General features: G+C 37.3%; 9 protein-coding genes across 11 annotated transcripts; 3 read left to right on the forward strand and 6 right to left on the reverse strand.

Moving 5' to 3' along the window:
* Window positions 1-13,871: 13,871 nt before the first annotated feature.
* LOC136254309 (uncharacterized) lies at window positions 13,872-39,763 on the forward strand. Its single transcript, XM_066046985.1, has 9 exons — window positions 13,872-13,959; window positions 22,808-22,909; window positions 26,182-26,283; window positions 27,782-27,815; window positions 31,036-32,969; window positions 34,328-34,352; window positions 35,872-36,195; window positions 37,791-37,919; window positions 39,367-39,763. Exons 1-9 carry the CDS (start codon window positions 13,897-13,899, stop codon window positions 39,654-39,656), a joined length of 3,003 nt encoding a protein of 1,000 aa, XP_065903057.1. The 5' UTR covers window positions 13,872-13,896; the 3' UTR covers window positions 39,657-39,763.
* A 13,725-nt stretch (window positions 39,764-53,488) lies between these two features.
* LOC136253664 (uncharacterized) lies at window positions 53,489-53,908 on the reverse strand. Its single transcript, XM_066046324.1, has one exon. The coding sequence runs from the start codon at window positions 53,906-53,908 to the stop codon at window positions 53,489-53,491; it is 420 nt and encodes a 139-aa protein (XP_065902396.1).
* A 2,624-nt stretch (window positions 53,909-56,532) lies between these two features.
* On the forward strand, window positions 56,533-68,443 carry LOC136254315 (protein Njmu-R1-like). The gene is made up of 14 exons (XM_066046990.1): window positions 56,533-56,666; window positions 58,156-58,218; window positions 58,483-58,608; window positions 59,521-59,607; window positions 60,746-60,806; window positions 60,971-61,027; window positions 61,440-61,508; window positions 62,540-62,602; window positions 62,873-62,934; window positions 63,633-63,678; window positions 64,653-64,719; window positions 66,602-66,708; window positions 66,761-66,831; window positions 68,123-68,443. The coding sequence occupies exons 1-14, from the start codon at window positions 56,569-56,571 to the stop codon at window positions 68,289-68,291; spliced, it is 1,146 nt and encodes a 381-aa protein (XP_065903062.1). The 5' UTR covers window positions 56,533-56,568; the 3' UTR covers window positions 68,292-68,443.
* Window positions 68,444-69,984: 1,541 nt separating this feature from the next.
* Window positions 69,985-72,309, reverse strand: LOC136254316 (influenza virus NS1A-binding protein homolog). 2 transcript variants are annotated; one of them, XM_066046992.1, is made up of 2 exons: window positions 71,113-72,309; window positions 69,985-71,054 (listed from the first exon to the last, which is right to left on the reverse strand). In XM_066046992.1, exons 1-2 carry the CDS (start codon window positions 71,314-71,316, stop codon window positions 70,161-70,163), a joined length of 1,098 nt encoding a protein of 365 aa, XP_065903064.1. In that variant the 5' UTR covers window positions 71,317-72,309; the 3' UTR covers window positions 69,985-70,160. The 2 variants fall into 2 exon arrangements, with proteins under 2 accessions (XP_065903064.1, XP_065903063.1); XM_066046991.1 differs by having other exon boundaries at window positions 69,985-71,057.
* LOC136253665 (dual specificity protein kinase shkC-like) lies at window positions 71,335-72,005 on the reverse strand. The gene is made up of 2 exons (XM_066046325.1): window positions 71,999-72,005; window positions 71,335-71,924 (listed from the first exon to the last, which is right to left on the reverse strand). The coding sequence occupies exons 1-2, from the start codon at window positions 72,003-72,005 to the stop codon at window positions 71,335-71,337; spliced, it is 597 nt and encodes a 198-aa protein (XP_065902397.1).
* Window positions 72,310-80,187: 7,878 nt separating the features above from the next.
* LOC136254317 (beta-1,3-N-acetylglucosaminyltransferase radical fringe-like) lies at window positions 80,188-92,401 on the reverse strand. The gene is made up of 13 exons (XM_066046993.1): window positions 92,325-92,401; window positions 92,069-92,274; window positions 87,438-87,848; window positions 87,322-87,385; window positions 87,224-87,266; window positions 83,287-83,367; window positions 83,083-83,236; window positions 82,983-83,024; window positions 82,846-82,934; window positions 80,979-81,052; window positions 80,829-80,923; window positions 80,690-80,778; window positions 80,188-80,641 (listed from the first exon to the last, which is right to left on the reverse strand). Exons 2-13 carry the CDS (start codon window positions 92,186-92,188, stop codon window positions 80,587-80,589), a joined length of 1,317 nt encoding a protein of 438 aa, XP_065903065.1. The 5' UTR covers window positions 92,189-92,274; window positions 92,325-92,401; the 3' UTR covers window positions 80,188-80,586.
* A 361-nt stretch (window positions 92,402-92,762) lies between these two features.
* On the forward strand, window positions 92,763-101,431 carry LOC136254321 (protein Njmu-R1-like). Its single transcript, XM_066046997.1, has 11 exons — window positions 92,763-92,979; window positions 93,853-93,901; window positions 94,064-94,142; window positions 94,555-94,623; window positions 95,658-95,720; window positions 95,991-96,052; window positions 96,732-96,777; window positions 97,726-97,792; window positions 99,655-99,761; window positions 99,814-99,884; window positions 101,155-101,431. The coding sequence occupies exons 6-11, from the start codon at window positions 96,036-96,038 to the stop codon at window positions 101,321-101,323; spliced, it is 477 nt and encodes a 158-aa protein (XP_065903069.1). The 5' UTR covers window positions 92,763-92,979; window positions 93,853-93,901; window positions 94,064-94,142; window positions 94,555-94,623; window positions 95,658-95,720; window positions 95,991-96,035; the 3' UTR covers window positions 101,324-101,431.
* A 1,285-nt stretch (window positions 101,432-102,716) lies between these two features.
* Window positions 102,717-104,764, reverse strand: LOC136254320 (kelch-like protein 40). 2 transcript variants are annotated; one of them, XM_066046996.1, is made up of 2 exons: window positions 103,760-104,764; window positions 102,717-103,701 (listed from the first exon to the last, which is right to left on the reverse strand). In XM_066046996.1, exons 1-2 carry the CDS (start codon window positions 103,859-103,861, stop codon window positions 102,802-102,804), a joined length of 1,002 nt encoding a protein of 333 aa, XP_065903068.1. In that variant the 5' UTR covers window positions 103,862-104,764; the 3' UTR covers window positions 102,717-102,801. The 2 variants fall into 2 exon arrangements, with proteins under 2 accessions (XP_065903068.1, XP_065903067.1); XM_066046995.1 differs by having other exon boundaries at window positions 102,717-103,704.
* On the reverse strand, window positions 103,916-104,722 carry LOC136253667 (probable serine/threonine-protein kinase DDB_G0281745). The gene has a single exon (XM_066046326.1). It carries the CDS (start codon window positions 104,720-104,722, stop codon window positions 103,916-103,918), a length of 807 nt encoding a protein of 268 aa, XP_065902398.1.
* Window positions 104,765-124,396: the final 19,632 nt, after the last annotated feature.

Here is a 124,396-nt window from a genome sequence, read left to right on the forward strand (position 1 = left end):
GAAACAATCGGCATGGATTTGCTTCACTGCTTGTGTGGTAGTTACTAGTGACACGATGAGTTCAACCCTAGAGTTTCAGAGGGATAGCGTAAGTGGCGGGTTAGTTACAGGAAGGCCGAATTTGACAATGTTCGTTCCTGTAAAATCCTCACATAGTGGTCGCGTCATTTATTGTCTGCGGCGCGCGTTTCTGCTTTACTGGCCGCGCGACTCACTACCGTGAGTCTTGATATTAGGAAATTATGGGTTATTCAGGTCTCAATACTGGCTAAAAAGTACAGGAAATTTACAGCACAGGTCTATGTTCAACACTACAGAACTATACAGCCATATACAGCCATCCATAGGTTGTCCAGAACTTGATCAAAGACCTAATTCACTTGTATGACTTGCCACTGGGCTTGGGAAAAGCAGTCAACAAAAGCAAGCCACTTAAGCATGGCTGATTTTGACAGCAAAATTTGATAATATATGTACATATAATCATGCAGCTATCTCTCTGTGGTGAGCAATCAGACATGTTATCATTGCAACTAAGGCTAGTTTTCCCAATATACATTCAATACATGCATTTGTGGCAGGCTTGGTTTAGTTTATAGCCACTGAACTACAAACTATGTCATGGTAAATGCTTTCACAAAACTTTTTTATTGTAGAATGTTCAGAACTAAAAATATTTGTATCAGAATTGCTAATTCTATAGCCAATATATCAGTCATCAGAATATTGTTAAATTTCCATATCTGTGCACCTCTAGTTGACTACTGTAAAATGTCCATAGACATGTTTAGCAGGAATGCATGGTCACCTTACGTAAACTAAAAATCACATGGTTTATACATCAGTCATTTTTGTAGGACAAAAACATGTTTATTCCAGACTGACTAAGCATCAAGTTCTGCATACTGTTACAGTATGGATATTGTCTATGCTGTAGAATATGCCATCAAATTCCAGATTACCATTTTAATCATGGAGAATCACAGTTAGTATTTTACTGTTTTATCAGAGAACACTGTTTAAGAGTTAAAAATTAATGTTCTCTTCACTATTACAAGAATTCTGATAGAATAGACAAAGGAAGATTAACTCCATTAGACTCATAAAGTGTACACAATGTGAAACAGACAAATTTAGCAACTCTCTTAACCAGACAGCAGTCATGTACAATGGAAAACTGATCGTGACAATGTATAGTTACACAAGACAAGCTATATCCATCTATCAAGAAATTATTATTGCAATCACACATTAATCTTAATTTCAAGGCTGATGAGCCTTGGTTCCAACCCAATGGCTTGTCCAGTGTGATCTGTATCATAAAAACCTACTATAAAATAAATGTCTGTGTATTTGCAGCCAAAGTAGAATAATGTGAGACACAAACCTTCATCATGGTTAGAAGCTGAAGTGTATATAGTTATTTTGCATGCACATATATTAATACTAGAGTTGCACCGATATGCATTTTTTCACATTTGCCGATACCGATTATTTGCCTATTCCTTTAACCGATATGCCGATATTTACCGATATTCTTCTTTTCTTCAGAACAGAGGAGGAGGAGCAGAAAATCACCTAAAGTTTATGCGTATAAACTGCATTTGTAATGATAATGTAATCAATGTAATTAATTACGTGGGCGGCCGACTTTTACAATGTTTTACAGTTTTGCTACTATCTCCTTTCATGGAAAAGGAAGCTAAGTAGTTATAAAACAGCTAATCAAACAGTGTTTTAGTGGGACTACAGACCCATTGTGAAGAGTGATCAACTAATTGCGTGGGCGGCCGATAAATATACACAGCCTACTATAGCCTTGCAACCACACTTGTGCAAACAAACAAACTCAAATAGTTACAAAACAGTTACAACAAACCACTTACTGCTACATTCACCACCTTCTTTACTTTCACCTGTTCATTGTCATCAACTTAACGATTGATTGTGGGTTTCGGTTAACCGGCAAGTTATTTCCGCTTCGTTGCCGATACCGATACTTGTAAAATTAGCTAATATCGGTTGTTACCGATAATTCAACCGATTATCGGTGCAACTCTAATTAATACAACATCAATATCGTGTCCCGTAGAAAAACTCCAATAGCAGCTTGTGGTATATTTTTGATATACTACAGCAAACTAACCAATAGAATTAGTATATCACTTGTACATTTGATATACGCGTCTGATTGGCTAAAAATTTTTGATAGTATTTACCAGTTAGGCATGTCCAACTTGACAACTACTGCTACCATAGTAACCAATACTGTTACCTAGCAACAACATTGTTTGCCTAGCAACCGTTGCTAGGCAACCACTACTGATTGTAGAAATGATTTTGACACCATAGCGACAGTTGCTAAGCAACCACCAAAAAGCACGTAACTAGGTCAGGTTTACATTTTGTTGCCTAGCAACAGTTGCTATGGATTGTTGGACAGATTTTCAAGAAGATTGCAGGCTGCAACGCATGTGCATACTCCTTGAGCATGCTAATCACAAAGGAATTACTTACCAGTACTAATAACATTAGAAATTGCTGTTACTGCTTCCAAGTGGGAAACGAGATGTTGTATTAACATATTATACTAATACAAACATCAATATCGTGTCCTGTACAAAAACTCCAATAGCAGCTTGTGGTATATTTTTGATATACTACAGCAAACTAGCCAATAAAATTAGTATATCACTTGTACATTTGATATACGCATCTGATTGGCTAAAAAATTTTGATAGTGTTTAGTTGTTTTACCAGTTAGGCATGTCCGACTTGACAACTACTGCTACCATAGTAACCAATACATGTCACCTAGCAACAATACTGTTGTCTAACAACACTGTTGCTTAGCAACCGCTGCTAGACAACCACTAATAATTCTAAAAATTATTAGCAATGGTTGCTAAGCAACCACCTAAAAGCATGTAACTAGGTCAGGTTTAAATTTTGTTGCCTAGCAACAGCTTCTATGGATTGTTGGACCAATTTTCAAGAAGATTACAGGCTGCAACATATGTGCATACTCCTTGAGCATACTAATTACAAGAAATTACTTACCAGTACTAATAATGGTGTAAACACATTTAAAATTGCTGTTGCTGCTTCCAAGCGGGAGATGAGATGTTGTATTAACATATTATACTACAGATATCATGGTATTCGAAACATATGCCAAAAGATATACAAACTTAGAAAAGATGCTATAGTGCAAGGCGAAGCCTCGCACTATAGCACCCTTTCCTAAATATGTATATCTTTTGGTATATATATTTCGAATACCATGATATCTGTAGTATAACATATACGTATATCACACAAATACAAGGTCTGTATGCATTGTAGATAAGCAATGCTGTAACTTGGTAGTCTGGTTGCATACTGTCAGTGCAATAATTAATAGATTATCATAGAATGTCAGTTTATTCTGCTCAAGCAGCCAATGTCAGAGAAAACTCTGATAATAGAAACAATCAGTACTGAATCACCAGCATTTTCTTATAATTGGGACTGGAGGGTCTGGCAAATAATTTTGTAGAAACACATTGCACATTTGACTGTGTTGTGATCAACTAAGTGTCTTTCAAGGAATTATTTAGTTTGGTTATATTTATGAAATGAAATTCACAAAGATCTATGCAATTGTTTGTAGCATGCAAGTGCAACTTGCAGCCCTTCTAAGACAATGCCTTAGGGCATGCAACACAGAAGGATGAGGATGTACTAATTGCTATATGTAACATTTTCTGTTTAGTTGACTTCCTTCTACTACACACAGCCTGCAATTTACATTTTAAACCTATAATGGAAAATTTCATTTTAAGCGTGTATGTGAAAGTAATTGTATTGGACCACATGAGAATCAAGAAAATTGTACAGTACTTGCCAAAGTGTGTCTTATAATGGAGTATGAAATATCCAAAGTGAATTCTAGTAGTGCACTTTGTGTAGACAGGTTTTACTTTCATGATAAAAACACTACACCAGAACACATTCTAGCCAAGGTTTTATAATTACAACAACTATTCACTGATATCAGTGAGATTTGAGATAAATTTCACTGTACTGCTGGTAGGTAAGGTATTATGTGTTGTTAAACTGATAGCAGTTAATATAATTCGCATTTGACCCATCCAAATACACAATTGATCTGGGAGTGTACAATCTTAGACATTAAATTGCATCATCCATGCAGGATAGTGGTCGATATTTTATACATGGAAAATATACATGTGGTTGATAACAAGTACCGATGGTTGATACTTCCTACTTTGCATCTCTCAACCTAGCATTTTAATGAGTGGGCCTACATAATCACTGTATAATGAAAAACTTGTTTGTAGCTGACAGACAACCAAAGCAGATGGTGATAACTGGAGGTTCATAGTACCTTCCTTAGTAGTTAAAAAGCAAATTTAGTCAATAATTGGTCACTTACACTACTCTTGAGTGCTGTACCCCATGCAAAGACACCTGATGTGACGTTGCATGGGGTGGAATATGCACCTTCGACTACAACGTGCTGTGAACTGTTAGACAAAAACATTTTGGTCCATTGCAGTGGCTTTACTCTAATTCTAGTTTTCATACAAGTCTTGAATGTGCAACCTAGCTTATTGGAGGTCTTGGAAAACCTAAAATGCCTAGTTCTACTGTTCCATAGAGGGAGAAGTCGTGTGTGTTGAGGAGTAACTGTGATTTACATGAATGTTTTGTTCTGAAACTAAACTGGTTGGGACATAATATTTGATGAGTTTCCAAGTGCTTCATTATTTGACTAACTAGAAAGACTTAAATATAAAAGTCAAGCCAGTAGTTTGATGGATCAGATCTCTTATCTTTCTTGAATGCTGGTATAGCATAAGCAGATTTCCATGGTGGTAGTTCACTAGTATACAAAGACTGTTTGAAAAGATGAGTGATTATTGGAGTCAACTCTTGTGCCAACTTTTGCAAAACCTGAGCTGGAATATTGTCAGGCTCACAGGCCTTGTGAGGATCTATTTGAGAAAGTAACATAAAAGCTCCATGCTCAGTGATTATCAGTGTGTAAAGGCGGATAAGTTGACACTGCATGGTACTGTAGTGCTGGTCATGAACTTAGGTGAGGTCTTCAATTGAGAACACAGATTTAAACATGTTATTTAAAGCTTCAGCCCATCAGGTAATTTGTATTGAGCTAATTCCAATTAGCTTGTAAAATTTACAGTTATAAACACAATAATGTCCATTTTTTGCAACAAACTTCTCCATATGAAACAAGAAGGATGTGAAACAGTGATGATAAACTTACGCTTTCCGCAATGTAAACAAACACACGTAATTCACATTGTGTCATTGTAGAAACGAAACAAAGATATTTGAAAAAGAAAATCTAGTTATGTATTAGATATTTCAATTTGTGTTCCCTTTCAATGATTACTGAAGCAATTAAAACGTGCATATAATTATTTTTGTAGCACAGGTTTTTACTGAATGCATTACAATGGCATTTATGTCAAAAAACAGAATTATGCAACAAGTCAGGCTTTCATTCAGTGGGTCACATATTAGACAATAGCATACAGAGTTTTCTTTGCTATGGAGGTCTCAGACATATCAGCAAAAAAAAGCTAGCCCATGTGTTTCTTTGTGGGCTAGGTTTTTTGTGTAGTTTGGCATCTTTAACAATGTAAACCAATTGGTGACATCAATAATTAGCTACCTTGATAATTACTAACATCACTTCAGCAGGGGGAATTCCGGGGGATTCAGAAACTTGTCATACAAGAGAACTATTAAAACAGTGCCCTACAGTCAAGCATAGTAATTAATTAACTGCTGGAACCACTCTCAAATTTCCACCTCAGAGAGTCTAGCTATACTCCTCACTGGACAGTACACCTAAACTAACATGTAGCTATATATGCATCTAGGCCTGGTATTACTAAAGTCTAGATTCAATGAAATTCGGAACTGAAGCCTCCCATATTCAGTTTTTAAATCCTTGAAAGACACCTGTAAAGCATTACAGGAAATTCGAGACTGCCCTACCAGAGAGTTTTAATGATATTTTAAAATATTTATCCTGTTGTCTTAAGATTAATTCAGCAGGAAACCTTAATGTACTTGTAATTCCCTGACAGGTGGTCAGCTAGCAGTTCATCTACGTAGCTAATGAAAGCCATATCAGTGCCAAATATATCCATAAGAGACCTAGCAAATGCACATTGAATTTCTTTGCAAGGCATTTTGTTAATGTAATTCATTATTGTAACAAATAATTTATCTATATGTCACCTTACATTATATAGCAGAGATCAAAGACACTTGGCTTTGCTCTGATGCAGTTAGAAATAGATTTTTTATAACTCTCTAATAAAGCATTAAATAATGACGTCCATTTCTTGTAATGAGCGTATCCAGCTAGTGCATATTAAGACATTACAGATACTGCTGTTGCTCTTAGCTAACAGTTCCAAACCTAGTACATTCATTCTCACTTACATGTACCTTGAATGTAACAACCAAGTGAGTTATAGAGACAGATTTAAAGGGGTTTGTTCACAAAAAACCTTTGAAAATTGCTTTTGCACCAGCCAAGATTTTAATTACATTTGTGGTTATTTCCTACAAATAGTGGTGTGCACGCTCAGTGCTCCATCACACATACGAAGCCATTGCAGTATGTTTACACATTAGCCATGGCAGTACAAAACATTATCATGCAGTACCATGTCACGCAGTAATAGCTATGAAGGAAATGTTGTTATAAATGCTTACCACATTGAACAGGTAACTAGCTAGCCTTTTATAGACAGCAAACAAAATTGTTACTAAATGCAGGAGCAAACATGCACCCAGACCCCCTAGCACATAATGTTGAGTGTCTCACTTGCATGTCAACCCTACACACTTGAAACCTCCCTTACAAATCTCTAGACCCACCCATATCAAAACTACCAATTGGAATTTGTAAAATAAAAGGTCAACAACAAAAATTTTACACAACACTGAATTTTACCATCAATTCTACCTTTCCCAATACAAAATACATATACTTTATACCAATTATACAAAATGCAAGCACTAGCACTCAAAATCTCTACAGCATACTGTACAACAAAAGAAAGCTCTTGCACTGCTCTACACAATTCCACCCATACCTATGTTGTGATGTTACCACAGCGACAGTTATTCACTGTTGATTGCAACACAAAATGCATTCCATCCAAAACTATAGGAAAAAAAGGTACTTGGATGGGCAAACCTCAAAATTTCAACTTGTTAACCTGAACCAAATTAGTTAGACTTGGTATCATTCGACTTATTAAAGCCTACCCGATTAAGAACCCACCTGTACCTAGTGGTTAACTGGTTGGGTTACAAAGATACTTTATATAAAACATGTGAAAAACAGGGTTTTTATAACAAATCACAACACGTAATTTTGCTGTACAAGACTCCCCGGCCTCTGCCCTGTTCCTTTGTCTCAGCACCAACTCTTAATTACCAAATTCATCGCTGCTCAATAAGGATTAGAATGAGCCATATTTTACCTCCATAAACCATAGTATGCAGAAGTTATGGTGCCATGTTTCAAAGATGGTGTTATTATTGTTACAACTGCAACCATGCCAGAATGCGTAAAAACGTAAAGTATGGCAGCATTTTGATATGCACTATTATGATTATCAGTAGAGACCACAAACCAAGCAGGTAAGCTATACCATATAGATAATATATACCAGGTATATATTATCTATGGCTATACTATTCCAATTTTTTTATAATATTCCAATTGACTCCATGCTTGATCAAGACATACTTTATATAGTCTCGCATGGCCAGACCACTTTTTTCGGCACAGTGCTTATCGATTATATTATAAACACCCTTTTTCAAGCAGACGCTTATAATGTAATCGATAAGCGCCATGCTGAGAAAAAGTGGTCTGGCCACGTGAGACTAATACTTTATATAGAGTCATCAAGGGCGTAGGCAGGGGGGGTTCGGATGGTTCTGACAAACCCCCTTTTCAGAGGCAGATTTTTTTTAAATTAAAAATCACACCAAATCTTACAGCCCTGGAGCTCTCCAGTATCTACTTGTGGCACTCCTCTGTACTACTCTTGAGGATCACATCACATTAATGTTGAACCATTACAAATTATATCTATTGCATCACGTGATCAATTGCGCACGTGATGCATGGTTGAAATGGCACAAGTGAAATGGCAAAGGACTGTTCAATGGTTGGTTGAGACATGTTACAAGGGAGGAGCTGCTAAACTTGAGTGGTTGTGTTATATATGTATCAGGTTAGCACAAACACTGTGAATTGTTGATGTATATTTACCTGTTACATGTTGTGGACACGTGATGTCTCGAACATTTTGGAGTACAAGCCAAGTCTGACCATCAACAGGAAGATTGGCCGAGAATAATGTATACCTGGAAAGAAGTATTGCCAACTAAGGGACTCGAGTGTGGAGCGCTTCTGTGTACTAGGAAATTGAAGTTGGCTGTCAGTATGCTGTCAAAGTGAAGATTAGATAGTTTTACAATAGGTTTATAGTTTGTATAAGCTGCATAAACAGCAGTGTGTAGGTTTTAGCTAGTTAGATGCACAAACAGCACCTTTTCATATTATTGTCTAAGGGCACATTTTGTGAATGCATCATTTTCGTTCAAACATGCATGGTCAAGGGAAAGCACCCAGGCCTTCCCCTTAAGACATTCCACTTTAAATCCGAACCCCCTTCAAAAATATTCTGGTTACGCCCCTGGTCATGTAAGGATATTATGCCTGAACGATTTAACGTCATCATTCATGGCCAGGGCCAGACATGCAGCTAGCTTATTTCTTGGCCGCTCCACTCAAATCTATAGTCAGTATTGAGTTTCGTATTGTGTGGTATCAAATTGTTTTGGAATTTCTATGCAGACGGGTACGTAGCTACCCGCACCAGTCATGACGACAACCTGCTGATTATGATTATGATTATATACTGGGTCGAGACGGCACAGCTAGCTAATGAATACTCTTCTGGTCAAACACACATGCGCTACAACCCGATATGCAATCTATAGTACATAAAGACGATACACTGACTTACGGGCTACTGAAGAAGAAAAAGACCAGGTGAAGCAGACCTAGCACGCCGTGATTCCAGGAAACCGGGAACGAAACAAGCCAGAGTTTGCGGAGTGGAAAACGGAACTTGAACTTTTGAAGACCAACCGCATAGCTATAATTAGCCTTCGTGTGTGTGTGTGTGTGTGTGTGTGTGTGTGTGTGTGTGTGTGTGTGTGTGTGTGTGTGTGTGTGTGTGTGTGTGTGTGTGTGTGTGTGTGTGTGTGTGTGTGTGTGTGTGTGTGTGTGTGTGTGTGTGTGTGTGTGTGTGTGTGTGTGTGTGTGTGTGTGTGTGTGTGTGTGTGTGTGTGTGTGTGTGTGTGTGTGTGTGTGTGTGTGTGTGTGTGTGTGTGTGTGTGTGTGTGTGTGTGTGTGTGTGTGTGTGTGTGTGTGTGTGTGTGTGTGTGTGTGTGTGTGTGTGTGTGTGTGTGTGTGTGTGTGTGTGTGTGTGTGTGTGTGTGTGTGTGTGTGTGTGTGTGTGTGTGTGTGTGTGTGTGTGTGTGTGTGTGTGTGTGTGTGTGTGTGTGTGTGTGTGTGTGTGTGTGTGTGTGTGTGTGTGTGTGTGTGTGTGTGTGTGTGTGTGTGTGTGTGTGTGTGTGTGTGTGTGTGTGTGTGTGTGTGTGTGTGTGTGTGTGTGTGTGTGTGTGTGTGTGTGTGTGTGTGTGTGTGTGTGTGTGTGTGTGTGTGTGTGTGTGTGTGTGTGTGTGTGTGTGTGTGTGTGTGTGTGTGTGTGTGTGTGTGTGTGTGTGTGTGTGTGTGTGTGTGTGTGTGTGTGTGTGTGTGTGTGTGTGTGTGTGTGTGTGTGTGTGTGTGTGTGTGTGTGTGTGTGTGTGTGTGTGTGTGTGTGTGTGTGTGTGTGTGTGTGTGTGTGTGTGTGTGTGTGTGTGTGTGTGTGTGTGTGTGTGTGTGTGTGTGTGTGTGTGTGTGTGTGTGTGTGTGTGTGTGTGTGTGTGTGTGTGTGTGTGTGTGTGTGTGTGTGTGTGTGTGTGTGTGTGTGTGTGTGTGTGTGTGTGTGTGTGTGTGTGTGTGTGTGTGTGTGTGTGTGTGTGTGTGTGTGTGTGTGTGTGTGTGTGTGTGTGTGTGTGTGTGTGTGTGTGTGTGTGTGTGTGTGTGTGTGTGTGTGTGTGTGTGTGTGTGTGTGTGTGTGTGTGTGTGTGTGTGTGTGTGTGTGTGTGTGTGTGTGTGTGTGTGTGTGTGTGTGTGTGTGTGTGTGTGTGTGTGTGTGTGTGTGTGTGTGTGTGTGTGTGTGTGTGTGTGTGTGTGTGTGTGTGTGTGTGTGTGTGTGTGTGTGTGTGTGTGTGTGTGTGTGTGTGTGTGTGTGTGTGAGGGGGGGGGGGAGTCCCACGTGGCCAGACCGCTTTTTCTCCGTCACGGCACTTATCGATTAGAGATTATAAGCGCCTACTCCGAAAAAGCTAATCGATAAGCGCCGTGACGGAGAAAAAGTGGTCTGGCCACGCGAGACTAGGGGGGGCGAACCCCAGACAAAGGAGGTAAAGTGGTCTGCCGCGGACACATAGACCCGGAGCTGTGTGGTGCAGGACATATAGAGTAGGTTATTAGCTAGCCTACGAGATAAGGGATAGCTAGCTATGTAATATGCCGATTATATGGTCGCAAAATTAAAACAAGTTTAGTGAGAAGGGACAAGGTCAGTGATTGAATTAAGTCAACCACAAACCTAATTAGGGGGTTAATTTTTTTTATTACCGTGCAAGTCTCTAATAGTAGAGTATAAAGCACAGACAACTATAGTAAAGTTAGCTAATTTACAATAAATTAGTCATGAAAACTGTTCCATGCAGTGTTGTAGCTACATGATATATCATCACTTAGAGAATTCCAATTTTTTATTGACTAAAGACTGAGGGAAAAATGAATGTAAATAGAAATTTATTGTTGTTGACTGGTGAAATATCATTTGGTGTCTTCTGGTGTAGTGGTCAGATGGAACCAGTATGAGATGGATATTAACGGGTATGTTGATGAGGTTGTGTATAATCTTATCATCATATGATACGTAGCTAGCTCCTTAAATTTGCTGTATCATAGTCTATAGGAATGCTGTCAATGTCTTTGTACCACTCACTATGCAGTAAAGAGTACAGCATATAGCTATGCAGGAAGTCAATGACTGTCTACAGTTAGTCCGGCGCAGCCTCCCCTTTATCTGTTGAAGGGGCGCTGTGCCAGACTATAGTGTCCCTGCTACCCTTTACATATAAAATTTATATCGTAGAACACAGTGTGTCATAATATCCTCATATCAGTGTATGTCTCATAATACTCAGGGGTCAGTATTCCAAAAAATAATTATGCAGACCACCAAAATAGGATGGCTAGCTAGCGAAGTTTATGAGTAGCTACACCTTTCCCTGAGTAAATCTTTTTGCTGTGTAAAATTAATGCTTTGAAGTTATTAACCATCAAGACTAGCCACTTTACAGATTATCATGCAAGGTCCGGCTGACCCGGACTGTGAAATGAATTGTGTATAGCTAATTATTGTAATTTGTTTGTTGTGATCTGTGCAACATAATAAAGCTACTCTTTTAGAGGTCTGCACAGTAATAATGATATTAAATATGAATTAATTAGAGTATGACAATGTGGAATTGTGTTATTACGCCATATTTTGCAGTCCAGCTTTTTTTGTTTACCACTGTTTACCACGCCCACTTACCAGGATTATTGTCTGTAGGCATACGGCAGCCATGCCCATTTATCAGCATATATAGTAGCTATATTATGTTCCATTGCTGTCTGTATAGACTTACGTGGAACAACTAATCAATTGTTGTTGTAACTTATGAGACATGGTCTTGCAGTAGTGACAGTGCATGTGACAGGCCTTTGCTTTATGCACAATTTATATTGATATGTCACATAAGTATGTATGGGCATTTTTTTATTATTTAAACAGGGAGAAAGCATCAGTTAAAGCTGTTTTTCAGCTGTGTGCCAAACACATATTAACACATGTATACAATTACAACAGTAACAATATTAAATATAGCTTAAATAAGCTAGTTTGAATATAGCTAGTTTAAATAAGCTAGTTTAAAGCTATTTAACCACTTCATTTCAGTTGATGAGGTGGCCAGGCTGTTCCAGATAGTTGTGCCATGATAACAGAGCCATAGTTTAAGTGCACGGCAGGCACATACAAACAATGTGAATTGCGCCTTATACGGTTTGTGACAAACATTGCAGATTTGAATGTGGTATGCAGGTAGGAGGGCAACAACTTTATATACTTGCATGGCAGTATGAAATCTATGACGCGACGTTCAGCCAAAGAGAGATTAAACGTAGAGGAGCCAGTAGAATCAATCAATCAATCAATGAAAAACATGAATGAAGTCTCTCTAGTCTTTTGAAATGACCAGTATTAATAGGCACCCACACAGTGTCACAATAATCAATTATTGGTAAAAACTGCACCTGATACAATAGCTTCATCACATTAAGTGTGAGTGGTTTAAGGCAATTGATCGAATATAGCTTGCTACGATTTCTCCATAAAACATACTCCACATGCATGGTGGTACCAAGTTAAATGTTGGTCAATTTAAATTCCTATAAACATCGTATGGTAGATACCTGTTTCAGTGGAACACTGTCGAGTGGCAGGTGTACTGTACTCCCAAAGATATGCTGTCAGGTACCAATGAGCATGCATGAGGATTTTGCAACATTTAGTTTCAACTTGTTAGCAACTAGCCAGGAAAAAAGCTGTGTGACAGCACACTGAAGAGTGTGCTCCAGTTCATTATGACAACAATGTAATTTTGTATCATCAGCATGAAGATTGACGCCAATAACATACGTAGAATGAAAATAGCAATGGGCCTGAATAGAGCCTTGAGGTACCCCAACTGTGACTTCTCCCTTAGATGAAAGGGCACCTTGTAGCTAGCTGTGCAGATCTGCCATGCAGAAAACTCTGCATCCACTTAAGAGCATCTCCCCTGATACCACAGCATGTAGCTAACTTCTGGAGCAATATTTTATGATTGACACAGTCAAGGGCTTTAGCCGAATGTCGTTCTGTGTGTAAGTACATAATTTTTTGTGCTATATTTTGTTAAAGTAAAGAGGGGGCTTTGTAGCAAAGTGCCAATAGAGGAGAGGGTTGAAGGGAATTTTTGCAACTAGAAGGTCTAGGAACATACCCTCAGAAATTTTTTGACAACATGTAGATTGGATCTTAAATCCCTGTAGCTAGCTATGTAGCTAGTTGAGTGTGAAAGAGATAAAAAGATGTACACAAAGCTACATAGCCACATATACTCGGCTTTATAACTACTACTCTTCAGTCTGTGGTGAAGCTTGCTGTTTTAGTCTGACTCCCATGCATCACCATTATACAAGTACTGTTTAGTTACAACTACAGTAGTATTTTGGCCACAAACAACTACTGAGCTCCTTCCTGCTTCAGTATAGTATACGTATAACTAGGAACTTCTACCGGGACCACGTTGATATAATTACCCCTATTTAGTCTATTACTAACACTTTACAGTGACTAGCACTGAAGGTCTGACAGCAACATGTGCTGCAGCCTTAGGATTACCTAACCTAATTTCAAGGACTTAGACTTAATGACTTGACTTAGTGACTGATAAGGTGTAACAGAAAAGGGGCCAAAGTAAGGAAAAAATCCCTCCAGCACAGTATGCAACCTCAGTGTCTTTGTTTTATTAATCGCGAGATTAACCGCATAATGTCACGTGAGCATGTGTTTACACCACTTACTTGTCTAATCAGCAAAAAAAAAAATGGCTGGGCCTTGGGTGGAGTCTAAGATACCTCTCAAGGGAACAGGAAGAAGTCCTACTAAGGTTAACATTGCATACCGAATTTATTGTTTATTTGTTGTGCCACGCCCTTACTGTACACATCACAGACCCTATTCGCTATGGCTATCGATAAGCCCCAGCGGATAGGGTCTACGATGTAAGGCAAGGCAAGGGAGGGCGTTTCCCGACAAAGTTTGCACATTAATGATGCATTAGAAATTAGAATAACGGGTTTTAACATGTTTGGTGCCAAATTGTAGGCACTGAAATAAGCTATTGGTGGTATACAGCGTTGAAACCGGGTCGGCCGGGTCTGACCCGGATTGGATCGCGTGCGAAGCAAATTACTTAGTTGGACGGTACAGAAGTGTATAAACGCGTCATAGTTAAGTCATGATGCAACCCAGCTTCTTTCGTGAGCCACGTCCACTTATCGAACGACTACCTGCAGCCATACGTGCAGTCACGCCCATTTTCGGTGATATTAAAGTCTACAGGTATGCACGAAACCATGCTCATAGCTGCCTTCTGGCTTATGAGGAGCCACGACCACTAATCGATTGTTGTTGTTGTACGAGATACGGTCAAGGCCAGCTTTTTTCATGAGCCACGCCCACTTTATATCATGAATGTGTCATACCTTTTTAATTATGGTGTGTTAGGTCATAGATTTATAACCCCAGGTACCTGGAGTTTATAAATCTATGGGTAGGTATGTGCAAAGCCACACCCGAAACATATCTTGCTTTCTGCAAACTTACGTGGAATAATGCCCACTGAAGTAAAGACACCCTTGTGCTTAATGTGCTAGTCGGCACTCAAAACTTAGCTCTTGGCGCATACCTCACTTTTAAATAATCCGGGTCAGCAGTAGTGACCTCATTTCAATGCTGGTGGCAGTGTTAGGAGTAACGCATTACTTATGTAACGCGTTACGTAATATTATTACTTTTGTGGCAACTAAGTAGTATAACGAAATACGCTATAAAAACAGGTAATATAACCTAAGTTACTTTACTTACAAATGTAACGCGTTACCTAAGTAATATAGTACCTGCAACGAATGTAATATTATGTAATATTATTACTACAAGTAACGAAGTTACTGATCTTAGTAATCCACTGAGTAATGCCTAGCCACTACGAAGTAATGAAGCCTACTGAATGAAGCTTATTCACCAGCTTTTTACTTCTAAGATTTGCACATTGTCCAACAATGCAATCATGTCACATGATAAGGTGGTAGTTTCACACATGACAGCTTAAGGCTGTGGACACAAAGTAATATAATCTAAACCAAAACAGCCAAGCTGTAAAAAAAGAGTGCGACCCCCAAAAAGGCCAGGATGAAAAAAGATGTGAAATCCAAGGTGGCGGCCAAGAAATGGCTGTGATGGTAGGTAAATGGCAAAAATTTTAATTACAACAATTCAGGTGAATTTGCGTTGCCTCCTCCACTAGGATTTGGCACCAAATTCACCTGAATTGTCGTAATTAAAATTTTTGCCATTTACCTACCATCACAGCCATTTCTTGGCCGCCACCTTGGATTTCACATCTTTTTTCATCCTGGCCTTATTGGGGGCCGCACTCTTTTCTTACAGCTTGGCTGTTTTGGTTTAGATATCACTTCTTTTTGTATTGCAAGCCACAAAGCCAGCCATTAACTGGCTTTGGTGCTTCCTTCTAACCTGTTTTTTTCTTTTCTGCAGGAATATTGCAACAAAGGAAGAAATGTTGTTAACAGTTTTTGTCTGATTAAAAATATTTGTGTATTTAACAATGAAAGATAATTTTGTTTCCAACACATACTTCTACAGGGTGATTTGTTAGTAACTGATCCCTATAAGGTAACTTGTATCCAACTGATATCTCTACAGGGTGACTTGTTTGTAGCTGATCTCTCTACAGGGTGATTTGTTTGTAGCTGAATTCTCTACATGATGGTTTCTTTGTAGCTGAACTCTCTACAAGGCAACTTTTTCTAGCTGATCTCTCTACAGGGTGACTTGTTTGTAGCTGAACTTCAACTTTATGGTTTCTTTGTAGCTGAACTCTCTACAAGGTAACTTCCTCTAGCTGGTCTTTCTACAGGGCGATTTGTTTGTAACTGAATACTCTACAGGGTGGTTTGTTTGCAGCTGAACTCTCTACATGGTGGTTCTTTGTAGCTGGACCCTCTGCAAGGTGACTTCTTATAGCTGAATATCTACACAGTGATCTTTTCATAGCTGAACTCTCTACATGGTGATTTGTTTGTAGCTGAACTCTCTACAAAATGATTTGTTTCTAGCTGATCTCTCTGTAGGGTAACTTGTTTGTAGCTGAACTATCTACAGTATGGTCTCTTTGTAGCTGATCTCTCTACAGGGTGACTTGTTTATAGCGGAACTCTCTACAAGGTGATTTGTTTGCAACTGAACTCTTTACAGGGTGGTTTTCATAGCTGAACTCTACAAGGTGACTTCTTCTAGCTGATCTCTCTACAGGGCAATCTGTTTGTAGCTGAATTCTCTACAGGATGGTTTGTTTACAGCTGAACTCTCTGCAAGGTGATTTCTTCTAGCTGATCTCTCTATAGGGTGATCTGTTCATAGCTGATCTCTCTACAGGGCAATCTGTTTGTAGCTGAATTCTCTACAGGATGGTTTGTTTGTAGTTAAACTCTCTACAAGGTGATCCCTCTAGCTGATCTCTCTACAGGATGACTGGAACTCTCTACAGGGTGATTTGTTTGCAGCTGAAATCTCTACATGGTAGTTTCTTTGTAACTGACTTGTCTATAGGGTGATGTGTTGTAGCTGATCTCTCTACCGGATGACTTGTTTCTAACTGATCTCTCTATAGAGTTATAACTTTCTCTATAGAGTTATAACATGTTTGTTTAGCTGAACTCTTTACAGAGTGGTTTTTTGATTGATTGCTGAACTTTCCAGCTACATGGTGACTTGTTTGTACTACAGAGTGACTTATTTGCAGCTGAACTCTCTACAGAGTGACTTACTTATAGCTGAACATTGTATAAAGTAACTTGTTTGTAGCTGAATCCTCTACAGAGTGACTTGTTGTAGCTGAACTCTCTACAGGGTGACTTGCTTGTAGTTGAATTGTCTGTAAGATTAACTTTTTGTAGCTGAACTCCATACAGAATAACTTGCAATGTAATATAATTCTATAATCGAGTAATTTATAAAAGTAGCTGAATGCTCTATTAGGGTGACTGTTCTATTAGAGTATCTCGATCTCCCATATGCTACACGTAGTTGGCTTTGGAATCAGAACTCAGTGGTTTGTACTCCGATTCTTCTGTACTACTGCAAGGACTTTCTTTGAAAATTATTCCAGCTACACACCAATTTTCAACTCATTGCTCTAAGCGGTTTGCCTGGTAGGCGTGAAAACTAATAGTTTTTTATTCATAAAAATCGATCGCGTAATTGTGACACAGATTGGGGTTTGTGTCATATCTCGATAGTTTTTAACTGGATTCCTTTCAAACCACACAAAGGCACTCCTACGATAGTTACTCCATCTACATAGCAATTTTCAGCTCATTCCTTCAAGCGGTTTACCCTGTGGGCGTGACAGACCTTCGACCTTATTTTACGCAAATAATCGGTCATAACTTCATGAATATTCATCGGATTCCTACCAAACTTGGTACTGTGATTTGCCTTAATGAGCCCTTTAAGTGGCCCAAATTTCAGCCCAATTGGAGCACGAATTCGTGTTTTATGGCGGATTTTGCAAAGTGCACGAAAAGAAGTATTCTGTCAACTACACGCCGCACTACTTTTAGGCGAATGTTATACAATTTTCTTTTTGTTTCTGATTAAGTCATGTATGCTTTTAATGTAGGCTTTTATTTCAATGTACTGTAATTGTCTTTGTAATGTATCCTTAGTTGTTTGGTTTAGTATTGTATTGTTTTGTAGGTGGTACTCATATAGGCATATTTGCCTTTTGTATTCACCTTACCTTTTGGTTAAACTAATAAAAATAAAATAAAATAAATAAAGTAGAAGAAGAAAAAACGAAGAAAAAAACCCTAAGTTTGGCCGCTCGTATCTCGGAAATGACTGAAGCGGTTTTCTTCAAATTTGGAATGTGAAGTCTCCTAGCTAGCCGGCACTTCTGTAACAACTTTGGTTTCAATTGAATAAGGTATCACAGAGCTACAAAGGTGTGAAAATCGCGTTTACTTTCTTCCTGTTAATATACTCACGATGTGGCACGCCCACTTCTTGGGCCGCACAACACACTACCGTGTATCTTGATATATAATATTATTATAGTTACTTTATTTTATGGATAGTATGTAACTGTAACTAAATAGTTCAGTTGCAAGTAATATGTAATATGTAACTAGTTACTTTTAAAGTTACTTTTACAAGTAACTTGCCCAACACTGGCTGGTGGTATAAATTGTGAGTGGTAAAATGCAGGGCGCTAGGAGAAAGAGCAGTCTATATTTGCAATTTCAGAAGGTGCTAAAAATGGGGGTTTCCAGACACCAGTAAAAGTAGGCATACTTGGCATTGTTATGGGAAATGCTGCACTCCATAGAGTGTTGTGGCCCAACAGAGACTGAAAGCGTTCTGTTTAGCTGGTTACTTTATTTCTGACAGCAAATTTTTAGCAGCAGAATTTTGCTCAGACCTTGCAAGTGTCTTAAAACGCTTTCAAAGATGTGACATTTGATTTACTGCCTGGAAATCTGTATTAGCCCTTGCTTTAATACAGAAATAGCATTCTTGAGTAATATGGCCCAGTGGATTCTTGCTGCAGGTTTCTCCGAGCTGGTAGTTGTGTTGATCGTGTTTCCAGCTAATACAATGTAGGTAATGGGCTTGGATTCCAGTTATACTATCTCTAAATCATATAATATCTGTTCACTGTACAGTGTGGTGGACAATTTTTGCTGTTTATACTCACTTAGAATTATGAAAAATTCCCAAGGGACAATGCCCTCAATCTCATGTTAACATGCATAGAGAAAGTTTTAAGACAAAAATATCCTACACATGTAAGCAAAATTAAACAGGATGGATCTCAGCAATCCTTAAAGCTATCGAGGCAAAATTGTAGTATTTTATTGCACCATTGATCCTTTATACCCTGAGATTGGAATCTGCTGTTTTCAACACCTCCTTCCACACCTCCATCGATACCTTTCTACACAGACATCTGTGAATAAACACATTAGTAACTCAACTTTAAGGTATTATTTCTCTGTTCAGTGGACAATAGGGATGATGAGCTTACTTCAGTTTGATTAATGAAGGATTGCTAAGTACACAAAACAAATTGTAAGCTAAGATATTTCAGGTGGGTAGAGCTAGCCAAAGTTTGCCGCATCGTCCAAACAGTAGGATTTGAACACGCACTGTCAAAGAAGAAATGGATTAGTGACTTCACTGGTTCATTTGCTTGACCTAAGTTATACTTACGGACTGAATTTGATGTTCAATTCAAGACTTACAGCTAACCAAAGTTTCAGTCGCTTGGGCCCGGCAGCAAGTTATGTTGCTGTTATTTGCCTCCACAATCGCCTTTTCGCAATAAAGAACAAGTTTATCGTAGAAAACAACTCCAGATTCACAGTAGAACAATAGTTCAATTTTTCTCCTAGTCAACACCAATTAATTTACGGTGCAGATGGTCTGAGCACAAAGTACAGCAAGTATGACTAGAATACAGCTGCAGCGGCAGTATTCCATCAGTCTGGGTAGTTGCACATGTTGTTAATATTTTTGTACATGTTGTTAATATTTTTGTACATAGCTATTTTACTTCTGTAATCTTGCATCTGCCAGCAATAATAAGAAATAAATAAAAGAAGGAAAAAAAGAAAGAGATTACGAATTGCCTAACAATCTGTTTGCAACTCTTGGTAGCGTTGATCTTTTGGCACTAGCTACTGGAGTTTAACCTTCTTCTGTGAACAAACCTTTACCTAAACATCACAGTAGTAGCTATCACCTATGGACAAAAAATATCACATACAAAGTATGGGTGCACAAGCCTGAAATGGGACGAAGTTTTAATTGGCTGTCAAATATCTGTTATTGACTAGCTACATGACGATGATGATAACGTTGTAATTTGACAATTACATGTACAATATGGTCAAGAGTCTAATCTCGGGGTTGCCAAGTTACTAAAAACTACTAATTATAATTGGAGGTTTTGGAGCCTTGGCAAGACAAAAAATTAATTTGTAACTACTTATGAAACTATAATTACTACATCCTGATGCTGAAGCCTGCGAGTTAAATATCCTGTATGAACAGATAATGGCAACACAAGCTGCCTGCTAGCTAATTAACTTGCTTGAAGTTATGGTGTGTAGACATTGTTAATAGTGTTGCATAACATATCAAGTGTTAAAATTGCAATACTGCATGGTAAAAATCACGTAATATACCAGCGTCAAATATGCCCATAATAGGCTAGAGTGTTATGCCAGCATTAGTACTAGAATATTAGGTAGGTATTTCAAACTTTGGAGCTTACTTCCTTGAAAATACATCAATATTCCCTAATAGAGCAGTCAGCAATAGAACATGTATTAGCTCCTTAGATCGATACTGCTATAGAACAGTCACTTTATAAAGCATTCACATATTAAAATGTTCCAAGAATATTGTAAGAAATGTTGCTAACCTATAGGAGCATAATGCAAGTACAACGGGAATACTGAAAGAGCATCATAGGTGAAAATATTGGGAAATTCCTGCATGCATTTTTGAGAAAAATTTTGAGCATATGTGACTGACACCTACTGCCAAGCTCCTTTAAGTTTTTACTTTATAGCTCCTTATGGCAATAATCCTGCTGTTAGGTATATTTTATGGATCTTGCAATTATTTTACACCAAGATTTCTATTTTAAGTAGTTGGGTGAGCATGTAGTCAAGGTGTGATTTTCGGTAAATTTGTCCACTTTGGGCTCACCTCAGCAGTGCTCAAATTTAACCATAGTTTGTACAGTATGTGACTTCCTGTCAATGGATGATTATTGAGTACTATAAATTTAATGATGCAACAGGAAATTATACCTCAGGCCAATAAAACTCTACCAATGCTTTTAAGTGCACAGAGAGGAAGCTTGAACTATAAGGTTGTAATAAGTATACCAAGAGTTACAGCACATAATTTGAATTTTGCAGTTATTTCAATTGATTTCTATCCCAAGGTGGCAACGTAATTTACTACCAGTGCAGCTGTGTTCAATTAGTCCAACATGTAACAACAGTTAGACTTAGTATAATTGAAAATGTGTATTTTTACACTGGTAGCCCTATATTAGAGCCAAGGCTATATATGTGTACAAGTACGTATAAGGAAAAATAGGAATATGGTACTTTTGGTAGAAGTTATGAAACAATTGGAAGCTCAGCGGTGACCGAGTGAACCTGGAACTACTGGTGCATTCTTATCAAATGGATTTGGAGGATATCTGCAATGTAAATATAAGCACTTGAGAATTAGTTTACTAAGATAAAAACATGGTTCATGATAGTAAAAAAGTTGGGATACAAATGAGGTTGCAAATATACTAGTGAAAATTTTATCCCTACTTCAGTCTATACTCATGAGGGATTAAATGTTCACTTGTGTATCTGCAGGTGTAGGCAACCTCCCTACTTTTTTCAAACTTAAAATTCCTTATACTTGTTTGTTTACTTTTTTGTAACGTTATTATGACTGGTGAACCCACACATACTGCATCAAAAGAAAGGATGGCACCAGAGTTAATGTTTTCATATGAACGCACACCCTGATTATTGACTCGAAAGTGAAATGGCCATTATGCTTCACTTTCAGCTTTGTTCACTTCATTACACATCACTACCAACGAAGAACAGCAGGAGAAGCACCTCTGCAATCAATCCAACCGCCATGAAAACTATACTATGGATGAATTGTGCACTCATACTATCAATTACTGACTCAAAAGTGAAGTGGCTATTACTAATCTGGTTCCTTATGAATTTAATTGTGACACAGCGGATTAAGGCACCAAATTTGGCACCGTGATCCCTTAGGATGTACAAAGAAGGAGTGCCACCATGAACTCACCCTGCACCCTTTGTACAGACAGCTAATTTTGACTGACCACGAAATTAAAACTCGTTACATTTGGTATTTTGAATAACTTGTTTTCCTAACCACATTCCCAAAGTTGAATAGTTCCTGCTTGTGAATGAGTATTAAAGAGTGAGATTGAAAATGTGAAAAAGATTGATATGCCCATTCAAATACCATAATAGAACACTCAATATCCTATATTCCTAGAGGCAGTTGTACTGTGAAAAACAGCATTGCCCTCGTGTTGAAATCACTAATTTCTCAAATTGTAAGTTGTATATCTTCCCATTGTACCAAGCTTCTCCAAGTACGTATCTATACACAATTTTGTTTGTACTGTTTTGTCCTTTCTTATTAGATTGCACGCCTTTATCTAGCGGCCAAAATTTGCTACAGTTAGCTATACTTTTGTACAGTTCTATTTGCTAATGAAATGTGCATACATTGTTGTTCTGTTGTTGAAATTCTTTAAAAATTAGATAGATCATGTACCATCTGATTTTATCATCTGTTTAAAGAATTTCAATAGCAGAACGCAATGTATGAGCATTTCGTTAGCAAATAGAACTGTGCAGATGTATAGCTAGCTATAGCAAAGTTCTTAGTTATGACATAATTTTGGTCAGATACAATTCTGAGGTGGCCTATAGCCAGTCAAGGGAACATTAGTCCTTTCTGACTCTAGATCTACGTGGGGCTCATACATGGTGGGGATAATAAATGAGCAGTCAAGTTTGTGTCACTGTATAATGCATGAGTTGTATGATTTAAATACTCTTTGCTATGCACATTTGTAGGACGAAAGTGATCAAATAATTGCAGCAGCACAGCATGGGGATGTTCAAGTTCTTCTGGATTTATCATCACAAGGAATTGACATCACTGCTGCTCGTGGAAAGGTAAGTATTACATAATTTGTGCAAGCATTTGTACAATACTCTATCATGCCAACAGTGATTTGTATTCATACTAACAGTGGGGTAACGTAGCACAATACTGGAAATTGTAACTACTAAGCACGTATGGTCAGATTGCTTTCTGCAACTGTGGTATTGTAGTCAACACTACCAGAGATTCTTGAAATTTAGTGATATAGTTTTTGTTTTATTAAATTATCAGAATTTAATTAGAATGTTTGTTTTGTATCTTTACAGTTTTTATAGAGTCTGCAAAAAGTTTAGCTAGGTAGTTTGTCCAGTATGTGCAGGTGTATGTGACTAAAACACTTGTTCATCATATAACTTCCCATAATCTGTAAATTATAGAATTTAATATGCTGCTATTACACTCTAATTTGAAGTTAACTGGATAAGCAAGCATACACAATTTAACAATATGTTGCAAAAAGAAAAATATGCAAAGAAGTATAGAAGAAATTTCAAGGCAATTACAGCAGCTCAGATTTGGTATCTGTCTCACTTTCATTAATAGTACAAAAATGATAGTGATATTCTAACAGAGCAGTCCACTACTTTATACATAACTTTTAAGTAGTTACTCTATTTGCAACAGCAGTGAATTAGTCTAAAATATACTATCTGCTTCTAAAATCTTGGATACCATGCTCCAGAATGGCAGGTGCGTCTGTTAATTGTATGCTTCAAACTCCACTATGTAATTGCCAAGCTTATCTCCTCCCCTGCTCTCATGAATATTCAAAAATCATGCTTTCAAGTTTCTGTATAATGCATACTTATATCTGTCATACACCAGTACCAGTTTTTGCTTGGCCACATACAACATACTAGCATGTGCGTATAATCTACTGTTGATATCAAAAACAGTGTAAGTTGCTACTGCAGTGTACAGTAGTGCTGGGCGATATAGCCGACATACAACATATCACGACATATATTTTTTATATCGTGATACGATAGCTGGAAATTATATCGCGATATAGTGCACGTGATCTAAGCAGTACAACGTGAGCTCATAAAATGGCATCTCCAGTTTCGCCATTACTCCTGCTGCACCCACGTCTCGCCCACATCAACGGTGTGGCATAATGTTGGGTATTTTGAAGGGGCTATCTACTTAGATGTGTGTGCAGTGCTTGGGACATGTAGGAAGCAGTAGACCAGTGAGAAAAGCCACTGTTATTAACCAGCGCCAATTTTCAGCTTGGAATTTGTTAAAGATCGAAATACTCTAATAGAGCAGTCAGTACGATACTCTAATAAAACAGTCAGTAGAATATACTAATTATAATACTTGCTCTGAGTTATCTTGATATTAACCCTTTGAGGACCAAAGTCCAATATATTGGACGCAAGTACATGGACTAGTATAAGCCGATATAACTACTTATCAGTACACAGTAGAAAGAATTCGCTAATACCACGATACTCACCATGAAATTTCTGACAAAATCACACCAAGTATCGCTTGGTTTGAAAAGAATCTCCGCTGCTAGGCCGCCAAGAAAAAGTAGCTCTTCCATTATCGTCCGCCATTACTCTACACCTGCTACTTTGATCGGCCATATCTCGATAGTACTTCACCGTAGCGCATCAAACTAAATGCCATTAGACTCAGCACGTGATGGCGATTCGATTTGTATACAAAAAAATCACGTGACTACCTCATGAATACGCGATAAAGAAATAACGAAGCGGACATTCAGTGGAGATGACATCGCCTGTTCTTCGCTTCATATCACAAGTACTGTTTTCTGTAGAACAAAACTGTTATGATATTATTGTTGTGTATGAAACTACCATTAAGTTAATGCCAAACAATAATCCATCTTCGTTTTACAGAAGGCTACTGCTTTCCTTATAACACAAAGTTACGCATTCCTCCATACTTGAAAATTAATTTGGTCCTCGAAGGGTTAAAAAAGAAAGAGATTGAGTATGTAAAAAAGCCATTCCAAAAGCATCTGTACATGTTGTTTTTTAAAATTCCCTGGGGGAGCATGCCCCTCCTAGTTAATCTCTAATTTAAATATCATAATAGATCAAGATGATGAAGGTATCGCAGATTAAGTTGTAGGTGAACCGGAAGACTAAGTGTTGTAACTTGCCAGTATACGTATATGCAAATCAACATTTCTTTTAATTATCGTGTAACTAGCTGTATAAGTGTATATGTGACCTAATTTTAGGAAACCGTCGATATCCGCACAATTTTCAAAATGCATTTTGTTTGTTCTTTGTTTTCTACAGTGACAGAGGAATGGACTAGCCAAGTTTCAGCTTCCTAAGTTAAGCAGTGTTGGAAATACAGCACTAGACAGCCGGACGAGCAAATAATTTGATATGTACAGAAGCTATCGAGAAAAGAATCTACAGGCGCTTACATAAACCATCATAACTTACTGATACAACGACGTACAGAGCTGAATCCTGGCTCATTGTGTTCGCCATGAACTTGTGCATCCACCAAGGTATAGTTTTTTCCCCAGACATGTTCTTTGTTCGAGAAGGAAGGAAAATTCACTGGATAACGATCGTCGGTAAATTCTTTCGTCACCGCAACGTAAACAAACGTTTGTAACTTTGGAATTGTCTTGTGTATGGGGATGCAACAAAGATTTTTGTGCTCCTTATGGACAGGCGAACACAATGATGCCCAGGATTTATTCATTGGCGGCTTAATTCGCCCACCAGCGAGGTGATAAAAACTTGCATAATTTTTTTCTGGAGCTTGCGTTTTTTACCCATAGTTTTTAAATGCGTTTTATTACAAAAGTACTCTTGTGCATATATCGACGGTTTTCCAAAATTCGGTCACATATGATGTATTAGCTAATAAATGATCTTATTCCTGTGTTTTGTGTACAGTGTAGTAGAAAACGATCTGAAAAAAGAAAATAAGTAAAATATTGGTATATATCGTGACATATATTCATATCATGAATAAATTTTGCCATGACATATGACATAAAAAAAATCTATATCGCCCAGCACTAGTGTACAGTATATAATTATGTACAAGATGCATGTGTTTGTACAGTATACCACACGTGTCACTTTGTAGCTATGTAAAGCACAAGGCACTGTAGTGTATCATTTCTGGAGAAATATGCTATGCATTTATCTGCGCATACTTTTAACTAGGCAGAGATAGAGCTATAATATATATGTATGTTTCACATAGGGAAAACCTTGTAAATAATACTTTAGCTAATTGAGTGTTACATACATACTGTGTTCTCATTTCATTTTAGCATGGACAGACTCCTCTAACTGTTGCTGTAATAAGGGGTAACGTTGATTTGGTAAACTACCTGGTAAAGGAGGTCAAAGCTGATTGCAATGAAGTTCCTCAGGTATATTATTCATTATTGATTAAAGAATAAACAAACTTGTTGAAATGCAAAAATTTGTTCATGAATAATGAGTATCAAAATAATGTAAACAACAGCATTCAAATCCTGCGCTGATGATAACTGTTATTTGCTGCATGTGCAGCTGGAAATACTAACAACACGAGTAGAATAATTTTAAGTTTGATTAGGGATCATAGGCATATAAAAGTAAGGAAACAAGGGAGGTTGCTTACACATGCAGACATATACTAGTGGACATTTAATCCCTTCTTCAGTCATGGTTACAGACTGAAGTAGATATTAATGTCCACTAATATCCCTAATCAAACTTAAAATTCTTTCTATTTGTTTGTTTACTTTTTGTAATATAAGTACTGGTGAACCAGCACATACCACATCAAAATAAAGAATGGTACCACAACTATATATCAACTACAGAAAAAGAAACTAGCCATTACACTTTGTTGTTCCCGTTACAACACAGCACTACAAGTGAAAACCTTTATGAGAAGTGCCTCTGCAATCAATCCAGTTGTTACAGAAAATGTGGACATTTTTCACTGCAAACATAGGGAAACCATCATGCACTGGCCACTGTGAATCAACGCCTTGCACTGTCAGCGAAAAGAATTGGGGTACAAAGATAAGTCCATGATGTGTACATTGTACAAACTGCGGTATGCCAAAAGGCAGCTGTCAGGCTGAAGCAACATCTAACAGTAAAAAAAATCAAGCCCATAGCCTTAGCCATTACTGAATTACTCTTACTTCAGGCAGGCAGGTAGGCAGTTAGCCAGTAAAAAATTCTGATCAATAATATTTTCATTCAAAATTCTGTAGCATCTTATCGGAAACATTTTTGGTCACTCTAAAGACATTTTCAGGCTTGATTCTACCTCACTGTAACAACCAAGGTGCCATGAATGCTGGTTTTTCTGGTTAACAATTTTCTGGTTTCTGCTAATCTTAAGTGCAAGCCTCAGGTACTACCATACTGTATGATGACATGTGTGAACTGCGTTACAATCAAAACATTTTCTGCCTGACAACCATAATCAACAAAGTACTTCAGAAGCTAGGATCAGTAACCTAGAATACTCATTCTGCTGTGGTGTTTGACAAACAGTATAATATCCTGGACTTGAATCATTACATTTAAATGGATCAACAAACTCTTTTAAATCCTTGATTTTAATTAACTTTCAATTTTAATAATTTGCTTATTTAATGTGTATAAGGTCAAGACACATCTTTGGGTGTTGTATGACCAAGAAAATATTGTACCACACCAGTGTGATATTTCAAATGGTGAGGTGTTAATAAGATACTGTTTGATGTGGTATATAGGGGTAAAATGAAGTCCAGTGTCAAGTTTACAATAATTATTATTATGTATTTTTCACATTTTGCAATATTTTACTGTTGTCGATTCTTTTTTGTGAAGTCAAAAGTCACTATGGGCCAACACGTGTAATCTGTTGTTATATATTTTATTTAGAAATGGCAAGAGAAGCTGAATGAACTATTGCAAGGTAATTAACATTCCAGATAATAATTATTATGAAACTAGATGTCATTTTGCAACCAGTCCATTGTGCATTTATTAAGTATTCCTTCTTTACAGCGGCGGAGGAAGTAGTTGATATGAGGGGGGGCTAAGCTGACCCAGACTTATTTCTATAGTTTGGTAAGGTGAGACCAAAAAAAAAAAAAAAAAAAAGGTCACAACCAACTGACAAGAGCTTTCCACCTCACCAGCTACCATTTCTAGCTGATAAACTACATAAAAATCCTTACATAGCTCGCTACACACTGACTACTTTATTAGAGTGACTGCTCTATTAGAGTATCTCGATCTTTATCACGGTTTTCAGCCCCACTCCAAGAAAGATAATTTCGGTGTGATATCATTCTGAGGGGGGGCTATAGCCCCCTAGCCCCCCCCCTTTCCGCCGCCTATGCTTCTTTACCTTTTTGAAGGTTACAGAACACCCACTGTAGGAATTTCTGCATAGAATATGAACAACTCAGTATGCACAACCACAATTGTGCATGAAGAGTTTTTCATGTTTTGACAATTACAAATGAAAATTAATCTGCCTTATGTAGTTTTAAAGTGCTTATTACATGCATGCATGTGAATGAAGCTTGAAGTAGAACAATTATGTCATTATTATTATACGTATACAGTGGCTTGCAAATATGGTGCATATACCAAGGAGAGCAAACACAAACTGCTTCAAAATCACATGTTAGAGTGTCTGTGTACAAATGTGTATGCGTGTATCACATCCTAACAAGAAAAGGTTTCCAATGCCATTGTAGGGATTTTCCCACTTTCCCTCATAGTCATGTAGTGTACTGTACTGTGCCTTGTATCACTAAGTTTTATTGCTGGAACCATAAACTGCATTTTTCAATTATTAATTGCACTAGTTTTTTTAGTTTTTTGCATACGGTACATGTGTAGCCATGACTGCTTTATATATAATTTCATTTTATTAACCACACGTCTCTGAAAAACTGAAAGCAGGATATTTTAATAAAAAATACAAGCCTAAAGAGAAGTTAAACCTATACACCTATGAAGACCTACAGACCAACTATGGGGGAATCACAAATATTGGATGCCATGGGCTCAGCAATTACAAGATCGCCTGGAGCAGGGAATGCAGGGTGTCCAATGCTCCATTTAAGGGCAACAAATATACAATATACAAGGTGTTCAGTGCCATGTCTTGTTGACTAAATCAAAGCTGCAGTTGATTTCAGTTAGATTGTTTAAGGGCATGGTGATGTGCTTTTTGATTGTTTAAGGGTATAGTTGTTATTGGATTGTTTTATCCCAGCAAAACAACTAAAAAGTACAACTACAGGTATCTACTCCCTCTTACAGTATCAAACGGTACAGTCGTACCGTTTAAGTAGGAATCCAGGTGAAATTGTCGCACGCCACCAAAAATTCCGCCTTTAAAAATCATCCTAGAGATATCTTATGAGACGAAAATCACCTTTACAGAATAGTACTAGTCCATATAGTACATAAAACAGCATTAAATACAACAAAATGCTTACAGGTGGCCAGATATTAATTTTTTTTAAATCACCAAAACTCAAATTTTCTCCTTACTGCCTCACTCACTGACCACAGTCGCAAGCCTAGAGCCCAAACGAAGCAGCGCATGGCCACCATTTTACGCCACAATAACAAACTCACCAGTGGGATGTGCCTTTTGGGTTCCAACGAGTGTGTGCCCTCTGCGCCTTATCTTTTCTTTTATCTTCAATCAGGCTGCTTGTCTTCTTCTTCATCCAACAAAACCATATCGAGGCATTAATTTTCCGTATCAACACTTTTTTAAACAGCATAATAGATGCTACAAGATTATTTAAGACGCTTAGACTACGCTACAGTACAGAGGAATAGATTATATTCCTTACTGATATAATCTATGATGGAGGGTACTGTATGGAGGTACTGGTACTAGATATAGCTCAATATAGCTTCACGATAGGTCACAAGATCACGTCCATTCTTCATTCTATGCATTATCGATCTATCGATTGAAACCACGATGACACACCCCTTTTGCACTAGCTGTATTTCAGTGACCACACACCTTCAATTTGGAAGGCTGACTCGATGTACTCTATAATCGATCAAAACCACGCCTCCTTTTTGGCAAGCGGGCATCTTGCAGGCTGCCTCGAGATACCCTAACACAGCAGTCACCCTAATAGAACAGTCACATGTTTATAGCTAGCTGTATGCCTTAACAAAAAAACTAAACAAACTAGTATATTAAAAATTATAAATTTAAAACTAAAGTAGGAATCCAAACGATAAAAAGTAGTGAAACAAGAGAAGAACAATGGTAGCTAGCTATTACAGCATAGTTCAGTGGGAAATACCTACTTTGGCATTGAACACAAAATTATGGTTATATCATGCCAAAGTAGGGATTTCCCACCGAGCTATGCTGTAATAGACTAGTAGCTACCGTTGTTCTTCTCTTGTTTCACTACTTTTTATCGTTTGGATTCCTATTTTATTTTCAAATTTATAATAGCATAAGCACTTCATATAGTTTCAGTGACATTTAAATGCATTCCTCTAAGGAAAGCATTGATATCAGAAAACTGATGCCTTCACATGGTTTCATTGCACAAAAAAGAAAAATGGGAAGGCAAAGTGTAGAAGGCAGATACTCATCCGAACCAGAAAAGGCACATGCCTCATTATTGTGGTGTGAGATGGTGACTATGTGCTGCTTTGTTTGGCCTCTAGCCTAGTGACTAGGGCCAGGTAGGCAGGCAAACTAAAACCAGATTTTGGCATTTTTTAAAATTCAATATTCACCTTCTGTAAGTGTTCAATGCTAGATGTGACACCTGCTTTTCATCACATTATAATATTTCTATTATGGTTTGTAATGTCAGCATTTTGGTGGCACCCTTCATTTCAGAGGAGAACCCTACTAAACAGTACATATAGTATTGAATAGCTGTGTCCATCTAACAGTCTGTCTGTGAATATAACATTGGAAAATTTTTGTATAGTATAGCCAATGTAATTCACTGCTACCATTCATATTCTTTATACAGCAACATTAACACTCACGACAAGTTCCTTAATATAGACACCGTATGTATGTATGTATGTATGTATGTACTGTATGATGCTTTAGAATTCTTAATTATTAAGTGTGATATTTGGAGGTGTAAGCATAATTAGGGGTTTTGTGCTGACAGATCACTTCAAAAAATTGTATTATCAAGCCAAACATGATCTTGGATCAGAAAAGTTGCATCTTCTTAAAATATTTATATTTGGTCCTCCTGGAGCTGGGAAGTCGTCACTTCTAAGAGTCCTGCTTGGTGGTGATCCTGATCCAGTACAAAATAGCACTGGTGTGTGTGATAGGAAACTTGTACAATGTACAATTAGTGTATCATGTACTGGGAACAAATCAACATGGAAGGAAATTCAGTTAGAAAATGAAGTACAACGATTGCATTCAAAAATTAAAGAAACGCTTGGTAATAAGCCTACAATTCCACAGCAAGTTGATGATGTTCCTAACAGTCATTTACAAATTGAGGATGATTTCTTTAGTCTCGAATCGGAGCCAACCCATCAGAACGCTTCAGCCATCAGTGATGTACAATTTGATAGTAAACACATTAGCACCCTTATAGCTTGTTATGATAGTGGTGGTCAGCCTGAGTATTTTGATGTTATGCCTACACTGACTACTACTCCTACCGGTTACGTAATGGTGCTTGATATGTCCAAAAGTTTACTTACCAAATGTGCGGAGTTTTACAGAGGTGGCAAAAAATATCCAGAAAACAATAATACCTATTATACCGATGCAGAATTGATGAAAACTGCTATAGCAAATATTCACACTTCTTTGATTACTGAAAAGATATCCTCAAAATTTGGCCGACTGTTGGTTGTGGGGACACATTTGGATAAGTGTGGTTTGACTAACTTTGATCAAGATAATGCAGTTGTAGAATTCGAAAATACTATAAAAAGTGAAATATTAAATATCATACATGTCTCAACTATTAAAACAGTAGAACGTCAAAATAAAAGACTGCTCCATCCTGTTTCCAACATTGTGAAGAAAGGTAGAGCTGAGATAGCTCAAGAAATACGGACTGCAATAGAAAACATGTCAAAATATGAGAAAGCAAGTGAAGACATTCCAGTGAATTGGTTGTTGTTCCAGCTTGAAATTCGGCATAATGATAAATATTACATTACACGTAGCTGTTGCGCTGACATTGCCACAAAATGTTATATTAAAGAAGAAGATGTAGATAGCATTCTGATGTATTTCCATGAACTTGGGGTTTTGCTGTATTACAGAAATATTCCTGCACTAAAGCATGTTGTATTTTGTAGTCCTCAGTGGCTGTTTGACAAACTAACTAAACTGATAGAAGTGAAGTATGATCCGCCATGTGACAGAGCAAAACGTGATAGAATAAGAAATGGTACGTTTGATAAACAGCTTTTAAAGGACACATACAGTGAAGATTTTATAACCAATGATGTGTTAAACTATCATCATCTTTGTGAACTATTTGTTTCCCTTAACATTATGGCCATTTTACCTGGTGAAACTGATCATTACTTCATGCCTGCTCTGTTAAACCCTTCACCAGAAAATATAGACATGTCAACCTATGGTAGAAAGATTTATGACACTTTGATTGTAAAATTTGAAAGTGAATATGTTCCACGAGGAGTGTTTTGCTGTTTAGTTGTTGAGTGTATGAAAAATGCTATCGGATGGAGTATTCTACATGGCGAGACAGCTTATAAGGATTTGATAATATTTCAGATTTCAACTGACCTTGACTTATATGTATTTCTCAAAGATAAAATTGAGTCTATCACATTTGAAATTTATCACAACAACAAGAGTTCTTTACAGATGGGCCCTAATAAACTGTGCTGCACACTGAGTGAATCATTAAAAGCAGTCTGCTCACAGCTTAAATTGAGTAGTGAAGTCTGTTTAGGATTTTCCTGCAAGCGTCCAACTTGTGGTGGATTTGCTTGGGTTCAAAATGAACTTCATTTTAATCAAAAAATATCTGTTTGTGAAAAGTGTAATCACAGGTGGCGGCTACAAAATGACCAAATGATCTGGTTCTCACCACAAAAGGTACATAAGCATTTTAACATTGTCATTCTTCATCTACAAAATACTTGTTGTCCTAACTATTAGGCTGGAAATAGCATTGAGTATAATTTTAAGTATAATTTTATAATAAAAAGTTGTGCTGAAACAAATAGCATTTTTTGGTTGTGAACAAAACAACCGATTGTTTGATTATTCTTTAAGCATGAATTAGTCAGCACCAAGTTCTTTGTTGGGCAATAATTAAGGTAAAGCATGAAAAGTAATTAATTTTATCTTCTTTTTTTTTCAGTGTGACTATGCCACTTCGTCCAATCTCAAGCTTCTAGGTTGGCTTCATCCATCTGATCACAGCTAATGAATATTTGAATAGTGTGTTAATTAATTGAACAATGTCATGCCAACTGAATAGTCAATATCCGAATAATCATTTCAGCACTAATAAAAAGGAATTTTGTAATCTGGAATTTGGAATCAGTAATTTTGTATAATGTGCATGCATTCAAAATTGAAAATACTCTAATAGATCTTAAAGTCACCTATGTATATGATGTAGTTACTGGCTATAAATTCCCTAATAGTGCAGTCAGATAGATAAAATTTAATACTAATTATTAAGGAATAAAACTCAAGTATATTGTATACAGCAACTGCCACATAAATGGCAAATCAAAACTCTTAAGCCTTCACTGCTGTAATGGCATGCACAAATTATAACAATGGTTTGAAATCTCGAGGTTTATCTTATTGTTTTGTATACTATTCTATTCATGTGTATCATATAGTGTCTACATACAAGCTACCACAATATAAATCACAATAATGAAACAATGGCCATGTTTGCATGATTGGATTTAGGTGTTTCTGTTCTGTCTTATTACAAAGTGTGGCCTGTAGGTAATGCATACTTTAATATGCTTTATTTTAATACAAGTAATGACATCATGGATATATTAAGTTAGGTAATCCTAAGGCTGCAGCACATGTTGCTGTCAGGCCTTCAGTGCTGGCCACTGTAAAGTGCTAATAATAAATAATAATAATATGTATAGCAAAACTAATATACCTTATAGAGAGAAACTTTGGCAGGGGTAAACTTTGGCGAATAGCAACATTTGGCGAAATAAACTTTGGCGAATTCAAGTTCAATCTGTAGCTATGAAGATGCTAATCTCAGGCGTTACGAGTAATTGGCGGGTTAAACTTTGGTGAATTTGTAGCGAATCGCCAAATTCGCCAAAGTTTTCCCCCGCCAAAGTTTCTCTCTATACGATATAGCATACAAGTGCTAACTTAATGCCACTGGTGTATCTACTCTGAGGTATAGGAATGTGTATGTACACATGTGTTTTCTTTAATGTATTTTTCTCTATTTGGAACAGTTGCCATCACAACAAGGACAAAGTGGTATGTATGTATGTATGTATGTATGTATGTATGTATGTATGTATGTATGTATGTATGTATGTATGTATGTATGTATGTATGTATGTATGTATGTATGTATGTATGTATGTATGTATGTATGTATGTATGGATGTATGTATGTGTAATGTGGTTGTACGAGTTTATGAATTGAATTTCAATGTTATTCTATAATTCACAGAAGTGATAGTGTATGTGAAATTACACACTGTAAATTCAGAAACACGAAGTTCATACTAATGGTATGCTCCCTGCAGTCACTTAGTATGATGATCATACGTACTTGTACTGGTATCGTAGATAGGCCTGTGTCAAATATGCCAGCATAATAAAAAGCATAATAGGCTGGAGTGCTATGCCAGCATAATGCTGGAATATTAAGTGGATATTTCAAACTATGGAGCTTTATTCCATGAAACTAGATTGATACTCCCTAATAGAGCAGTATGTGGAAACTGCAAACTGCAATAGAGCACTTAAAATGCATTGTACATTGCTCCTTAGATCGATACTCTCTAATAGAACAGTCATTTTATAGTTAAATATTCTAATAGAGCATTCACTGATTAAAATATTCCAAGATGATTGTAACAAATGTTGTTAACTTAGGAGCATAATGCAAGCATAATAGGAACACTGAAAGAGCATAATGGGTGAAAAATTTGGGAAATTCCTGAAAGCATTTTGGGAAAAATTTTGAGCATATTTGACTCAGGCCTAATTGTAGATTTTAGTTTTTGTAGCACCTTGTACAGGCAACTATAGCCTTTTGCGTACCGTATGAAGTGTGATCATCAACTAAGTGACTGTAGGGAGCATATCATTAGTATGAATTTCATGCTTCTGAATTTACAAGTGCAATGTTTAAAGTAGCTGTGTTGTTATACAGAACACAAAATAAATACGTGTAGGATAATTAGTTATCATTTGTGTCTAATAATAAGGTACACAAAAGGCTATAAGTGCCTGTACAAGGTGCTACAAAAACTAAAATCTACGATAACAGTACAAGGCAAATTATTTACAATAACAAATAACAGGACACTCAGACATATAAAAGCAACAACTAACTAACAAACTAAAATACACAAAGTTTTAACTTAAAATTAAGTCATGGGTAAGGATATGGATGAAATTCTATGTGGTTAATCCTTATGGTGATTATAGACGTTTTGTGGTGAGAAGAACTGCATTAACCACAATATATAGCTTGTATACAAAGTATACACTTTGGGTGGTGGGTTTGCATGAGTTGTACACATAGCTAGAGTAGAATTAGAGGTATTCTACACTAATGCGTACCACTTGCTACACAGTACTCTATGTCATTGCAACAAAGCAAATCCCACTGAAGAAATGTACATGAGTCCTCCGCACAGACTGGATTCTTTCAATTCAAATGCACATTTGCATTGCTTGCATATTTAAACTGGTTTCCTGTAACCAGTTAGTTGGCTTGTGTGTAGTACAATTCCATTGGTATTGTTTTCTCATTGTGTAGCACTGAGAGTGGCTGCTGATAAAGATAAAGGAGTGTTTACATCAAATTACACTAAATTTTGCAATATTATAATGGATTTAGAAAATCTTTTGAAATATTTTGTGACTGCAAGCATTATAAATATTGATGATCAAAGTGAAATCCTAGCTCCTCCCAGACAGACAGACAAAGTTACACTACTGTTGAGACACATTTCAGGTCCACTGGAGGCAGGTGATACTAAACCATTCCGAATGATGCTGGATATTATGGAAAAGCATGGCAACCTAGCTACAAAAACATTAGCTATTGAAATAAAGAAGTCTCTTATTACAAACATAAAAGGTAAATTAATAGATGCACACCTAAAGGTTCTGAAGAGATACCGTATGTATAATATCATAATATAATAAAAATGCACAGGCTTGTTATTTAAGCCACAAACTGGCCAATGTTTTAACAAGGAAATATGTTAGAGTTTACAAATTTCAGCCACGAATATGATAATCATGTGACCAGGCCTGCAAAAACAGGAATGTACATATTAGCACATAACTTTTTCAATTTTTGTAACTATTATGCCATTTCCACACAATTACCATGATTCACTTTCTTTTTGTGTAAGAAATTTATTGCATACGAAAATTATTTTACAACTAGAAAAGCAAATTGCAGTATTGAACACTGTTATCTGGTTTTGTAATACATGTACAAGGTAAAGATGCAGCTATTCTCTATTCTGATACTGGAATATTTGTGACTGTCTCTGGGAAAACCGGTCTTATCGCCCATTTAAAAGTATCGAGAAACGTTGGTTCTAAATATTCTGTGTGTTGTAGCTGGCCAATGGTGGTAGCTACGCATACCAAATTTTCACACGTTTCACAACAATTTCTTACCTTCCTGATCATCCACTGAAGAAGTAGTCAACAGCTAAGTTTCCCGCCATTTTAGATAGTTTTTAAACTGAGGTTGTCTGTATCAGGCGAGCTCCAGAAGGGTGGGAGGCGGGGGCCCTGGAAGGCGGGCGGGCAAGATGGTGTTCAAAAATTGAAAAGAGACGTGCTGGGATGAATTAGGCCAAGTTATAGGCCATTCAGGGCTCAGAACTGGCTAAAATGAAAGGAAATTTACAGCACAGGTCATTGTCCAACACCACAGAGCTGTACAGCCACACACAGCCATCTCCTGGTTGGCCAGGGCTCCTCCATCAAGACCCCAGACCACTCGTACGGCTCGCCACTGTGCTCTAGAAAAGCAGCCAGCAAAAGCAGACCACTTTACTCTGGTCGACTGTGGCAGTGAAACTTGATAGTGCATTCATTAAGCTTTGTGTTTGTGTGAAAAATCAAACTTCCTGTCTTGGGCGATAAGAACGGTTTTCGTAGATCCAGTCACATTTGTTATGTGATGGGATGTAGTTGGTGTCCTGTTTTGCAGGCTTAGTTCCACATAGATTGTGTTGTGTTTTGCTTTAATGTACAGTACTGTATGATGCTTAGCTATTTACCAGCTTTTAAAACCACTAATTTAATGTTTTATTTTAGGTTGCAGTCTTCTACAAAATAGGTTATTTCACAAGATGCAACTTTTATTTACTAAACCTGTGATAATGTGTTCACCCAGTATATTATTGGTGAATAATTATGGCCAATACTGCTACCTATTCTGTGCCAGACATTCTTTTCTGAATTTTATATACAGGGTAGATACGTGGTCCTGCAGACAGGCTTAGTATCTACTCAAGTACATACATTGACTCCTGTGTTGCTCTCTCCTACTCACAGTTAGACTATTGTCTAAACTTTGACTCCCCAGAAATACCAACATGTTAACTTAATAGCAACACAGACACATGCATTTTGCAGGATATAATCTGTAACATGCATATAATAAAAATATCTTTTGACTGTTACTACGTATATTCATCTCACATTCAGAATTGGATGGGTTGTCAGGCATTAACACAGGACAGAAGCTAGCTGCTGTAACACAAACAACTGCAACACAAACAACTGCAACACAAACAACTGCAACACAAACAACTGCTCCAAATCTGTCTATATTAGGTACCATATGATTATAAAGTATAAATTATAGAGGAGCAGTAAAAAATGTACTTTAGATACCCTAGAGTCTATATGCATGTGTTTGTATCTGTGTGTTCAGTGAGGCAGCTAGAGTGTATACACATATGTGTTTGTTGTGTGTGCACAGTGTGTGTATGTGAGTGCATGCACGCATGTGTGTATGTGTGTGTGTGTGTGTGTGTGTGCGTGTGTGTTAGTGTTGCATTGATATGGGATTTTGCCGATATTCCGATAACCGATATTGGATAGTATTTTCAAGCCGATAAAGGTAGCCGATCCGATATAGCACAGCATGTCCATCTTGTAGCAATTTTTACTAGAACTTTGACTATGAAGGGTCAATTTAACTTGTTTATAGCAGCAGTATTGCTATAACGACAGCTGACAGTACAATGAAGCAGTAATAACAACGTTTTAATGTAGGAATATGCGACTCGATGCATTTGTAAATATGACGAGCATGTATTTCTAAATACATACATGATATCTGTATCTGCTGCTTTTTTCATCATGGCGCCGATCCGATACCGATATACAAAAAACACAGCCGATGCATGGTTTTTCCGATAACCGATCCGATTATCGGTGCAACACTAGTGTGTGTGTGTGCGTGCGTGCGTGCGTGCGTGCGTGCGTGCGTGCGTGCGTGCGTGCGTGCGTACGTGTGTGTGTGTGCACGCACGCACGCACGCATGTGTGTATGTGTCGTGTGTGTGCTAGGCCTGCGTCAAATACGCCAGCATAATAAAAAGCATAATAGGCTGGAATGCTATGCCAGCATTATGCTGGCATATTAGAATATTTCTGTATTGTACATAGCTCCTTAGATTGATACTCTTTAATAGAACAGCCATTTTGTAGTAAAATACTCTAATAGAGCATTCACTGATTAAAATGTTCCATAATAATCATCACAATTGTTGCTAATTTAGAAGCATAATGCAGGAACACTGAAAGAGCATAATGGGTGAAAATTTGGGGAAATTCCTGAGAGCATTTTGGGCAAAATTTTGAGCATATTTGACTCAGGCCTAGTGTGTGTGCATGCGTTGTGTGTATGTGTGTAGTATGCATGTGTATATATATGTATTGTGTGTGTGTATCATTGCAATTGGGTCAAACATAAGCCAATTTGGTGTTAATTAATTAAATGTTAGGGACCCACTAGTATAGCTTTACTATTTTAATAGCTATAGTTATGATGAATGAATAGAAAGCATTTCCTAGAAAAACAAAATTTGTGCTATTTACTGTGCAAGTTTGCTTTGCATGTGTGTAACATAGCACTTACAATAGATTTGATTCTCAAAGTACATGTTGCAAGGTAGGATGTAACTTCAATAAAAGAATTTGTTCAAATTCTTAATGCCACGCAGCACCTAGATTGTTTTGTACTAATGAATACAAAGATTACTTACATTTACAGATAAGACTGTAGCCATGAGTACATTCATCAGGATAGCTCCTATGATGGCTATGCATTGGGAAGATGTTGGATATTGTTTGGGAGTGGAGGATGAAGATATGGAGATCATCGAAACTGAGGTGTTAAGATCTGGCGATGTGAGGTCAGCTTTTAAGAAAGTAATGAAATCATGGATCAGGTCTACAAGCGGTAAAACACCAAAGACATGGAAGACATTTGTGATGGTGCTACAAGAACTATGCATTAACACTGATATCATAGTTAAACTACTGCAAGAGGAACCTGCTTAGTTATTTTGAATATACGTATATACACTATATATAATAACAAGTGCGTGCAAATATATATTATTATGTTTTAGCTGTCACAAAAATTGCTATTGTTTGCTTACAGTAAAGCTTGTGTATGTAGCATGTACACATACCTGTAATCAGATGCATGCTCTTCATGCTGTAGAATAGTGCGTAATGGACAGTGCAGTTTTAGCAATGTAACTCAAAACAGAGAAGTTAAATTCTAATAGAAATTATAGAATAGTCATTGTAATTATATTGCTCTAATGCATGTCTAAGGAATGAAGCATTCTAATATAGCAGCCAGCCAAAAGAACAGATGATGAACAATCAATTAAATGATTTATATTGAATACACTATGGAGCAAAAGCTACGCATGCTGGCATTATTTTGGGAGCAATAAGCATTGTGATAATACATTGCATTGCTCAAACAGTACAAACATACAATGCTTGATTTTGTCCCTTGGTTACGAAATTCACATACAAAAGCTAATAAGTGGTTGACACAAAAGCATGAACTGACAGTAACTATAGAAATATTCATACGATTAGACAACTTGTACAGCCTATTATTTTATGCTATGCTGCAGTGTTCAACAATTGTGCCTATTATGCTCATAATGTATGTCTCCATTGGCATGTTTTGCTATGCATTTTGCACTTAGAATAGAAAAAATCATTTTAGACTGCAAGCAACTGTTTAAAAGCTAAAACAATTATTGTAAATGTTACAAATGAATTTTTCACTAATTATACTCTAAACAAACAGTCATAACAAAACCTACCTGTCTGCTCCATTGGAGTTACTGAAATTATCGTACGTATTATAGATAATCTTTACTGTGAGATACATTTTCACTGGGCAGTTTATAGTATAGCACAATTATTCTGCCTATTATCATACTCAGAATATAGGCTTGTGCTTACATAATATATATATAAAACAGGTCATGAAGTCAGACTTTCGTACCTCTGATACTTTACAATCTATAGCTACTCAAGAATGCCAGCATGCATATTATGCCTGATTCCAATGTGTACCCATTATTATATGCCAGCTTAATTACCACATGTTTGAAGTAATCAAATTGTACGTAGTTACATGTTGTCCTAGTTTGACTATAGTACTATTACTAGAGATATCTGCTTCATGAAGAGGGTAAAAGTGTATATATCTTTTAAAAATATCCATAGGGTCATTTGTCCGTGTGTGAATAAACAGTAGATTGAGAATATGACAACCTTGATGGTCAGCATATGAACTGATCAACTCAAGCCAATATATGTTTCAGTAAAATGAAGGTGATATTCATGATGTGTGCTACTAGTTTTTGCAATCATGCTACATTCGTTCAAAGAATAAAATGTAAGAAAGGAATTCTAGTATAAAATATGAATTGACTTGATTCTAAAAAGCACCTTGTTCAGTCTATTTTAACTGAATGACTGCCTTATTAGCATATATTTGTGTTATGCTATAGTTTTATGATTTTTCTTTATATAGCTACAACAAGGGCATTGATAATTTTTCTAATACCTAAAAGTATTTTGTATGTTCATTGATTTTTTTTTCATAACTGTGACAATTGCTAAGGCAGATGCCACATAAGTTTGGGAAAACTAAACCCCATTAGTGAAGTGGTGGAGAAGTATAGTGTTTAGTGAGGAAGTTCTAATGGAGGCTAATACAACTATACCAAATAAGCCAGAGGGGAAGCTGGGCATTTACAATGTCACATATGCCCTTTGTTTGCAGTCTACCTGTTCTTGCTTCTGGTAATAGCCTCTTTAATGGTTGTTTCATCTCCAATTAATGGTCATCTTTGCTATACTAAAAAATGAGAAGCTGAGGATGCTACCAATATAACTGATTGTTAATCTTTTTTAGTATCAAACCTCATGTCATATCAGTTCAATTCAGTTTCACTATGTAAATACATAGCTAGTATAGCTTTTAGACATTGAGGTGAATGATTATATATGGCTGCACCAGTTTTGTTATTGTCAAGGATTACTACGCTGATGGTCGTTCCACTGATTGCCTATTGTGTGGTGAGTATTGTACATTCATTTTCTTACAAGAGGATCATGGCAAAGAAGATAATTGCAATGATAGTATATAGCGTTATGGTATAGTTACAGTTGTGCTTGCTGTGAACCATTGTCTGGTTTTTGTATACCATCTCTGGCAGCCTGTGCTGCACTTGTGTTATCCCTCTTCATCTTTGCTGTACCTGATGTGGCATTCTTTGTGCTTGTCCTGTTAGAATCTGCCAACCTGACGAAAATAATTTACATTGATGACAGTATATATGATCCATCAACATATCTCCATACCTTTTAGTGATTACTTTACCTTCTCCACTGCTCCAACAAGATCACACTCCCTATCTCTCTTGTGTAAGCAATCCTCCATAAATTCAAATTCCTTTTTTGTAAATTGTATCATGTGGAAGTCCATTCCAGCAACATTTTGTCCATCTCCCACCGTGCCACTTTTAAATGGCTTTTGTAGAATTTCTTTGTTCTATGTAGAGTAGATTACTAACTGATGTATTCAATTTGTTTTCATAATTTTTAGCTATTGTGTTTTCTTGTTTTTGTAGGTGGTACCCCTATAGGCTTTGTTGCTTCCTGTAGCCATCTTACCTTGTGGTTAAATCTATCAAATGAATAAATACCTTCACCACAAGATCATCAAATCAAACCAGTTTATCCATGGTGTTCAGAGAGTGGCTTCAGATAGGGAGAAGGCTGTCAGAGCAGGAAGATTGGTGGAAGCATTAATGGAGCAAGTGAAGCCTGCTATATCTGTGCTAATTACTGGAGTAATTGATCGATCATTTATTATTGATCATCACTTTTGCTGCTATGAGTGCATCTTCAACACCAGAAACACAATTTCTTGTCCAACAAATAGCTGGACTTGATCTGGTGTTTTCTGTCAATCACTAAGCCATGCATTGTGCTTTGGATTATACAATGTTTGCCTGTTATCCAAAACAATTAATGCAAGACCATGACTTGGATAGGATACCTCTGTACTATATGTTGTCATATTATATGTATTCAACATTTTTTTGAATGTGACCGAATATTGGAAAATCACCAGGTACACTCACTGGAGACCTCATGTTTGTAGATTGTTTTTGTAAATGTGGTCATAGTTCGTTGCATAGAATGTCAATATGTTTCTAGTCATTCTATCAGTTTTAGCTGATTGCATTCAAATTTCAACAAGCATTTATGACCAGTATTTCTGTAAAATGATGAGTTCATTATGAAATAACAATCATTTCCATCTATGTATGGTTTGCTACTAAGGTGTAAAGAGATAATAACATTAGTTAGTATCTAGAATGACACATAAGGACCTGACCATGGAGGTATGTTACAAGCTGTTTATGGCAACAATTGGACAGCCTAAAAGTTGCCAATATTGGCAACTTTCGGCAACCCAAAGTTGCCAATATTGGCAACCCAAAGTTGCCAATATTGGCAACTTCAGGCCACCCAAAGTTGACTATATTGGCAACTTCAGGCAACCCAAAATTGCCAATATTGGAAACTTTTGTGTTTCTTTGAGTAACCACAAATGACGCTCAAAAGTATCCAAACTTGGCAATAAATTTACTTTCTTTTCTGAGATGATAGAGAATTTGATTGTGGGATTCGGTTATCCACAATTGGTAATTTTGTGTGACAAATTCTTAGAATTGCCAAAAATGGCAATTTTATAAAAGCGTGTCCAGTAGCTGCTGTTTTTGGCAATTATAACAACAGTCTAAAAGTTGCCAGTTTTGGAAACTTTGACACTTACAGTTTACCGGTATTAAGCATGAAAGTGAGCATTACAGTGTTAAAGTTCACAAAGCTGCTAACTTAACTATGCTTACTTTAGAGGAACTGTTATAATGATGCCTGAAAGTATTTATGATTACTAGCAATATTATCAGTGGATGCCAGGTAGCTAGCTATACATTCACTTTAAAAGCAGCAGTAGGAATATAGCTACGTAGCAAACTTATGATATGAATGTGAATTGACCAAAATGCGATAAAATGGACAAAGTCATAAGAATATCTTGCTACAAATCATGCTATATAGCTACAAATCCCCAAGAAGAGGTTCCTCAAGAGGCTTTCACACCGTTGGCCAAACGTAAATGTAAGAGGACCATTAAAAAATGCATTAGATATGGACAACATTAATTATAATTCTGTTTGGAAAATGTACATCAACTGTAGTTGTAAATAATGTTTCTGTTGAATCTTAAAGATACGTAAATTGTAGAACAGTGCATTGCAGCAGTAATCACCATATAAATCGTACGGTTTAGATATACATTGAGCCAGCAGGCATAAACTACAATAATTATAATGCAGAATAGGGTATTCTAAATTTGTGTTATGTATATTTTGCTGCCAAATTTGGCAATATTGAGTCAAACCTTTCACCATCTTTTTGGTGAACTAGATCACAAAATCTGCTAATCCAGTTGCCAATTAAGTCCAAGTTCTCAATTTTCTTAGTTAAAATCGAGTTGTATTGCCAGAATGCAGAATGGATAGGTACAAGCACAGTTTGTGGATGTTCAAGTTACCAAATTTGGACTATAGTTTTCAGTTTTGGGACACTGAACTTTTGGCTTGCTTCCAAAAGTAGCCTAAAGTGGAAACCTCAGAAAATTGCCGAAACTGGCAATATGTAAGCAATAAAATAGTTTTGCAACTTTTAAAACTTGCCAAATGTGGAAACTTTTATTTGCAAGAAATTGCCAGAAGTGGTAATTTTAGTATGCATGAACAGTCCAATAGTGGGCATCAAATTTTGCCATTTTTGCAAACTAGATCCCACAATTGATTTATTCATTGGTCTTCATAAAAAAGAGTACATTTATTGCCAGAATTAGTAGTTTTGAGCACCATCTTAAACTGCCAAATTTGGAAACCATCAGCAGTTTCAGGCTTGGCAACTTTTTGATGGTTTCCAAAAGTTGCCAAAGTTAGATAGAAACTTAGTTACCAAAACTTGCCAAAACTGGCAAATTCTTAGCAGTCCTATAGCTTTGCATTACACTGCTTTATAAAGTTGCCAAAAGTGGTAACTTTTGTTTGCAAGAAGTAGCCAAAATTGGCAATTTTTAGGCTGTCTAATAATTTCCAAAATTGGCCTTGTAACATACCTGAACCATGATAGACAAGTTATAGCCAACAAACTTTCTTTATTCCTTTATTCTGCTATTCCATATTCTCGGCTTTTACTTTGATTCTACATCAATTAAATAAATGAACAAATTATATACAGGATGTATGATACACATTTGTGAACAAATTTTGGAAAATCGACCATATGGGTGCATTTGACATGTAAAATATCAAAGAACACGGTTTACTGTGTAAATCTACTTGTTAATAATTGTAAGCCATTCTCAATGCCTTAAATTACAAGAAATTCTTGAAATAATTTTTTAAACTGCACCCTCCTCTTAATAGTAATTCACTAAACATGAAAATTCTAATTATTTTTTGTGTAAATAATGATTAATCTAAAGCAATGTACAACAATAGTATCAACAAAAGTATCAAAATCAAGATATTACATATGCATGTTGCTAAGAAGAGGAATATTAGCATCTACAGACCACACTAATGCACTGTGTCCGCTTGGTAGGTGAGTGATAGTAGAGTAGGAGAACATGACAGAGGACACAATGAGCAAAAGTTTGGTGTAGGATAATAGGAATAGTGTAGAAAGTACTGGTATTGCCCTATGTGCTGTGAGTCTGTATTTTAGTGGAGTAACGACTTGCTATGATGAGTGAGATAGCAATACAAATGAGATAAATAACATTTTAGCAGTCATCCATGCCATCATAGAAACACATCTTAATTCCTAAATCAAAATTGGCAAATGAAATGAAAGTAGTAAAGACATTATATTGGTCTTGAGGAAAGAGCATTGTTCTATAAACACTAGTGATGTTCATGTATAAAATGAACATGTTAATGGTTCCTATAGTTACTGTGAGGTTGAGAAGAAAAAGTAACACCACCAACATGAGACCCACTATTGCTATTGGTATGATGAACAACAGATAAATATTTGAACATTGTTGACACTTTGTTGATCCAAATACATTCAAGTTACTGAAACCTTGTTGAAATTGTCCACGCAATGTACCAGATCTTGTACACTTACACTGTGTATTGGGATCTGATAGTTTTAAATGTGTTGAATATGGTAAATAATGGAAAGATGAACAATGTAGAGAAGTCTGATAAGAGTTGTCATTGTCTAAGCATAGACCCAACTATGACGAGGTCATAATATAGTTTGATCATTAATGTCACTAGTAATTCCATAATTGTGAAGGGATGGGAAGCAGTCACATGTACCATTGATTTTAACAAAACCTAATGGACATGGAATTTGATTAATATAATAAACATCCAGATGGATCTTACTGTTGACGTCGCTTCTTATAAACAGTTCACACCATCCTTCCTCAGGAAATGCAATAGTGTACATCATCTTCACTGTACTTTTTGTGATGAATTTGTCACAACACAAGCAGAACTTGGAATGTTGTTGTTTACATAAAATACTTTAGCTGTTACAACATCAGCTCCTCCTAATAATTTATTAGGATTTAAAGACCATGGCAGGATCAATGTTTGGCCAGGATATAACATACCAAAGTTATCCTGGTGGCAGTCATAGTGTTTCTCAACACAAAGACAAAGTGTGTTATCTTTAGTACTACAAGGTAGGATACTACAACTCCATCACTTATGTACTGAATGTACTGCTTGCAATTGTTTACATAAAGAGGTTGAACATCTTTACTACCAAACACCGACTGTTCTAACCATGCACTTGCAATGGGTAACAGGTAAGTTATTACAGTATATGCAAATATTTTTGATTGTTCATTATTGTTTTTAAATAAGTAGTTATTGGGATTAATTTGATCATCGCATATTGACAAAAACAGAAAGGGTATAAGTGTATTGATCTGCATGAGCAACAATGGCAAACTTTTCATACTGATTTTGTATAATGTTTATAATGGTGTTGCTTGAGATCAACATGTAAAAAAATTCCTTTGAATGCTAGCCAAATATAAGCCTTGTATAATATAAAAAAATTATTTAAATTCAACATAGCTACTATATATTGCACTAAACAGTGCTTTTAATGCATTTATATTCTTCTGTTGGACTAACAAATCCATTCTACTATACATGGTTCTTTAACTTTTCCAGATTATATGAATGCATGTAACATTATAGTTGTACAGCTAAACAGTGAAACCTGTGTATTAAAGTCACCTTGGGACCAACCAAAAGTGCCGTGTCCAGGTAACTTTACATGGTAAGTGATACTTTGGAACCATTGCCAAGTATATACAGGTGTCCTTATTTTCAAGTTAAACAGGTCCCACTGTACATGTGTACTTGGATAGGTAGCTAGCTATAGCTGGCTGATATAGGGTCATTTTTTTGTAGTAATACTTTACTTAAGAGCATTGGAAAGCAAAGTAGTACAGAGGTCTTCAGAAGAAACTGAGAACACATACATGTAGGGACAGTACAGAGATAGCCACATGCAATAATTTATGAAAAATATCATGAAACTATATAGTCACATTATTTAGGCTCTGGAAACATGAAACATTGTAATGCAACCTTTAAAGAAACCGTGAAGGATGGATGCAAACAAAGACTGTTTTAACAGTACCCTTTGAAAAGAAAGTCAGAACAAGTAGATATAGCTACTTGTACACATCTTTCATTATATAAACTCTCAAGAGTCGATTAATATTAGAATGTAATCACTGCCACAACATTACTCACCATAAATATTTATCATCAATATAATCTTCTATATATATATTACTTACGTTCCATTAGGGTCACTTATCTATCTCGTCAACCACTGAAAGTATCAAAGCGGTTTTTGTGTCTCATAAAGCAGTCATCATCTAACTTCACCAAGTTTATTAAAAGACGTTTCTAGCTGCTGTCATTTGCCATCTTCAGCGTGTTGAATGCACGAGTGTAGAGCAAACTTGCTGGAAATTTTTGTGCAAACTACATGGTGAACCACAAGTAAACAACTAAGCCATTCAATTAAGCCTTTCAGTTACACTTTTTTCTATTACATGTCATGTGTGTGTTCTTTACTGCACATATATGCCATAGCTACCATTATTCTCTCACTGGGTACCTGCTTACCTGTTTCAACATTGTTTTTTAAAGTGTTTTTGTACTTGCAATCAATGCAGCTTAATATACTTGACTGAGGAAGGTATTGAGGTGATGACAAGGTAATATTGTTTTGTAGGCTAACATGAATTGCTTCAAGTGCTTTGGACCTTTTTTTGTTTTACCTTTAGTTAGCTAAATTAAGTAGTTGTAAAGTTACAAGGTGATGCAAAGGATGCAGCACATGTTGCTGTCAGACCATCAGTACTGGCCACTATATAAAGCTTTAAAAATTTAATAGTGTAACTAATGGCATGTAAGGAATTCACAGGTATTAGTCCGGCACAACAATCTATCACCTTACCTGAATGTATAACATGTAAAACTCCTGCAGCATAGGACAGGTACCAGTGCATGCTGTAGGGCACTGTATACTGATGCTACATGCTGACAAATTCATTCCTTTTTGTAGTCAGTAGGTTATAAATGTCATGTGGAATCTGAAATGGTGCTAATACATGTACAACCTGTATGACAGTTACTACTAACACTGCATTATAGTTTGCATCTTTGTGGTAAACATGTGGAGGCTTAGCTTAGCTAAACACAGCTAAGTTATGAATCGTCAAAGTTGGTATATTGGATGTGTGTGGAATACTCCTTTACGCAAATCTGGTCACATATATATTAAATATCAACACATCTGGCATGTATTACTTCACTACACTGTACTACAAATGTTTGAATAAAAAGGACCTCAAGATCCAGTCAATCTTGAGATAGCTATATATTTTTGTCTTTGTTCTCCACTATTTAATTTAAAAATCGCTTTACAATCTGATCTACGGCCATGGCAACTATTAATTTTATTACAGTCCATGCATGTCTTCAAACAATGCATGATTGTTTTTGAAAAGACTTTCTTCCAAACCCATTACAACCTTAGCTTGTATACAACATTGATTTTCTATTTTGTCTGTATATTACACGTATGATTTTATAAAATAGCATTGTCATCAGCTGGTTGTCATACCACATGCAAGAATAATTTTCATGCAGTGTACATGTATCATGTCATGATATTCACTACTTTGTTTTTAAGTGCATGCCATGATGCATGCAACTATACTTTGCTCTAGCTTAATAGTTTCTTCCATTTCACCCGGCCTGACATGTATGCTTTATAACTGTCAACTTATAGATAAGATATTTCATTACTTTGAGAAGGTTATATCATCAGTCTCAAAATTATCATCATCTACAGCAGCATATAGTTAATAGGATTCACACTGTCCAATTAGTCTATTCTATTGATGATTTTCTGTTTCTCCTCATTTCCTGCATGTATTTTCGCTGCCACAGATATTTCCCTCTTTTCCCATTTTTGTGTCTAAATCTCAGGCTAATATTGAACATGCACATGTAGGTTAGTTTTTTTTTCTTCTTCCAAAATTGCCACACTCGTACAGTATAGCTACCTCACAAAGTGCCAAGTAATGCATATACTGGATTGTCAGATTCAGTGAGCCCTCCAACATTAACTACAAAATTTTACAAGCAAAAAGATTAACTGTGTCAAACACATGTTTTGAATGCCACTGTGCTTGTCAGTGGAGCTGCAATGACCATAGCTAGCTATACATCACTGCAGAAATGAACCCCACCCGTACTCCATTTTTGTAATTTTCTGGTGAGACACAGAAAATCACCAAATAGTGCATGCCTTGATACACTATTAAGTGATGTACATGCATTTTACTGAAGTGTTTTTAGCTCCATAGGTAATGCATTCATTTTCTGGTCAAGCCTGGTAAGAAATGTTTACAAGTTGTTTTTGTGCTCAAGATTAATGTTTCATATTGCCAATATCATGTTCTTACTATCACAGTGAAACCTAGCTGTCAACTCTGGTCATGTTTGGGCAAAATTTCCTCACCTTAAACTTATTAAGTAGGCAGCTAAACGTTACACATGTATGTCCCATATTGTACACAAATGACACTTTTTGCAGAGTATACTGCAATGTCCCAGCTGACCTCATTACACGTGCAGTGAGCAGGTTTTACTGTATTATAATGCACATGGGGATCACCCTAAATCCAATGCATTTTCACAACTGTACTGTGTGTGTATACACACGCCATACATGTACTCAATTATAAATACTATACTCATCTGGTCTCAATTAAATTTTCAGCATTGCAGCTGACCTTACGTGCAGTCAAAAATGACAAGTATAATGTGTATAGCTCTAATGCAAGCATCATAATAGACTAGTGCTTAGTAAGACCATTGATGCAGATTTAAAGGGTAGGTATAGGTTTGTGGAGTACCATCAGTTGATAGATTTGATTCCTGTGGAGGGAATACAAGATGTGAAAGAGTGCATCTATAGAGATTGTATTATCGTTCATATTTATAGTAGCAGTAGCTATAGTTCCATGCAAGTTTTAATGAAGACACCACTACAGCTAATAGATGAGGAAAAAAAGAATTTAAACCTTCATCAATTAAATGTTGAGGGGAGGGGGTTCCAGGGTCTGTAGAAAAGCAAGAAACTGCATGACTCTTCATACACTAGCTAGGGACTATAGGGTGATAGTTGTAACCAAAAAGCTTTTATATACTGTTAAAAATGAAGAGTAACCACCACTCTAAAGAGTTCCCAGTGTAGAGAGGATTTAACACCCCTGGAGAGTAACCAACACTAAAGAGAATAACCATTATACTCTGAAGAGTAAGTGACACCACCTTCAAAGCATGTGTTACTGCTTTAGAGTGATAGTTACTCTCCAGGGGAGTTAAATCCTCCCTACACTGGGAACTCCTTAAGAGTTGGGTTGCAGTGTAGTTGTGACTGGAAGTTGTAAAAAATAGTGAGATTGGACTAGTTGTAAAGATCAGACTAAAACAGCAACCTACACCACAGAATAGTATTAGGTCAGAGTATACGTATATGTACTGTAAATGTGTATGCATTTTAACTTAGTTTCAATTGTCTGTTTATTACATAACTACTGATAATACCGCTAGTATTGATGAACTAAATTGTATTAAATTTGTGACTGTTCTATTTGAGGGTCTGGTATAATTTTAGAATATCTCGTCAATTTTGGCTATTTTTTCTAGAAAGTTACAGACACATGCAGACAGAACTCTAATTGCATGTAGAGTAATCAATGTTTCTAATTTATTAAAACACAACACAAGTGTTACTCAGTCATTGTGAAAGAAACTGTTATAGCTACAACTGTTAGGCTTTTCCGATCCAAATTTGTCATCCCTTTTCTTCTCTGGCCACCATAGCAGCAATTGCAGAGTATTATACGTGTGACTGTGTGTATGACAAAGTATAGAGTGCCCTTATACACATGTAAGTGTCCAGTTGTATGTTAGAGTTGCATAGGTTGTATGTTGTATTAGAGTGGATTTATTATCAATAATTCTAGAGGCTTTGAATACATAATAGCCAGTATGATAGCTAACATTCAAAACATTGATGTATGTGCAGCTGCATATGTGACAAGGCTTATAAAACAAGGCATATTAGCACATAAAATTTGTTTACTTTTTTCAAACTATCATCTCATAACTTCTCATAACCATTATGCTATAGCCATTTGCAAGATATTTCTATTCCAGCAATATGACCTATTGTGATGTGGTGTAGTTTGAGCCCATGCATGTGCCTGGTTTTCTCAATTCGTAGACTACTCCCCTGCATGCACAATTAAATAGCATGTACACAGTCCAAAAAACGTTTGTCCATAAATTACTTCATACACAAATCATTGTGTATGGCAGTAGCTAAAAAAATATTTCTAGCTTAAAGAGTGGTGGGAGTATAGGGCATGCAGTATCTGTTTATGTCAAGATTTTTTAAACAAGTATAGAGTTAGGGCTTACATGGTAACATGCCAGTGGAGGGGACAAACAGACTGATGGGAGTTCTCAACTTAACATGCTTAACTAGGGGATCTGCATGGGGGCATGCATGCTCTCCCAGGAAATTTGTTGCGACAACATTGAATCTGGAAGCAATTTGAGAGAAAAGGTGATCTGGAAGTAATAGCTATTTGGGAAACAGTGAACGCAAGGGTGCATATATAGCTATAGCTAACGTTTTGTTGGAAGAAATAACTTGGAGTCATAGGTGAAGTTATGATCTAGGTTCCAGCAATAGAAAAACACTGAAACTAAAAATATGAATGATGTGGGAAAATGAAATCCCCATAAAATCCACCATCTGTTTATGTAATGCCATGCATGAATAGTAGGGATTTTCCTATTGAATTACTTGCCCACGGGGTAATTAACCTGCCCACAGGATTTGGCGTGCAGGCAATTCATGCAGTGACTAGAACTCACCTATTGACAACAAACCCTTAGTGCCATGTTTTAATAAGTTATTTAATGCCTCATGCATAAGACAGAAACAATTAACTTTCTGGGTTATCAAAGGTAAAATCTGTGATGCATGCACTATCCAAAAGCACATGCACATGTCATATAAGCCAGTATACTATGTGGAAATTTCCATGCATGCATGCATCCATGTATATGTTTTCAAGTGTACATTTTCACTCTATGGGCTGTAGCTACATAACTATATGCTATATACATCAAAGCTATCACCCTCAGTCCTACTTACTTTCCACCTTCAGGTCTGCTTTATCCGTCACAGGTCGTGCAGGGCGCAATGTCCATCGTTTGTATGTACCTGCTGTGCGATTAAACTATGGCAAACGAAGTCTATATTATCGTGGCACAACTATATGGAACAGCCTGCCTACCTCAATCACCGAGATGAACTCATTAAATAGCTTTAAGCTAGCTTATTTAAGTCATATTTAGTTAATTGTGTGTATATATGTACCTATATTGTTTTTGTATGCTTGTTCAGGGCACAGCTGAAAAACAGCTTTTGCTGATGCTGTCTCCCTGTCTAAATAACATTAAAAAAAAAAAAAAAAAAGCTATATGCTATATTATGCAGTCTACATGCATGCTGAAAATTATGTAGCTGTATATAGAGCCTTGTTCTGAATACATCTATCTCTCATATATATACTGTATATCACGTCCCTGAACAGTGTGGTACTTCTCCTGCATATATGATGAAATTGGAAAAGTTAGCTTGTTGGCATGCATGGTATGGTGCCGGCATTGTTTAAGCCATGTCACCATCAGCCCAAAAGTTCTCAATTGACTCAGAAGCATGCAGGTGACTGCAGACTTGCATACTTGATACTGTATAAATAACAGCTGAGCACCTAAGCTTATACACGCAAAGGTGTCTGCCGCCAAGTTGAATAGGCTCCATAACTTTGAAGATAAATGTGCTGAGACATCACTCTGCTGGTATAGGCAATTCTAATTGTTCACATGCCAACGCAGCCGCCAAAGTGTTTTGGTAGTTCAGCTATTATCAGTGCACTAGTTTTTTCAATAAATTCTTTCATAAAAATGCTCGCATACATTCATGTGTGCAATTATTATGCATGCATGCTTGCCAATTAAGCTTAAAATACACTAGCTAGCTATACGGTACATCAACAATATACAGTGTAGTTACGCATTGACAGTACGAATATTCAATGTCCAGTTCAATGTGAGTTAGATGCTGTCAGTTCCGTCATCTTCGTGTATCAATCTCTTGAAGTCTTCGTATGTCAGTGACCCGCTACCATCTTGATCGACTTCAGCTATCATCGTTTGCGCTTGCTCCTCTGTTATGTCTTTACCTAGCTCTCTACACAGCTGTCTCAGTTCTATCGCTGACACATAGCCGTCGCCATCCTTGTCGAATATACTAAACACGGTCTTCAGCTGCCTGTTCTCTTGTGAAACAGTCCGATTGAGGGTGTGTCTTGCTACGTAAGAAGCAAACTCCTCGAAATCAATATCTCCTGTGTGGTTTGCATCCACAGCTCCAAGTATCTCCGCGGTTTCATTAGGGTTGGGATGAAACCCGAGTGATTGCAAGATACAGTTGATCTTCTCTCTCGTTATCTTACCGCTGCCATCGCGATCCATAAGCTCGAAAGTTTGGCGCAACAACGGCAAATTGTTGCTGATAAAAACGTGCGTTTCCATCTCTACCTGTTGTCTGTAATGTTTAGTTTTCTGCTAAACAGAAAAAAAATTCGTCTTTTACTGTACCCCTGCAGGCAAATGTGTAAATTACCTTACGCAATTTCCTGTGCGAAGACAGCAAACTGAAAATACAATCCAAACCACAGAGATAAATACTGTATGATTGAACAAACAATCTAAGAGTTGGCAGTCAAAACAATTAATCGTTTAACAAGTTCACATCCTTACAGGGCTGTGTACACTGACCACAGCTTTGTCATAGTCAGCAGTCTTACACCCCCAAACACAGCAAACAATGCATGGTGATGGAAATCAAATTTATTGAATAGCACAACAACAAACAAATCTTGTGTCTTCCATTTCCTACTGTGTCCTTAATCATTACCATAACAGCTGGATATTCACTCACCAGTGTTGGACAGTTACTTTTTAAAGTAACTAGTTACATATTACTTGCAACTGAACTATATAGTAAGAAGAAAATATCCTGACTGCCTGGCAGACTCCTGTAAGTGTTAGAGCGTTAATCGGATGGCTGCAGGTTCGAGGCTGCCCAGGTCCAGTCATGGATTTTTTCTTCTTTCTCCTACTTTTCAAACATACTTAGTGAAGTTAATATAAACATCTTAGGCCTTTATAAGTCTGCCTTTACCAGGTACTTCAATCATAATAATAATAAAACTATTTAGTTACAGTTACATATTACCCATAAAATAAAGTAACTATAATAATATTACATATTATATTACTTTGTGTCCACAGCCTTAGGCTGTCACATGTGAAACTACTACCTTATCACTGACATTATTGCATTGTTGGACAATGTGCAAATCTTGTAAGAAGCTGGTGAATAAGCTTCATTCAGTAGGCTTCATTACTTCATTGTGGCTAGGCGTCACTCAATGGATCACTAACAAGATTAGTAACTTTGTTACTTGTAGTAAGTTCATTAATACTTGTAGTAAGTAACTATATTACTTAGGTAACGCATTACATTTGTAAGTAAAGTTACTTGAGTTATACTACCTATTTTTATAGCGTATTTCATTATATTACTTAGTTACCACAAAAGTAATAATATTATGTAATGCATTACCCCCAACACTGTCACTCACTGTCTAGCAACCATGCAGATCATAAACAGAGTACAGAGCATGCCACCCAACTGTTATTACTTAAATCTGCATAATTCGATTGGCTAGTAACCCAGGACATTAAGAACTGTACCCCACTTAATTTCAGAGCATCATTACCTAGCCAGCCATGCACCGCATTGGAACATTAACGGGTAGATATTTACTATGTTGCTAAGGAAATACTATGCTTATTACTGCAGTTCCTGGCTCACACCAACATAGTGATGTGGGATACATATTGGAATATCATGATACTCACAGTCCCATACCAATAGTCCATAATATTATGGACTCTTGCTGACACATAGTGTAACAATATCTGAATTCACAGAAATATGAAGGTCTGGTTTAGTACTACAAATAATGTTATTAGTAGTGTAGTTAGATTGTTTGTCAGTTTCCTATATATTACACAATGGAATAAGTGCTAGCTCTGAAGAGTGAATTGAAATTTATGTGTCGTGAGTGTCCATGCACTTACGTGACTTGTTTGCATAAAAATGCACTGTACCGTCAAGAGCAAATAATATGTAACTCTTGGTATTGCATATAGCATGCACCATGACTTTAAAACTGTCAGATACAGATACACCGTTTAGGAAAATTGCACAATATGCACTACACTCACAAAAATTCTAAGTGGATGTTTGTACAGTCATGTTCGTGTGCATGAGTTTCCACACAAACACAAAAGAAGGTTAGTAACCAATCATCAAACATCATGTGATCTAAAAACAGTTGAACACATTCAATCCGAACATCTATTCTAATGTGTGAACTGTTATGGATCTGGATCCACACATCATGTTCCCAGAACCCTATCAGCCATCCCAGCAATTGTGTGGCTTCCCTACAAACACTACATTACCCATCCTCTCATAGCTAATCTCCACATTCTACAGAATTTAATTCTGGTGTTCAGTTCTGGCATTAGCATTCTTGCAGGTCCCTAGTGGGGTAGGTACAACAAAACCAAATAACAGTTGGGTGCATTACTACACATGCCAATATCTCAGGGTTAATCATGACACATACTGAATTCCGGGAGACAATTTAAAGTACGAGCCCACGATGTATGCAGAGTTCAATGGTGAAGCAGTGAATGATTTGGATTCTACTATGCTTCCACTGGGCCCAACAAATTAGTCTACAAGACTTCATAACAACACAACCAAAATTTTCCAAGCAACTAAAAGTTGGCAACTAGGAAACCATTCACAACCATTAATTTTATTGCCTGTTTTTAATGCTCAAGTAAAAAGGGAATGCTTGTGATTCTGTATGACCTCGCGACCCGTCGCAACCATGCACGAGTCAATCCGCCTACACAGCACCTCGTATATAACTAACCTCGTCTAAAATCGATGGGGACTCCAGCCTAATGACTTCAAAAAGATTGTTGTCATAAGAACTTCAAACCCACAATCGAACAATTTGTTGCAATATCTATTTGTCGCACACCAAATGTCTGCAGAAGACGATTTACTGGGCTCCATAGAGAGCGAGGAATCACGTGATAGTCGCTGTGACTACGCTCTTTACACATACAGGCTGACACAAAGGTGAGAAATGGTGGTGGAGTGATAGAAACTTGGAATTTTGTCTCAAATTCATTGCTAACTCAGTTTTATTAAACACATTCCTACGACCATGTTTTGGGAAGAAATATTGTTGTTTGCTAGCTTGCTAAGAGGTGTGAAAAACCCTATAATCAAAAATGCCTCATGGCTCACCAGGCTTCTTTTTACCTCTCAGAAGTCAGTAAGCGTATTTTCTGAGTGACGCTTACAATTATTATTTATTATTACAGTGACCAGCACTGAAGGTCTGACAGCAAATGTGCTGCAGCCTTAGGATTACCTAATCTATTTTCAAGGACTTTTATCTAATGACTTGACCTATTAATAAGAAACTACTGTATTGCACTGTATAATGTATAGATTTTTTTCCTGATTCACAAATAGTACTTCACCAATAATAATAATAACTTGTGGTCATGTAGTAGTATATACCAAGAATTCATAATAATATTATCTGTATGGGGGTATGAACTCTAACTTGTTACTATATTCAGTGGACTGGACTGGTATATATTTTGTTTTTGCACATTATATGGTTGAGTTTTGCCAGTTAATGGCTGTTCGGGAGCCTGCAGCCCACTATTACACACTGAATACAGGCAGTTGGAATGTACAAAAACTGTCTTTTAATAATTTTGCTACTGTTCAGTTATACAGCATGGGGCTCAATACAGAACTTACTCCTTATGCTCCTTCCTTACCCTGTAATGCTGCTATGTGACAGCGATAGTTAATCAGCAGTCATCTTTCCAGTTGACGATGATATCCTTAGAGCAAGCAAGCTGTGTAGTCTTTTATCTGCAGGGGCTTAGCTTTTTCAGCACCGGTGCTTATAATTTCTAATCGTTAAACCCTAGTGTTGGAATAGACATCTGGCCACAAAGGACTACAAAGCTCGCTCAGTGAGCTTGCTCTTCGCCAACTGGAAGCATGATCATTGATTAACTGTAACTGTCATTACAGGGTAAGCAGTAAGTGCTGTATCGAGCCCCATGCTATATAGTAGCTTAACTGAACAGTAGCAAAATTATTAAAAGACAGTTTTTGTACATTCCACTGCCCGTATTCAGTGTTTAATAGTGGACTACAGACTACCAAACAACCATTAACTGGCGAAACTCAATAAATCCAATCATATAATGTGTAAAAAACAAAATAATATGTCATTCCAGTAGTCTAGTCCAGTAGTCCAGTCCACCGAATAGTAACACCCACTCCTACAGCCTGTTTAAAGTTGTTGCTGACTGATTGATTATGATTAAAGTACCTGGTAATGAAAGGTAGGAGAAAAAATAAAAAATCCATGACTGGGCCTCGAACCTGCGGCCATGTTTATATTAACTTCACTAAGTATAAGTATAATACATACGTAAGTGTGTTTGATAATATTTGTATGGTAGTATGAACTGTGTTATGTGTCTTAAGGATTACCTAGTGTGGCCATTCAATTGTTTGTCTTGTCTTATTACAGTAGTCCAGAGCCATCGTCAATAGACAAGCCAAATGAGTCATCTCTGGATAACATCAGCCTCAGGTTTGTGATGTGTGGATAGTACAATTTAATACTGTCATATTTTAAAATAGTTTGCACAGATTGTGAAAAAAGGGCTAGAACATGAACATATGTACATTGTAGAGGCATACATTGGATACTGCCATTGTAAAATGAATCAGAGCATTTTGGTGTTACTTTTTTCACAATGGAAAGCCTTTATAAAAGTAGTGGTATATCTGTTCTAAGTTTACAAAATTTTATTCTTCATTCACTGCTTGTTTAACTGCATACATCTATTCACAGCTTGGACCTGTTGCACAGCAGTCTCAGTGTTGATCTGGAGCTGAAGTTTAGGGAGAACCTTGCCACATTTCTGCCCAAAGCTTCCATGTACTCTAATGATGGAAAGGTGTCTACTTTAGAAATACTGTGAGTGCCTTGAGTTTGTGACAGAGCGTGTTAGTGTAAGGTGTACACAACATGTACAACAAATCAAATGCATTCATACTAAATGTATCTGCCTTATGTATCTTGGCAACCATTTTCAATATAATCAGGTCCATTTCTAGCACCAGAAGTAGTTCTTGGTTGTCATCTCAGCTCACATGTAGGAAGTGTACGGTAATTCCCCAGGGATTCCTCAGAACAACTTTGTACTCCTGTTTGAAAACAAGGGGTTTTACATGATGATGTAATCGTGTTGTTTTAAAATTGTTGATGTCATCACACAAACAGTGTAAGAACTTATCGATGATTTGAGGTTTAGCCTTAGCGACTGTCTATAATAAATAACACTTAAAATGGTATAGACCTTTAATGCATTAAAATAACATTCAAAATAAATAAACGATTTACTGTATAAGGAAAAGAGTTTAATGATGTATTCTAGTGTGTAGCATACTCCAGCTAGGGTGTCTGGGGGCATGTGTGCCCAGGAAATTTTTTAGACAAAAGACAGTGTGCCATTCAACCTGTTTCCTGGTGATCATTTGCCACATGGGTATTATTGTGAGAATGTCCCCTGACAGGTAGACAGACAGACCGACCACGCTGCTATTTTATTTTTTAATTGTAATGTATGCTTTGTACAATGAGCCACTTGTTGTGGTTACGCAAGGTAAAAGGTTTATTTGGTGCAGCAAACACTGTCAGATTATAGAGGGATTCTGGATTATTAAGGTGTCGGATTAGAGAGGTTTGACTGTACTAAAAGTTAGCCATACCCTTGTATTCAGTGTGACTTGATCATACAATTCCCTATATTCTAACTCATAAACACTGTAAGCCTTGCCACCCTTATTGGCCTGTGATATATAACACATGATGGTATATTCTGTGTAGATCTAGTCCAGCCATGTACTACTATCAGTTGTTACAATCTGACCACAGTAATGACAATGATGATGATGATGATACTGATTACACAAGGTACTTACTTGTCTTTGGGGGCTCCTGAAATGGTTTACTATGTAGTTAGTATTCTCATATTGGGCAAATGTTTAGTGTGTGATATGATACCTGGATAGTGTTATCATTATGTATGTCGATTTAAGGTTTGTGTTTGCCCATACATCATATCATTAATTTCTGTCATTGAAACATACAGTATGGTATGTACGCTACGTATGTGTGTGCTTGTAAAATACACACAGGTACTACGTATTTATTTGTCACACTATGAGTTGCAATGACTAAAGGCTATTTACATACTTTTATTAAAGCCCAACTTTTTGTTTCATCGTGTTTACTTGAAAAGGTGTAGCCACTAACTGAAACCAGTTGAAGCAGTTCACTAGGGGCTAGCCTACATGCTATAACAGGTGTATATTGACCGAAAAACAACATAACAGGCCTCGTATGCTACCAGGAGTGGCATATCTTCTTGAGGTAAAATGGGACATATCCCCTTTGTAAGCAAGTAAGAGCAGCCATGAGGCTTTGTGTATATATATGGAAACACGATAGACAAACTATACAACAATTAAGAAGATACTTCACGCATCATAAGTGAAGTTGTCTTGTCTCATTATTTCTGTAATCATGATGTCAACATAAGTCATCATGTAAATCACTCTTGACTACAATGATTTCAGAACCCTTTGTATAGCATTAACAGGAAGTGTTAATGGAGGAAATGGTTTTTTAGAATCTTTAGAGAATCCTTAAAGTTTAATCTATAATTAATTTACAATGTACAATGTAACACAGAACACTCATTGGTGCTGTAGTTGTAAGGGACTATATAGCTTGTAGTTTCTGGTACTAATACCTCTTGTGAACTTTCAACTTCTCTGCACTGTAGTGCTCAGGTCTCTTCTCTAATACTCTACACTGTATTACATTGTGTGTATTCAGTACCTGTTATATATGTACATCAAATAAACAAGGGTTCAACCTAGTTTGAATTTCAGGCTGTGTGGCTCCATAGACACTTTCCTAGACTACAGGTTGAGTTTTGTTGTATGGTACAGTGTGTATGTACTGCATTATGCTGTAACAAGTACCTGTACTTGTATGTATGTTGTGTGACGTACATACATACATACTGTATTGGTTGTTCATACAGTGGACAATCTGCCAACTACGTTGTGTGCCTAATCTGTAACTGTAAACAAGGACTAGAACTATATCCTTTTATGACAAGTGTATGTATGTCTAAATGCTGTGAGCATATTATTGTCTGCCATGTGTGTGTGTGTGTAGTGTATGTGTGTGTGTGTAGTGTAGTGTATGTGTGTGTGTGTGTGTGTAGTGATTGTATTTCTCTAGCCATTTCCTTGACTAACACACTTTCCGATCAGAACTGGAGACCTTCTGTGAGCAGCTGAAGCCGCTAATACAAACTAATGTATGTAACTGTTTTTTGTTTCAATCACCCTTTATAGTATCTGTACTTACGTAATTCACATACAGTAGTGTATTGTTGAGAACACAGTTACCTGTACAATACCACATAGTGGCATGTGACTTCGTATTCATAAACTATCAGTTTATGCTCCTTAGTATGAAATACTGTAGTATCCAAATCATTTACACATGCAACAGTAGACTTCATATTTCACATTATTGGCTTGTGTTTCATTTGAAGTTGGCATGCTTTAGCAGAAAATTTGGTGGACCACCAGGATTTGAAATATCAACTACCTGATAAGTATTGTTTATTTTGTGCTTCCCTAAAATTAAACGCTTTCCTCAGACTACACTACTCCCTTTATCACTCAACAGTAACATTACCGCATCGTAACAATGTTTCACTGTAGCCACCTAAAAAGGATCAAATTGTTGGCTCACCACTGAACATGTTATTGAAAGAATGGTACTTCAATCATGTGAGTAACAGTACACAATTGTAATACATATTATTTGAAATGCTGTACAGTCGGAGTTCCTTTATTCCAAACACCTTGGGACTGAGATAAGTACATGTACATATCCCTATTAAAAAGAATCCTATTTTAATTCAACTAAATTCAGGACCTGTCTTACATTATGTACATACATGCATACAGTATGTACGTGCAGGTATATTTATGTTATTATAAACATGTACACATATAGCATACCTGCACATACAAGTCTACACATAACTTTGACACAGTCCAGTATTACACATTCCTCAATGACATTTGGGACTAACCAAGTTCACCTGTCAGGAGCTGGTAATTCAGTTCCCTTAACCAAACATGTCCACATTTAGACAAGCCAGTTTTTCTAACATTACCATATTTATAAACAGAAGCCTCAGTCAGGTACATTACCTGCCATGCCTTATTCACCATGAGGGTTTCAAGGTGAATGTTTTAGTGGTGTTCTTAGAGTGTCATAAGTAATGTATACTGTAGCTTCTGTTTGCTCTGTGGCCAATTGACGATTACAGTGTTTGGACATTCAACCTTCATGCTTGGTCACTGTACATCAGTGGATTGTTGACCTGAAGCTGTACATTTGCTAATTGTAGTTGTAAAACTAATCAGTCCTTAGCAGTAGTGCACAGCACATACTTGAGCAGCTGAACTTCAGGTCTAGAAGCCAACTATTAAAGATGTACAGTACTGTATGTAAATAGTGACAGTAGGAGATTTTAAATGAGTCTACGGTTGCTATATATTCTTTTACCTTGTGACACATCAAATAGTTGTTTACAAATTTTACCTCTGAAACACAGAATAATAGAGTTAAGGATAACATTAAAGCGGATGAAACCAATTGTCCCATTTTTTTAAAAAGTTCACTGTTTAGTGTACTAGTACAAATCACTGTTCACACATACATACAATATATATATATACGTACAGTATACTAAATGAATGCCAGTCAGTATACTACTGTACTTGGTCTGCATTCAATGTTGCTTGTATAGGTGCTGTATTTATCCCGATGTGTTGAGAGATGTTATCCGGTGCTGCCCGAGCTACTACAAGTTGTGAGTTGATATCGTAGAAGTGTTCAGTGTTTGTGTATGTTGTGTAAACAGTGTAATGAAAATGTTTATCTAGTTCAGCTACATGTAATAAGAAATTACATCTAACTTCATGAATGCACAGAATATTTTGCATACGTTGCAGCATAGGTGTGTACTGAGTTTTATTAGAGTGTTTGATTAAGTGTACACAATGTGCATTATACAGGGCATGTGTCCTACACTGTATGCTGTGGCCATTGTCTTATCACAACTCTATTGATTTTGTTCCAGGCTGTTAAGGGTAATACTAAGATTACCGGTAATGACAAGCAGTTAATGGCTGACATACAAAGGTACAGAGGGTGAATAATTTTGTACTGGTGACTTTAAACTGTGCAGTGTATTTGCCTTGTCCCTTGCTACAGTACTCACTACTTCTATGTATGTGTTCTCCTGTAAAATACTGGGTTTTGTTTTCAACTACGTACTGTATGATTGTTGCTATTCTTGTTTTCAAATATACAGCCATTGCAATTATTTTTCTTCTTGTGTTGATTAAATGGCTAAAGTTTAGCTTTTCAAGCATCTTGTACTATACTGTATGAGCAGAAATTTTGGCGAGGGATTAAATTTGGTGAACATGTAATTGCTTGTCTTGTAGCTGATTATTAGTGATTGTAATGTATCATTACTGCTTTAAACTGCTTATCCCAGAACTGCCATTGTTGGGAATTGAAGTTGTGTACTGCAATTCTAGCATAGGCGTGATTGAGCAGATGACTGATTAGAATTTGTTCCACTCGCGACTGGTGAGTGTTTATAGCTACATCATTGTAAACAAGAAGCCACATGACTACACAATGTGCCATACTACCACATGGGACTCAACTTTATTAGACATGCATTTTGTCAAATTCAACTCTCACCAAATTTAGCAAAACGCCAAATGTTTTCTGTTCACAAAAATTTCTGCTTATACAGTATATGACATGTATGGTAAATATTCTAATTATGTACATTCAGTATTACCATAACTTTCAACTATTTGCAGGTTTATTGAGTTCAGTACTCTTTCACTGCTCATACAACTTCCAGAGGTACGTAGGTACAAATGTAGTCATGTTTGCACATGTAGTGAGAACTAATGGTTCATAACTGGTGAACCATTAGTTCAAGCATAGATAATAGACACCCCTACCTGGATTGGAAGCACACGCATAGTGCCCATACAAAACTACGGTTCTATCCGTGTTTCGTGCCTGAAGTTTTCAAACACTCCTTTTCATTCAAAGATTCTGTTTTACTGTCTGGATACAGCTAGGTTGCTTTAACTAGTAAGTTTAGTAGATTGTTTCTTGGGTGGCAATTGGCCTACTACTGGTATAGGCACTTTCCGTATAAAAAGTATTTGAACATGTTTGTGAAAATGGCGGGGTGAACAAGTTTAGTTTAAGGCTGATGCTTATTACTAACTAGTACTACGTGTACTGGTATGTGTTTCATGGTATATTTGCTCCAGTTTAGTCAAGTTCACAAACCCCGCCTCTCGTATCAACCTTTCGCGCTTGTCAAACTTCTAGCTAATACACATCAGTACACCCACTATGAATAAGCCAAACCTTATATTCCATAGCGGTAGGTTTACTACTCACCAGTAAGCAAAACATGTTCTTATAAAATATACTCCCGGTACTGTGTACAGTATAAGGGGTGCAAAACTCGGATAGATTAGGTGGCGCTTAGAAGTTTCCAATCCAGTATGGGGTGTCTATTATCTATGGTTCAAGCTTGTGTATTTACTTTACACTTTATGTGTAACACACGGCTGTTTAGTGAACATGTGTTTCTGTGCAGCACTTAATAGTAGTCAATCATACTCTCTAATGGAGTGTACAGTTTGTAACAAATACTCTAATTAAACAGTAACTTCCTATTCACGAAGTCCAACATTTGGGTAGTTAACATGGAGAGTGACAGATGCTCCAATGTTTAAATATTGTGTTTCCCTCCTTGATACAAGTTATTTAATGAAAGATTGTAATATTATTATAACGGCGTCTGTTTCATGTAGAATGATGAGCTAAAGGAGCAAACAGTTATAGAGGTCACTGCTGAAGGCTGCACTTTTAGTGACTTTGGTATGTAGTAAATAGCAACAGAAAGTTACCAAATGTGAGGAAGGATGTTACTTTGCAAAAACGAACCTGCAAAAGCAGGGCATGTGGGTATCCCATCTCAATGACAGGTCACATCTCAGTACTGCCACAGAATATCTGAATTGTGTAACTTATCTTATAGATGCTAGATAAGTGTGTGACCATAGAGCATGATGACACAAAAAGTTAAGTGATAAAAGTTTTAAATGTTAGCAAAAAAATTTAGGTGGCCACATGCCCTATATTTCATTGGCACTTTCTTTTACCACATTTACTCTGTGAATTGTGTAGCTGCTGTACATGTAAATGTGTTCACTCATTACACAATCAATCATGTGATTGCATTCTGAATGCTACAGTGTAGATGTTAACACTTCTGCTAAAGTTTTGTTCGTTGTTGTAATATGTGTATGTAATTCCGTCACCATATGGGGTAACCAGGTGTCCTGGGAGCAATTCCCTTCTCTCCCCCTTATTGGCCAATGCCCGTATCAGAATTGAAATACTCCAATAGAACAGTCACATACTGTATTGTATTGTATTAATGCTTTACAGTGACCAGCACTGAAGGTGAACTTAAGATGGTTCCACTGTAGAAAAGGCTTTAAAAGGTTCCTAAGATGGAACCTTTTTTAACTTTAATAAGCAGGTAACTTTACAGACATGCGAAAATATAAACTTCTCACTTGGGAAGTTATAAGTTGATCACTATTGAGAGATGGCCTTTCTATACAGGACAATAAGCAGGGCAAGTTTTACTGTACCTCACCTAAAGGTATTCCCTCACACCCCTCAAAATTGTATCCATGTGTGTTGTACTACTTTGATTGCCAAAGATGCACCCTTTGCTGAATGTTTTATACCATTCAATTTTTGATTAGTTAAGTTGCACTTGCTGTATAGGTGTTTGATAGTGGTAGTGCTGGGTGGTATACTGGTATATTTCTCATTTACGATATTAAGCTAATACCGGTATGCATACCAGAATGTCAATCAACATACCGTCGTATCATTGAGTGGTACTGTAATGCTGTGAGCAGACACCTCTAAGGGATTAGTAGCATTTTAATTGAGTTTTTGCTGCTTATAAAGTGGTGACCACATGCCCTGCCCTGAATACACTCTGTGGTTGCCTATGTTGTGTGTCACCCAAAGTACATACAGTAAACAAATTCTGTGGTTAAGATGCAGCTGCTTGTAGCATGTTGTGACTTTATAACCTATTGACCATTCATTAGTAGCTTTTCCTTGTTGGATGACACCTTACCACCCTTTGTGCTTTTCTTGTCTCTTACTTTTTACTATGAATTTGATGATGTAGTGTAATATCATGATATTTAGTGTACATGATATAACGTTCTCATTTTTTCAATATTGCCACTAGTGTCTGGTCACAACTACATATTGGACATACGTATGCTGCCACTATAGTGGCAGCATCAACCAAATTGCAGCTTTTATGATATTTGGCATGTGACAAGCCGCACCAGAGATGCTATGCATGATTAAGTGTCAACTGGGAACTCCCAAGCAAGTTTCTTCTGTTAGTCAAGTACAGTAGCACAGCCTAGGGCTGCGCCTCTGACCGCCTAGTTGGTTCAAGCTCAAAGCAAGGTTTGAATCCGTCAGTTTATAGGATCACCATGACAAAACCCACATGATTCAAACAATAACAGCTAGTATTTGTCAGACCCTTTTATACCAAGTGCCACCAGACTTGTCAAAAAGGGAGCATCATAAAAGGGTCAGCAGCACCAGACAATCCCTACTCATTGGCCTTCTCCATCTCCCCTGTCCTGGTACATACATTCAATGTGTTTTATACATGTTCTCTGTGTGCCATTAACTGGCTCTTTATTTTCAGAGCACAGCAAGTTTTGTTCTGATTGGGCACAAGTCCTTCTCAGCCAGGGAGCTACGAATACTGACCCTTTCTTCCTTAAACAAGCTATTGAAAATTTTAAACTTAAGGTAAGTTGGTAACAAATACAAGACGTTTTATTATTTTTAAATTCATTTGCAGATCATCCAGGATATAAATGCCTTCAAAAGACTGATACAAAAGGCTGAAGCAGATTATTACTCCTTATACAAGTATGGAACATATTCATATGATATTTCTCACTATTGTCATTGTGACACAGTGGGGCTTCCACAATATTAGGGAACTACATATATTTGAGTTGGGATCATAGAAATGAAAAGCAATGAAACAACCTGCAGCTATAATTGTGGATATTAATTTCTACTTTAGTTATACACAGCCTGTCAATAATATGGCCGTGGTTGAAGTACTGTAGGGATTAAATGTCCACTAGTATAGCTGCAGGTGTAGACGACTTTGTGAAAATGTAATTTTTCCTTGTACTTTTCTTTTGTAATACCATATACATACAAATTTTCAAGTGACATGATTTTCATGAATTTCGTGATTGGTTGGCTTTTCCACAAATTTCATCCTCAATAGACCCTCAGTTATCTAATCCTCGTTTTTCCATAGCTATCTGAAATTAGAAATGACTGTTCTATTAGAGTATTTTGAGTATAGGTGTATGTTCTATTAGAGTATTTCAACAGAGCTCTGTATATAAATGTATGGGCTTCAGTTATCCGAAAAATTCACTTATCTGAATACTTTTATCATTGCCTGAGACACATTGGGGTTCGTATAACCATGGGTTTACTGTATCAGGGTTAGCTCTATGCTTTCTAATACATAGGTTATCTTAGTGAAAAACAAGTGATCCTTAAAATAAAATTGCAATAAAATCGCAAAAAAGCTGAAATTTGTCAATCTGCAAAAATGTATGTATACATGTACAGTACATAATTGTATGCCACATCAAAGGAAAGAATGGCAAATAAACAAGCATCTTGACTCTTAATTACTGAAACGTGAGATGCATGGCTGTTTCCCTCTGTCTTCAGCTATGCTACACCCGTTGTATAGCATTACAAAGAAAAAACACTTCTGCAATTACATAATCTTCTCACTATAGAGATTGTAAGTCATAAGAAGCTACTCACAAGTCAAAGTCAGTGATGCATGCATTTTAGTTGCTGCAGTTGGTAGAAAGGCACACATTGAGTCTAGTTGACATCGAACAGTAAATACACCGTAAATAAGCCCTGTAGTGTTAGGCTGAATATGTATCAGTTAGTCAGTACATTTTCTTAAAATTCTATAGAAACTTGTTGGAGGTAATGAGGATTATACTCTGAAGGCATAATTATGCCTTAGCAATACTGTCAAGCTGTCATGTAGGAAAAGTGAGGCAGGTTTTTGCATGATAATTTTGAGCAGAAAACCCCAAACCTTTATGATCCTTATTAAGCAGCACTACCATGCTGTATGACATATGTACATGCTCTCTACATTCTATAGGTCATATTTGTTCCTCTGTGTGTGTGGAAATGGTCAATTACTGATAGACTGTGCCATCAACGAGGCTAATTCTCTCACTGACTCCTCCTCCAGTTTGGCGGTACTAAAGGTACTGCAAGAATACACAAAAAGGAATGGCTTCCGATCTGTAAAATCTATGCAGATTTAACTGAACCTGTATCTGTATCCTGACATAAACTATGTATATGTATCTGTACATTTATTTGTGTGTTTATATGTATGCCTGTGTTATGTGTACAGTATACATATCTATGATGAAGAGTACATATGTATGTACATACATAAGGTAAAATGATTAGTACTTGGAGTCTAAAATAATATCTTTTAGTTCATGATGATAAAATACCTCAATCACTACCAACCTGTCCTCAACCCATAGGTGGTGGAAAGGGGGGGCTGAAGCCCCCCCCTCAGAATGATATCACGCCGAAATTATCCTACTTGGAGTGGGGCTAAAAACCGTGATAAAGATCGATATACTCTAATAGAACGCTCAAATACCCTAATAGAACAGTCAAGGCCTTCATAAAAACGTGTTTCTTAAAGTAGCTTTAAAAAAAAGTTGCCTACAGCAGGTACCTCATACATTAAGAGCTGGTACTGTATCAAGTGTTTCCAGGTGGCTATAGGCTGTTTATAAATAGCCTGTTTGTACTGCTTATAAATACTTTATGTTCATCAACCCTATAGTCAACAGCTAAAAGCTTTTCCAAAAATATGGCAAATAGCCTGCTTTAAATAGTTTTGAGGTGTTTCAGTTAATGCTTTAATTTGTACCTATAAAATTGCAATAAATTAATTTTGGTGAACTTTGAGACATTGTGAAAGCTAAAATGGCTACAGCTTCTGGGGGCACAGCTCCCCAGACCCCCTGCCCACCCCCCCCCCCCCCCCCTTGTATCAACTACTTCCTCCACCACTGCCTCAACCATGGTAGGTGATAAGTGATGTAGTATGGATCATGTTTTGCCAAAAGTTTATCAAACACCTGAACAAAAAAAAATCACACATGCATAGCTTTATGGTCTCTTCTCTGAATTGCATTAATTTTGTAGATTTTGATTGAAATTGCCACCACCCATTCCTGAGATATAAATATTTTAATTCTGTTTTCTTGTTGTGTGTGTATATTATAAGCTTTCTTTTCACATCAGCAACACAACTCAAAATGCTTGCGTGTGCTGTGCCAACTTTGTTGGCCACATTGCATATACGGCAAGTCTTGAGACAGTCAAGCTATAGTATGGTCTTCACTAGGTAAAAGGTGAAAATTAAAAGTACAAACAGGTATCCATTCATTTATGGTCCTGTACCTTAACAGGCAAGTTGTGAAATGTAAGTTTAATAATACAGTGAAACCTCATTATAGTGGCCAGGTCCAGCAAGTCCAAACGCATTTTCTATTATATTACATTTATTTCATTTTCAGTAATAAGGCCAGTGGCCACTACTACAGGACCAAACTAGTAAAACTAATACAATGTTCCTTCAATAAAGAGGCCAGCTGAGCAGGCAGTCAAGGTATCACTGCAAAATTAAAGTTGCTGCATATTTTAACTACTGGAAGCTGTACCCATTATTCTGGCAATGTACTTCGTGCTTTTCCAACCATTATACTGTATGTCTCAAGTAATGTTGGAACAATTGGTTCCTACATACATTTCTCTGTGATAAACTCTACATAGCATGTTTAAATCAATTGTAAATTGCTATTGGTTTTGTTGAAAACCTTGCTGGTAATGCCACTTTGGTTTTATGGCCGCAATAATGAGGTTTTCGGTAATAGCATAGGGTCACTTATGAATCCCATAGGTGGCCCCATTACGAGGTTTCACTGTAGATTATAACGTACATGTAATAATTGAATGCCATGGCCAAGCAATCCAATATATATGTACATGCAATAAGTTATGAGATTATTCTGTACATATTCACCGTAAAATTACCAATTATTATAATTCCTCAGTACAAACTATAGAAGTTACAAAACAACATGATCGTGTACATATATATATAGTCACAATTCAAATGACCCTAACCATACTCTTGAAGTACCAACAAGTCTTCCTTCTTCACATCCTCCAATAACTACCAGACGATGGCTATCATCACACACCACAGCTGTATATGATAAAGCTTCTGGAATTTTTGCAGATGATATCCATTCGGTGCTTATGGAATTGAGTGTAACAATTTCATCAGAACTCCGACCATTGTTCAATAATAATCCTCCCAACACCAATAAGTATTTATTATTCAGAACAACAGCAGATGAACTATTGTGTGGCATATCTGTAAGACAATGCCATTGCAGATTGTGGTCAAATAAAGAGTGCAATGAAGAAGCATTAATTATATTTTCAAGTTTATCCAACACATAAATCATATTCCCCAGGACAACTGCTTGTGGGTACTCTAGTGGTCGTGGTAGGTCATCACATATAAACCACTCACCAGTACTACCATCAAATAGCTCAACAACAGCAAGTGCTTCATCACGATAACCACCAACCACAATCATCATGGAATGGTGGCTAACAGCTCCAACATAAGATCTTGCAGATGGCATTTCTGTGTAGTCTATCCACTCACCACTCTCCAAGGCAAGTACCTTCTTAGTATACCTGCCATTCCTATCACTTCCACCAACAATTAAAAGTTTACTCAACAAGACTACCAGGCAAAATAAGTGATGGGGAGTGTCAATGGTATCCCATTTATTAGTGTCAGAATGGTAAATGTCCACACAGTATGTTGCCTGTTCTTTTTCAGTAATACCACCACCCACATAAATCGACCCATTAAACATTACTGCACTGTGTATCATTCTGCTTGATGGTGCTGGAGGACCTTCTTTCCACTTAATGGTGACTGGTCCAGCAAACAGATTAGGTGTGGTGAATTTTGATTGCTGCTATAGGTGTTTGCATTATACATGGATGACATACTTCACAGATTAAGTAACAAACCTGTATAATATGCCTTGCATCAGATGCTTGTTCAGCCAACCAGGAGATAGGATCCATGCCATCATAAGTAGTCTCTTTTCTGCATTCCTCTACCATTCTCTTCGTCCTCTCTGAGATATCTATAGCTGAAGGACGCAACTCTGGATCATCTTCTAAACATAACAAAACTAATGACTTTAAATTTGCATCACCTCCAGTCATCATGTCAATGTACTGTTGACGTCACTCTACCTCTGATAAACTTTTCCGCTTCCTTGTAACGGGATCAATTTGTGACCAAGATTTTGGAATAGGCCATTGTTTACTGGTGATATGAAGGACCACTCCTCCAAAAGAAAACATATCCAATGGTGGACCATATAGTGGTTTAACGTCTAATGCTTCTGGGGGCATAAACACAGCAGTTCCTGGAGTTTTAGTCAGCGTCTTGCTATTTTGATCCATGATTGCTTTAGCCACACCAAGATCAGTAACTTTTGCTTTAAGATGGGAGCCGAGTAAGATATTATTTGAAGAAAGATCACGATGAACAACTGGGGGACTGTGAGCATGAAGATACCTTAATCCAAGTGATACATCATGTAGTATTGAAAGTTTCACCAACAAAGGGATATTGTCGTGCTTATCTACCAGTGATGTCACACTCTCCTGCATCTTCTCCATCACCATAATAGGCAACCCAGACTCGTCACTTGAAGGATAGTGTATCCCCAGAAACGACACAATGTTAGGATGTCGTAACGTGCTCCACAGATAGCATTCGCGTAAGAAACTATCTCTTATCGTAACTGCTTCTCTGGCATCAGCCAGCTCTAGTAACAAAGAGTGAATTTCTTTAGCAGCACACAATTTTCCGTCATATTCGACTTCGGACACTTTTCCATACGCTCCATTTCAGAGATTCTGCTGTCATTCCTGTTGCTGACACACAAGTGCTGATGAAGTCGCCATTTTAATTTGTTAGTCTCACTGCCACAAAATTACTATGCTCGTGCCCAGACCCCACCCACTGCGTTGAGGAGGGTCTGGTGACATTTGCAGGAGTTTTGGGCCCTACGCCATTTTTCTTTTCTGACCAATCGGACGCCTTGATCCAGGTACAACGCGATTTGATAGGCTGGAACTAGGAAAATGGCCGACTATAGCTATGGATACAAATGCGTAAACAATATGGCGGCGGGCCCAAAAACATTGCGTAAGTCACCAGACCCTATTAACGCAGTGGGTGGGGTCTGGGCACGAGACTACAAAATTACGTAATACCAGAAACAAAATAATATCACGTGACGATTGCAACACCGGTAATTTTTTTCAACAAGTGAAACACAACTTATAAAACAATTAGCAGATATAAACACATGCTAGTGACCATACTTGCATGGTGTACACAGCATAAGAGGACACATCTGTTTTTATTCTGTTTCTACTGGTCAAGGGATGAGCTACGATGTATCTGACCTGTCACAGTGGCATCAGACTTGTACATTTCTCACAAGTACAGTGTAAGCTTTTTTTCCCTTCCTCATCCTAAACTGTCTCAAATTACTTAAATTGTGCTGCAGCTCTTATCAAGACAATGACCAGTAGCTATAAGCACAATATTAATATAGTGCTGTCTGAAATGAGGTACACTTTAGACTTGAGGTCATGAAGTACACCTAGCTTTGCTTAGGATCTACTTGACATGGTCATTATAGCAAGGTGGTCTTATTAATGAGGTTGTGAAGTGTATAGCTTAACTATGTTAGGAACCTACTAGACATGGTTATTATAACGAGGTGGTCTTAATAATGAGGTCATGAAGTACACCTAGCTTGACTTACTTGACATGGTAAATATAATGAGATGGTCTTATTAATGAGGTCATGAGGTATACTTTAACTATGTTAGGGACCTACTTGATATGGTCACTATAATAAGGTGGTCTTATTAATGAGGTCATGAAATACATCTACACTATGTGTGAGATGTATTTAACATGGCTAGGGTCCTATTAAGTAAATGGCCATGAATAATTAAGGGTTCAACTTCCCAAGGTTTTACCTTCTAATCATCTTGCTTATTCTCTCCATTCAATGTATCATCCATGGAGTTCCACATCTTAGCACCCACCCCCATGAACTTTTATTATAATCCTCACTTCAACAAATGAGCAAACACTTTGGCTAACCAACATAAACAACAAACAGTTCTATACTCTATGTAATGGATACCACATGGCCACATTGATGATTTACTGTCTGTCCTAGACTTCATGCTCCATGTATTAATCAGTTTAATAATTAAGTACATGCCCCCCACATTGGTATATACAACCTATACTTTAAGATCTGGTGCCAGCAAATTCTCTGTTGACAATCAGCTTGGATACTACAAGCAGCCCTTGATGAGTTGTGGTACAGTTATCTACCATTGGCGTCACTGCAGTGATTGAGGCAAACAGCACAAGACTATGACACAGCACAGTACTCCACCTTGCAATCAACTGCTAGCATCTCTCACCAGGCCACATTCCACTCACAAATGTCACCATTGGCCTCCACAAGGGCCCCTGATAAACAACACTACTGTAATGTGACTGATACACTTCACAAGGCCACTGGTATACTATACAATCTAAATAGACAACCCTTCTGAAGGAAAAATAAAATATTTAACCCAAAATTAAATTTAGTGTCAATATAATTAAATTGATGTGTTTGAACATTCACTACCCTGATCACACAATTCGTTAGTGTGAGTATGGTGGATGGGTGACATATTAGTTTATATACAACTATACTGGAAGCTTGAAATTGATATACGTGCAACCTAGCATTACAAAGGCAAAGGAAAACAGTCAACACATAGTTTCTAGACTGATGTACTTCATGCAATTGTGTTATCAAATCCAAGTAGGATGCATTAAATTTGAGCCTCCAATGAAGTTGCAGTAACATATTATTACAAAGTGCCAGCCATTTTACTGAAGTCTTGTGAGCAATGCCGGATCCTTAGTATAATAATGCCGGATCCTTAGTATAATAGCAGATGAACGTTTTGGATTATATGTAAGTACAGCTGTTTTACAAGTGTATACTATGTATGCCCTCAACTCTCAGGCCTGCGGCCCTCAGGCTGTTGAATATACATGCATATCAGGCAAAGCCCTCATTACAACTATTATATGTTTATTATATTATATATTATGTGTTACAACTATAATATGTATGGGTTTGATGTTAACTGCTGTATCCAAGAATTTGTAGCCTTGGATTATCCAAGTGTTGGCTTGCAGCTGGTTCAGGTTATGTTACTGAAACAGTAGACATATAAGTAGCAGCACATCTTTTGAAGACAACAATGTTTTTCACATTTGATCTTTTCAAAATATATCTCTTGACAAAAGATATGTAGTGTAGTCTAGGCATCTGTTTGTTCTGCATAGATATACCTATATCATGTTGCATATAGTATTATCATAAATAGATTTCTTAAAATGAAGTCTACCACATAATAGTAACATAATCACTGATCGTACAGTAGTTGTATCTGAAGCATCTTTCAGTGTGAGTTAACAGAAGTGAGTTATAAAATGAAACATCACTTTAGAGCAGTGTTTTTAGTTACCTTATGCACTACAATTTATAGTATGAAAGTAATGAATTTAGAGCAAATGGAGATGATAAGTCAGTCAGAGTGTTGTATCTTCAATGAATCTGTTGTAAAGAAAGTTGATGGTCAATTGTTAGATATTATTAATGACACTGAAGATTGGCTGCTATCTACTGACGGTATATCTATGTTCATGTGTCGTAAAAATGGATCATACTGTGAGGATGATGACTACAAACCAGACATTGTATTGTATGCTGTACAAACCTCCATCTATTGTATTAACTTTCTGTTTGCCAGTTGTACTATTGCTCTACACTTGTACTTCAAAGACCTACGGACTATGTTTGGTGCATTGATTGTTATGTTCTGTTTCTTCTTGAACTTGGATCATGTGATTGCATTTGTTTACAACAGATATCAATTTACACACAAAATTGATGAGGGTGCAGTCTGTGCCATGTTTGTGTATCTCAGAAGAATTATGAGTTTTCTAGACCATTCTATCAAGTGTTCAGTCTTGATCCACTTCACTTACCTAATGTATAATAGTTACAGAGCACGGTCAGTTGGTCCTAGGCTTAACAAGGTCTTGATGTGCAAGTATGTTATCTTGATCTGTTTGCTGACTACTTTACTTAGCCTGATGGTGATACCATATGATATAGTAGTGGCCAGGGATGCGTTCAAGACCGAAGGAGGATACTGTGCAGTTGGTTTTGTTAGTGGTACAGCTGCCATAATGTTCATTGTACAACTTGCATTCCTATCAGTCATGGAGTTAACAACTTTTGGTGCTGGAATGGTGTTTTACCTTTTAGTCAGTAAACGTTGCTGTGAATTCAAGACAAGTGATATTCGAGTATCATCTGTATTGGTATCCACAGCTGGGATAAACAGGCTATCATTTTTGGCTTGTTATGCATTGAGTAATTCTATTGGTTATGCATTTTTGACAAGCTCTGTGGCAATAACACTGGAACAAACAGTTTTGTTTATAATTTTTCTAACATCAAGGAAAGTCAAAGTGCACTCAACAAATATTGATGTACAAACATGTACTTGTTATACTGTAACATACATTCAGATATTGTATAGCATGTATTATAAATATCCTAAAGTGTAATCCTATGCGAGGGAGGGGTTCTAGGAACCTCTGTTTGAATTGGCACTCTTCTAAATATGGGGTATATCTTTGATTATTTATACTTCATAATATACTTTTACACAATGACAAGTTCTTTTAAAAGAAGTTACAAAACGTACTTGAATTATTTATCGTATACATGTAGTACATAACTACAGTTACTGGAGGGACAATTTTGTAAATCAGTACTTTAATTTTACAAAATTGTGGTGTTAATTTATTTATCTACGTCAAAATAATGGTCCAATACGGAAATAAGTTTTGTTAGATTTTAGATTTTGCAGTGCAAGTGCTAGAGGCACTTTCCTGCATCTGAGATGAAATTGCAACACTGGAAATCCCCTTCAGAGATTCCTAGAACCTCCCCTGTTATCAGTTTACCATTTTAAAGTTTACTTTGCTAACACTTACAATCTATAAACTCCACAGTGTGACACATGATCCTTCATCCCACACATACAGTGAAGTTGTGTGGGCACATGTAGATATATCAATAGACAATATTGACTATATGTATGCTGCATAGCTGACAGATGCATATCCAATTGCAGTGGATCAACTGAGAGTAATAAAGTAGAAAATCGTTCTTACTATTACACTCACCTGTGATGTTTGGCACTAACATTTTTATGTTAAAACATCCTTGACCATTTTAGCTACTTGGAATGCTCAATGTTTGTTGAGAATGAGTAAACATGACATACAAATGAAAGCTTTACAGAACTTTATAAGGCTATACTGATAATAAGCCTAATATACCTAGGCCTACAGTGTGCTATCCTATAATCTGAGAGTAATTTTTGTTATAAGATTATCAGTTGACAATTGCAAGTCATGCAACTATATGATGTTCACAACCAAAGCAATAAAGTACCTACTAAATGTATGCAATGAAGCTGTTGGTGGCAATATATTGACAATAATAATATTACAGACTCTGTGAAAAATTGGATACCATTAGCCATCACACTATAAACCTTTGGCAGTAGTGATTCTAGACCAGATGTGCTGGGAGGCACAGCATAAAAGTTTCAATATGGCCTCATGGAAGGCTCAAAGATGTAGCCATAGGGTTTGAGGGAAATTGTAAACCTTTCTGATCCCAGTACTACCATTGTATGATTACATTTTAAATGTTGACATGCACACGTACTAGCTACATAGGTGTTTTGATACAGAAATCAGGAACATTTTGGATTTCCAATACATTTTAGAATTAGGAGTGAGTTCATACATGTACTGAGAATTTTATATACATAGCTCCTTGAAATCTCAGTGAATTTTATATAAGCTTTAATTTGTGGTGAGAAAACATGTTTCATTGATGCAAGTACGATGGTGTATACCCATTCACAAGTAGCTCTCTGAAGTGAACGTGTTAAATTATGTATGCCAAATAAAGTTTTGTTGTACTGCTTACTTTGAAGTTCCTTATTCTTCTAACTTGGTAACATAACAATGTTGTGCCTAGTTTCATCTTCATGCATGGGCAGGGCCGCCCAGAGAAATTAAGGGGCCCAGGGCAAAGAGTTAAAGTGGGGCCCTTGACCGAAGTTGTAAGGGTGAAGACCAAAAAAAAAAAAAAAAAAAAAAAGGTCACAACCTGCTGGCAATGACAATAACTACCCATCACCAACCATATCTCCTTATCTATAAGCTTGCTACACTGCTCCTCTGAAGAATACTGTGACTGCTCTTTAGAGTATTTAGATCTGACTGCTCTATTAGAGTATATCGATCTTTTAAACAGGCATTCAGGGGGCCCTTCATGGGGCCTCCTGGGGCCCCTTTCAGGCTGGGGCCCGGGGCAAAATGCCCCAGTTGCCCCCCCCTGTGGGCGGCCCTGTGCATGGGAGCTCAGATGATTGGACAAACACAAGTTGTAGTTGTGTTGTACTTAAGTTCTATTGTGGAATTGAAAATTTTCATTGAAAAAATTGGATAGCTACCACAATTCCTATCTGAAGGTATATTTTTGGGCTGGGTGGAGTTGGAATAAGTTGGTGATACTATTCTTTATCAGAAAAATGCAAACCTTATTCCTACTATAGCATGCATTCAGTATGACATAATATTTAATAACTATAGTTTACACCTATATCTTTAGAATACCTGCAAAAACTTGATCATAGCACTGTTGTTTACATAGCATTAACCACAAGTAATGACACTGGAACGTGGGAGCATGTATTAGCGTCGTGCCGAGAAAAATGGTCTGGCCACGTTTGACTACTACCCCCCATAGTTTCACCAGCCAGCCTGTAATTTTTTTCGTCATTTGGTTGGGAAAAAAGACTGTCTGGTAACATGGCCAATAGTTACTTGTGCACATAGGCGGCGGAAAGGGGGGGGCTAGGGGGCTAAAGCCCCCCCTCGGTCTGCTGAAGGGGGGCTTAGCCCCCCCTCAGAATGATATCACACCGAAATTATCTTTCTTGGAGTGGGGCTGAAAACCGTGATAAAGATCGAGATACTCTAATAGAGCAGTCACTCTAATAAAGTAGTCAGTGTGTAGCGAGCTATGAAAGGATTTTTATGTAGTTTATCAGCTAGAAATGGTAGCTGGTGAGGTGAAAAGCTCTTGTCAGTTGGTTGTGACCTTTTTTTTTTTTTTTTTTTTTGGTCTCACTTTACCAAACTATAGAAATAAATCTGGGTCAGCCCAGCCCCCCCTCATATCAACTACTTCCTCCGCCGCTGCTTGTGCATGCAGCAGCTTTTAACCTATGATAATTAAATGACCAGCTAATTGATTATGAATATCATTATTGTACTCTTAGTTATGGTAAAGAGTGTATTCATATGATTGTTTCTCCACAGCATTTGTTAGGTGTGCAGTTGAGCTTGAAAGGTTTAGGGCTAACCAACTCAATTTCTGGTCCATCAAAGATCTGGATTGCTGTACGACTAGCTATTGACTATGTTACCAAAGTGTCTTTTCCAACCAAACGACAAAATCAAAAAAAACAAAACAGGCTGGCTGGCAAGACTAGCCCTTCACCCCCCAATTGTGGACAGCTTCCTCTTCCACTGAGCCCAGCACAATCCGGCCCTATATCATATTCCATCTCCTGAATCCATGCCACCTGAGCCGGTCTGAAATCCTCAGACTAGTTTATTCAGTACTACACAAACTTTTTTTGAAATTTCAACTAGAGTAGGGATCATAGCACATCAATAAAAGGTACTGAAACAAGCTGGAGTAGTGCACAGTATTAAATTATAGTAAAACAATTAGTTATAGGAAAAAAACAAAAATGGAAAATGGCCACATATAAGAACAGCTCTGGCTTGTTTAATTTGTATGAGAAGAGATAAGTGATGAACAGTGTAACTTGAACAAGTTATTGAGTGCAAGTGTTACTACAATGGCACCATAACTCTGTATGTCACCAGTAGGACTAGTTGGAACATTGGTGGAAGTAAGTGACATTACCTTGCAGACAGTAAGAAGAGCAGCAATGATGAGCGGAGCAGGACAGACCATCAACCTTTCTTATTCTTCAGGGCACAATGATAATGTTGCAAATACGTAGCAGACACCTTTTCATGCAATTTATGCTTTTTAAAGTGTTTCATGTTTACTAAAGCAAATCCTATCACTTAATAATACGGATACACAAGTTAGAAATATCATTCATTCTCATCAATCAACTACAACAAAACAAAATGTGAACTTGTTTATCCAGTTCTCAGGTGTACATACATGTATACTCTTTTGCTTCTGCTTGATTCCTATTTGCCTGATGTCATCAACATCGTATCCTCACCTAATGCTTTCTAACTTGTACAACAATTGAGAACTAACATCACGGGCTTAGAGGATGGGAATTGCAGCACTCTCAAGCCAAACATGCAGAGATGATGGAAACAAAAGAAAATGACAAAACGCAAATTTCAGTAAAATCACTCACTCACACATGGAGATACGTACCTGTGCAGTTGTCTTAAAGCTGTCTACATAATATATGCATGCTACCTAGAGTACATGTTAAGAAAGAAGGCCAGGGAGAAATAAACTTATTCAGCCTGGACATCACCACCATAGTTGGACAGGGAAAGAAGAATATTAAAATACAGTACATGTACAAACAAAGGATGCCTGGTCACCATACAATTTTCCCCAGACAGCTTTTACAGCATCATGTGCACCTGATTTACCACACTTTTTGATATATATCAATTACACAATATTTAGTCTGCAGACTATATAGTCTACAGAAAATAGACTCTAATGAAGTACACATATATTACTTAGTGCTAATAGCAAGCATACTAAATAAGTCACATAAGTGCGTGTGATAGTGCATATAATTGATACAATACTCTTACAATTGATTAGCATCACAATACTTGTATTAAATTCTTGTCATTTTCCCATACTTGTATGTTCTGTGGTTTGAATATATAGATGCATTATAGTGGAGGAGATATCTGCCTATTATAACTGAAATTCTATAGCTATGTACAGTGCTCCCTCGATTATCCGACCCCTGTGGGACCAAGACATGTTCAGATAATCAAAAAGTTCGTATAATCAAAGCCCATTCATTTATATAGAGCCCTGTTCAAATACTCTAATAGAACATACATATTAGACAAGATACTCTAATAGAGCAGTCATTTCTAATGTTTGGATAACCAAGTGTTCAGATAACAGAGGTTTGGAAAATCAAGAGAGCACTGTATTATAATATAATTAAATTCATATTATATATGATACATCGTTTTGTTCATCTTGGACACCATGATACACTTGGATACAGCAGACAATGATAAGCCATAAACCTGTACAAACTGGATAAATCCGAATGACACAAATGAAACATCTCTCACCTTGTTATATCTCCTGGAATATTTGACTTTAGAGGTACTGCATTGGTAACTTTATGAGTCTTTGCATTCATTATGTAACTAACAGTGAGCTGTATGGAGAAATGTCTATGAATTCAAAATTTAAGCAAACACAACTAACAAATTTTGATATCTGTTCTTTGGAGAAATTACCCAATTTGTAAAACTGATTATAAATACTATCAACTTCTGTTAGATTACATCCCAGCACTGCCCCTATAGTATTTATACCTTATAACACTGTACACACACACTATAGCAGTGTAGTTACCGAAGATAAATCCAACTGTTATGTCATCAAAGTTTCCAGCAAGTTCACAACTTGCGATGAAATTATCTTTACCACTGTAGTGTGTGAAAAACATGTACAACTACATACTACGGATCATGTGTATAGCCATTAAGTGTATGCAAGCCACTTGCACAGCATTTATGTATGGCTGCAGCAAATTCAAATCAAATGTCCCTACAATTATGCAATCATCATTCATGCATGAAGGAATAAAAATAACTTCAAAACTAATTATTGTTCTACCGTATGTATCATGCAGTCTTCATATTAATAGTATGGTTTTGTGGCCTGTGGAATCTCTTTCACAGTAATGCCTAGGGAATGTCCATGTACTCATAGATATATAACGCAAACTGGGATCGGAAAAGAAAGTTGTGGTTACAGGTGCGTATCTATGTTTCACCTGAAGTAATGTTTTACCACATTGTACTATGGTGTACGGTCCAGTACTGTTGTGGTAAGCAGAAAATACATTGTATCACATATCAATAACACATGGGAACACAGCAGAAGGTATTACAAGTCACTATGCCTAATTTGTAAATGATTTGTTACTTTGTCTGAGTGACGCATGTACCAAAGGGAATCCAAAACACACAATGAACAAAATAATTGTTGTTGCTTTGTCTTAAAACATACCAAAATGTAACAGTTTGCCAGTTACAACTGGACTAATAAATAAAACACTTCTACAGCTTGTAATAGCATGAAAATGGCCTAACTTGAGCTTCTCTACTTATCTTGGGGTGTTCTCATGCACTTGTATACTTTATTAGTTACAAGAGACATGGCCCGATACAACTCCAGTTTCAATTCTGAGTGACAATATTTATACAGATTAATTACTATAGCTATTTCTGTATTCTAGTACCATAATACTTTTGCAAAGGTTATGCTGTAAATACTGTATGAAGCAGTCTGTCACATCCAGAAGTGGAGAAGTAAAACACAGATGGTTTCAAAGGAATTTAATTCCCATTGTATGGTTTCTATGTAAAATTATCAACTAATGCTTCCAATCCAAGTAATCGTTAATTCTTGTCTCCCCAGTACATGGTCCAGTTTTACAAGTGACAGTTCTATTAGGGTAACTCAATCAACTACTAAGTGTGTCAACTTGTAAGACAATATAGCCAGAGCAAATTCACGAGTATTCATAATAGTGAAACATGCACAGGTAGGACAGATTACAAAAGAAGATAGAATTTGTCTGAAACTATCAATGTAACAACTGGCGGTCCCAATCCCCCCCACTCCAAACCAATCAATTAGGACTTGATTGCCATCTCCTTGGCATGCATGGGAGTACTTTAAAAATTACACCTATGCACCTTTTGTTTTACAAGTGAAAAACCACAATTATTGTGTATACACATACAGGTTTGTTGCTTTGCCTTTTCAGGGCATTACTTCATTGATGAAAATCTTGCCTGCTGGTAAGATTAACGTAGCTTATAAAGTGTCATTGTTTTGGAGTGCATTCATTATAATTTATGCACTAACCTATTGATACCAATCTACTATCGGCCCAAAGTACAAAATAATGCCGTTATTTACTACTACAAACTACTTAAGTTTCATCATTCCATTGCAAACAGTTCAAGTTAAATTTTGATTTTATTTGTACATCTTGCCTTTGTATTTAGTAAGTTGCTTTCTGAGATGCCATTTGTAATTTATGGTATTCTGGGCATGTACCTGGAAATTGGTCTACCAATCCACATTTGAAAAATCTTTAGCTACACTATTAGCATTTTTCAGGTACCTAGAGGGACAGTATTAGTGGGAGAGTGAACTGTCATTAGGAATGGGATTACAGACAGATTAACTAGATGTACAGACTAACTTTAATAAATGTTCTCCTTTCATAATCAGTGCACGACTTGCACAGTAGGTTGCACCAGTTGCATACTGAAAGATATCAGCCATAACTGTCTAAAAACAAAAATAGTGATCATACAAAGACATTCTTTACTGGCATACTAAGTTCCTTTTGTGGATGCGGTTCTTTGCCTTTTCGTTAACCTAGAATGTACGCAGGGAATTGTAATCAGTCCATGTAGGAATTAAACAAATCACTTACTGGTAGGTAAGGGTGTTTATCATACCGACGACGTAATATCCAAGGGTATCTCCCAATGTAGTATGGTTTACTAGGATCATACTGTTGTAGAACATGACTGAGTTGTGGAACATTCACATATATATCATCATCAACATGACAATACCATTGGTATCTATGGAGTGATGACAATACCACACTGTTCATGACATCTAACAACCACACCTGTCCTTGTTACCATTGTGTTTCTCTAAGGCTTTGTAGTATGAACTGAACTCCATACCAGTTTTACAGCACAAAGCTTTACTATATAACAATAAATGAGTGAAGATTAGCATAGCAGTGAGATTTGTGCACCAGCACAAAGCTTGACATGTAATGATTGCGTCATAAAGATGGGAGCTGTTTTTCAGTCAGAGGCAGTGAGAGGAAAGGGCTAAAGAATGGGAAGGGGGAGGGGAAGGGGAAGGAAACTATTGCTAATGAAATTGAATGCAACAGCATTCTTGTTGTTTTGAGGTGAGAAATTATACAGGTTCTGAGTTTCACTTTGTTGTTGTAAAGTACTAGGTTACACACTTCTTAAAAGGATGAGTGAATATACATGTTTGAGCTTGACTGCTCTATAATCTTATAGTGGGCCATTGGGCTCTTGCACCCTTTACACTGCCTAAAATGCTCTTAGCATTTAATACACAAATAATTGCCATTGTCTCAAGACAGAATCTCTATACAGCTAGTGTCTACAGGTAGGCAAACCCTACCCTTCCCTTTGCATTTACTTCTACTACCTGAGCAAGCACTCCCTTGGATCTACCCCTTCTTATGCCTAAAAGTGGAAAACTGCCTTAACATTGAAAATCGAACTTCAGTATTACTGTAAACATTTAAACAATGAAGCCATGTCCATTTTGCTCTATATAGCTCTCACGTTTATCAATTGCATACCAACTAGACAGTATATTTTGGCATTTTAAATGATATATCAGTAAAATAGCTACAATTTTTGCACATACAATTAGCTGGGAGGGTCAGTGGCTCCATATCTGAAAAGACATTTTATACACATAAACTATAGCGTAGGCTGCCAATTATCGCCATCTACTTATTATCGCCACTTTTGCATTCTATTATTGCCATGCAAAAATTACATGATTTTACGAAAGCGAACAGGTTGTGCAGTAGCTAAAGAAATCATTTCGAAGGTTATCTGTTTGAATCACTTCATAAACTTATTTTCACTTCGTTTAAGCGAAGTTACTAACTACGTAAGTAACTCTGTTAATGTTAACTTGCAAATCAGCAAGTTACATGCACTCTACTGCACATTTAGAGCGATGCCACAAGGACGGTCACGAATGAGGGCCAATGGACAGAAACGTGTCGTGCTACATGGGCTCCTCCTTGCTTGCAATTGTCTTAGAAAAGGCTGAAGTGGGACAACACGTCAATGCTTGCCACTATGGAGGAGGTAAAGCAAGGAAACATGAATGTTAAGTGCGCTTCTGTGCAGTATGGTGTTCAAAGGACCCTTCGAGATCGTCTATCAGGAAGAGTGCAGCATGGAGTCAAGCCTGGCCCCAGACCATACTTAAACGAGGTATAAGAGAGAGATTTAGCAGGTTTTCATAAGTAATGTCCAGTGTGGGATATGGGAAAAGAAGGAAGTAGATAAAGGCTGTAGGAGAGGTCAAGCTCGAGAAAAGGGGGTATTACGGAAGGAAAGGATATCAGATGGGTGGTTTAGACATTTTCTTGAAAGACAACAACTTACTTTTCGCAAGGGCGATCGCACAGCTTTCGTTACAATGGATGCCATACAGATAATGAAGCTTTGAGTAACTACTTCAGGGAGCTGAAGGACATCCTTGATAAACACCAGTTGCTTGATAAACCAGAGCACAATTACAATGTGGATGAAACCCTTGACCACAGAGCCCCTCGTATTATAGCAAAGAAGGGACAAAAGAAAGTGCGATATGCCACATCAGGCAACAAATCTCAGGCCACTGTTGTTGGATGCATTAATGCAGTAGGGCAAGCTCTGCCACCTTTTGTCATCTTCGATGCTAAGAATCTCAATATGGAGTGGACTGAAAAGGAGGTGCTGGGAACCACATATGGCTTAAGTGACAGTGACTGGATGAACATGCAGCTATTCAAACAGTGGTTCATTATTAATAAGCACCTTGTTCATCATGCTAATGCTGCTCAACCTTTGTTATTGCTGTTAGATGGTCATGGCTTCCATTATAATTTAGAGGTTGTTACCTTTGCAAAGGAAAATGGAATTATTATGTTTACTCTTGTTCCACATACAACCCATGAGACGCAAACACTCCACACTGCAGTGTATGGGCCACTCAAATCCAACTGACAAAGTGTTTGTCATGACTACATTCAGTCACACCCTGGCAGGATTATCACCAAGTATCAGTACAGTGAGCTGTTTTCAAAAGCCTGGCTGAACACAATTGTTTCAGCAAATATCATCAGTGGCTTCAAACATTGTGGAGTGTAACCTTTTAATCCAAGAGCAGTTCTTGATCACAATCCTTTCGCTGAAGTTGCCATCATTGATAGCACCGCAGAAATATCACAGGAAGATAACACAGGTGAAGTTTCACAGTTTGATGATGTCATAGATTCCACCAGCATTCACAGCTGAAGAACTTAAATTTGTTACACAATTTGCTGAAGGCTACAATGAGTGTGATCCGAGGTATATAGCTTGGCTTGAGGCTAACCATCCTGAGGAAGATAGCAGTAATTTTTTTCCCTTGGCAGAGTACTTTCCAGATGATATTACACCTGATGCATTATGTCTTTCAGACCCTAGTCCTGATCTGGATTTATTTTGTCTACAAATGATGCTGACGTGCCTGTTCATCTGCCATCTGACTGTGCTGGAATTACTAGTCGCAGTGACAATGCTTCAATTCCAGCTAGGCTAAATTTTTCTACCCTTGGTGCAGTCTCAAGTAGTTGAAGTACTTCATCCACCTCAGCTCCAACACCCAGTGCAGGTACTCAGTGTGTCAGTGTAATTTCAAAATAGCCTTGTTTAGTATGTACCAGTGGCCACTAGAAAGGATAAAAGCTCATCAACTAGCATAGAGTCACTGGTTCACGAGTATTAACTAGTGCAGATGGCCTTGTGCTTTGAAGGGAAAAGAAACAGAAAGAGAAAGAAGAAAAAGAGAAAAGAATGAATGAATGAATGGACAAGAGAAAGGAAAAGGAAGAGCTGGCCAAGAAGACAGCAGAAGAAAAGGCTAGTAAAGCTGGTAGTAAAGGGCAGAAGAGACCAAATGTAAGCCTTCCAAAGATCAAGAGAAGCCTTCTACCTCTCAGGATATAGGTACAACCCCATGCAGTAACCGCTACAGCTGTTTCCCTGCCACTGACTGATATGGATGATACTACTAAGGATGCTTTAGAACTTGATTATGAGTGTTGTGAGTGTTTAGGGACTTACCAGGAAGACATTGACATGGGGAATGGAGCAAAATGGGTAAAAAACGTGGCTGTGGACAATGGATTCACGAGGAGTGTGTGGAGAATGCTGTTACTGATGTGAATGGTGTAGTTAGATGTTGCTCCAACTGTGTTGTGTAATTTTTGATTATGTAGTGTGCATGAAACACTGATTGTAGTATTTTATTATCTTTTAGTAATGTTGCACAATCAGTAATGAGTTTAAATTGTCTATAGGGGAATTTTTATAATCAACTTTATGGCTTCTATGGTTGAGTGGGTGATAGGTGTGAAAGTCAATATGTTAATCGTGAAAGCCAAACAAACACATCATCTGTTACGTGGCAAAGTGTGGGTGAGTGGTGATAATTAGTCTACGCAAATATACACAGTGGCAATATATTGTACCGAGTGGCGATAAATGGCAATTGAAGATGCCTACTTTAACTGCCATATCTTCATCATGGCTACTAGGATTCTTTCAAATCTTTAGGGAAGGGTAGACTGATAATGAAGGTTGGGATGGGTGAAAACAGAATCTCAAAAGTTTACGTGGCTCAAGTGTTATGGTGTTTTAAAAAGTTGATAGCGATAATTGGTGGCGTACGCTACAACAGTACAGTACTACCAAATTTCATGCTTTTATCCAACACTACACAAAATGGCCTTATAAAAACATTCTTACTATGAGTGATCACCTGGACAAGATGAAATAACCACATTAAACCCTGCATAAATAAGTACACATAGCATAACAAACATAGAGAAAATATTTCCATGTACCTGCTTTCTTAATTCTATCAAGATATGGTTTTCCTGCAGAAGCATTATCACTGGTTATTGTTAACTGAATAATAGTGGCAGAATATATTATCAATATAAACATGTATTGTATGTACCTCGTCTTTATCTAAAAGTTGAAACCAAGTCAACATCGAAGGGAACAGCCTATCTTTGTAATTTTTCCCAGATGATTTCACAGAAAAGTATATATTATGAGTGTAGTTTGCATTAACTTTTTCCAATGGTTTGCCACTAATTTTAATGGAAGTAACTTCTGGAGAAGTTTCTTTTTCATTAGTAGAAGTGGACTCTGCTACTTTACCATCAGTTTGTGAAGTAGGACTTGTATGATCAGGTAAATTGGGTGCTTTCTTTTTATTAACATTTTGATTTTGATTGGTAGAAGTGGGCTTCACTTCTTGTGGTGTGAGGTTAGTGTGATCAGGTTCTTCTTGATTGTGATCAAGTTTATCATCAGAAAAACTTCCAAAATTGTTGATTGTGGTGTGCTCAACTACAAGTATGTCCTAAACACAATGAAGTATAAATCAGCAAAAGTACAATTATATAGGGAGGGGGGTATTAGACTGCTGAAAAGAGGTAGTCATAACTAACAGTTAGAACTCAAATATTATAATACAATTATCTGATATAAGGTAGACTCAAGGGGAGCCAGTTCTCATCAGTAACTCTTACAGATTGTATCTCTGCTGGAGACACAGACACTACAGCTGGTACAGTTGAATTCAATTATCAACTTTAGAATGATAGGAAGTGACTGTTCTATTAGAGTATTTTGTCAAGTGCTCTATTGCAGTAAATGAACAGTGCTCCGTATAACACAAATGAGCTTTATTTATATGGACAAATTCACTTATCTGAATAGTATTACTGGCACAGTAGCTCATGTAAGGGAGGTCCCACTGTAGCTGGCAGCATCATTTCCAACAAAAACCAGACGATTCGACTACAATTATACTACATATTTAACCATAACATCACTAATAAAAGCACTTGTGAAGTGCAGATACTCTCCCGCTTTTAGCATGTAGTGTAGCTTATAGCTTGCATCTCATACAAGTTTTTATGATCACAGGTACTTTAGTAGCAGATTTTTGTGTACACATGAAGACATGCACAGAGTGATGAATCACCCAAGCCAATACGAGTGCAACCACTGGATATTTTATAGATGCATGCCTAAAATTTCCCTCAATTATGGGTCAGCAGCTAGTATGCTCTGGTTACGTTCGGTTATGATGAATGGACAAATCCTAGAGATATAATGGAGAATTTTGGCTATGTGAGTTTAATGTTTTACGTTGACACTATAGCCTATAGCTATGTAGTTCATACCACATTACTTAGTCAACTGACCACACTAGCCCTGAAACGATTAGAAATTTTACTATTTAGGAAATCCTGAACAAAATCTTTGCAGATATCGTAAGGATAGTGACATCATCACTTGTTGCCAATACATTTATTTACACCACCACAGTTGTATGTAACAAAATAACTAGTAAGTAGTATTTTGGTTCAGCCTATTTGGCATGCTCTGAATTGCCAACAGATTAAAGAGAAAGTTGTCATGCAATCAACCCTGTACGGATGAAGGCAATCGAAAGGTCCAGCAATAATATTTAGATCAGCACATTTGACTTGCAAAACTTTCTAAAATTAGCAAGATCGGCATTATTGGTGGGTTTGACCTTGCTAAGAGAGTTTCCAAAGCCACACTACGGATGAATACAACTAACCATGGATACAGCTAGAGTTTAAAACATCACATTTGATATCCAAAATTTCTTCTACACAGTAAAACTTGGTTGAAAAAGGCATTTTTGGCAGGTTTAAAGTTCGCAAGAAAAACTGACAAACCAACCCTATGAATGAAGGCAAGAAGTAAACTTGCAGTTTGGCTCACAAAAGTTCCTGCAGTGAGTTTTTCAGATAGTAATGTTATGTAAAAACAATGTTCTGTGATCTGGAGCACAGCACAACAGCAGGAAATACTACAACATTTACCACAGTGATCACCTCTGAGCCAAGTAGTACCTGTGTGCAGAATATGGTGTGGATTGAAGTTTTTTGACCATCTGGCTGAGACTAGATCATCCAATTCAGCTCTCAAGAGACTCAATAAAAACTGTAACCTCGTGCACATTAGCACCTTTAGCTAGGTGTACTGAATTATGGAAATGATTACTCAGAATGAGTATAAACTTCCAGTAAAAGCTTGATTTGTACCTTTAGGGCTGAATAGTGGCTCAACAATACAGAATAGTGATTTTATGGGTAAAGGAACTTTTTATGGCTAAAGAGCTATTGAATCATGCATTATACATAACACAATTTTCTATCCCTCATGCTATCAAAATTTTAATGGCACACAAAATTATGGTTAAAAAATGATCATTTTTATGGTTGTTGAGTTAGAATTTTGGTGACACTAAACTACGAGAAATTACCTTCTCACTGTTCTGTTAACTATCTGACTGCTCTATTAGGGTGCCTCAATCTTGACGATACAATATTATAATATAGAGATTGTCAGAACAACACATTACAGTTTTGTAACTAGGACTTCCCACTGCTTTTTTGCTCGGTGTAAACAGAATTCTGTCACAGCCATATACTGCATGGAATGTATGCTTTACCAGTAGTGATAGCTTTGATATTACACATAAACGTAGCTGTTCTATCAAAAGTGACAAATATACTTGAAAGTCATTTTGTTGTAAGCTAACAGTTTCATATACATGTTGGATTGATTGAAATCACTGCCAATAGACCTGGTTAAGGTGGTGCTCTTATGGTAAGGCAATCACAGCAGAAAGGTTTATGCTTCATAATTTGCCACATAGTAAAGTGTTCCAGCTGATGAATAGAATGGTTTTTGGTCATTGAGACCTATTCAGCTATAATTAGCTTACTGGTAATGCTATATGCAATTAGTGACGTAATCACACATACGTTACTTGTACACATACGTTACTTGTTATTGTTCTATGCCATGGCTACCAATGGAGCATAATAAGACTGATATCTGTAGAACCACCTATGTTAAGCCATTACAAAAGCAATTGTGGCAAACCTATGCAGCTCTACAAGATGTTGTAGTTAATTCTACTGGTAAAAAACCATTTGACCTCTCTATTAAAATTGCATTTGGAATTGTTTGCAAATATTGCAACCTCAAAAATATTTCCCCTTGAAATAGCTATTTAGTAATCTTAGTCTGGCGCAGCCTACACTTTTCAGATCACTTAATAATGCACCTATCAATGTATTGCCCCACCCCTCCCCCTCGGGCATATATGGGGCTATAGTGGGGATTTGACACAGCCTAATGTCAAATGCCCCATAGTAGAGCAAACCTATTGTGTCAAATCCCCACTGTTGGCCCCAGTTGCAACACGGGGATTTTACTCGGGATTTGACATAGCATGGTTGGAAAGTTACAACAAAAATACTTGGATGCTTAATGAACAATCGTCAAATGCCCTATAGTGGGACAGCAGTTTAGTGTCAATTCCCCCTGTAAAGCCCCACTTACGCTCGAGAGGGAAGGGGGGTGGTGGGGCAATACATTGATAAGTGCATAATGCACCTATCAATATTAAGCCCCACTACCCCCCTCCCAGACATACATGGGGGAATTGATCCAATTAGATCTTAAAAATGGCCCCACTAGTGGGGCATTTGACTGTTCAAAAATTTTAGCACTTGCTTGACCCTTATAAGGCCACTCCAAATAAATTCTCTGTTTCCCATCCACCGCCCGCATCTAGTTACTGACAGCTCTAAATATTCCATTATTTCATATTCTTCCATTATTTTCTGGTTATTCTTGCATACTGAGAGGCTTAGTAAAAGCCATCTTGAAACAGTGTCAGCTCACGTGCCAGCAGTGCTATCGAGTTGGCACAAACTTCACGTTTGCACCATTTTTGCAACTTGAAAAGCTGAAGCATGCTTTTATGCAGCTTTTTATGGTTGTGCCAGGCAAATAATGGCTTGAAAAGCTGCCAATCTTATAATGAAATAATGGAAATGAACCGCCCGCCCGCATACAAATATGCTTGAGTCTAGGACGGGAAACAAAGAATTTATTTGGAGAGGCCTAAGCTATGCACCTCCTGCAAGAATAACCTACTTTCCCAAAGTACGGGATTTGACTACTCATCATGCCCCACAGGTGGGGAATTTGATTTTTGAAAATGTCAAATCCCCACCTTTCCCGGTAAGGCCCCTATTCGGTGATTATTAGTTTCTCATCCAGCCTTTCTAATTATCATGATGCAGGCGGGAAGGTATTACCATTATTTTATATTAACACACTGATGTACAGACCTTGTCCAAATTGTCTTTCTTTCTTACTACAAACATTTCCTTCACCACTTTTCGTGATCGCCAACTGTTTTTCGACAGTCAACTGAAAGCCTGCTTTGATGAAGTCGATAGAGCACGATTGCAACTAGCACTGCAGCAATTTGCTAAGGAAAACAACAGTTCTCCTGGTGATATATAGCGCATTAATTGTAGCGTTCATCAACAAAAATTATAACAGTTTGGTATCACGTGTTCTTCTGAAAAAAATGCTCAGAGTAAATAATGGCTTACCATGCGGTAGCTTAAGAAGGATGCGGGCGGTGGATGAGAAACTAATAATCACCAAATAGAGGCCTAATAGGTGCCATAATAAGGGTTGGGCGAACTGACCATGTACGTGTGATACACTTACAGAATGAACAAACACTGATGATGATTCCGGCGACCAGTCATACGTTAGTAATACCGCCACCACTACGCATACCATCCCGGTCATGCATAGTTGTATAGTCCGTAAATATCTGTCAAACATACTTCGACCTCCCGGCTGCCACTACAACGCTTGATTAATACTTCCTTTGACTACTCTACCAACTCCCACCATAGATTATCGTACTCCTGTTGACATAGGGGTCCAACACCAACGTACACAAGGGGAACGAACGTACACAACGTGGAGTCTATGGTTGGGGATTCTGGGAATCAAAGATCCACCACGCAGGAGGCTTTCCCGAGTCACGTGTATGCATACGAATTAACTTCGGATTTTTTCGTGTAATGAGTAAACAAAATGGAGCGTTCTACAGTGAGTTCTACAGTTATTTTTAAAACCACTAAACAAGCAGTATGTTTTATAGCAGGCACAGAGGCTTTCTGTAGTCTGTGGAGCAACTGATACCGAGGCTAGAGCTTTCTGTAGTCTGTGGATTTAGTGCAAGTGGAGTCCCGCCTGTCAGCGTAACATGCTGGCTGTGTTACTCTGTTTTTCTTTTGTCTTTTACAGTTGTCCAGCACGTGCCTTTCTTTGTGCTCCGGGGGGTGGTAGGCAAGGGCAGTCCATCAAGCCCGGGTTAGAAAAAAAAAAGCAATAATACCTAGGCTCGAGAAAATCTGATCGAGTTGCGAGTATTGTAATGCAATCTCGTTATGTACAGACTTGCTCAACCACAAAGTTACGTAATACAGGAAACTGGTTAATCACGTGATCACCGCACATTGCTGTTGTGGTCAACCACGTTTTCTCCGTAACAATGACGAGTGAGTGACTTTATAAAGGAGATAAACTGGTGACTGTTATGAATATGGAAAGCACCTTGATGGAAGGTACGGTAACTCACAACTAAATTTGCAGTGACTTGTGTATGCACACATTCATAGTGATGAGCGAGTGAGTCACTATTAATTTTTGTCTCGAGCTTGTAACTTATACTGAACATAATGTATGGCATTGCTATCAGGTGGTTACCAATGCGCCTGACAGTGTCATGCATATTTAAACTGTAAGCTCACTGGTTATGTACACGTGGGGCAAGGTCGAGGACAAGGTTGAGATTTGAACTATGATAAGCACGACTGAATCTCTGCTTTGTGCTGTTGCAGTTTCACCGTAAATTCTTACCGGTGAAACAACATAACCAAATGGTTAGGACAGTGGCTTATATGCCCCACGATGCTGGCCGGTTCATGCTGTTGCAGTTTCTTGCACTACTTACCATGACTATAACTGGTTATTATGGAACTTTGAGACAGTTTCTATCCGTGTTAACCTCCTGCAAGTTACTAGTCTTGTCCAAGGTGGATTTGCCCGCACATACTCAAGTGCTTAGGACACTTTCCCCAGCAGATTCAAGCCTAATAGAGCTCTATATGACATGCTTAATATAATGCTGCAGAAATGTTCATTTGATATCATTTCTCTTGTAATGCTGTGTATATACTCCCGGACACTAAACAAGACTATGGGACCGGCCATAATTGACGCAGTAAGATACATGAATTATAGTTTAGCTTTTTTCATTGTACCAGTAATAGACATGATGTCATGCACTCATCCAGTATTTTCTATAACACAAACTGAGTACGTATGCAACAAAATTTAATATTTTATCTTCAAATGTTTAGTAAAACACTTGTTCGTATTCTTCCTATTGTGTTGTGCGTATTGTCCAATCTTATATCAATTGCTTTATTTTACAGATTATTAAAACAAGATGCCACAGAACTTGCCAGCTTGAGCAATCTTAGTGTAAGTGTATTTTGTTTGTGATCTTACAATAGACCATATGCAATCTTGGGGGCATAACTATATCCTTTTATGACAAGTGTATGTATGTCTAAATGCTGTGAGCATATTATTGTCTGCCATGTGTGTGTAGTGTGTGTGTGTGTAGTGATTGTATTTCTCTAGCCATTTCCTTGACTAACACACTTTCCGATCAGAACTGGAGACCTTCTGTGAGCAGCTGAAGCCGCTAATACAAACTAATGTATGTAACTGTTTTTTGTTTCAATCACCCTTTATAGTATCTGTACTTACGTAATTCACGTACAGTAGTGTATTGTTGAGAACACAGTTACCTGTACAATACCACATAGTGGCATGTGACTTCGTATGCATAAACTATCAGTTTATGCTCCTTAGTATGAAATACTGTAGTATCCAAATCATTTACACATGCAACAGTAGACTTCATATTTCACATTATTGGCTTGTGTTTCATTTGAAGTTGGCATGCTTTAGCAGAAAATTTGGTGGACCACCAGGATTTGAAATATCAACTACCTGATAAGTATTGTTTATTTTGTGCTTCCCTAAAATTAAACGCTTTCCTCAGACTGCACTACTCCCTTTATCACTCAACAGTAACATTACCGCATCGTAACAATGTTTCACTGTAGCCACCTAAAAAGGATCAAATTGTTGGCTCACCACTGGACTTGTTATTGAAAGAATGGTACTTCAATCATGTGAGTTACAGTACACAATTGTAATACATATTATTTGAAATGCTGTACAGTCGGAGTTCCTTTATTCCAAACACCTTGGGACTAACATAAGTACATGTACATATCCCTATTAAAAAGAATCCTATTTTAATTCAACTAAATTCAGGACCTGTCTTACATTATGTACATACATGCATACAGTATGTACGTGCAGGTATATTTATGTTATTATAAACATATACACTAGCATACCTGCACATACAAGTCTACACGTAACTTTGACACAGTCCAGTATTACACATTCCTCAATGACATTTGGGACTAACCAAGTTCACCTGTCAGGAGCTGGTAATTCAGTTCCCTTAACCAAACATGTCCGCATTTAGACAAGGCTTCAACCCAGTTTTTCTAACATTACCATATTTATAAACAGAAGCCTCGGTCAGGTACATTACCTGCCATGCCTTATTCACCATGAGGGTTTCAAGGTGAATGTTTTAGTGGTGTTCTTAGAGTGTCATAAGTAATGTATACTGTAGCTTCTGTTTGCTCTGTGGCCAATTGACGATTACAGTGTTTGGACATTCAACCTTCATGCTTGGTCACTGTACATCAGTGGATTGTTGACCTGAAGCTGTACATTTGCTAATTGTAGTTGTAAAACTAATCAGTCCTTAGCAGTAGTGCACAGCACATACTTGAGCAGCTGAACTTCAGGTCTAGAAGCCAACTATTAAAGATGTACAGTACTGTATGTAAATAGTGACAGTAGGAGATTTTAAATGAGTCTACGGTTGCTATATATTCTTTTACCTTGTGACACATCAAATAGTTGTTTACAAATTTTACCTCTGAAACACAGAATAATAGAGTTAAGGATAACATTAAAGCGGATGAAACCAATTGTCCCATTTTTTTAATAAGTTCACTGTTTAGTGTACTAGTACAAATCACTGTTCACACATACATGCAATATGTATATACGTACAGTATACTAAATGAATGCCAGTCAGTATACTACTGTACTTGGTCTGCATTCAATGTTGCTTGTATAGGTGCTGTATTTATCCCGATGTGTTGAGAGATGTTATCCGGTGCTGCCCGAGCTACTACAAGTTGTGAGTTGATATCGTAGAAGTGTTCAGTGTTTGTGTATGTTGTGTAAACAGTATAATGAAAATGTTTATCTAGTTCAGCTACGTGTAATAAGAAATTACATCTAACTTCATGAATGCACAGAATATTTTGCATACGTTGCAGCATAGGTGTGTACTGAGTTTTATTAGAGTATTTGATTAAGTGTACACAATGTGCATTGTACAGGGCATGTGTCCTACACTGTATGCTGTGGCCATTGTCTTATCATAACTCTATTGATTTTGTTCCAGGCTGTTAAGGGTAATACTAAGATTACCGGTAATGATAAGCAGTTAATGGCTGACATACAAAGGTACAGAGGGTGAATAATTTTGACTTTAAACTGTGCAGTGTATTTGCCTTGTCCCTTGCTACAGTACTCACTACTTCTATGTATGTGTTCTCCTGTAAAATACTGGGTTTTGTTTTCAACTACGTACTGCTATTCTTGTTTTCAAATATACAGCCATTGCAATTATTTTTCTTCTTGTGTTGATTAAATGGCTAAAGTTTAGCTTTTCAAGCATCTTGTACTATACTGTATGAGCAGAAATTTTGGCGAGGGATTAAATTTGGTGAACATGTAATTGCTTGTCTTGTAGCTGATTATTAGTGATTGTAATGCATCATTACTGCTTTAAACTGCTTATCCCAGAACTGCCATTGTTGGGAATTGAAGTTGTGTACTGCAATTCTAGCATAGGCGTGATTGAGCAGATGACTGATTAGAATTTGCTCCACTCGAGACTGGTGAGTGTTTATAGCTACATCATTGTAAACAAGAAGCCACATAACTACACAATGTGCCATACTACCACATGGGACTCAACTTTATTAGACATGCATTTTGTCAAATTCAACTCTCACCAAATTTAGCAAAACGCCAAATGTTTTCTGTTCACAAAAATTTCTGCTTATACAGTATATGACATGCATGGTAAATATTCTAATTATGTACATTCAGTATTACCACAACTTTCAACTATTTGCAGGTTTATTGAGTTCAGTACTCTTTCACTGCTCATACAATTTCCAGAGGTACGTAGGTACAAATGTAATCATGCTTGCACATGTAGTGAGAACTAATGGTTCATAACTGGTGAACCATTAGTTCAAGCATAGATAATAGACACCCCTACCTGGATTGGAAGCACATGCATAGTGCCCATACAAAACTACAGTTCTATCCGTGTTTCGCGCCTGAAGTTTTCAAACACTCCTTTTCATTCAAAGATTCTGTTTTACTGTCTGGATAACAGCTAGGTTGTTTCTTGGGTGGCAATTGGCCTACTACTGGTATAGGCGCTTTCCGTATAAAAAGTATTGAACATGTTTGTGAAAATGGTGGGGTGAACAAGTTTAGTTTAAGGCTGATGCTTATTACTAACTAATGCTACGTGTACTGGTATGTGTTTCATGGTATATTCGCTCCAGTTTAGTCAAGTTCACAAACCCCGCCTCTCGTATCAACCTTTCGCGCTTGTCAAACTTCTAGCTAATACACATCAGTACACCCACTATGAATAAGCCAAACCTTATATTCCATAGCGGTAGGTTTACTACTCACCAGTAAGCAAAACATGTTCTTATAAAATATACTCCCGGTACTGTGTACAGTATAAGGGGTGCGAAACTCGGATAGATTAGGTGGCGCTTAGAAGTTTCCAATCCAGTATGGGGTGTCTATTGTCTATGGTTCAAGCTTGTGTATTTACTTTCCACTTTATGTGTAACACACGGCTGTTTAGTGAACATGTGTTTCTGTGCAGCACTTAATAGTAGTCAATCATACTCTCTAATGGAGTGTACAGTTTGTAACAAATACTCTAATTAAACAGTAACTTTCTGTTCACAAAGTCCAACATTTGGGTAGTTAACATGGAGAGTGACAGATGCTCCAATGTTTAAATATTGTGTTTCCCTCCTTGATACAAGTTATGTAATGAAAGATTGTAATATTATTATAACGGTGTCTGTTTCATGTAGAATGATGAGCTAAAGGAGCAAACAGTTATAGAGGTCACTGCTGAAGGCTGCACTTTTAGTGACTTTGGTATGTAGTAAATAGCAACAGAAAGTTAACAAATGTGAGGAAGGATGTTACTTTGCAAAAATGAACCTGCGAAAGCAGGGCATGTGGGCACAAACTATATCCCATCTCAATGACAGGTCACATCTCAGTACTGCCACAGAATATCTGAGTTGTGTAACTTATCTTATAGGTGCTAGATAAGTGTGTGACCATAGAGCATGATGACACAAAAAGTTAAATGATAAAAGTTTTAAATGTTAGCAAAAAAATTTAGGTGGCCACATGCCCTATATTTCATTGGCACTTTCTTTTACCACATTTACTCTGTGAATTGTGTAGCTGCTGTACATGTAAATGTGTTCACTCATTACACAATCAATCATGTGATTGCATTCTGAATGCTACAGTGTAGATGTTAACACTTCTGCTAAAGTTTTGTTCGTTGTTGTAATATGTGTATGTAATTCCGTCACCATATGGGGTAACCAGGTGTCCTGGGAGCAATTCCCTTCTCTCCCCCTTATTGGCCAATGCCCGTATCAGAATTGAAATACTGCAATAGAACAGTCACATACTGTGAACTTAAGATGGTTCCACTGTAGAAAAGGTTTTAAAAGGTTCCTAAGATGGAACCTTTTTTAACTTTAATAAGCAGGTAACTTTACAGACATGCGAAAATATAAACTTCTCACTTGGGAAGTTATAAGTTGATCACTATTGAGAGATGGCCTTTCTATACAGGACAATATAAGCAGGGCAAGTTTTACTGTACCTCAGAGCTTCTCTCCTAAAGGTATTCCCTCACACCCCTCAAAATTGTATCCATGTGTGTTGTACTACTTTGATTGCCAAAGATGCACCCTCTGCCTAATGTTTTATACCATTCAATTTTTGATTAGTTAAGTTGCACTTGCTGTATAGGTGTCTGGTAGTGGTAGTGCTGGGTGGCGTACTGGTATATTTCTCATTTACAATATTAAGCTAATACTGGTATGCATACCAGAATGTCAATCAACATACCATCATATCATTGAGTGGTACTGTAATGCTGTGAGCAGACACCTCTAAGGGATTAGTAGCATTTTAATTGAGTTTTTGCTGCTTATAAAGTGGTGACCACATGCCCTTCCCTGAATACACTCTGTGGTTGCCTATGTTGTGTGTCACCCAAAGTACATACAGTAAACAAATTCTGTGGTTAAGATGCAGCTGCTTGTAGCATGTTGTGACTTTATAACCTATTGACCATTCATTAGTAGCTTTTCCTTGTTGGATGACACCTTACCACCCCTTTGTGCTTTTCTTGTCTCTTACTTTTTACTATGAATTTGATGATGTAGTGTAATATCATGATATTTAGTGTACATGATATAACGTTCTCATTTTTTCAATATTGCCACTAGTGTCTGGTCACAACTACATATTGGACATACGTATGCTGCCACTATAGTGGCAGCATCAACCGAATTGCAGCTTTTATGATATTTGGCATGTGACAAGCCGCACCAGAGATGCTATGCATGGTTAAATGTCAACTGGGAACTCCCAAGCAAGTTTTTTCTGTTAGTCAAGTACAGTAGCACAGCCTAGGGCTGCGCTTCTGACCGCCTAGTTGGTTCAAGCTCAAAGCAAGGTTTGAATCCGTCAGTTTATAGGATCACCATGACAAAACCCACATGATTCAAACAATAACAGCTAGTATTTGTCAGACCCTTTTATACCAAGTGCCACCAGACTTGTCAAAAAGGGAGCATCATAAAAGGGTCAGCAGCACCAGACAATCCCTACTCATTGGCCTTCTCCATCTCCCCTGTCCTGGTACGTACATTCAATGTGTTTTATACATGTTCTCTGTGTGCCATTAACTGGCTCTTTATTTTCAGAGCACAGCAAGTTTTGTTCTGATTGGGCACAAGTCCTTCTCAGCCAGGGAGCTACGAATACTGACCCTTTCTTCCTTAAACAAGCTATTGAAAATTTTAAACTTAAGGTAAGTTGGTAACAAATGCAAGACGTTTTATTATTTTCAAATTCATTTACAGATCATCCAGGATATAAATGCCTTCAAAAGACTGATACAAAAGGCTGAAGCAGATTATTACTCCTTATACAAGTATGGAACGTATTCGTATGATATTTCTCACTATTGTTATTGTGACACAGTGGGGCTTCCACAATATTAGGGAACTACATATATTTGAGTTGGGATCATAGAAATGAAAAGCAATGAAACAACCTGCAGCTATCATTGTGGATATTAATTTCTACTTTAGTTATACACAGCCTGTCAATAATATGGCCGTGGTTGAAGTACTGTAGGGATTAAATGTCCACTAGTATAGCTGCAGGTGTAGACGACTTTGTGAAAATGTAATTTTTCCTTGTACTTTTCTTTTGTAATACCATATACATACAAATTTTCAAGTGACATGATTTTCGTGATTGGTTGGCTTTTCCACAAATTTCATCCTCAATAGACCCTCAGTTATCTAATCCTCATTTATCCATAGCTATCTGAAATTGGAAATGACTGTTCTATTAGAGTATTTTGAGTATAGGTGTATGTTCTATTAGAGTATTTCAACAGAGCTCTGTATATAAATGTATGGGCTTCAGTTATCCGAAAAATTCACTTATCTGAATACTTTTATCATTGCCTGAGACACATTGGGGTTCATATAACCATGGGTTTACTGTATCAGGGTTAGCTCTATGCTTTCTAATACATAGGTTACCTTAGTGAAAAACAAGTGATCCTTAAAAATAAAATCGCGAAAAAGCTGAAATTTGTCAATCTGCAAAAATGTATGTATACAGTACATAATTGTATGCCACATCAAAGGAAAGAATGGCAAATAAACAAGCATCTTGACTCTTAATTACTGAAACGTGAGATGCATGGCTGTTTCCCTCTGTCTTCAGCTATGCTACACCCGTTGTATAGCATTACAAACAAAGAAAAAACACTTTTGCAATTACATAATCTTCTCACTATAGAGATTGTAAGTCATAAGAAGCTACTCACGAGTCAAAGTCAGTGATGCATGTATTTTAGTTGCTGCAGTTGGTAGAAAGGCACACATTGAGTCTAGTTGACATCGAACAGTAAATACACCGTAAATAAGCCCTGTAGTGTTAGGCTGAATATGTATCAGTTAGTCAGTACATTTTCTTAAAATTCTATAGAAACCTGTTGGAGGTAATGAGGATTATACTCTGAAGGCATAATTATGCCTTAGCAATACTGTCAAGCTGTCATGTAGGAAAAGTGAGGCAGGTTTTTGCATGATAATTTTGAGCAGAAAACCCCAAACCTTTATGATCCTTATTAAGCAGCACTACCATGCTGTATGACATATGTACATGCTCTCTACGTTCTACAGGTCATATTTGTTCCTCTGTGTGTGTGGAAATGGTCAATTACTGATAGACTGTGCCATCAACGAGGCTAATTCTCTCACTGACTCCTCCTCCAGTTTGTCGGTACTAAAGGTACTGCAAGAATACACAAAAAGGAATGGCTTCCGATCTGTAAAATCTATGCAGATTTAACTGAACCTGTATCCTGACAAACTATGTATATGTATCTGTACATTTATTTTTGTGTTTATATGTATGCCTGTGTTATGTGTACAGTATACATATCTATGATGAAGAGTACATATGTATGTACATACGTAAGGTAAAATGATTAGTACTTAGAGTCTAAAATAATATGCTTATAAATACTTTATGTTCATCAACCCTATAGTCAACAGCTAAAAGCTTTTCCAAAAATATGGCAAATAGCCTGCTTTAAATAGTTTTGAGGTGTTTCAGTTAATGCTTTAAATTTTACCTATAAAATTGCAATAAATTAATTTTGGTGAACTTTGAGACATTGTGAAAGCTAAAATGGCTACAGCTTCTGGGGGCACAGACCCCCTGCTGCCAGAGACTCAATGCTCTGGCCACCCCCCCCCCCCCCCTCGTATCAACTACTTCCTCCACCACTGCCTCAACCATGGTAGGTGATAAGTGATGTAGTATGGATCATGTTTTGCCAAAAGTTTATCAAACACCTGAACAAAAAAAAAAATCACACATGCATAGCTTTATGGTCTCTTCTCTGAATTGCATTAATTTTGTAGATTTTGATTGAAATTGCCACCACCCATTCCTGAGATATAAATATTTTAATTCTGTTTTCTTGTTGTGTGTGTATATTATAAGCTTTCTTTTCACATCAGCAACACAACTCAAAATGCTTGCGTATGTCGATGTGCTGTGCCAACTTTGTTGGCCACATTGCATATACGGCAAGTCTTGAGACAGTCAAGCTGTAGTATGGTCTTCACTGGGTAAAAGGTGAAAATTAAAAGTACAAACAGGTATCCATTCATTTATGGTCCTGTACCTTAACAGGCAAGTTTTGAAATGTAATTTTAATAATACAGTGAAACCTCATTATAGTGGCCAGGTCCAGCAAGTCCAAACGCATTTTCTATTATATTACATTTATTTAATTTTCAGTAATAAGGCCAGTGGCCACTACTACAGGACCAAACTAGTAAAACTAATACAATGTTCCTTCAATAAAGAGGCCAGCTGAGCAGGCAGTCAAGGTATCACTGCAAAATTAATGTTGCTGCATATTTTAACTACTGGAAGCTGTACCCATTATTCTGGCAATGTACTTCGTGCTTTTCCAACCATTATACTGTATGTCTCAAGTAATGTTGGAACAATTGGTTTTGTTGAAAACCTTGCTGGTAATGCCACTTTGGTTTTATGGCCGCAATAATGAGGTTTTCGGTAATAGCATAGGGTCACTTATGAGTCCCATAGGTGGCCCCATTACGAGGTTTCACTGTAGATTATAACGTACATGTAATAATTGAATGCCATGGCCAAGCAATCCAATATATATGTACATGCAATAAGTTATGAGATTATTCTGTACATATTCACCGTAAAATTACCAATTATTATAATTCCTCAGTACAAACTATAGAAGTTACAAAACAACATGATCGTGTACATGTATATAGTCACAATTCAAATGACCCTAACCATACTCTTGAAGTACCAACAAGTGGTCCTTCTTCACATCCTCCAATAACTACCAGACGATGGCTATCATCACACACCACAGCTGTAAATGATAAAGCTTCTGGAATTTTTGCAGATGATATCCATTCGGTGCTTATGGAATTGAGTGTAACAATTTCATCAGAACTCCGACCATTGTTCAATAATAATCCTCCCAACACCAATAAGTATTTATTATTCAGAACAACAGCAGTTGAACTATTGTGTGGCATATCTACTTGAAGACAATGCCATTGCAGATTGTGGTCAAATAAAGAGTGCAATGAAGAAGCATTAATTTTATTTTCAAGTTTATCCAACACATAAATCATATTCCCCAGGACAACTGCTTGTGGGTACTCTAGTGGTCGTGGTAGGTCATCACATATAAACCACTCACCAGTACTACCATCAAATAGCTCAACAACAGCAAGTGCTTCATCATGATAACCGCCAACCACAATCATCATGGAATGGTGGCTAACAGCTCCAACATAAGATCTTGCAGATGGCATTTCTGTGTAGTCTATCCACTCACCACTCTCCAAGGCAAGTACCTTCTTAGTACACCTATCATTCCTGTCTAATCCACCAACAATTAAAAGTTTATTCATTAAGACTACCAGACTTATAAGTTGATGTGGAGTGTCAATGGTATCCCATTTATTAGTGTCAGAATAGTAAATGTCCACACAGTATATTGCCTGTTCTTTTCCATTACATACAGTGAAACCACCACCCACATAAATTGACCCATTAAACATTACCGCATTGTGCATCAGTCTGCTTGATGGTGCTGGAGGACCTTCTTTCCATGCAATGGTGACTGGTCCAGCAAATAGATCAGGTGTGGTGGATTGCTGCTATAAGTATTTACATTATACATGGATGACATACTTTATAGATAAATTAACAAACCTGTAGATGCCTTGCACTGGATACTTGTACAGCCAACCAGGAGATAGGATCTATGCCATCAAAAGTGTTCTCTTTTCTACATTCCTCCACCATTCTCTTCATCCTCTGTGAGATATCTATAGCTGAAGGACGCAACTCTGGATCATCTTCTAAACATCACAAAACTAATGGCTTTAAATCTGCATCACCTCCAGTCATCATGTCAATGTACTGTTGACGTCGCTCTACCTCTGATAAGCTTTTCCGTTTCCTTGTGATGGGATCAATTTGTGACCAAGATTTTGGAATAGGCCATTGTTGGCTGGTGATATGAAGGACCACTCCTCCAAAAGAAAATATATCCAATGGTGGACCATACAGTGGTTTAATGTCTAATGCTTCTGGGGGCATAAACACAACAGTTCCTGGAGTTTTTGTCAGCGTCTTGCTATTTTGATCCATGATTGCTTTAGCCACACCAAGATCAGTAACTTTTGCTTCAAGATGGGTGCCAAGTAAGATATTATTTGAAGAAAGATCACGATGAACAACTGGGGGACTGTGAGCATGAAGATACCTTAATCCAAGTGATACATCATGCAGTATTGAAAGTTTCACCAACAAAGGGATATTGTCGTGCTTATCTACCAGTGATGTCACACTCTCCTGCATCTTCTCCATCACCATAATAGGCAACCCAGACTCGTCACTTGAAGGATAGTGTATCCCCAGAAACGACACAATGTTAGGATGTCGTAACGTGCTCCACAGATAGCATTCGTGTAAGAAATTATCTCTTATCGTAACTGCTTCTCTGGCATCAGCCAGCTCTAGTAACAAAGAGTGAATTTCTTTAGCAGCACACAATGTTCCGTCGTATTCGACTTCGGACACTTTTCCATACGCTCCATTTCCTAGTGACACACCCGTAAATGTTACCCTATCTCTAGGAATCGTGAGATATCGTAGAGATTCTACTGTCATTCCTGCTGCTGACGCAAGTGCTCATGAAGTCGCCATTTTAATTTGTTAGTCTTACTGTCACAAAATTACGTAATACCAGAAACAAATAAATTTTTTTCAACAAGTGAAACACAACTCATAAAACAAAACAAAATAAATACGTGCTAGTGACCTCTCAGTTTTTATCGATAAAGCAAGAGTCATGGAGGAGCTCACCCTCGAGCTTAGGCCACTCCAATTGGTAATTATGTTTCTGGTCCACCGCCCGAATCCTTTGTGAAATTTCAGAAATAGCTACATGGGTAAGATGCCCGCATCAGCTTTTTGAAATACCTGGATTTCAGAAACAAATATTGCCGGGCTGCAACAAGTATGCTAGATCTAACTATCTAAGTGTCATGATTTGTATTTTATCAGTGAAAACCTGCAAGAAATATATAGGCAGAGTGCATCGTACGGATCGATATACTCTAACAGTATACTCTAATAGAACAGTCAGTAAATCACAAAAGTACTCTAATTGAGCAGTCACTTCATTGTTGCTTTGTTACTGAATTCCGCCCGCCCGAACCTAGAACTGATTTTCAAAGGACCAGAAACATAATTATCAATTGGAGTGGCCTTATTAGCGTTTTTTTAAAATTATTATTTATACTGGACAGACAGAATCACTGATATGTCTAGGGGACCAGCCCGGAGTAAGTTACAAACATCAATAGTTACAGCAGTAAATTATGTTCCAGTGTATGTGTTTTACTGTGGCCACTACTGAAGATAGCCTGGCACACATCAGTGGTGCTGATGACCAGCCTCGGTGAGCTCTTCTACAACAAGGAAGGTACAGTGTTCTGTGTTCAAAGCAGATAATAACATAGTCTTTATAGATATATAGCCTTTCCAAATTTCCAATTTTGGCAATCCCTTTTCACTTGTGTAGCCTATCAAGTTACTGAAATTACACCCAGAAATAGTGCTATGTTAGGGGTGTAACATGACCAAATTTCAGCTTATTCATAAGTCAAGTTAGGCCAGGCAAACTTAATTGTTTCTCATCCCCACCCGCATCCCTTTTTACCGACTGCCTCTAATTTCATCATTACTGTTATCAATCACATGCAACACTGTTTCATGTTCTAGTTGAATGATAACCAGTTGCAGTTCCATCAGGTGTGTGTACGTATATCTGTGTGTATAGTGTGTGTTTAAACAAGCCCTTTATTTGTACCACCTGCATTTAGGAGAACACAAGATATTGCAAGGCATAAGTGTACCACCACTTGTCCTCGTCGAAGATAGGAAAGAGTGACCACATCCCTGGATGGCATCATCTCCTGATGGCTGGCTTCAAGTTCGAGTTCAAGTTCGAGTGTGTATAGTGTGTGTAGGTCTGTACTGTGTGGATATGATTGCACTTTTGTGACCGGATCTGTGAAAAGTAGTCTTATAGCCTTTCCAAATTTCCACTTTTGACAAGTCATAGCCCATCATGTATTGTATTGTATTGTATTGTATTGATGCTTTACAGTGACGTTTAACCCATTGTCTTAAAATTACATTCAAGTATGTTAGGAGTGTAAGGTGACCAGATTTCAGGCTGATACCATACACAGTGCACACAGGTCAAATTATGGATTGCTAAGTGCACACAATTGGAAAAGCTAGCCCTTTTCGCAGATCTGGTCACATTTATTATTATTATTATTAGTAGTAGTAGTAGTAGTAGTAGTGTAGCAGCAGCAGCAACAGCAGCAGCAGCAGCAGCAGTAGTAGCAGTAGTACTTATGGATTATCATTCAGAGCTCAACTGGAGATGCTATACAGAAGAACCTCAAAGGTTGCAAGAAGGAGATAAGAGTCTCTCAGTGATTGAGAATGCTGTCAGTAACAGCCAAGGGCAGATTTAGGAGGGTGCTTGGGGTGATGAAGCACTCCTCCTCCAAAATTTTACTATGTGCAAGCTAGGAAGCTACTAGAAGATGCAGTACAGGTGCAATTGTACCTTATATATGCATACATAAGCAATGAAAAGACAGAAAGACCAAAGAGATTGGATAATCTCCTCTAAGAATTGGCAAGAAGGATTCTTAATGAGGTATGACTTAAATTAAAGCTGCTGGAAATCGAAATAATCTAATAGAACAGTCAAATACTCTATCAGAGCATCCATCATTAAACTATTCTCTAAGACCAGTGTGTGAACTGAAATTGAACTTCATTTTGTTGACCTTTCCTCTGCTATTTCACAACTTGATTGTGCCAAACATCCTGCCACAGTTTTATATCATTTAATGCACTAAGTTATCAGTAATTCTTCTTGAAAAAGCTATTCTGAACACACCTTCTTTTGTTTAGTACATGGTGTACATTTTCATTTGTAGCTAAAACTGGATACTTACATTGAAATTCTTCCTCTTGCAATCATAACAGTAATTATTTTAGTGAATTTTTAAGATCTATAAAGTTAACAGGGATACAGCGTCTGGGAGCTGCACCCTTACTTGATAAGCTCTTTATCAACATAAGCAATGGATAATACACATGCACTATGTACCATTCCTTTAAATTCCAAAGAAGGTGCTCTGCAATATGCATAACCACATATATATGAATCAAATATTTACCAAAAGTGGTTCTAAAAGCGAAATTACCCTTCCTGGTGGAAATGAATTTTAAAATCTTTGAAACAGTTGCAACATAAATTCATTGGGCCTGTGGCTATGGTTTAGTATTAGTAAAAGTATCACATATGCAGCTTCTGGAGTTAGCACCCTTCAACTTTAAACTAAAATAATACTGCAACATTTATACTGTGCTCAGGTGCTAAAAAAAGGGGTTAGTTTTAGCCAAAAACTATAGTTGTATACTGTATATAGAACTAATAGAAGTGACTTGTAAATGGTGATAGGTTGAAATATATAGCAACCCACACCACAGAACAGTATAGCTATGAAGTCAAAGTTGTGTAGCAACATGTGCATTTTAAACCTCTACCATATGACTAAAATGACCTCAAGATCCAATCCTGTGATACCCAAAATTTTCTTACAAATCAAAGTTGTAACTGCATAATTATTATGCAGAATCTTTATTCCCTTTGACAGTCCACTATATTTTGTACATTGTCTTGAAATCACATAACAAAATGCACTGTATGTAGTTCTGTGTTTCAATTAAAATTGCTTCCATCTGACCCAATCTTTTATTAAGAATTCCTTCCAGCTCTCAACCTTTCATCTTTCAGTTCAATAGTTATTTGATTAAAATAGCTTCCAGATTCAATCTTGTAATAGCTAGCTATTTTTCAAAAATTTCCTAGGGAAGCATACCCCCCAGACCCAACAAATGCATGTATTATGTACTCCACACACTGGTGCATACCCCTCCACTGACATTTTTATACCACCCAAGCCTAATCTTCACTATAACTGTTTGGACAGTATAATATTATTAACTATGAGACAACAGAGCACGAGCACACTACACTTCAATTGATTAGTATTGCATGATCACGCATGCATGCTCTCCCAATCTTGTTCTTTAAGATGTAAAATAGTTATTTATAGCCACTGGCTGTGCTTTTTTACAAAAGTAACATTACAATTGCTATATAATTTTGTTATTATTATTATGTTTATGTGGCTCAAAGAAGGTACATATTGTGAGCCACTTATATGGTGACATCATTTTTATTATCAAATTCAATCTCAGCAAGTTAAATTTGTAAAATTGTCTTGTGGGGGCATGCCCCCAGACCCCCTAGATGAGCATGTTCCACATACTGAGTGTGCTTTGTACACTGTTCTACAGTTGTACCTATCAACCATTGCCATTTTTCTTAGCTTCACATAATGCCCCTGTTAGCACACTCCTTCTGAAATCCTAGATCTGCCTCTGTAACTGTGGTGTTACTTGTTTGATCACACACATGCAGCCTTCCTCAAGGCCAACTATGAGCACTTATGAGGAAACTATCATAAAAGTGTCAAGCTGTTAATCTCAGCCCCAAGGCCACAATCACTGACTGACGCTGGTCAATGCCTTCCTTTACTATACTTCAACAATCTCGGTTGTCTACACTATCACATGGGCAAGTACAGTTTGGTATCTTATTACTTCAGTAAGACTTTCAATGATAATGATTCTGCCCTCAATGACTTCCCACCATAGAAAGGTAGGTGGGTGGGTGTGTCCCGTGTTCATGTGAGTATATGCTGGTCAACCAACTGCTGCATTCACTTCTTTGTTGGAAGCTGTGCAAGCGTTTTACACTAATCCACTCTTGTGTGGAATTCAGTAACTAAAACCAGTGGCTTTCTGTACAAGTTGGAATCATCAACCTTTTTGGTGTCATTTATTATCTTTTTGGAAGTGCTATCTAATCTAAGTGGGCTGACGTGCAAATTCCAGGTGGAGGCTGTAGATGTATTGTATGCTATATGAGCACAAAAAGATGAAGCCACATTTAAGAATATGAGGACATGAGGAGGAATTTGGTGGCTTCAGCTGGCTGAGACTTCAATAGCAGATTACAATAAGGTTGCTGTTATTATGGTTACTGTTACCATGGTAATACCTGCAGGCACAGATGGACCAAGTGTCATATTGACAAGAAACCTATGGGCTATGTAGTTAGTGTTGTTACATGGATGTAACTTTTAACCTACAGTTGTGAAAGTATTTTACACAACCAATTCAAATCTCATGATCACTTCAGTCAACTCACCAATGGTTGTGAACACAGTTACAAAAATTTCTTAAATTTGTTGTATCGTATTGTCTTGAATTATGGCCGAGGTGTGTTTATTCCTTTCAAGTGGCTTTTTACCCTGGCCTAGGCAAGTTCGGTGACTATATGTAAATAATTTTCCCAAACCAACTTCACATGAACCTACAGCCAGCTGCACACCCACACACAGGCCGGCTGTTAGCATTCATGTTCCAAATGGGAAGGCACAAACAGTGGACTGGACTATTGAAACGGACTGGTGGTTTTTGGTTTAAATTTCATTGAACCAGTAATTTATTCTTTAATTATCAGGGTACAGTTAACATATTCCTCAGAAATTCCTATGTACTCCACCAAAGCACCCTATAGAAGACCACTTGCATAGCATCAGATCTGACTTGCTTTATAAAGTTGAATGTGTACATTGATAGCAAACATTTTAATTCCCATTTTATTTCCCAAATGCAAACAGTACAAAAATGAGATATTCTACATTTGCACAAAGATAAACATTGGGATTAGATGTTGAAATGATATACATGATCAACTCATTACATTGTGCAGTATAGTAGCAAGTTATAATATTGTGCACTGTGTGATGTACCACTACTACAGCCACTATTCAACTACTGTGTTTATGTACACATTAATTGGTAGTGTTTGTACCTTCCCGTTCCAAACAGATGATTTCATTATACTAACAGGATTTTTACCTCAGTAGAATAGACTCCAGTGGAAGAGTACCTGCTTGTCGTGAACACCTGATATGGAGAGGAACCGGCATACTTCATAATAACATCAGTTGCTATCATAGGCGGCGGAAAGGGGGGGGCTAGGGGGCTAAAGCCCCCCCTAGGTCTGCTGAGGGGGGGCTTAGCCCCCCCTCAGAATGATATCACACCGAAATTATCTTTCTTGGAGTGGGGCTGAAAACCGTGATAAAGATCGAGATACTCTAATAGAGCAGTCACACTAATAAAGTAGTCAGTGTGTAGCGAGCTATGTAAGGATTTTTATGTAGTTTATCAGCTAGAAATGGTAGCTGGTGAGGTGGAAAGCTCTTGTGAGCTGGTTGTGACCTTTTTTTTTTTTTTTTTTTTTTTTTGGTCTCACCTTACCAAACTATAGAAAGAAGTCTGGGTCAGCTAAGCGAAGCCCCCCCTCATATCAACTACTTCCTCCGCCGCTGGTTGCTATAACTAATCTAAACCTGCATTAGATGCCACAAGTAATGCACTACTGGAAACTTTGAATAGGGTATACCTGAAGATGGACAGGGCCAAGCATGCATATCACCCAAGATATTAACAGAAAGTTTTATTTTTTAATGTTGTAGAAAATGATACAATGTATGTAACAACTTAAAACAGTGTAAGTTAATATTCTAGATAGTGGTTAAATCTTATAAAGAATATTTTCAGTGAGTTTGCATTGCCCTCTAAAATCAGAGCTTCATAAGTCATAGGGTAGTGATGGATATGCTACTACTCAACTCTAATGTTATATGTGACCGAATCTGCAAAAAGGGGTCTTATATACATGTACCCGGCACCCATATTTATTTATTTATTTATTGATTAGCAAAACCCATTAAGAGTAAAATGCTAATGTACAAAAATCATGGTAGTAATTTAACAAGAACTGTACAGGTAAGTTGATCACTTGTTTCTCATCTAAAAAAATTTGGATTTCCATGCCAGTGGGAGGTCATGAAAATGATGAAATACTCCAAATCAAGCTGTCTGTTCCTATAAAGGTTAACTAAAGCCTTTTAAGAACTAGTACTTATATTTTGCCACCGTTTCTGAGGTGTATAAGTGACATTTGCTGTGTTGTAAAATGATAGTCAGCCTTCTTAGCATATAAAAATAAGTAGGGTATACAGCATTATAAAAATAAGTTTGAATAAACGTCGGGTCTCAACTGAACACTTAGTGTAGACATAATTTCTAACAATTCTGTGTAACATCCTGAACGATGAAGTGAAGAACATTCCATACAGTAAACTACCTTATATGGAGGAACACATCAAGGAGAGTACAACCCTGAAGTTTATATATAAGAAATATGAACCTGTACAAAAAGGGTGATCTTGTATGTGTGTCTGTCCACACTCACTTGAGCAAAATATTTTGAAACTGAAAGATTTCATTCCATGATGGAAGGCACTGGATATATTTAATTATGGCTGATCAATTTTATCAACTATGAACACCAGGAGCTTAGTGGACGATTAAAAAAAAAGTTTATGGTGCTGTATAAGACTTCCCAAGAGCATTTTAGCCAATTGCGTGAAGTACATAACACAGACATTCAAGTATTTGTTTGTTTTGGGTTGCCTTTACTAGTTGGTATATTTAGTCATTTTAACCAGTATACCAAGTGAAAATATGATATTATATGACTATTGTTATGGAGCTCTGGAACTGCCAAATGGATCCCTAGATGCAACACATACTCACCATGTTTTAGTAAGCTGGAGTTATATCAGGTACTTACTATACTACACCTTACATATGCAAAAGATGTTGAATAACCCTCTGGTGAACAAAGACCCATTGCCACATATTACCATTTTGAAAACCAATGAAATACTCATGCTATTTCATACTATCATTTACAAGTACACGAAAAAAATTAGAATTTTCAACTAGAGTAGGGACCATAGCACATTGATAAAAGGTACTGAAACAAGTTGGAGTAGTCCATGATATTAAATCACAGTAAAACAATAAGAAGTGTTATATCCCTACTGTGCTCAAGATACCATAACGGAAAAGCACAGTAGGGATATATAACACTTCTTATTGTTTTACTGTGATTTAATATCATGGACTACTCCAGCTTGTTTCAGTACTTTTTATCGATGTGCTATGGTCCCTACTCTAGTTGAATATTCCAATTTTTTTCGTGTACTTATTTGTTGACTTTTTTGTAAATAATTTTAGTATGACTGGTGAACCCACGCATACCGCATCTGAAATGATGCAGTGCGCCCCAGCTATATCAATTATCGTCTGAAAAGTGAAGTATCCATTATGCTTGGTTGTCAGCTATGTTCAACCCATTACACAGCATTTTGAATCAAGAACTTTTCCGGAAGCACCTCTACAATCTATGCATACCAAAAGAAATGGTGCAGCACCCCAATTTTATTAATTATCATCTGGAAAGTGAAGTATCCATTACGCTTTGCTGTCGGCTATGTTCAACCCATTACACAGCAATACGAATCAAGAACTGTTTGAAAAGCACCTCTGCAATCAAAATAGCCACTATGCAAAATACATACGATTTCCATTTTGAAGGGAAGCCATCACACGCTCGTGCCAAATCAACACCTTTCCCTGTCAGCAAAGATGAATGGGACACAAAGGAGGACACTGGTAAGTCCATGAAGAATGCATTGTATGTACTACAGTATGCCAAAAGGCACCTGTCAGGCCAAAGCGACGTCGAACAGTGAAAAAATCACAAGCCCGTAGCCTTAGCCGTTATCAAGTTATGCTTGTCTGAAGGCATCAGTCAGTTACTTACTTACTTACATACTTGCTCGGTCAGTAGAAAATTCCGTCGAATAATTTTTTTAAAAATTCCGTAGCAACTTGTTGAAAGCATTTCAGGTCGATCTCAAAGCTTGTTTGGGCTCAGTTTTACCTCACCAATGCTGCCTCATCATCATCACAGAAAATTGAGACTGATTTTTGGGTGATTTTATTTTGTGGGCCACGCCTACTCCTTTGTGGTCCCTACTATACAGTTACCATCGTACTGTATGATTACTATCGTACTGTATGATTAAGGGTCAATACATCCAGCAATAACTTGCAATACTACTATTTACTCTTGGTGATATGTTCTGCTATAATCACCCACTCTCACCCTTTGATTGTGATTTACTACCATTTATGCTGTGTACAGATGTGTGAACACAACGGTAAACCATCAAACACATTCCATCCACACAGGGTAACAGAATTACTATCTCAAATTGATTATACAGTATGGTGAGGCTCCTGCACATGTAACACCAGATGTCATATACTAGTTACAGTGGCTGAGGACAGATGTTATGGAGCAGTGAAGACTGATAAGAACATGTCATCTACTGACACTTGGATTGGCTGGCTAGCTTGTACTCTAATATGACTAGATACCATTGTTCATAGTTCATATTTGTACAGTGATGCTGGTCTCATCCATAGTTGCATGGTGTACACAGCATAAGAGGACACATCTGTTTTTATTCTGTTTCTACCGGTCAAGGGATGAGCTACGATGTATCTGACCTGTCACAGTGGCATCAGACATGTACATTTCTCACAAGTACAGCATAAGCTTTTTTTTCCCTTCCTCATCCTAAACTGTCTCAAATTACTTAAATTGTGCTGTAGCTCTTATCAAGACAATGACCAGTATAAGCACAATATAGTGCTATCTGAAATGAGGTACACTTTAGACTTGAGGTCATGAAGTACACCTAGCTTTGCTTAGGACCTACTTGTCGACATGGTCATTATAGCAAGGTGGTCTTATTAATGAGGTCGTGAAGTGTAGCTTAACTATGTTAGGAACCTACTAGACATGGTCATTATAATGAGGTGATCTTAATAATGAGGTCATGAAGTACACCTAGCTTGACTTACTTGACATGGTCAATATAATGAGATGGTCTTATTAATGAGGTCATGAGGTATACCTTAACTATGTTAGGGACCTACTTGATATGGTCACTATAATAAGGTGGTCTTATTAATGAGGTCATGAAATACATCTACACTATGTGTGAGATGTATTTAACATGGCTAGGGTCCTAATAAGTAAATGGCCATGAATAATTAAGGGTTCAACTTCCCAAGGTTTTACCTTCTAATCATCTTGCTTATTCTCTCCATTCAATGTATCATCCATGGAGCTCCACATCTTAGCACCCACCCCCATGAACTTTTACTATAATCCTCACTTCAACAAATGAACAAACACTTTGGCTAACCAACATAAACAACAAACAGTTCTACACTATGTAATGGATACCACATGGCCACATTGATGATTTACTGTCTGTCCTAGACTTCATGCTCCATGTATTAATCAGTTTAATAATTAAGTACATGCCTCCCCACATTGGTATATACAACCTATACTTTAAGATCTGGTGCCAGCAAATGCTCTGTTGACAATCAGCTTGGATACTACAAGCAGCCCTTGATGAGTTGTGGTACAGTTATCTACCATTGGCATCACTGCAGTGATTGAGGCAAACAGCACAAGACTATGACACAGCACAGTACTCCACCTTGCAATCAACTGCTAGCATCTCTCACCAGGCCACATTCCACTCACAAATGTCACCATTGGCCTCCACAAGGGCCCCTGATAAACAACACTACTGTAATGTGACTGGTACACTTCACAAGGCCACTGGTATACTATACAATCTAAATAGACAACCCTTCTGAAGGAAAAATAAAATATTTAACCCAAAATTAAATTTAGTGTCAATATAATTAAATTGATGTGTTTGAACATTCACTACCCTGATCACACAATTCGTTAGTGTGAGTATGGTGGATGGGTGACATATTAGTTTATATACAACTATACTGGAAGCTTGAAATTGATATACGTGCAACCTAGCATTACAAAGGCAAAGGAAAACAGTCAACACATGGTTTCTAGACTGATGTACTTCATGCAACTGTGTTATCAAATCCAAGTAGGATGCATTAAATTTGAGCCTCCAATGAAGTTGCAGTAACATATTATTACAAAGTGCCAGCCATTTTACTGAAGTCTTGTGAGCAATGCCGGATCCTTAGTATAATAATGCCGGATCCTTAGTATAATAGCAGATTAACGTTTTGGATTATATGTAAGTACAGCTGTTTTACAAGTGTATACTATGTATGCCCTCAACTCTCAGGCCTGCGGCCCTCAGGCTGTAGAATATACATGCATATCAGGCAAAGCCCTCATTACAACTATTATATGTTTATTATATTATATATTATGTGTTACAACTATAATATGTATGGGTTTGATGTTAACTGCTGTATCCAAGAATTTGTAGCCTTGGATTATCCAAGTGTTGGCCTGCAGCTGGTTCAGGTTATGTTACTGAAACAGTAGACATATAAGTAGCAGCACATCTTTTGAAGACAACAATGTTTTTCACATTTGATCTTTTCAAAATATATCTCTTGACAAAAGATATGTAGTGTAGTCTAGGCATCTGTTTGTTCTGCATAGATATACCTATATCATGTTGCATATAGTATTATCATAAATAGATTTCTTAAAATGAAGTCTACCACATAATAGTAACATAATCACTGATCGTACAGTAGTTGTATCTGAAGCATCTTTCAGTGTGAGTTAACAGAAGTGAGTTATAAAATGAAACATCACTTTAGAGCAGTGTTTTTAGTTACCTTATGCACTACAATTTATAGTATGAAAGTAATGAATTTAGAGCAAATGGAGATGATAAGTCAGTCAGAGTGTTGTATCTTCAATGAATCTGTTGTAAAGAAAGTTGATGGTCAATTGTTAGATATTATTAATGACACTGAAGATTGGCTGCTATCTACTGACGGTATATCTATGTTCATGTGTCGTAAAAATGGATCATACTGTGAGGATGATGACTACAAACCAGACATTGTATTGTATGCTGTACAAACCTCCATCTATTGTATTAACTTTCTGTTTGCCAGTTGTACTATTGCTCTACACTTGTACTTCAAAGACCTACGGACTATGTTTGGTGCATTGATTGTTATGTTCTGTTTCTTCTTGAACTTGGATCATGTGATTGCATTTGTTTACAACAGATATCAATTTACACACAAAATTGATGAGGGTGCAGTCTGTGCCATGTTTGTGTATCTCAGAAGAATTATGAGTTTTCTAGACCATTCTATCAAGTGTTCAGTCTTGATCCACTTCACTTACCTAATGTATAATAGTTACAGAGCACGGTCAGTTGGTCCTAGGCTTAACAAGGTCTTGATGTGCAAGTATGTTATCTTGATCTGTTTGCTGACTACTTTACTTAGCCTGATGGTGATACCATATGATATAGTAGTGGCCAGGGATGCGTTCAAGACCGAAGGAGGATACTGTGCAGTTGGTTTTGTTAGTGGTACAGCTGCCATAATGTTCATTGTACAACTTGCATTCCTATCAGTCATGGAGTTAACAACTTTTGGTGCTGGAATGGTGTTTTACCTTTTAGTCAGTAAACGTTGCTGTGAATTCAAGACAAGTGATATTCGAGTATCATCTGTATTGGTATCCACAGCTGGGATAAACAGGCTATCATTTTTGGCTTGTTATGCATTGAGTAATTCTATTGGTTATGCATTTTTGACAAGCTCTGTGGCAATAACACTGGAACAAACAGTTTTGTTTATAATTTTTCTAACATCAAGGAAAGTCAAAAGTGCACTCAACAAATATTGATGTACAAACATGTACTTGTTATATTGTAACATACATTCAGATATTGTATAGCATGTATTATAAATATCCTAAAGTGTAATCCTATGCGAGGGAGGGGTTCTAGGAACCTCTGTTTGAATTGGCATTCTTCTAAATATGGGGTATATCTTTGATTATTTATACTTCATAATATACTTTTACACAATGACAAGTTCTTTTAAAAGAAGTTACAAAACGTACTTGAATTGTTTATCGTATACATGTAGTACATAACTACAGTTACTGGAGGGACAATTTTGTAAATCAGTACTTTAATTTTACAAAATTGTGGTGTTAATTTATTTATCTACATCAAAATAATGGTCCAATATGGAAATAAGTTTTGTTAGATTTTAGATTTTGCAGTGCAAGCGCTAGAGGCACTTTCCTGCATCTGAGATGAAATTGCAACACTGGAAATCCCCTTCAGAGATTCCTAGAACCTCCCCTGTTATCAGTTTACCATTTTAATGTTTACTTTGCTAACACTTACAATCTATAAACTCCACAGTGTGACACATGATCCTTCATCCCACACATACAGTGAAGTTGTGTGGGCACATGTAGATATATCAATAGACAATATTGACTATATGTATGCTGTGTAGTTGACAGATGCATATTCAATTGCAGTGGATCAACTGAGAGTAATAAAGTAGAAAATCGTTCTTACTATTACACTCGCCTGTGATGTTTGGCGCTAACATTTTTATGTTAAAACATCCTTGACCATTTTAGCTACTTGGAATGCTCAATGTTTGTTGAGAATGAGTAAACATGACATACAAATGAAAGCTTTACAGAACTTTATAAGGCTATACTGATAATAAGCCTAATATACCTAGGCCTACAGTGTGCTATCCTATTATTTTTAGAGTAATTTTTTGTTATAAGATTATCACTAGTTGACAATTGCAAGTCATGCAACTATATGATGTTCACAACCAAAGCAATAAAGTAGCTACTAAATGTGTGCAATGAAGCTGTATATTGACAATAATTACAGACTCTGTGAAAAATTGGATACCATTAGCCATCACAGTATAGACCTTTGGCAGTAGTGATTCTAGACCAGGTGTACTGGGAGGCACAGCATAAAAGTTTCAATATGGCCTCATGGAAGGCTCAAAGATGTAGCCATAGGGTTTGAGGGAAATTATAAACCTTTCTGATCCCAGCAGTATGATTACATTTTAAATGGTGACATGCATACGTACTACATAGGTGTTTTGATACAGAAATCAGGTACATTTTTGGATTTCCAATACATGTTAGGTGCAATTGAATTAGGAGTGAGTTCGTACATGTACTGAGAATTTTATATATGTAGCTCCTTGAAATCTCAGTGAATTTTATAAGTTTTAATTTGTGGTGAGCAAACATGTTTCACTGATGCGAGTACAATGGTGTATACCCATTCACAAGTAACTCTCTGAAGTGAACATGTTAAATTATGTATGTCAATTAGTACTGCTTACTTTGAAGTGGCTTATTCTTCTAAGTTGCTAACATATAAATGTTGTGCCAAGTTTCATAATGCATGGGAACTCAGATGATGGGACAATCACAAGTTGTAGCTGTGTTGTACTTAAGTTCTATTGTGGAATTGAAAATTTTCATTGAAAAAATATTTTGGATAGCTACCGCAATTCCTATCTGAAGGCACATTTTTGGGCTGGGTGGAGTTGGAATAAGTTGGTTGATACTATTTTTTATCAGAAAATGCAAACCTTATTCCTATACTATAGCATGCATTCAGTATGACATAATATTTAGTAACTATAGTTTACACCTGTATCTTTAAAAGACCTGCAGAAACTTGATCATAGCACTAGCTATTGTTTACATAGCATTAACCACAAGTAATGACAATCCCATATTATATTAAAGGGCTGGGTGGCAATGATTATTGGTGACACTAATATCATGGTAGTGTTGTGGATACAATTCAACACTTTAATACAGTAACTGACTTAGGTTAAAACATTTGACTGCTAGATGAATTAGTCTTTTCTGCTTTTAGCACCTATTCTGCATTCTCAATGGCATCACATGATGTGATCAATATACTAAACTAGAGCAATATCACTGATCCATGTACACTGCATTATAAAATTCCGGCTTAAAGAAGGATTGTCAAAGTTGAAATTATGATACCCATGCAGAGCATGCAGTAGTAAGATGACTACATGATTTTAGTCGCAGCACAACATCAACTTGTTTTACCCTTGCAATGTGCAGGAGTTTCATGTTACACACTGTATGGTTTACCTATAGCCCTAAGTTTCAAATGATAAATGCATCTGGTCCAGTAAGAAACCAAAGTGGGATTATTGTATGCACATTATTCATTCGAGGACTGGTGCATCTTACTACAGAATGCACAACAGCCTGTATCAAAGAATTGTATGGCTCCATCCTACCATACACATGAGAGATTATACTGTTATGGTTGAATGCATGCAGAGGAAATCCTGGATCCCAGACTGTGTGGCTCCTCAGGAACTTGCCTCAGGCTGGACTGCAGACTGTCTATGGATCAAGTCACCACCTGGCTGGGGTTTTTTCTGCATTCAACAATTTTCAATGTCATATTTCTGGCTCCCTGCTATATAAGTCACTGACCATGAGTGGTACTACAATTGCACCATAACTCTGTATGTAACCATATCTTTGCAATTGACATCATAACAAATCATAAGAAACAAGACAAGGAGAGTTGTACCAATCATGCATACAAATTTACAATACATATCTGAAGTGAAACTGTGAGGTTTCTTTTAACATTAAATGTGATTCACAACGATTTGTAAATTATGATGCAGCACTGTGGCAATGGATGTATGTACGTAGCAGCACTTCGTGATAGGCTGTCAGTAATTAGGGCTGATCACGTACACATAACAGCATGGGTAGCTAGTTGGAGCATTGGTAGAAGTATGTAACATTAGCTTGCAGACAGTAAGAGCAACAATGATGAGCAGAGCAAGACAGACCATCAACCTTTCTTAATCTTACTGTCAGACACCTTTTCATGAAATTCTTTTGTAAGTGTTCCATGTTTTCAATCATTTACTACAACAAAGCCTATCACTTATACAGATACACAAGTTAGAAATATCATTCATTCTCATCATCAACAACAAAACAAAATGTGAAGGTGTACATACGTGTATACATCCTTTTGCTTCTGCTTGATTTCTATCAGTCTGATGAACACATAATAAGCCATACCATTTTGTAGGTCTGGCCTGATGTCAACATCCCTACTTAATGCGCCTTCTAACTTGTGCAGCAAATGAGAACTAACATCACCGGCTTAGAGGATGGGAATTACAGCACTCCCAAGCCAAGACAATAACTAGCTACATGCAGATGAAAGAAACAAAAAAAAATGACAAAACACAAATTTCAGTAAAATCACTCATTCAGATACATATACCTGTGCAATTGTCTCAAAGCTGTCCACGTGCTATTTCCCAAACTGTCTATGTGTAATATTTGGCTGTTATGTTTCACATGTACAATAATAGCGAATAAGTAAGTTTAGTTAAACAACAAAAAATTTTTTACTTTTCAGCTGTATAATTTACTGTTGGATTGAACTGCTCATATTTGTAACTACATATTAATGAGAAATTTGAACTTCTTAAAACTATGTAACAACACTACAGTATGTTGCTTGTGGCTGGAGATACCAGTTGTGTCAGGCTCCACATAGTGAGGTGCTTTTCATTCTTAACTTAAGTCATCTATACTACATAAAGCTGTCTGGGGAAAATTGCATGGCAGGGGTGTAGCCAGGATTTTTTGAAGGGGAGTTCCAACAGCAGTACAGAGTTACCAGAAGCAGGGGTCTGGGGGCACAGCCCCCAGCTGCTGAGAGACTTTCATAATGAAAACTCAGCAAAAAAGTACATTAATTACAATACTTATATATGCACCCCTGGATGATCAGAAGCTATAGTACTAGTGCTTACCTATATAGTGGAAACAAACAGCATAACACAAAAAGACACATTATATAGTAATCTGTAAGTGATAGTTATCTCACTGGCATATATAGGAACCATGAATCCATGGCCACTGGTACAAATGGAATGACTTACAATCAAAACATTATAACTACAAAATATGCATAGCATGGATTCATTTAAACACTGCACACCAAATCTATAGCAGTAGCTAATAGGTCATGCTCAGTTTTGTATTTAATGTTAGAATGTCTGATTCCTTAACATGTGGGTTCTTGGCTGCAAACTCAGAAGTCTAAATTCTCAGAGTGGTTCCTGAATCCCTTGGACCTCTCCCTACGCTCCTGCATGGTGAGTCTGACCATGCATCCTGTGGTTGTACATGTACTGTACAAAAAATAATATTCTTCTTAGCTAGCCGGTAGTCCAACTGTAGTGGCGATGGCTGAATATCTAAGTTTATTTGTCCCTGGCCTTCTTTCCTAACATCATGCATGTACATTATATTCTAGATATTACTGTTGGTTTGAATTAGGGCTGAAACAAATGCTGCAAGTACTCGGGTACTTCAGTGTTAAGGATTTTGATACTTGGATAGAAAATTGGTACGCTAAGTATATCAAGACACACGGTAGTGTGTCGTGCGGACCAAGAAGCTGGCGTGCTACCCGTGAGTATATTAACAGGAAGAAAGAAAACGCAATTTTCACACCTATGTAGCTCTGTGATCCCTTATCCTATTGGAACCAAATTTGCTAGAGAGGTGTCGGCCAGTAAGGGGAGTCTACACACCAAATTTGAAGAAAATCGCTCCAGCCATTTCCGAGATACGAACGAACAAAATTTCGTTTTAATTTCTTCGTTTTTTTTCTTCTTCTACTTCTTCATTTCGCACACTTCGCAAAATCCGCCATAAAACACGAATTCGTGCTCAAATCGGGCTGAAATTTGGCACACTTAAAGGGCTCATTAAGGCGGATCGCTGTACCAACTTTGGTAGGAATCCGATGAACATTCACGGAGTTATGACCGATTATTTGCGTAAAATAAGGTCGAAGGTCTGTCACGCCTACAGGGTAAACTCCTTTGAGGAATCAGTTGAAAATTGATATGTAGATGGAGCAACCATCGTAGGAGTGCCTTTTTGTGGTTTGAAAGGAATTGGATTAAAGACCACGGAGATATGACACAAAACCCAACCTGTGTCAAAATTACGCAATCGATTTTTACGAATAAAAAAGCTATTATTTTTCGTGTCTACCAGGCAAACCGCTTAGAGCAATGAGCTGAAAATCAGTATGTAGCTGGAATAATCATCATAGAAAGTCCTTGCAGTAGTACAGAAGAATCGGATTACAAACCACTGAGTTATGATTCGAAAGGCAACTACGTGTAGCAAATGCGAGATCGAGATACTCTAATAGAACAGTCACCCTAATAAAGCATTCAGCTGCATTTATAATTTACTCAATTATATTACATTGCAAATTATTCTGTAGGGAATTCAGTTACAAACCAGCGTTGAAACCGGGTCACTACTGCTGACCCGGATGACCCACTGACCCGGATAGCAATGCCGGTCAGACCCGGATTTGACCCGGATTAAATTAAGCCGAGGCGCGCGATAAGAGCTATGTTTCGGGTATTCTCGAGCGAGCGAGACTACGTTTTGAGCGTTCGATTCGTGTTGAGTAAACGAGTAGTTATGTGATAACTAAGCCGGTAAGTTTATAATTTAAAATCAGTCAGTGGGTTTGGTTCCACGTAGCTACTGTGAGTTTACAGACAGCAATTGGGTGTGGCTTCATACATACTTAGTATTGCAATTTCCCAATACATTAAAATGGGTGTGGCTCACAAAAGTACTTAATATCCTGCTGCAAGACTAGACCTAGACTATATACAACTCATACATTAATCGATTAGTGGGCGTGGCTCCACGTAAGCTTGCAGACTGAAACGGACACAGTTTCATGCTACAGACTGCACTTACTAATAAATGGGCGTGGCTGAGCGTATGTTTGTAACGCGATAAGTGGGCGTGGCTCATGAAAGAGCTACGCGACTAGCGTTTATAGGTTCCACGTCGCCAAACGATCAATTTCGTTTCTCACGTGATCCAATCCGGGTCAGACCCGGATAATTTGTAAACCGGGTCAGACCCGGATGACCCGGAGAAAATGTGACCCGGTTGACCCGACCCGGTTTCAACGCTGTTACAAACAAGCCACCCTGTAGTCAGATCAGCCAGAAGAAGGTACCTAATAAAGAGTTCAACTACAAAGAAACCATCATGTAGAGAGTTCAGCTCAAACAAATTGCCTTGTAGAGAGATCAGCTAGAAGAAGTTACCTTGTAGAGAGTTCAGTTACAAAGAAACAATCATGCAAAGTGTTCAGCTACAACCAAATCACCCAGTAGAAAGTTCCGCTATGAACAGATCACACTGTAGAGAGTTCAGTTAGAAGCAAGTCATGTTGTAGAGAGTTCAGCTACAAAGAAACCACCATGTAAGAGAGTTCAGCTGCAAACAAATCACCTGTAGAGAGTTCAGCTAGAAACAAGTCACCCTGTAGAGAGATCAGCTAGAAACAAGTCACCCTGTAGAGAATTCAGCTAGAAGAAGTTACCTTGTAGAGAGTTCAGCTACAAAGAAACCACCATGTAGAGAGTTCAGCTGCAAACAAATCACCCAGTAGAAAGTTCAGCTATGAACAGATCACCCTGTTGAGAGTTCAGTTAGAAACAAGTCATCCTGTAGAGAGATCACCTAGAAGTATCACCTTGTAGAGAGTTCAGCTGCAAACAAATCACCCTGTAGAGAATTCAACTACAAACAGATAACCCTGCAGAGAGTTCAGCTAGAGTCAAGTCACCCTGTAGAGAGAATCCAGTAAAGAGTTCATCTACGTACAAGCATATCACCCTGTAGAGAGTTCAGCTACATTTCAAGTCACCCAGTAGAGAGATCAGCTGCAAATTATCCTGTGGGGATTAATTGACATGTAATAAATATATGCAAGAGTTCATAATATAATGAACTCTTGATATATGCATTATATATATAATGTGTACATTTACTGATAAAATCAGAATGAGTTAAAGTATTTATAAAATCTGCTTCATCTTTTTCTTTTTCCTGTGGTAAAGAAAAATATATAGGTTAAAAAGCCCCAAAGCTGGCCATAGGCCGGTTTTGGGGTATACAAAATTACAAATACAAAAAGAAGTGAAATCTAATCAAAAACAGCCAAGCTGTAAAAAAAGGAGTGCGGCCCTTGAAAAGGCTATGGTGAAAAAAGATGTGAAATCCAAGGTGGCGGCCAAGAAATGGCTGTGATGGTAGGTTAATGGTAAAAATTTTAATAACAACAATTCAGGTGAATTTGGTGCCGCTTGGTCAATTGGCACAAAATTCACCTGAATTGTCGTTATTAAAATTTTTACCATTAACCTACTACCATCACAGCCATTTCTTGGCCGCCACCTTGGATTTCACATCTTTTTTCACCA

This window comes from Dysidea avara, chromosome 4, assembly GCF_963678975.1.
Source record: "Dysidea avara chromosome 4, odDysAvar1.4, whole genome shotgun sequence".
In the NCBI taxonomy this organism is placed as follows: Eukaryota; Metazoa; Porifera; class Demospongiae; order Dictyoceratida; family Dysideidae; genus Dysidea; species Dysidea avara.

Coding starts and splice junctions, on each gene's coding strand:
- LOC136254317 (XM_066046993.1), bottom strand. CDS start 92,188: ATGTTTGACAGATATTTACGGACTATACAACTATGCATGACCGGGATG. Junction 83,025..83,082: donor ATAAACACCCTTACCTACCA/GTAAGTGATTTG, acceptor CGTACATTCTAG/GTTAACGAAAAGGCAAAGAA. Junction 80,779..80,828: donor AAGAACAGATATCAAAATTT/GTTAGTTGTGTT, acceptor TTCTCCATACAG/CTCACTGTTAGTTACATAAT.
- LOC136254309 (XM_066046985.1), top strand. CDS start 13,897: ATGGCTGGGCCTTGGGTGGAGTCTAAGATACCTCTCAAGGGAACAGGA. Junction 34,353..35,871: donor ATCACAACAAGGACAAAGTG/GTATGTATGTAT, acceptor CTCATTGTGTAG/CACTGAGAGTGGCTGCTGAT. Junction 36,196..37,790: donor TCTTATTACAAACATAAAAG/GTAAATTAATAG, acceptor TCTCACATTCAG/AATTGGATGGGTTGTCAGGC.
- LOC136253667 (XM_066046326.1), bottom strand. CDS start 104,722: ATGACAGTAGAATCTCTACGATATCTCACGATTCCTAGAGATAGGGTA.
- LOC136254316 (XM_066046991.1), bottom strand. CDS start 71,316: ATGATGACTGGAGGTGATGCAAATTTAAAGTCATTAGTTTTGTTATGT. Junction 71,058..71,112: donor ATGCAAGGCATATTATACAG/GTTTGTTACTTA, acceptor AAACACCTATAG/CAGCAATCAAAATTCACCAC.
- LOC136254320 (XM_066046995.1), bottom strand. CDS start 103,861: ATGAAGAGAATGGTGGAGGAATGTAGAAAAGAGAACACTTTTGATGGC. Junction 103,705..103,759: donor CCAGTGCAAGGCATCTACAG/GTTTGTTAATTT, acceptor AAATACTTATAG/CAGCAATCCACCACACCTGA.
- LOC136254321 (XM_066046997.1), top strand. Junction 97,793..99,654: donor CTGCACTTTTAGTGACTTTG/GTATGTAGTAAA, acceptor CTTTATTTTCAG/AGCACAGCAAGTTTTGTTCT. Junction 99,885..101,154: donor GATTATTACTCCTTATACAA/GTATGGAACGTA, acceptor TACGTTCTACAG/GTCATATTTGTTCCTCTGTG.
- LOC136253664 (XM_066046324.1), bottom strand. CDS start 53,908: ATGGATCGCGATGGCAGCGGTAAGATAACGAGAGAGAAGATCAACTGT.
- LOC136254315 (XM_066046990.1), top strand. CDS start 56,569: ATGTCTGCAGAAGACGATTTACTGGGCTCCATAGAGAGCGAGGAATCA. Junction 58,219..58,482: donor CTGGATAACATCAGCCTCAG/GTTTGTGATGTG, acceptor ATCTATTCACAG/CTTGGACCTGTTGCACAGCA. Junction 58,609..59,520: donor GTGTCTACTTTAGAAATACT/GTGAGTGCCTTG, acceptor TATTCTGTGTAG/ATCTAGTCCAGCCATGTACT.